Source organism: Scyliorhinus torazame, chromosome 5 (genome assembly GCF_047496885.1).
Source record: "Scyliorhinus torazame isolate Kashiwa2021f chromosome 5, sScyTor2.1, whole genome shotgun sequence".
In the NCBI taxonomy this organism is placed as follows: Eukaryota; Metazoa; Chordata; class Chondrichthyes; order Carcharhiniformes; family Scyliorhinidae; genus Scyliorhinus; species Scyliorhinus torazame.
In genome coordinates, this window is record NC_092711.1 from 302,856,333 (window position 1) to 303,000,511 (window position 144,179).

General features: G+C 50.1%; 1 protein-coding gene across 2 annotated transcripts; it reads right to left on the reverse strand.

The window, feature by feature from the left end:
• Positions 1-7,684: 7,684 nt before the first annotated feature.
• Positions 7,685-113,702, reverse strand: LOC140421265 (uncharacterized). Of its 2 annotated transcripts, XM_072505851.1 has the most exons (17): positions 113,462-113,702; positions 76,912-77,008; positions 74,445-74,661; positions 60,022-60,164; positions 56,319-56,472; positions 55,758-55,807; positions 48,780-48,988; positions 40,774-40,860; positions 37,189-37,317; positions 35,497-35,610; positions 34,152-34,271; positions 18,483-18,810; positions 17,615-17,675; positions 14,160-14,344; positions 11,849-11,940; positions 10,003-10,052; positions 9,632-9,758 (listed from the first exon to the last, which is right to left on the reverse strand). In XM_072505851.1, the coding sequence occupies exons 1-16, from the start codon at positions 113,651-113,653 to the stop codon at positions 10,023-10,025; spliced, it is 2,208 nt and encodes a 735-aa protein (XP_072361952.1). In that variant the 5' UTR covers positions 113,654-113,702; the 3' UTR covers positions 9,632-9,758; positions 10,003-10,022. The 2 variants fall into 2 exon arrangements, with proteins under 2 accessions (XP_072361951.1, XP_072361952.1); XM_072505850.1 differs by lacking the exon at positions 10,003-10,052 and having other exon boundaries at positions 7,685-9,758; positions 113,462-113,701.
• Positions 113,703-144,179: the final 30,477 nt, after the last annotated feature.

Sequence of the window (144,179 nt, forward strand, 5' to 3'; positions counted from 1 at the left end):
ATTCGGCAAGCAGCAATCACAGCTGGCTGGTTCAGGATGCCGTGCGACGCCAACGGCACGGGTTGAATTTCCGTACCATCTGAGGAAGACCCACCTTCTCAACCTTACCCCTCACCTGAGGTGTGGTGACCCTCAGGCTAAATCACCACCAGTCAGCTCTCGCTCAAAAGGGGTTCGATCCCGGCTCTGGGTCACTGTCCGTGTGGAGTTTGCACATTCTCCCCTGATCTGCGTTGGTTTCGCTCCCACAACCCAAAGATGTGCCGGGTAGGTGGATTGGCCACAGCAAAATGCTCCTTAATTGGAAAAAATAAATGGGGAGTCTAAATTTATTTTAAAAACTCCAATCAACAGGTGAAACGTTTTTAAGGGTCCTAACAGTGGGGTCAACAGTGCAAACTGGCAACTTCTCATCAGGTCACTGATTTCTAATTGATTGCAGGCCAAAGTGCAAAGTGTAGAATCACTGACTGCAACTTCTGGACATGGGCAGACCCTGGAAATCGCTGGCAGTTTTGCTGTCACCACTCCGACATAATCTGGTGAGGTCATAATCATTTTTGCCTGGGCCACTAGGTGGAGCAGTGGGTGACGGCGGAGAGCTTCAGTGGGAAGGGGAAGGAATGTGACTGAATTTTAAACAGCAGTATCGGGAGAAATTCAGATAGGATACTTCTGTTAGATAATAGTCCATACGTCAGGTCATTGAAGGAGATATTGTATTCACTCAGAGGGCAGAATTTGAAAAGGAAGAATTTGGTGTGAATTATTAAATTTGTGCAGTGCATTCAAAGATCTCATATTGTTTAGCTTGTCATTCATTTTAAATTGACATGGGGCAGCTCCAGCACAGAGCGGTCATCGTAAGGTCTATAACAGCGTTGACCTTAATTCTTCAGTGTTATCCCATCATTATCGAACAGTAGTCGAGTTAGATGCTCGCACCAGAGGCCTTGCCACCAATGGAGATGGGTCCAGGCAATGTCCCTGTGGGGCACAAACATGCCATTGCTAAAAAGAAACAAAATAAATCTGTGGCAGCTGGAAAAGGTATTTTTTTTTAATTGCTGGGTTTTTAGGATAGTTATTTACCCTTTCCCTCATTACAAGCTTTGGGAACAAGGAGGTATTGAGACATCTGGGGCGGGATTCTGCCCTACTCGGCGGGGCGGGTGGTCCCAGCGGTGAGGAGTGCGTTAACCACTCCAGCGTCGGGCCCCCTGGAAGGTGCGGAATCCTCCGCACCTTCAGGGGCTAGGCCGGCGGCGGGGGGTTTGGCGCTGCACCAGCTGGCGCGGAAGGTGCTCGGCGCCGCACCAAGCGGCGGCAAAGGGCCTCCGTCGGCCGGCGCGAGTTGGCGCATGCGCGGGAGCGCCAGCGTGTGCTGGCGTCATCCCAGCGCATGCGCAGGTGGGTTCTTCTCCGCGCCGGCCATGGCGGAGGTTGACAGCAGCCGGCGGGGAGGGAAAGAGTGCCTCCGTGGCACAGGCCCGCCCGCGGATCGGGGGGCCCCGATCGCGGGCCAGGCCACCCCCGGGGCCAGATCCCCCCCCCCCCCCCCCCCGCCCGAGGCCGCCCGCAGAGCCAGGTCCCGCCGGTAAGTACCAGGTCTAATTTACGCCGGCGGGACCAGCCTAAAACGGGCGGCCGCTTGTTCTTTTTAAAAAAATAAATTTTTTTATTAAAGGTTTTCATAAAATATCAATAACAAAATGAGAAAGAAAAAGAACCCAACAGGGTTAAGTACAAAACACAATCTAAAAACGCAACCCCCCAAACCCCTCCCTCCCTGTACATTAATAATAAATTAACATTATCATCCCGACTTAAGACAACAGGTATATACACCCCCTCAGACCCTCCAGTGTAAATAACATAAACAAAAATAAAGTAAACCCCCCCCCCCCTCCGAGCTGCTGCTGCCATTGACCATTGTCTATCGTTCTGCCAGAAAGTCTAAGAACGGTTGCCACCACCTAAAGAACCCTTGTACCGACCCTCTCGAGGCGAATTTCACCCTCTCCAACTTAATAAATCCTGCCATATCGCCGATCCAGGATTCCACGCTTGGGGGCCTCGCATCTTTCCACTGAAGGAGAATCCTTCGCCGGGCTACCAGGGACGCAAAGGCCAGAATTCCGGCCTCTTTCGCCTCCTGCACTCCCGGCTCCTCTGCCAACCCAAATATTGCGAGCTCCCAGCCCGGTCTGACCCTGGATCCTACCACCCTCGATACCGTCCTCGCTACGCCCTTCCAAAATTCCTCCAGCGCTGGGCATGCCCAGAACATATGGGTGTGATTTGCTGGGCTCCCTGAGCACCTAACACACCTGTCCTCACCCCTAAAGAACCGGCTCATCCTTGTCCCGGTCATATGTGCCCTGTGCAGCACCATATACTGTATGAGGCTGAGCCTCGCACACAAAGAGGAAGAATTCACTCTCCCTAGGGCATCTGCCCACGTCCCCTCTTCAATCTCCTCTCCCAACACCACCACCGAGGCCTCCTCCTCCTCCTGCATCACCTGGTAAGTTTCTGAGATCTTCCCCACTCCACCCCCCTCCCCCGAGAGCACCCTCTCCTGTACTGTGTGTGGCAGTAGCCGCGGGAATTCCACCACCTGCCGTCTGGCAAACGCCCTTACCTGTAAGTACCTGAAGGTGTTCCCCAGGGGGAGCCTGTACGTCTCCTCCAGCTCACCCAAGCTCGCGAACCTCCCGTCCACAAACAGGTCCCTCAACTTTCCTATCCCTGCCCTGTGCCACCCCGAAAACCCTCCACCTGTTCTTCCTGGGGCAAACCGGTGGTTCCCCCGTAATGGGGTCCATGCTGAGGCCCCAACTTCCCCCTATGCCGCCTCCACTGACCCCAAATTTTGATGGCCACCACCACCAGCGGGCTCGTGGTACACCTCCTTGGAGGGAGTGGCAGCGGCGCCGTTGCCAGCGCCCCCAGACTTGTACCCACACAAGACGCCTTCTCCAGCCTCTTCCATGCAGCCCCCTCCATCACCCACTTGCGCACCATCGTCGCATTGGCGGCCCAGTAGTACCCACAGATGTTGGGCAGCGCCAGCCCCACCCTATCTCTACTCTGCTCCAGGAACACCCTTCTCACCCCCGGAGTCCCTCGTGCCCACACAAACCCCATTATACTCCTGTTAACCCGCCTGAAAAAGCCTTCGGGATAAACACGGGGAGGCACTGGAACAGGAACAAAAACATTGGGAGCACCGTCATTTTGATTGACTGCACCCTACCCGCCAAGGACAGCGGCAACGCGTCCCACCTCTTGAACTCCTCCTCCATTTGCTCCACCAGCCTTGTAAAGTTAAACCTATCAGTCCATCACACAAACCTGCCTCCCATCCATTGACTCCATCTACACCTCCCGCTGCCTGGGGAAAGCGGGCAGTATAATCAAAGATCCCTCCCACCCGGCTTACTCACTCTTCCAACTTCTTCCATCGGGCAGGAGATACAGAAGTCTGAGAACACGCACGAACAGACTCAAAAACAGCTTCTTCCCCACTGACACCAGACTCCTAAATGACCCTCTTATGGACTGATTTCATTAACACTACACCCTGTATGCTTCATCCGATGCCAGTGCTCATGTAGTTACATTGTATATGTTGTTTTGCCCTATTATGCATTTTCTTTTATTCCCTTTTCTTCTCATGTACTTAATGATCTGTTGAGCTGCTCGCAGAAAAATACTTTTCACTGTACCTCGGTACACGTGACAATAAACAAATCCAATCCAATCCCTATGCAGGGCCCCCCAGCTCCTGGCCACCTGGACCCCCAAATATCTGAAGCTCCTCTCCGCCCTTTTTAGTGGGAGCTCGCCAATCCCCCTCTCCTGGTCCCCTAGCTGAACTACGAACAGCTTGTTCTTCCCCATATTGAGCTTGTACCCCGAAAAGTCCCCGAATTCCCCAAGGATCCTCATTACCTCTGGCATTCCTCCCACCGGGTCCGCCACATACAGCAGCAGGTCGTCCGCATAAAGCAACACCCTATGCTCCTCCCCACCCCGCACCAACCCCCTCCAGTTCCTCGACTCTCTCAGTGCCATAGCCAGGGGTTAAATCGCCAGTGCGAAGAGCAGGGGGGACAGGGGACACCCCTGATTCGTCCCTCGGTGCAACCGAAAGTACTCGGACCTCCTCCTATTTGTGGCCACACTCGCCATCGGGACCTCATACAACAGCCTAACCCACCTGACAAACCCCTCCCCAAACCCAAACCTCTTCAGCACCTCCCACAGGTACCCCCACTCTACTCTATCGAAGGCTTTCCCAGCGTCCATCGCCACCACTATCTCCGCCTCCCCCTCCCTCGCCGGCATCATGATAACGTTCAAAAGCCTCCGCACATTCGCGTTCAACTGTCTCCCCTTCACAAACCCCGTCTGGTCTTCATGGATGATCTGCGGCACACAATCCTCAATCCTCGTGGCTAAGACCTTCGCCAGCACCTTGGCATCTACATTTAGCAAGGAAATCAGTCTGTAAGACCCACATTGCAGGGGATCCTTGTCCCGCTTCAGTATCAAGATGATCAGTGCCCGGGACATCGTCAGGGGTAAAGCCCCCCCCTCCCTTGCCTCATTAAAGGACCGAACTAACAGCGAGCCCAACAGGTCCATATATTTTTTATAGAACTCGACCAGGAAACCATCCGGCCCCGGTGCCTTCCCCACCTGCATGCTTCCTATCCCTTTGATCAGCTCCTCCAGCCCAATCGGGGTTTTTGATCTTTTAAGAATAGACTTTCTAAAACAACAAGTTAGCAAGGATGATGGGAAATCCCAGCCACACACTCGCTGTCCAAACTTGCATCACTACGATTCCGCATCATTGGGATAAAGACATCAATCCGTGGCCGGAGTCTCCGTTCCAGAGACTATGGGCTGGATTCTCCCGACCCGCCCGTCGCAGGAACGGGGCAGGCGAGACGCCGACAACGGAAAAATCCATTGACGCTGGGCAGGATCCTCCGGTCACCGGGCGAACGTGGGCGGAGAATCCCGCCCGAAGTGTTGACGCAGGGGGAGGATTCGCAGAGTTCGAGGACAGCAACACTGGCGCAGCGCCTGGACCAATTAACCGACCAGGCACCACGTGGAGTACGATCGATTACAATGGAAAACGGTGTCAGATTCGACGGGGTTGGATTTGCCACTTGGGAGGCTGACAAACTGCAACCGCGTATTAGCACTCCACTCCCCACACACACTCATCCCAGCCAACAGGATGATACTGGTTGGGCTGGAGCGCGCCCATCCTGTTAATGGGTCGGCTGGGGCCACAGGGTACCTATACGGGATGACCTGGGGGGGGGGGCAAGTGCATACACGCGAGGGAGAGAGGGGCGAGTGCGTGCACGTGAGGGAGGGGCAAGTGCGTGCACGTGAGAGGGGTGAGTGCGTGCACGTGAGGGAGAGAGGGGCGAGTGCACACACGCGAGGGAGGGCCAAGTGCGTGCACGCGAGAGGGTCGAGTGCATGCACGTGAGAGGGGTGAGTGCGTGAAAGAGTGGCGAGTCAGTGGGCACAATCCAATGGCCACGCTGCGGCCATAAAGCTCCGGGCGCCTTGGAGGTCTTTCGCTATCCTGAGGAGTTCCGTCGAGCAGAGCTCCTCAGCGTAGGAAACAGGGATTTGTGCGACCTCGGCCACACATTTCCCGCTGAGGCCCCTTATTTAGCGCAAGTGGTGTTTTGTAGCCATGTAATTATCGGCGCTGCATGCATTGGGAAACACGCGGCTAAACGTGCTCACTATGGGACTTCGTGCCGATTTAGTGAAATGTGAATCCAGCTCTCCAGCAGCACTCCGTATTAATTAGGGCAGCACGGTAGCACAGTGGTTAGCACTGCTTCCTCACAGCGTCAGGGACCCGGGTTCAATTCCCGGTTTGGGTCACCGTCTGTGCAGAGTTTGCACGTTCTCCCCGTGTCTGCGTGGGTTTCCTCCAGGTGCTGCGGATTCCTGCCACAAGTCCCGAAAGACATGGGGCGGGATTGTCCGATCTCCGACGCCAAAATCTCATTCGGCGATCGGCCGGAGAATCCAGGTTGCCGGCAAAATCGGGGGTGGCGCTGCTTTTACGATGCTCCACCCCCTCCAAAAGGGCGTACTCTAGGAGTACACCGCACATCGTCAGGACAGCCTCAGGATGTTACCCGAGGCCCTCCCCCCCGATGCTCCGCCCCCAACGGGCCGAGTTCGCGGCGGCGCGGGTCACTCGTGCTGTTTTATTTCGGGACCTCGACGTGGCGGCTGCGGACCGAGTCCATCGCCGCCAGTCAGGGGAGAGTCGATCCGCGGGCGGGGGGGGGGGGGTGCTTTGGCAGGGGCTGGGGGTATTGGTGGGGGGTGGTCTGGGCGTGGCGAGCCTGGCCAAAGGGGGGCACTTTTTGGCAGGTCGGGTCCGTGCGGGGCCGGCGCCATGTTGGACGGCGCGGCCACTGCAGCTCGCCGCCCTGTGCATGCGCGGCCACGGACCCGGCAATTCTCCAGCCGTAACGGCAGCTAGAGCCGGGTCCTCTACGCTGCCTGCCAGTCCTCCACCAGACAGAGGGTCGGTGGCCATTTTGACCCGTTTTATCGGTAGTAAAATGGCACTGTTCCCACGCCGACGTCAGGACAGAGTCTCCAAATCAGAGAATCCAGCCCATGCTGGTTAGGTCATTTGGACATTCTGAATTCTCCCTCGGTGTACCCGAACAGGTGCCGGAGTGTGGCGACTAGGGGCTTTTCACAGTAACTTCATTGCAGTGTTAATGAGAGCCTATTTGTGACACTAATAAGGGTTTAAAAAAAGATTAAATACATTTGTGAGCAGAAGATCAGCAACACTCCACCCATTAAAAATGACAAAATGGTAACACTTGGAAGTATTTGCTGAACAGAACTTTAATCATCACAAATGTATACATATAAAACAGAAATATCTTTCAGTTTATTTTTGATGGCCTCTGGCTATTGCACAATAATAATCATTGTTTTGTGGTTTAATTCTTCAATAGGAGGCGGCCGCCCGCCGCTGTAACTGGGCCTGGGCTCAGGCGGCAGAGGTGGTGAATGGTGTGGGCACCACCCACAGGACCGGTCAGCAGTGCCGTAAAAAGCTACAGAACCTCCTCAGGGTGGCCAGGGTGGGTAGGCAGCACCGTGCCCCTGGCACCAACCCCCATCCCACACACCAGTAATGTGGGGGGTGACACTGTCCATGGGTGGGGGGTGTGGGGGACCCACAAGCTCACTTAGAGATCGGGGCACCCGTTGAAATGGTGGCTAGATCTCAGAGTTCAACTCCCCAGTCCTAAAAGAAATGCAGACCAAACCGATGGGAAACTCCCCAGGGCCCAAAAAAGGGCGCAATCTTCCCAAAAGGGGACAAAGTTCCCGTGTTTAGCTGCGTCTTTCCCCGGCACTCGCAGTGCTGAGAAACACATGGCTATTCAACACGACTCCTGTTGAATAAGGGGCCTAAATGGGGAACCCACGGCCGAGGCCGCACAAAGCCCCGTTTCTCTTACAATGGGGAGCTCGGCTTGCCCCCACTGCAGTCCCGTTCTCAAGAGGCCCACAAAAAAAACCCTTGACCTCCCCACATGAGAGGGTCCCCTGACCCGCCAAGCACCACCCCCCCCCCCCCAAGTGGGCAACCCCGGCCCAATCACACGCAACAAATGCCAGCTGTACCCAGATGGCAGCTGGCAGGGGCATCACCCTGCCCAAAGGGTTATTTCCCTGGAGTTCCCCCCCCCCCCCACGAGTGCCGTTCCATCTTGCCCCCGTTTGTGCGGACTAGCACCAAACGGCACTCGGCCAAGGTCCCCAAGGCGAAGGGATCGAATCCCAAAGCCTCAGGTACCTCGGGAATCTGCACATTAGAAGAAGGTTTACTGCCTCGCTCTAACATGCAGATTTGGCGGGATTCTCCATCTCAGCAGCCGGCCGATGGGGTTTCCCATCGTGGGCACCCCCATGCTGTCGGGAAACCCGCGGACGTGAGTGCGCAGCTGGCGAAACGGAGGATCTGGCCGACGAAGAAAGAAGCCGGATATGTTCCAGACTCTGGAGCGAGGTTGGGTTTGAGACAAGAGATCTACCACCGAACCAAAATCAAATCTAAATTGGCTAGAGGAGCTTTTTTGACAAATACAATTACAAGTTTAAATGTACTCACAAAGACCAATAAAACATTACAAACAAAATTGCAGACATTAACTTCACAATATCTAGAGTTTGACAAAGATTCTGTCTGACCTGCAGAGAGTGTACCATTTCTAGGACTGACAATATGTGACATATAATCAAATCTCTCAAATGTCAATTCACTTGAAATACACCATTGCCACGAATGTGAACATGGAGCTCCTCTCACATCTAGGCAGAATAATCTTAAAAATAGATGATAATTCAAAAAATATACAGATTCCATGGGTGCGATTCTCCGAGCCCCGCGGCGGGCCAGAGAATCGCCGCGACCGTGCCACGTCGCCGGCGTGCGATTCTCCGAGGTGCGGAGAATCGCCGCCATTTGCCGCCGGTGCATTTGGCGCGGCGCCGGCCGCGGGCCGCTGTACGAGGCCGGGCCGCCGATTCTCCGGTCCGGATGGGCCGAGCGGCCGCGTGGAAACGGCAGAGTCCCGCCGGCGCCGTTCACCCCCGGTCGCTGCCGGCGGGAACTCTGCGCGAAGGGTCGGGGGGCAGCCTGTGGGGCGGGGAAAAGCGCTCCTTCACCTGGGGGGGGGCCTCCAATGGGGTCTGGCCTTGCGATCGGGGCTCACCGATCGGCGGGTTGCGTCGGGGCCAGATCGCTGAAGAAGTCCCCCGCGCATGCGCGGGTTGGCACGGCGCCCAATTGGCACCGGGAAGGGAGGCTGGAGCGGCGTGAACCCGCTTCAGCGCCGTGCTGGCCCCCTGTGGGGGACAGATCAGTAGTCCCCGCGCCCATTTCGCGCCATCGTGAAACACGACAGCGTTCACAACGCCACAAACACTTAGTCTCCATTTTGGAGAATCGCGCCCCTAGTCTCCAGCAACTCTTAAAAACTTGAATTCGTAACGTGCCTTTGGGGTAGTAAAATGTCCCAAGTGCTTTCAGGAATACAAAAATATCATATTTGTTTTAAAATCAGGAAGTAAATAAATGGGAATTACATTCTGACCCAAGTTCAGGTCAGAGACACTGACATCCAATCGCACAGACATTTCAATCCATCAAGGAACTCTACACTGGTATACAATATTCTCTGTACACATGGACCAGGACACTTCACTGAATTGGAAACATTCAGTGATCTGTGGTGTAAACACCAACTTTAAAGCATTAGTGGAAATGTCAGGGAAGCAGTAGTAAGTTGTGAATAATCGGCAATCCTGAAATATAACATACCTTTAAAACAAGTTTCAACAATCAATATCTGCCGCAGATTGTCACAAAAGTAGATTATTGATGAGCAAGGTGACTGCACAAGCTCAAGGGCATTTCTTTAGGTTCATCAAGTGGGGAGCTGAGCAAGGGGGACACTTGCAGCTTGCACGTTAGCTTTTTTGCCCAGAACATCCCTAATTTTTGTGATTGTTTATGTTGTTCCAGGCACTTTCCCAACTCGTCCTCACAGTGGTTTATCACTGAACTCATCGACATTTAATCTTTCCAAACAAGGCAGTGAATCACCAATCCAAGATTCCTTTATTCCAGGGGTGATTTCAAACAACAGAAACACCAATACTCTCTGCAGAAAAAAAACACAACACAAAAAAAAGATCCAATTAACCAACATCCTTACAACAGAATGGAAAGTCCCGAAAGACTTGCTGTGAGGTAATTTGGATATTCTGAATTCTCCCTCAGTGTACTTGAACAGGCACCGGAATGTGGCGACTGGGAGCTTTTCACAGTAACTTCATTGCAGTGTCAATGCAAGCCTACTTGTAACACTAATAAAGATTATGATTAAGACAATTGAATAAATGTACCTTTATTTTACTGGGATGTCTTAATTAAAGGATGTTAACCAAGACTGTTCCTGGAAGCGGACAAAAAACACTTTTAAGCAAGGCCCTTCGCACAAGGCAACTTTTAAAAGATTAAAAAGAGAACAAATGTTTACTCTATGCTGTAATAAATGCATCTTGCATGGGCAGCACGGCGGCACAGTGTTTAGCACTGCTGCCTCACGGCGCCGAGGTCCCCGGTTCGATCCCAGGCCCCGGGTCACTGTCCGTGTGGAGTTTGCACATTCTCCCCGTGTCTGCGTGGGTCTCACCCCCACAACCCAAAGATGTGCGGGGCAGGTGGATTGGCCACGCTAAATTGCCACTGAATTTGAAAACAAAGAATTGGATACTTTAAATTTTAAAAAAATAAAGGCATCTTGAGGATAGTCAATGGAACCCAGCAGATGAACAATAAAACCAGCGATCCTTGCATCTCTACATTCCAGTCTTGGGCCACTGTGCTGAACAGAATTCCCCAAATCGTGCCTCACCCGAGTGGCACTCGTTACCCCTTTCAATCTATTTTTACTTCACTCTGTATTTGAGCTACGTTACAAAGAAAGCCAAGATTGCAGAAATGAATCATAATTTATACTTCACACTACTCTCACTGTAATTGGGTCATTGAATTTCAATTCAAGAATACAGCAAATTTTTGAACTGAAAGAAAAATGACCACAAAAGGAAAATGGGTTGGATGGTATCATTTGAAGCAAGGGCGTACATCTCTCTCGCACATTTCATGACTAAAATATGTCTGAAAGTGCTTCACAGTCCATTAATTAATTACTTTAGAAGTCACTGTTAAGGAGATTCAGCAGCCAATTTGCACACAGCAAGGGCTTTCCGTCAGCAATTCGCCCGGCTCGTTGGTATAGGGGAAAGGTTCTCGCTTTGGGAGCTGTACTCCATGGACCCGGGTTCAATTCCGGCCTCGGGTGACTGTGCGGAGTCTGCACGTTCTCCCCGTGGCTGCGTGGGTTTCCTCAGGGTGCTCCGGTTTCCTCCCACAGTCCAAAGATGTGCAGGTTAGGTGGATTGGCCACGCAAAAGTGCCATTAGTGCCCCCCCCAAAAAAAGGTTAGGTGGGTTATTGGGTTACGGGCATAGAGTGGAGGTGTGGGCTTATGTAGGGTACTCTTTCCAAGGGCTGGTGCAGGCTCGATGGGCCGAATGGCCCCCTTCCGCACTGTAAATTCTATGATTCTAATAAACAGGTAATGTGTATTAGTGCTGTTGACTCAGTGATAAACATGGGCCAGGTCACCCAGGAGAACTCCACTACATTTCTTTGCAATAGCACCGTCGGATTGTTTACATCCAGCCGAGGAGGCAGATGGGGCCCAGGTTTAATGTTTGATCTGAAGGACAGTACCTCTGGCAGTGCAGCACACCCTCAGAACACAAGTAGAGTGGCAGCCTGGAATTATTTTGTCAATGCAGAGGGGCTTAAACCCACAACTGACAATGCAGTTTAGCATGAGGTGGGTTCAAGAGGCCAGTGAGGAAGGTGAAGGGACCAGGAATGACCTGGTGTGGTTCCCCAGCCACCACCACTTGCATAACGGTAGCTCGCACATCTAAAGCTGCCAGGCTCCTCACTGACCCTGGACTCCCCCCTGCTGTGGTGGGGGAACAGGCCACTTAAAGGCCTCAATTGACCCAAGAGCAGGCAGGTAACCCAACCCTTCCCCAATAAAGTTTCAGACAGCTCGGGGGTGGGTGGGTAGGCAGCAAGCAGGCCACCTGCTGGATTTTACAAGCCCTGACTTTCCTTCAAAACCCACCAGGGGGCGAGTGTAAGATCACATTTTGCGGTACTTACATACACAAGTCTCTTATTCGTTTCTGCATCTTGAAACATGGGAAACAAAACTTTCATAAGTTCCTTATCACATAAAGGAAGATATTTAAAAGCTGAAATTAAACAAAACATAGTCAGTTTTCAGCTGTTATTCCAGACTCAATAAGGAAAAAGTCTCAATGATATCAAATCTTAATTTTGATTAATACAAAATAACTTCCAGTATTTTGGTTAATAAAAACAGGTATACACTTTAATGGACCAGTTTAAGGTCACACAATAAAACCATAGGTGAGAAAGAGGGAAATAATAAGGATTGGTAAACAGATTGAGACCACAGTAAAGGCCAATCATTAAACTGACAGCAGAATGGGCTGAATCTTAATCCCCAATAAATGTTAGATGTTAAAACTTTAAAAATCAGTCACTTGGTAATATAGAACTTGAATACTGTTGGATAATAATAATAATCTTTATTAGTGTCACAAGTAGGCTTACATTAACACTGGAATGAAGTGAAAATTGGATGTCACTGTGAAAATCCCCTAGTCGCCACACTCCGGCGCCTGTTCGGGTACACAGGGAAAATTCAGAATGCCCAATTCACCTAAAAAGCACGTCTTTCGGGACTTGTGGCAGGAAACCGGAGCACCCGGAGGAAACCCACGCAGACACGGGGAGAACGTGCAGACTCCGCACAGTGACCCAAGCCAGGAATCCAACCCAGGTCCCCGTGAAGCCACAGTGCTAACCACTGTGTTACCCTGCCACTGAGACATTATACTGAAGTTTTTCATCTGACACTCATCAGCACAAACATAAGAATGCTAAATTTCAACTATCACAACAATTTATACTATTGGAGAAAAGGGTGATGATTATTTGTCAAGTTGACACCGATTGGCCAGGCATTGCAATGGGGAACACAAAGAGTTTATAGTTTCCTATTGCTTTCTCCATAGCAATACCTGGCCAATAAGAGTTTACTTGCCAACCTATCAACACCCTTTTCTCCTGCAGTATAAATGGTTGCGATTGTTGAAATTTAGCATTTTTGTGTTTGTCCTGTTGAACACAAGACTTCCCAAACCCGACCTCAAGCCATCCACTTCTGGCTTTAACAAAGGTGGGATAAGGAGTAGGTGACTGACTCACTTCGAGGAGGCTGGTTGGTCAATTAATTATTTTAATGAATGGGTTGGATTTGTTTATTGTCACGTGTACCGAGGTACAATGAAAAGTATTTTTCTGCGTGCAGCTCAAACAGATCATTTAGTACATGAAAAGAAAATCATAATAGGGCAAACAAGTTACACAATGTAAATACCGAGACACCGACATCGGGTGAAGCATACAGGAGTGTAGTATTAATCAGATCAGTTCATAAGAGGGTCGTTTAGGAGTCTGGTAACAGTGGGGAAGAAGTTGTTTTTGAACCTGTTCATGCGTGTTCTCAGACGTTTGTATCTCCTGCCCAATAGAAGAAGTTGGAAGAGTGAGTAAGCTGGGTGGGAGGGGTCTTTGATTATGCTGCCCGCTTTCCCCAGGCAGCGGGAGGTGTAGATGGAGTCAATGGATGGGATTCGGGTTTGTGTGATGGACTGGGCGGTGTTCATGACTCTCTGAAGTTTCTTGCGGTCTTGGACCGAGCAGTTGCCATACCAGGCTGTGATGCAGCCTGATAGATGCACCATAGAAAGCATTCTATGGTAAAACAGAGGCAGTTACTGAAGTGTATCTTGTAGATAGTGCACATGGCCACCACTGTTCGTCGGTGATGGAGGGTTTGAATGTTTGTGGAAGGGGGAGCAATCAAGCGGGCTGCTTTGTCCTGAATGCTGTCGAGCTTCTTTAGTGTTGCTGGAGCTGCGCTCATCCAGGCAAGTGGAGAGTATTCCATTACACTTCTGACTTGTGCCTTGTAGACAGTGGACAGGCTTTGGGGGGTTCAGGCGGTGAATTAATCACTGTAGGATTCCTAGTCTTTGACCTGCCCTGGTAGCCACAATATTAATATGACTAGTCCAGTTCAGTTTCTGATCAATGGTAACCCCCAGAATGTTGATTCAGCGATGGTAATGCCATTGAATGTCAAGGGGCAATGGTTAGATCCTCTCTGGTGTCCAGTTTCCCCATCCCAGTTGTTCAAAATCTGTCCAAGAGATCACATTTTCCTCTACTCATTAGCTAGTAATCGATGTTATGATTTGACTTAACAAGAAGAGTAGCAGTCTTTGGATAATAGTCATGGATGGACCTGCTCTCTTGGCAGAGTATAGGAGGATTTTAAAAAAGGTTAGAGGGAGCAAAGAGACAAAAATAAAATTCTGACCTTCTGAAATTTTTTTCTGGAGTAATTCTTCAGCTCTTTCTTTAGCAAATGTTTTTTTTTCATTTGATCTTTCTGGAGGTAGCCCTGCAGGCTTTCCATTGGGCCATAAGGTCGCCCTTAGAAAATCTACGTACACAATAATCTGTTCTCCACTGAAGAACTGATCTAGCTTTTTCTGAAGACGGCTATAAAATAAATACAATTCGATGGCGTCAATTTAACTCGCCTAAAAACAGTCATCGATCAAAGGATTCATCACAACTATAGTTCAAACCAACAAAATAGCGGATACATGCAAATATATCAGGCGGCACGGTGGCACAGTGGTTAGCACTGTTGCCTCACAGCACCAGGGAACTGGCTTCAATTACGGCCTCGGGTGATTGCCAGTGTGGAGTTTGCACGCTCTCCCCATGTCTGCGTGGGTTCCGTCCGGGAGCTCTGGTTTCCTCCCACAGTCCAAAGATGTGCAGGTTAGGTGGATTGGCCTTGCTAAATTGTCCTTCGTGTCCAACGGTTAGGTGGGGCTAGGGTGGGAGTGTGGGCTTAGGATATAGCACTTTTGGAGGGTAGGTGCAGACTCAGTGGGTTGAATGGCCTCCTTCTGTACTTAACAACCATACTACTACGTATAGTACGATTTGCACATTTTGCACAGCACAAACATATGGGCCTTATTTGCTGTCAAATTAATAGTAGGCTAATGGTGCTTGCTGTTATTTATATGCCAATGCTGCACTAACATCAGGCATGGGTAGATGTGCGATGAAATGCAGAAATCTAAAATTGCTATCCAGGTTGCACTCGTCCACTATTACCTTTGCAAGATCACCGTCTCATTGTCTGTCTCACCACCGAGATCCATTGATGAATATGAAGTTGTATATTTATGCAAACGAAACCCACAATAGGACGTTACAGTTGGTCTGAAGTAATGAAGGAGCCAGTCTTTGAGCTATTTAAAGTTCATGTGTGTTTTATTATGGTCGGATTAGCTGTCAAGATTCCGTTAACAATGTGAAATGTTGATTGCTGCCAATGAACCCCTTGTGTTCAAAATTAACTGTGTCATTGTCAAATCACATTCCATCAAGTTTTACGTGGGGACTATATTAAAATATATATTTTTCTTTCTGTATCTCTGTTCATTCGGAGTCCAAACTTTCTTTTCCTCTCTATTTCTCTCTTGTACCCAATTTGACATTCCTACAGATTGGAGTGTAGCTAATGAAACCCCACTATTTAAAAGGGAGGTAGAGAGAAAACAGGGAATTATAGACCAGTAAGACTGACGTCGGTATTGGGGAATATTCTAGAATCCATTATGAAAAGATTTTATAGCAGAGGACTTGGAAAACAGTGGCAGGATCGGACAGAGTCAGCATGGATTTATGAAGGGAAAATCATGCTTGACAAATCCACTGAAATTCTTTGAGGATGAAACTAGTAGAGCTGACGTGAGGGAGCCAGTGGATGTGGTGTATATGGACTTTCAGAAGGCTTTCGACAAAGTCCCACATAAGAGATTAGCGTGTAAAATGAAAGCATATGGGATTAGGAGTAGTTGCAATGGATAGAAAACTGGTTGGCAGACAGGAAACAAAGGGTGGGTCTTTTTCCAAATGGCAGGAGGTGACTAGTGGGGTACCACAGGAATCAGTGTTAGGACCCCAGCTATTCACAATATATGTTCATGATTTAGATGAGGGAACAAAATGTAATTTCTCCGAATTTGCAGGTGACACAAAGCTGGGTAGGAGGGTGAGCTGTGGGAAGGATGCAGAGATCCTTCAGTGTGATTTGGACAAGTTGAGTGAGTGGGCAAATGAATGGCAGATACAGTATAATTTGGATAAATATGAGGTTATCCACTTTTGTAGCAAAAACGGGAATGCAGATTATCTGAGTGGCCATAAATTAGGAGAGGGGAATGTGCAACGAGACCTGGGTGCCTCTTACACCAGTCACTTAGAGTAAGCAAGCATGCATGCAGCAGGAATCAGTCTGGTAAATCTCGCTATGAGAAAGAAGGTGGTAAAGAAGGCAAATGGTATGTTGGCCTTCGTAGCGAGATTTGAGTACAGGAGCAGGAATGTCATGCTGCAATGATTAAGGGCCCTGGTGATGCCAAACCTGGAGTAGTGTGTGCAGTTTTGGTCTCCTTACACGAGGAAAGAAAGTTCTTGCTATAGAGGGAGTGCAGGAAAAGTTTACCAGACTGATTCCTGGGATGGCAGGACTGACATATTAGGAAAGATTGAGTCGGGTAGGATTGTATTCGTTGGACCTCTGAAGAACGACGGGGGAATCTCAGAAACCTATAAAATTCTAACAGGATTGGACAGGATAGACGCAAGGAGGATGTTCCCGCTGGTGGGGGAATCCAGTATCAGGGGTCACAGTCTGAGGGTAAGGGGTAGACCATTTAAGCCAGAGATGAGGAAACATTTCTACACCCAGAGAGTGATCAGCCTGTGCAATTCACTACGACAGGAAGCATTTGATGTCCAAAACATTGCATGTTTTCAAGCAGCAGTGAGATATAACATTTGGGGTGAAGTGGATCAAATGGTATGGGGGGGGGGGGGGGGGGGGGGGGAGGCGGGATTAGGCTATTGAGTTGGATGATCAGCCATGATCATAATGAATGGCAGAGCAGGCTCGAAGGGCCGAATGGCCCCCTCCTGCTATATTTTCTATGTTTCTATGAAATCACCCACTCTAATTTACACTTCCTTCTCAGTCACTGCCCGGTCAGACTATCCAAGATACACAGTTAGTTCCACAGTTCACTCAGGTCCTCAGATGCTTTGTTTCCATCACAGCCAGGTTACCAGCTTGAAGCATGAAATATCACGGTGATTAAACAGGCAAGGAGCAATGGTAGATGGTTGCCTTCCTACATGGCCCTACATCAGTCACTGCACATTGGAACCCTGACACGGTGGATCACAAGAGTCACACAACAGAGACCCACTCAGACTAGATTTTACATAGAATGTGTAGAACAAGTAGGCCATTTTACCATGCAGGTGTTTGTATAGCAAGTGGGTCTCCGCCTGTCCCTCTTCATCTAACCCCATCAGTTATACTGGGGTTTACCGGTCGTAATGTGGCTCACCATTGGTGCCAGTTATAATGTGGCTTACTTTTAACACCAGCTCAATGGGTGGAAAGTCTAGCCCTAATTAATCTTAGGCTTTCTGCATCCACACCACCCCACCTACACAACCCCAGTTAAAACAAAAAAGGAACCCCAATCAGTGATGCTGCTGAGGAGTGATACATTTGGAGAATAATTCATGGAAAGTTGGGATGATCAAGTCAAGACTGTTCTGTGCTCCAGAATTCAATGAACTATAGGAATCTGCATTTGAGATATTTTGTTTGCATCAATATTGCATCAGAACCTACTATTGGCCAACTTTTAAATGCATTCATTATAAGCCACATACCTGCTGAAAAGTGGCACGGCATGCTTTAGTACGCGGAGAAATAATTTAGCTGGAAGATAGTCTGCAACAGAAAGATACATTTATCACTGAAACAATTGCGAATTCCCATCCTACAATATCACAAATCGGCTGATACATCAAGTGTAGTTAATTAGAGAAGGATACATAACTAAAAGAGGCTATTTGGCCCATTGTGGTGGCAGCTCTTTGGGAGAGCCAACACATTAGTTTTCCACTCCTTCCGCCACCCCTTCAGGCAGTGCATTCCAGATCAAATATTGCTGACAGCTTATTCTTTGATCATAAGTAAAGTAACAATGTCAATTGTAACCTGTTTTCACCTGCCAAAAAAAAAGTATGGAGGCACTGGAGATGTGAAAAAGATGATACCAGAATTGAGAAGTTAGAACGATCAGGAAAGTACCGAATGGCTAGGACTCTTTTCTCTAAAGAGAGAAGGCAGAAGGGTGTGGGACCTGAACCTTAATAACAGTGACTCGCCACAGAGCCATGAGCGATCAATGGCATCTGAAAGCCAGTTGTCTCCCACCTTGTGAGCATCTGGAGTGATAACGTTGATTGAAGAAGTTGTCTTCTTCAAAGAAATTGGTTTACTCAGCCAAACAGTTTCCTTAAACTGATACAGTCACCACCGTGTCCTCTGTTAATGCAGTTCACCATATTTTGGGGCAACTGCAGAGAGAAGGGACTGAAACCTCAGAGACATATCCTTATTTCTGAAGCTCATCGGAAAAGCGTCAGCATTTTTTTAAAAAAGTGTAGAGTGTGAACGGAAAACCCAGAATACAAACATCATTCGTCTTAGTTAGAAATTTAATGCAATTTTGCTTCGAAAGAAAGTGTTCACCTGTATGAAATAATTCTTCCAAGAGCTCATGAAGCTGGCTTGTGATATCTTTAACTCTTTCAACCTTTTTCTGAGACGGTCTCCTTTTCCTGTTCCTTTTTCTGAAGCCAATGCTGGGAACACGGGCATCTTTAGCTTCACAAGAGTCTGGCATACATCTGAAGTCACAATCAGACTCTGCGCTTTCATCAAATACTTCAGAAGATTTCAATTCTGCAGATTCCCTATTCGGAGTCTCTGTGTTTTCTGGATTTGTTTCCAAAGGTTCAGTTTCCCCTACGTCCGTGTCACATGGGGCTTCCGAAGTATCGCTGTCTGCATCAGTTTCCTATGATGTACAGGTAGGTGAAAAACCTGAAATTATCATACACAGACTAAGGAAGGTTCTGCACTTCGCTTTATATTGGCTGCATTTTCTGGCTTGGTCCCCGCCAAAGGCAAACCCCCCCCCGCAACCAATTGCGGATTTCCTGGTTAACGGGACGGGTTGGACACGCAAATTGCCAGACATCGGTGGGACCTGAAGATCCTGCCAGTGTTCAATAGCGAGTCGCCTCTGCCGCTGGAAAACACGTGGCAGGGAGATTCATTGAATAGCAAATTAAGCAGCTATATCAAGCTCTAAAGTATAAACAGCCTTACTTTGAATTTCCCTGTCTATCTTGCTTCCGTGCTATCAACCTTGATGTCTACATTCCTATGCCTTGTCCATCCCTAACCTTTTTTTAAAACTAAATTTAGAGTGCCCAATTCATTTTTTCAATTAAGGGGCAATTTAACGTGTCCAATCCACCGACCCTGCACATCTTTGGGTTGTGGGGGCGAAACCCACGCAAAATCGGGGAGGATGTGCAAACTCCACACGGACAGTGACCCAGAGCCGGGATTGAATCTGGGACCTCGGCGCCGTGAAGCAGCAGTGCTAACCACTGCGCCACCGTGCTGCCCCTTCCATCCCTAACCTTCATCGCTCCAACAAAGGTGACACCTGCCCAGGCCCTGGGCCTTTTGGCTCAGCATTCCCTTTTGTCTGATTTTATAAAATTCCTTCAAGGGATATGGGTGTCATTGGCAAAGACGGTAATTATTACTCTCAGCCAGGCGGTGGTGAGCTGACTACCATGGCTTGCTTGTCTATTGCACAGAGCAGTTAAGGTTTAACCACGTTGCTGTGGGTCTAATGTCTCGTATAGTCAGATTAGGTAATGATGGCAGTTTTTCCCCAGAACCTGATGGCTTTCTACAACAATCTAGTAGTTTTAAGTCACCATTATTGCCACTTTTTATTGATTTAATTCATTAAAATTAAATTCCCCAGCTGCCGCCGTGGGATTTGAACTTGTTGCTCCCTTCCTCTGGATTATTTGCCCATTATCATAACCACTATGCTACAATTCCCCCAATTTGGGGAATTTTTATATGGTGCAGCTGCCACATTGCACAAGTTATTGTTGCTGTTGTTCTGCATTTAGGTAATGATTAACCTGCAGAGTAAGCTCTGGTCGCCGTGAGACATAGGAAGGATTCTAGTGCGAGAGACAATGCAGAAACCGTAAGGCTGAACGACAGTGCCAAAAGGATTCAATGACTGGAAAAACAAGCTTTTCACCCTTATAACAAGGCACCCAAGATATAACCAAATAACTATGACTATAAGATGGCCAATGGTTTGGAAGAAGTTGATCTAGAAACTTGATGTAATTTGGGAATAGGATAGTTAAAACTAGTTAATTTGTCTTTTATTTTTGCCACTTTAATGTATCAAAACACTTCTTTTTTTAAAAATATATTTTATTCAAGATTTTTGGCCAAACATAACAATACGTAGTGTTTCTTTTACACAACAATAAAGCAATATAAACAAAAACAAAATTAAATGGAAACTGCCTTGTCCAAAATAAATTCTCTCCAACAATCCAATATACAATTACATATACCAAATACCTATACATATACAATAACATTCCTGAGAGTCCGTCCGATTCCTCCCCCCCGCCCTCCCCCCACCCACTCCCCCCTGGGTTGCTGCTGTTGTCTACATCTTTTCCATTCCCTCTATCTTTCTGTGAGGTAATCGACGAACGGTTGCCACCGCCTGGTGAACCCCTGAGCCGAACCCCTTAACACGAACTTAATCCGTTCTAACTTTATAAACCCTGCCATGTCGTTTATCCAGGTCTCCACCCCCGGGGGTTTGGCTTCCTTCCACATTAACAATATCCTGTGCCGGGTTACAAGGGACACAAAGGCCAAGACGTCAGCCTCTCTCGCCTCCTGCACTCCCGGCTCTTCTGCAACCCCAAATATAGCCAACCCCCAGCTTGGTTAGACCCGGACCCCCACCACCTTCGAAAGCACCTTTGCCACCCCCACCCAGAACCCCTGTAGTGCCGGGCATGACCAGAACATGTGGGTGTGATTCGCTGGGCCTCTCGAGCATCTCGCACACCTATCCTCTATCCCCAAAAATTTACTAAGCCGTGCTCCAGTCATATGCGCCCTGTGTAGCACCTTAAATTGTATCAGGCTTAGCCTGGCACACGAGGACGATGAGTTTACCCTACGTAGGGCATCAGCCCACAGCCCCTCCTCAATCTCCTCCCCCAGTTCTTCTTCCCATTTCCCTTTCGGCTCATCTACCATGATCTCCCCCTCGTCCCTCATCTCCCTGTATATGTCCGCCACCTTACCGTCCCCCACCCATGTCTCTGAGATCACTCTATCCTGCACCTCCTGCGTCGGGAGCTGCGGGAATTCCCTCACCTGTTGCCTCGCAAAAGCCCTCAATTGCATATACCGAAATGCATTCCCTTGGGGCAACCCATATTTCTCCGTCAGCGCTCCCAGACTCGCAAACGTCCCATCTACAAATAGATCTCTTAGTTGTACTACCCCAGCTCTTTGCCATGCTCCAAATCCCCCATCCATTCTCCCCGGAACGAACCTATGATTGTTTCTTATCGGGGACCGCACCGAAGCTCCCGTCCTTCCCCTATGCCGTCTCCACTGCCCCCAAATTTTCAAAGTAGCCACCACCACCGGGCTTGTGGTGTATTTCTTTGGTGAGAATGGCAACGGCGCCGTCACCATTGCTTGTAGCCTAGTCCCCCTGCAGGACGCCCTCTCCAATCTCTTCCACGCCGCTCCCTCCCCTTCTCCCATCCACTTACACACCATTGAAACATTGGCGGCCCAGTAGTACTCACTTAGGCTCGGTAGTGCCAGCCCCCCCCTGTCCCTACTACGCTGCAAGAATCCCCGCCTCACTCTCGGGGTCTTCCCAGCCCACACAAAACTCAGAATGCTCTTCTCAATTCTTTTGAAAAAAGCCTTCGTGATCACCACCGGGAGGCACTGGAACACAAAAAGGAATCTCGGGAGGACCACCATTTTAACCGCCTGCACCCTACCTGCCAATGACAGGGACACCATGTCCCATCTCTTGAAATCCTCCTCCATCTGTTCCACCAACCGTGTTAAATTAAGCCTATGTAATGTACCCCAATTCTTGGCTATCTGGATCCCCAGGTACCGGAACACCCTTGTTACCTTCCTCAACGGTAAATCCTCTATCTCTCTGCTCTGCTCCCCCGGATGCACCACAAATAACTCACTTTTCCCCATGTTCAGTTTATACCCTGAAAAATCCCCAAACTCCCCAAGTATCCACATTATCTCTGGCATCCCCTCCGCTGGGTCCGCCACATATAGCAACAAATCATCCGCATACAGAGATACCCGGTGTTCTTCTCCCCCCCTAAGTACTCCCCTCCACTTCCCGGAACCCCTCAGTGCTATGGCCAGGGGTTCAATCGCCAGTGCAAACAATAACGGGGACAGAGGACATCCCTGCCTCGTCCCTCTATGGAGCCGAAAATAGTCAGACCCCCGTCCATTCGTGACCACGCTCACCATCGGGGCCCTATACAGCAACTGTACCTACCTGATATACACGTCCCCAAAGCCAAATCTCCTCAATACCTCCCACAAATAATCCCACTCCACTCTATCAAATGCTTTCTCGGCATCCATCGCCACCACTATCTCCGCTTCCCCCTCTGGTGGGGGCATCATCATTACCCCTAGCAGCCTCCGTATATTTGTATTTAGCTGTCTCCCCTCCACAAACCCAGTTTGGTCCTCATGGACCACCCCCGGGACACAATCCTCTATCCTCATTGCCATTACCTTGGCCAGAATCTTAGCATCCACATTCAGGAGGGAAATGGGCCTGTATGACCCGCATTGCAGCGGGTCTTTTCTCTTCTTTAGGAGGAGCGATATCGTTGCCTCTGACATAGTCGGGGGCAGCTGCCCCCTTTCCCTCACCTCATTAAAGGTTCTCATCAGTAGCGGGGCCAGCAAGTCCAAATATTTCTTATAGAATTCAACTGGGAATCCGTCTGGTCCCGGGGCCTTCCCCGCCTGCCTGCTCCCAATCCCTTTCACTACTTTCTCTGTCTCAATCTGTGCTCCCAGCCCTACTCTCTCCTGCTCCTCCACCTTAGGAAATGATCCAGAAAGCACATCATTCTCTCCTTCCCGTCCGGGGGCTGCGCTTCATATAGTCTTTCGTAAAATGCCTTGAACACTCCATTTACTCTCTCCGCTCCCCGCTCCATCTCTCCCTCCTCATCTCTCACCCCCCCTATCTCCCTCGCTGCTCCCCTTTTCCTCAGTTGGTGGGCCAGCAACCTACTCGCCTTCTCCCCATATTCGTACTGTACACCCTGTGCCTTCCTCCATTGTGCCTCTGCATTACCCGTAGTCAACAAGTCAAATTCTACATGTAGCCTTTGCCTTTCCCTGTACAGTCCCTCCTCCGGTGCCTCCGCATATTGTCAGTCCACCCTCAGAAGTTCTTTCAACAACCGCTCCCTTTCCCTACCCTCCTGCTTTCCTTTATGTGCCCTAATAGATATCAGCTCCCCTCTAACCACTGCCTTCAGCGCCTCCCAGACCACTCCCACCTGTACCTCCCCATTATCATTAAGTTCCAAGTACCTTTCAATACACCCCCTCACCCTTAAACACCCCCCCCTCATCTGCCAATAATCCCAAGTCCATTCTCCAGGGTGGACGCTGTTGTTTTTCTTCCCCTATTTCCAGGTCCACCCAGTGTGGAGCATGATCCGAAATGGCTATAGCCGTGTACTCCGTCCCCGTCACCTTTGGGATCAGTGCCCTTCCCAAAACAAAAAAAATCTATTCGTGAAAATACTTTGTGTACATAGGAGAAAAACGAAAACTCCTTACTCCTAGGTCTACTAAATCTCCAGGGATCTACTCCTCCCATCTGCTCCATAAAATCCTTAAGCACCCTAGCTGCAGCCGGCCTCCTTCCGGTCCTGGACCTCTATCTGTCCAGCCCTGGGTCCAGCACTGTATTAAAGTCTCCACCCATTACCAACTTCCCCACTTCTAGGTCCGGTATTCGTCCTAACATACGCCTCATAAAATTGGCATCATCCCAGTTCGGGGCATACACGTTCACTAATACCACCGCCTCCCCTTGCAGTTTGCCACTCACCATCACGTATCTGCCCCCACTATCCGCCACTATAGTCTTTGCCTCAAACATTACCCGCTTCCCCACTAGTATGGTCACCCCCCTGTTTTTTGCGTCTAGCCCCGAATGAAACACCTGCCCCACCCATCCTTTGCGAAGTCTGACCTGGTCTGTCAGCTTCAGATGAGTCTCCTGAAGCATAACCACATCTGCCTTAAGTTTCTTTAGGTGTGCTACCCGTGCCCTCTTAATCGGCCCGTTCAGCCCTCTCACATTCCATGTGATGAACCGGGTTGGGGGGCTCCTTACCTCCCTACCCCCCCCCCCCTTGACGACTAACCATTTCCTTTTTCAATCCAGCTCCTCACCCGGTTCCCACGTAGCTGTATCTCCCCCCAGGCGGCGCCCCCCCGACCCCCCCCCCCCTCCCATACCAGCTCCCCCTTCTCCCCAGCAGCAGCAACCCAGTTAACCACCCCCACCACCCCCCCCCCCCCCCGCTAGATCCCAAACTAGCGTAATTGCACCCCCCATGTTGCTCCCAGAAGTCAGCAAACTCTGGCCGACCTCGGCTTCCCCCCGTGACCTCGGCTCACACTGTGCGAGGCCCCTCCTTCCTGCTTCCCTGTTCCCGCCGTGATTACCATAGCGCAGGAACAAAGCCCGCGCTTCCCTTTTGACCCCGCCCCCAATGGCCGGCGCCCTCAGCTCCTCATCCTCCCTCACCCCCTCCCCCACGACATGGGGAAGAGAGAAAAGTTACAGGGTCGCAGGTTTAACAACTTGGGAAGTCATCTCTTCCCCCTTTTCCCCCCTTCATCCCACATATTCACCCCCCCCACTTTGTCCCAAACGTTCTTTTTCTGGCCCGCTCACTCCAGTTTCTGCTCGACAATAAATGTCCACGCCTCTTCTGCCGCTTCGAAGTAGTGGTGTTTCCCTAGATGTGTGACCCACAGTCTTGCCGGTTGCAGCATTCCGAATTTGACCTTCCTTTTATGCAACACCGCCTTGGCCCGATTAAAGCTTGCCCTCCTTCTCGCCACCTCCGCACTCCAATCTTGATATACGCGGATCACCGCGTTCTCCCACCTACTGCTCCGAGTTTTCTTTGCCCATCTGAGGACCATCTCTCTGTCCTTGTATTGGAGAAATCTCACCACTATTGCTCGAGGAATTTCTCCAGCCCTCGGTCTTCGCGCCATAACCCGATAGGCTCCCTCCACCTCCAGCGGACCCGTCGGGGACTCCGATCCCATTAACGAATGCAGCATCGTGCTCACATATGCCCCGACGTCCGCCCCTTCTGCTCCTTCGGGAAGACCAAGAATCCTTAGGTTCTTCCTCCTCGCATTATTCTCCAGCACCTCCAGCCTTTCCACACATCTTTTGTGTTGTGCCTCGTGGATCTCCGTTTTCACCACCAGGCCTTGTATGTCGTTCTCATTCTCAGCAGCCTTTGCCTTCACGACCCGAAGCTCCTGTTCCTGGGTCTTTTGCTCCTCCTTTAGCCCGTCAATCGCTTGTAATATCGGGGCCAACAGCTCCTTCTTCATCTCCTTTTTGAGTTAATCTACGCAACGCCGCAGGAACTCTTGTTGGTCAGGGCCCCATATTAAACTGCCTCCTTCCGACGCCATCTTGCTTTGTGCCTGCCTTCCTGGCCGCTGCTCTAGAGGATCCACCGCAATCCGGCTACTTTCCTCTCTTTTTTCCATCCGTGTCCAGGGGGGATTCCCTTCTGGATTCCCGCACAGTGTTATTTGCCGTTAAAATTGCCATTGGGGCTCCTATTAAGGGCCCAAAAGTCCGTTCCACCGGGAGCTGCCGAAACGTGCGACTTAGCTGGTCATCGCCGCACCCGGAAGTCGTATCAAAACACTTCTGCGAGGCGTTTTGGGATGTTATCACCCAAACAAAATTTGTTACCGAGTCACATAGGGAAATATTAATAGTGTTACGATTCCAGTTGATGTTATAACTGGGTGGGAATATCATATAATGGAACATATAATGAGTCGATTTCGGCGGCGTGAGAGCAGCTGGTTAGTCAGTTTCAGCGGGAGCATTGCGGAAGGAGGGTGCTGGGAGGTAAGTCAACCTTTAAAAGCACTTCTCTTTGCAGGGGCAGGCCAGTCGATTTCGGCGGCGTGAGAGCAGCTGGTTAGTCAGTTTCAGCGAGAGCATTGCGGAAGGAGGGTGCTGGGAGGTAAGTCAACCTTTAAAAGCACTTCTCTTTGCAGGGGCAGGCCAGTCGATTTCGGCGGCGTGAGAGCAGCTGGTTAGTCAGTTTCAGCGGGAGCATTGCGGAAGGAGGGTGCTGGGAGGTAAGTCAACCTTTAAAAGCACTTCTCTTTGCAGGGGCAGGCCAGTCGATTTCGGCGGCGTGAGAGCAGCTGGTGAGTCAGTTTCAGCGGGAGCATTGCGGAAGGAGGGTGCTGGGAGGTAAGTCAACCTTTAAAAGCACTTCTCTTTGCAGGGGCAGGCCAGTCGATTTCGGCGGCGTGAGAGCAGCTGGTGAGTCAGTTTCAGCGGGAGCATTGCGGAAGGAGGGTGCTGGGAGGTAAGTCAACCTTTAAAAGCACTTCTCTTTGCAGGGGCAGGCCAGTCGATTTCGGCGGCGTGAGAGCAGCTGGTTAGTCAGTTTCAGCGGGAGCATTGCGGAAGGAGGGTGCTGGGAGGTAAGTCAACCTTTAAAAGCACTTCTCTTTGCAGGGGCAGGCCAGTCGATTTCGGCGGCGTGAGAGCAGCTGGTTAGTCAGTTTCAGCGGGAGCATTGCGGAAGGAGGGTGCTGGGAGGTAAGTCAACCTTTAAAAGCACTTCTCTTTGCAGGGGCAGGCCAGTCGATTTCGGCGGCGTGAGAGCAGCTGGTTAGTCAGTTTCAGCGGGAGCATTGCGGAAGGAGGGTGCTGGGAGGTAAGTCAACCTTTAAAAGCACTTCTCTTTGCAGGGGCAGGCCAGTCGATTTCGGCGGCGTGAGAGCAGCTGGTTAGTCAGTTTCAGCGAGAGCATTGCGGAAGGAGGGTGCTGGGAGGTAAGTCAACCTTTAAAAGCACTTCTCTTTGCAGGGGCAGGCCAGTCGATTTCGGCGGCGTGAGAGCAGCTGGTTAGTCAGTTTCAGCGGGAGCATTGCGGAAGGAGGGTGCTGGGAGGTAAGTCAACCTTTAAAAGCACTTCTCTTTGCAGGGGCAGGCCAGTCGATTTCGGCGGCGTGAGAGCAGCTGGTGAGTCAGTTTCAGCGGGAGCATTGCGGAAGGAGGGTGCTGGGAGGTAAGTCAACCTTTAAAAGCACTTCTCTTTGCAGGGGCAGGCCAGTCGATTTCGGCGGCGTGAGAGCAGCTGGTTAGTCAGTTTCAGCGGGAGCATTGCGGAAGGAGGGTGCTGGGAGGTAAGTCAACCTTTAAAAGCACTTCTCTTTGCAGGGGCAGGCCAGTCGATTTCGGCGGCGTGAGAGCAGCTGGTTAGTCAGTTTCAGCGGGAGCATTGCGGAAGGAGGGTGCTGGGAGGTAAGTCAACCTTTAAAAGCACTTCTCTTTGCAGGGGCAGGCCAGTCGATTTCGGCGGCGTGAGAGCAGCTGGTTAGTCAGTTTCAGCGGGAGCATTGCGGAAGGAGGGTGCTGGGAGGTAAGTCAACCTTTAAAAGCACTTCTCTTTGCAGGGGCAGGCCAGTCGATTTCGGCGGCGTGAGAGCAGCTGGTTAGTCAGTTTCAGCGGGAGCATTGCGGAAGGAGGGTGCTGGGAGGTAAGTCAACCTTTAAAAGCACTTCTCTTTGCAGGGGCAGGCCAGTCGATTTCGGCGGCGTGAGAGCAGCTGGTTAGTCAGTTTCAGCGGGAGCATTGCGGAAGGAGGGTGCTGGGAGGTAAGTCAACCTTTAAAAGCACTTCTCTTTGCAGGGGCAGGCCAGTCGACTTCGGCGGCGTGAGAGCAGCTGGTTAGTCAGTTTCAGCGGGAGCATTGCGGAAGGAGGGTGCTGGGAGGTAAGTCAACCTTTAAAAGCACTTCTCTTTGCAGGGGCAGGCCAGTCGATTTCGGCGGCGTGAGAGCAGCTGGTGAGTCAGTTTCAGCGGGAGCATTGCGGAAGGAGGGTGCTGGGAGGTAAGTCAACCTTTAAAAGCACTTCTCTTTGCAGGGGCAGGCCAGTCGATTTCGGCGGCGTGAGAGCAGCTGGTTAGTCAGTTTCAGCGGGAGCATTGCGGAAGGAGGGTGCTGGGAGGTAAGTCAACCTTTAAAAGCACTTCTCTTTGCAGGGGCAGGCCAGTCGATTTCGGCGGCGTGAGAGCAGCTGGTTAGTCAGTTTCAGCGGGAGCATTGCGGAAGGAGGGTGCTGGGAGGTAAGTCAACCTTTAAAAGCACTTCTCTTTGCAGGGGCAGGCCAGTCGATTTCGGCGGCGTGAGAGCAGCTGGTGAGTGGTGAGTCAGTTTCAGCAGGAGCTGAGACTTTTTCTCTTTTCTTTAAATTAGTTTTTTAGGCGGGATCAGGAAGTCGACCCGCGGACGTCTGGGAAGACCCTCACCAATAAATTCTGGTGGAGAGGAAACCCGAGACACTACACGTGTAGTGTCTCCCACCCGCCCTCCTCCTCTAACCTAATAATAAAACCCATTGGTCTGAGGTAAGTACCATATTTTTATTATATTATTATTATTTTTTATAAAAATTTAATTTAGTTGTTAGCCAGATCTTGGTAGAAAGTTAGAGGAATGGCAGGGAAGGGAGTACAATGTTCCTCCTGCAGGATGTTTGAGGTGAGGGATGCAGTTAGTGTCCCTGCTGATTTTACCTGCAGGAAGTGCTGCCATCTCCAGCTCCTCCAAGACCGAGTTAGGGAACTGGAGCTGGAGTTGGAAGAACTTCGGATCCTTCGGGAGGCAGAAGGGGTCATAGATAGCAGCTTCAGGGAATTAGTTACACCAAAGATTGGAGATAGGTGGGTAACTGTAAGAGGGACTGGGAAAAAACATTCAGTGCAGGGATCCCCTGCGGTCGTTCCCCTGAGAAACAAGTATACCGCTTTGGATACTTGTGGGGGGGACGACTTACCAGGGGTAAGCCATGGGGTACGGGCCTCTGGCACGGAGTCTGTCCCTGTTGCTCAGAAGGGAAGGGGGGAGAGGAGCAGAGCATTAGTAATTGGGGACTCTATAGTCAGGGGCACAGATAGGAGATTTTGTGGGAGCGTGAGAGACTCACGTTTGGTATGTTGCCTCCCAGGTGCAAGGGTACGTGATGTCTCGGATCGTGTTTTCCGGGTCCTTAGGGGGGAGGGGGAGCAGCCCCAAGTCGTGGTCCACATTGGCACCAACGACATAGGTAGGAAAGGGGACAAGGATGTCAGGCAGGCTTTCAGGGAGCTAGGATGGAAGCTCAGAACTAGAACAAACAGAGTTGTTATCTCTGGGTTGTTGCCCGTGCCACGTGATAGTGAGATGAGGAATAGGGAGAGAGAGCATTTAAACACGTGGCTACAGGGATGGTGCAGGCGTGAGGGTTTCAGATTTTTGGATAACTGGGGCTCTTTCTGGGGAAGGTGGGACCTCTACAGACAGGATGGTCTACATCTGAACCTGAGGGGCACAAATATCCTGGGGGGGAGATTTGTTAGTGCTCTTTGGGGGGGTTTAAACTAATGCAGCAGGGGCATGGGAACCTGGATTGTAGTTTTAGGGTAAGGGAGAATGAGAGTATAGAGGTCAGGAGCACAGATTTGACGTCGCAGGAGGGGGCCAGCGTTCAGGTAGGTGGTTTGAAGTGTGTCTACTTCAATGCCAGGAGTATACGAAACAAGGTAGGGGAACTGGCAGCGTGGGTTGGTACCTGGGACTTCGATGTTGTGGCCATTTCGGAGACATGGATAGAGCAGGGACAGGAATGGATGTTGCAGGTTCCGGGGTTTAGGTGTTTTAGTAAGCTCAGAGAAGGAGGCAAAAGAGGGGGAGGTGTGGCGCTGCTAGTCAAGAGCAGTATTACGGTGGCGGAGAGGATGCTAGATGGGGACTCTTCTTCCGAGGTAGTATTGGCTGAAGTTAGAAACAGGAAAGGAGAGGTCACCCTGTTGGGAGTTTTTTTATAGGCCTCCTAATAGTTCTAGGGATGTAGAGGAAAGGATGGCGAAGATGATTCTGGATATGAGCGAAAGTAACAGGGTAGCTATTATGGGAGACTTTAACTTTCCAAATATTGACTGGAAAAGATATAGTTCGAGTACAATAGATGGGTCGTTTTTTGTACAGTGTGTGCAGGAGGGTTTCCTGAAACAATATGTTGACAGGCCAACAAGAGGCGAGGCCACGTTGGATTTGGTTTTGGGTAATGAACCAGGCCAGGTGTTGGATTTGGAGGTAGGAGAGCACTTTGGGGACAGTGACCACAATTCGGTGACGTTTACGTTAATGATGGAAAGGGATAAGTATACACCGCAGGGCAAGAGTTATAGCTGGGGGAGGGGCAATTATGATGCCATTAGACGTGACTTGGGGGGGATAAGGTGGAGAAGTAGGCTGCAAGTGTTGGGCACACTGGATAAGTGGGGCTTGTTCAAGGATCAGCTACTGCGTGTTCTTGATAAGTATGTACCGGTCAGACAGGGAGGAAGGCGTCGAGCGAGGGAACCGTGGTTTACCAGGGAAGTGGAATCTCTTGTTAAGAGGAAGAAGGAGGCCTATGTGAAGATGAAGTGTGAAGTTTCGGTTGGGGCGATGGATAGTTACAAGGTAGCGAGGAAGGATCTAAAGAGAGAGCTAAGACGAGCAAGGAGGGGACATGAGAAGTATTTGGCAGGAAGGATCAAGGAAAACCCAAAAGCTTTCTATAGGTATGTCAGGAATAAGCGAATGACTAGGGAAAGAGTAGGACCAGTCAAGGACAGGGATGGGAAATTGTGTGTGGAGTCTGAAGAGATAGGCGAGATACTAAATGAATATTTTTCGTCAGTATTCACTCAGGAAAAAGATAATGTTGTGGAGGAGAATGCTGAGCCCCAGGCTAATAGAATAGATGGCATTGAGGTACGTAGGGAAGAGGTGTTGGCAATTCTGGACAGGCTGAAAATAGATAAGTCCCCGGGACCTGATGGGATTTATCCTAGGATTCTATGGGAGGCCAGGGAAGAGATTGCTGGACCTTTGGCTTTGATTTTTATGTCATCATTGGCTACAGGAATAGTGCCAGAGGACTGGAGGACAGCAAATGTGGTCCCTTTGTTCAAAAAGGGGAGCAGAGACAACCCCGGCAACTATAGACCGGTGAGCCTCACGTCTGTAGTGGGTAAAGTCTTGGAGGGGATTATAAGGGACAAGATTTATAATCATCTAGATAGGAATGATATGATCAGGGATAGTCAGCATGGCTTTGTGAAGGGTAGGTCATGCCTCACAAACCTTATTGAGTTCTTTGAGAAGGTGACTGAACAGGTAGACGAGGGTAGAGCAGTTGATGTGGTGTATATGGATTTCAGCAAAGCGTTTGATAAGGTTCCCCACGGTAGGCTATTGCAAAAAATACGGAGGCTGGGGATTGAGGGTGATTTAGAGATGTGGATCAGAAATTGGCTAGCTGAAAGAAGACAGAGGGTGGTGGTTGATGGGAAATGTTCAGAATGGAGTACAGTCACAAGTGGAGTACCACAAGGATCTGTTCTGGGGCCGTTGCTGTTTGTCATTTTTATCAATGACCTAGAGGAAGGCACAGAAGGGTGGGTGAGTAAATTTGCAGATGATACTAAAGTCGGTGGTGTTGTCGATAGTGTGGAAGGATGTAGCAGGTTACAGAGGGATATAGATAAGCTGCAGAGCTGGGCTGAGAGGTGGCAAATGGAGTTTAATGTAGAGAAGTGTGAGGTGATTCACTTTGGAAGGAATAACAGGAATGCGGAATATTTGGCTAATGGTAAAGTTCTTGAAAGTGTGGCTGAGCAGAGGGATCTAGGTGTCCATGTACATAGATCCCTGAAAGTTGCCACCCAGGTTGATAGGGTTGTGAAGAAGGCCTATGGAGTGTTGGCCTTTATTGGTAGAGGGATTGAGTTCCGGAGTCGGGAGGTCATGTTGCAGCTGTACAGAACTCTGGTCCGGCCGCATTTGGAGTATTGCGTACAGTTCTGGTCACCGCATTATAGGAAGGACGTGGAGGCTTTGGAGCGGGTGCAGAGGAGATTTACCAGGATGTTGCCTGGTATGGAGGGAAAATCTTATGAGGAAAGGCTGACGGACTTGAGGTTGTTTTCGTTGGAGAGAAGAAGGTTAAGAGGAGACTTAATAGAGGCATACAAAATGATCAGGGGGTTGGATAGGGTGGACAGTGAGAGCCTTCTCCCGCGGATGGATATGGCTGGCACGAGGGGACATAACTTTAAACTGAGGGGTAATAGATATAGGACAGAGGTCAGAGGTAGGTTCTTTACGCAAAGAGTAGTGAGGCCGTGGAATGCCCTACCTGCTACAGTAGTGAACTCGCCAACATTGAGGGCATTTAAAAGTTTATTGGATAAACATATGGATGATAATGGCACAGTGTAGGTTAGATGGCTTTTGTTTCGGTGCAACATCGTGGGCCGAAGGGCCTGTACTGCGCTGTATTGTTCTATGTTCTATGTTCTAACACTGGCTCAATAACCTTTACTTTATTTGCATAAAAATGGAGGAACAGAGTCACAGGACCCCTAATTAGTTTAAACAAGAATAAATACAAATCCACAACAAATTTAAAGATTAGCATGGATTACAACATACATTTCAAGCTACAATGGTCTCATTAACACAAAAAGTCAATTTTAAGCACACAAGAGGACTGTGGTAAGACACACTCCTCTTTGAACCCAAGTGAATGTCTGTGATTTCTCCTCAAAATCTTCCCAGGTCGTTTTTATACTGTGAGCCGGTATAAAAACTGAGACCTTGTCTCACTGAACACCGGCTTCCACACTAGTGATTCCAAATTCTGCTTTCAAAAGTCAGACTTTCAAATATTCTTTTAGTTTCACTTTTAGATTTTACATCTCTCCCTTCAGGTATCCTTTGTCTTAAAGGCTTTTAAACAAACTCCAAGGTCCAGCCATCGATGTCCACAATTTCAAATAATGTCTCCCAAACTGTTGTAATTTCTCACAAACCTTACCACTACTACAGGTATCTTTCTGGCCTCTCGCGATCCGATGCGTTTTCAACTCTGTAACTTTATTGAACAATAATCAGTTCTTGTTCCCAGTTTCCTCTGTTCCATTAACTCCAGACTTCTTAGAAACTTCTCTGAGTTTCTTTAACAAGCTGAACATTAGATTTCCGGCATCTGCTTTCTTAATACTCCATAATATGGCTTTTCTTCTAGCAAGACTAAGAGTGTCCTTCTCTCTCACTACCTATCCCCAGCTGCAATCAAATTAACTAAACTAAAACTTTAAAGCTTATCTACCTTACAAGGCCCCAGTTGCTAAGCAACCACTGCTAATTTATTTTCCCTTCATGCTGTAGTCCTCTCCAAGCACAATCGAATCAGAGTTGGAATTGAAACCAACCCACACAAATACCTTTATCCAGCATGAATCTAACTATAGGTTATACCCTTCCAGGCACAGAAACATAAAATTAAACCGACTTAAAACTATTCCTTATTTCAAATGTTCACCTATACAAATATAAATCCCTTAAAACTTCCTTTGTTTTACTAAATATAGGAAAAGGATTATCATAGAGATAGGTTTTAAGGAGTGCCTTAAAGAGGAAAGTGAGGGAATTCCAAATCTCAATTCTGTAGCAATGTTAGAGTGATTAAAATTCTGGGATGTTGAAGGGGCCAGAATTGGAGGAGCAGAGGTCTTGGAGATGCATGTGGTGCTGGAAGAGGTTACAGTACGAGGGGCAGGGCAGCGAGGCAATGGAGGGATTTAGAAAGAAGGATGAGATTTTTTAAAATTGAGCAATGGAATGTATTTTTGAAAACAGTGGTGGAGCAAAAAAGTATATGATTTTTAATTTTGGCTTGGGCTGCTATCAATGCGGCACAAGCACTGATTGGATCAGTGACAATGATAAACAACATCAGGACTGTCGATTTTCACTTGTGCACAAACTGCTGTCGTTTCTCTTTCTCAAGTAAAAATGTAACTTGTTTGCACTCGTTCAAACCACAAACCCGAAACAAACACCCATGTCATGTGCACTTACCTCATCTTCGTCAGTGAACAGAGATGTTAACAGCCCCCAGTAATCTCGAATCTGATCATTAGCCGAGAAGAAGTTAAGTGTATTTTCATTACTCAAAATAGACTCTTCGGACACCAGCTTCTGCAAGGGAAAAAGCACTAGGCTTTAATCGAGTATTTCAAGTATTATTTTTTTATCTGTAGGAGGGCTTCCCAAGATGAATCGCCTTCCATAATGTAGAACTTGCGTGGGCGTGTGGAGACAGATCACAACACAATGGTTAAATACCACGGAGAAAACCTCATGTAAAATGGAGGAAAAGTTCAGGTACCTGGTTGGCTTAGACCTAGAGGTCTAAAGTAATGGTTTTGTGTTGAAATAAACTGGCAGCAAACTACTCTTCTGCACCCCAAGATAGTCTGCCCTACTGTCCAAAACTCCATGAAAACTGGTTATTGGAAGTCTCCACTCCAACTCCATTTAAAGTGGTTACTCTATTGGAGGAGTGATCTCTTGCACTCTTCATTATGCAACGGACATAAATTCTAATTATGACGAGATCAGGAATGACTGCACCCAGCACCAAACACACACTACTTATTCCTCAACCAACTAGCATTTAATTTATGCCATTGGTGCTTTGAATTGACTCCAATGCACTTCACAAGACAGACAAACCTCAACACCAAACTATTTAAGTGTTATTGGGACAGGTGATCAAGAGCTTGGTCAATGTAAGAGGCATAACGAATCATCCTAAAGCAATGCCCATCAGGCAGAAGCTAGGACCATCAAAGGAAAGCCAAGAGGAATAATCAACTTTTTCCATAGGTCTACGATCCTGCCTTGAGAAAAGGAATCTTGATTTGTAATCCAAGCTCTAGAGATAGACAGTCAGAAGCCACTTTCCATGATCAGAACATTGACAGAGTGACTGATGGGAGAGTCCATCCCCATGTAAGGTTATTCAGAGTCCTGGAGATGTACAAACAAACGGGAATCGTCCCACGTTAGGGAGCTGTCTCAAACAGTTGGGGTTACCATTTACGCTACAATAAACTTGTCTTTTTTCATATAAATTCTTCCTTTCTAATAAACTTATCTTCCTTTCATCACTAATAATTGTTAAATAAAAATTGTTGTTTCCACACATTATTTGGCAAGGAGTCACTGATTCTAGTTGGCCCAGAGTACAGCTCCGAGCCCAAGTGAAATTCCACAAGTAACCCTCTAACACAATCCAGAAAACGGAGAAATACAATAACATTTGTGCATCAAGACTATTCTTAGTCAAGCTGTTCACAACTGTTAGTCACACAAACAACCTGCATGATGCACACAATTACCACAACTTTGGTTCACTAACCTCTAAAAATCCATTCAGTTGACATTTGAGGTGTTCCTTGAATTCATTGTTGACCTTGTCAGATGATGTGCCGCTGACGGACGGCAGCTTTGCTTCAACTAAAGAGCTGAACGTCTGGAAAATAAGAACAATGGATTTGGTGGCGTAACGGATCAGAACATCATCTTTTGATTCTACAAACTGGGTTCAATTCCAGCCAAAACTGATTAATAATAATCTTTATTATTGTCACAAGTGGGCTTACATTAATGCCGCAATGAAGTTACTGTGATAATCCCCTAGTCGCCACATTCCGGCACCTGTTCGGGTACACAGAGGGAGAATTCAGAATCACCAATTCACCTAACAAGCATGTCTTTCAGGACTTGTGGGAGGACGAAACCCACGCAGACACAGGGAGAACGTGCAAACTCCACACAGACAGTGACCCAAGCGGGAATCGAACTTGGGATCCTTGCACTGTGAAGCAACAGTGCTAACCACTGTGCTACCGTGCCGCCTCTGAAGTGAAAGTCTCTGACAATGCATACAGTATTCTGGTCCTTATTAGTAGGGGAATAGAGTACAAGTGCAAGGAGGTTATGTTGAACTTGCATAAGTCCCTAATTCAGCCTCAGCTGGAGTATTATGTCCAGTTCTGTTGGCAGAGTACAGGGAACAAGGCATGGTCAAAGGATGGAGGGCAGAGGTCAATGTCTAGATTTGGCTTGGCACAGCTTCCAAAGCCATGTTTTTGTTTATTTAAATTTAGAGTACCCAATTCATTTTTTCCAATTAAGGGGCAATTTAGCATGGCCAATTCACCAATTCTGCACATCTTTGGGTTGTGGGGGCGAAACCCACGCAAACATGGGGAGAATGTGCAAACTCCACACGGACAGTGACCCAGAGTTGGGATCGAACCTGGGACCTCAGCGTCGTGAGACTGCAGTGCTACCACTGCGCCACCGTGCTGCCCTTCCAAAGCCATGTTGACCATTGTTGCCCAATATGCTAGCTACTAGCCATGTAATATCACAGTATATGATAATCGCACAGAAGGTGACCAATCAACAGCAAAATGCTGCAGATTCTGGAGATCTCGTTTCCACACCTTATGTTGTAGGCCAAGTGTTCACCCAATTCTATTCATTACAGAATTGTTATGGCGCAGAAGGAGGCCATTTGGCTCAGTGTCTTCGCTGGCCCACCATCCCCCTGTAAACATGCACATTTCTCCTCCTCGGATAACAGTCTGAATGCTTCAATTAACCTGCTTCCACAAACTCTCAGGCAGAGAATTCCAGACCCCAACCACTCGCTGCGGAAATAATGGGAGCGGTTCTCTGCCTCCCAGTGCCAGAAACGGGATTGGGTTCCTATGATCCGGTTCCCCTCCGGTGGCAGCAGCAAGCTGCACACCCTCCGGAGAATGCCACCAGCATTCATGGACTTGTAGCCCTGCATGATACAAGTGCCCTCAGGTGAAAACGGGAGAAAGGGAGGAACAAAGATCAAATTTAAAAAGAGCAATGATCAGAGGAGGATTGAACACATCAATAGAGTGGAGCTTGGACTTTCCACTGCCACAGAATTGTGAAGTTTTACATACCAATATTACAACGTTTCGAAGTTTCAACATGATTTTCATTTACAGAACATTTTCTGAGAATTAAATTATCTCGCGACTTTTGTACATAAGAAGCTGGTTACCTTACTAAGCTCTTTCTGAAGGTCCTCAAATTCATGATATTTTCTCTGAACGGACCAGCAATCCTCTGCAGCTTCGAGGCTTTCTATGTCGATTCTACAAAATGGATCTTTGGTTTCGCCCCACGATACCTGCAAAGAGGTGCAATATTATGGTCTCAAATATTCCTCCACCAAAGGCAAAAGAATAAATCAGCCAGGGCTGATTTCAGTGGGAATTATTTTTCTTCATTCTTTCATGGGATAGCTGGGCCGGCATTTGTTGTCCATCCCTAATTGTTCTTGAACCGAGAGGCTTGCTGGGTCAAGTCAGAGCACAGTTAAGGCCAACCACATTGCTGTGGGTCTGGACCAGCATGTAGGCCAGACCTGGTAAGGGTGGCAGAATTCCTCCTCTAAAGGGCATGAGTGGACCAGATGGGTTTTTAAAGACAATCGAAGATAGCCCCACTGAGACTAGTTTATATTGCAGATTTATTAATCCCCCAAACTGCCCTTTAGTATTTGAACCTATGACTATTAGTCAGATTACTAGTGCAATGGCATTACCACTATGCTACTATTTCCCCTGTTGGTATGGGCTAGTTTGGCTCAGCTGTGATTGCTCTGGACAATAAACAGACACTCACTGTCTAGGCCCACAGTAAAGAAGAACCACTTACGTGTAGGGTGAAGTGCGACAGAGGCCAATTAACTCGTTACACGTTTCAACCAGCACTTCACCCAACTCTTCAAAGAGTGTGGAGGCACACAGTGAAATTAAACAGTGTGACCAAGGCAGATTTTCAATAGAACAACTTGCATTTAAACAGCACCTTTAACACAGTAAAACGTCACAAGGCATTTTACTGGAGTTTGATCCAACACAGTTTGGCACTGAGCCACACATGACATATCCAAGGCAAATTATCAAACACTTGGTCAAAAAGATAGGTCTGAAGCAGTGTCTTTAAGAAGTAAAGAGAGTTCAAGAGATGGAGAGGTTTAGAGAGGGAAATCCACAGTTTAGGTCAATAGCAGGTAAAAGCACATCCACCAATGGTGGAGCGGTTAAAGATTGGGGCTATACAAGAGGCCAGGACTGGAAGAGTTGAGAAATGTCAGGGGGTCTTGGGGCTGGACGAGATTACAGAGAGGGAGGGGCAAGGCCATTGGAGGGGGAAAGATTTGTAAACAGGGTTGAGAATTCTAAAATTAAGCTCGTCTGAACCAGGAGCCAATAGTGAAACAGGGGTGATAGTGAACGGGGCTTGTTGCAAGTTATGACACAGGCGGCAGTGTTTTGGATGACCTCAAGGTTGTGGATGAGGGTTGCAGTAGCAGATTAACGAGGTGGGGCAGGAACATGGTCAAGCAATGTTTATAGAGGTGAAAATAGGTGGTCTTAGCTATGGTAGGGATATGTGGCCAGAGGCTCATAGTGGGATATATATAACACCAAGGTGGCAACCAGTCTGGTTCAGCTTCAAACAGTTACCACCATGGTCTTCCTGGTCTCAAATCCACCTCCTGTCTGTTCCCCATATCGCTTTAACCTTTTTTTAAAAAAAAAGTCAGAAGCATATCTATCTCCTTCTTGAAACCATTTAATGATTCAGATTCCAGCCCATTATGGGGCAACGGGTTCCACAAATTCACCACCCTCTGCAAGAAGTAGTTCCTCCTCATCTCAATCCACCTTCTCTCAACCTATATCTGTGACCTCTGGTTCTAGATTGCCACAAAAGGGGCAACATTTGGTCTACTTTTACTTTTCTCTTAGCATTTTATATAAACAAACAAAGAACAAAGAAATGTACAGCACAGGAACAGGCCCTTCGGCCCTCCAAGCCCGTGCCGACCATACTGCCCGACTAAACTACAATCTTCTACACTTCCTGGGTCCGTATCCTTCTATTCCCATCCTATTCATATATTTGTCAAGATGCCCCTTAAATGTCCCTATCGTCCCTGCTTCCACTACCTCCTCCGGTAGTGAGTTCCAGGCACCCACTACCCTCTGCGTAAAAAACTTGCCTCTTCAATCAGATCCCCTCTCATCCTTCTAACCTCCAGTGAATATAAGCCCAAACTGTTCAAGCTCTCCACATACATCAACCGTTCATCTCTGGAATCAATCTGGTGAGCCACCTCCAAACTGCCTCCAATACCACCACATCCTTTCTCAAATAAGGAGCCCATACCGGGACACAATATAGGGTGTGGTCTCACCAACACCCTATACTTCTCGGGCTGGTGGACTGTAACTAGTGGGATTGCAATTGCAACAACGCTTCTCTAATTCTGTACTCCAGTTCTTTTGCAATAAACGCTAACATTCTATTTGCCTTTTTAATTACATGTTGTACCTTCATACCAACAGTCTGTGATGCATGAACAACGACCCCCAGATCCCTGTGTCCAGGCGCATTTTGAATCTGCTTTCCATTTAGATAATAATTTGCCTTTCTATTTTTTCGTCCAAAATGGATAACCTCATACTTACCCACATTAACCTCCATCTGCCAAATTTTGGCCCAATCTCCTAGCCTATCTACATCACTCTGTAAACTATTTACCTCCTCTTCACTGTCTGTTTTTCCACCTATTTTAGTATCATCCGCAAATTTTGCTATGTTACACTCTGTCCCTGCTTGCAGAACATTTATATGTCCCTGCTTGCAGAACATTTATATAGAATGTAAACTGTTGAGGTCCAAGGGCTGACCCCTGCGGCACCCCACTAGTTACAGTTCACCAGCCCGAGAAGGACTCATTTATCCCAACCCTCTGCTTTCTGTCAGTCAGTCAATCCTCAATCCAATCTACTACTCTACCCCCAATCCCCTGCGATCTCACCTTCTGAATCAGTCTTTTATGCGGCACCTTGTCAAACGTCTAGATATACCACATCCACAGGTTCCCCATTATCCATCTTGCTGGTTCCATCCTCAAAGAACTCAAGCAAGTTTGTCAAGCATGACTTACCCTTCGTAAAGCCATGCTGACACTGGTGGATTGAGTAACCAATCAACACTCTTACAATTTAAAATCACTGTTTTCGCCTTGCTCTGGTATTCTTGCAGTGTCCTGAGTTCAAGATGAAAAGCTTTGACATGTCACTTTTTTCAGGAATAGTCATGTTCTGTAATACCAAATGACTATTTGTATACCCGAGTCAAAGGCTATTCTTTTTTTTAAAAAAAAGTGAATTTTGACAATTGACTTCTCAGAGGTTGAATTTGGGGATGAAAGCAACACAAATTCACAATCTCACGGAGATGTGCTTTAAAGGTGCCAGAGGTGAGAAATGTTAAAACCTTCTCTGATGGAGTAGGGGGCAGGTTGTTGCATTGAATTCAGGATCATCAAGAGCAGGGCATCTGTATCAGACTGTACAATACTGTTCCTCATATTGATGTGCCTAAGGTAGGAGACTGCTCTGTTCCATAACACTGACACACCTCCCTTTGAGAATAAAGAATTGTAGAAAATGAAGTGATTTTAAGATATTACAATATAAAACAGGAACATTGAAGCGTGAAACTGCCAGCCATCCACAGACAGACTTCATGAAAGATTTTAAAAAGGACACAATTAATAACATACCTCTGAAACAGAGATCCGACAATTCCGGAGTGATGATTTTTCATTTTCAGTGGAAATAAGAATTTCTTGTTTTACCCATTCAGGTATCTAAAATGAAAACATACAGCAACAGACTGAGCATAGCACCACCATGAGATTCATCATCATGAGGCGGACTGAACAAGGGTGATGCACCCACCCAGACGAAGTGTCGAACACATAACTGGAACCGAGTTTATGGATTACTCAATACTCCTAGGACGTTAAATAAAAGAGGTCAGAAAGACAAAGACCATCCTTCTCAGCCAAAAGTGGTAGCTGGTGGATAGACCAAGAAAATAAACCAATTTTAATTAGGAGCTGGGGCAGATGGGGCAGAGGAGGGGGGATGCTAAAATCAGGAATGGAATTATAATCTTTATTATTGTCGCAAATAGGCTCCCATTAACACTGTAATAAAGTTACTGTGAAAATCCCCTCATCGACACACTCCGGCGCCTCTTCGGTACACAGAGGGAGAATTCAGAATGTCCAAATGTCCGACAAGCACGTCATTCGGGACTTGTGGGAGGAAAACGGAGCACCCAGAGGGAACCCATGCCGACACGGGGAGAACTTGCACAGACAGTGACCCAAGCCGGGAATCAAACCTGGGACCCTGGCGCTGTGAAGCAACAGTGCTAACCACTGTGTTACCTTCTCGCCCAAACAAATGTGCCATGATATGAATCTAACAACTGCTGGTCATTAGTAAACTTTCATCTAGCAAGCAGACAGAATCATTAAAAAAAATATATATATATTTATTAAAGTTTTTTAACAAAACAAAACAATTTTTTCCCCTTACAAACAATAACCCCCCCCCTCCCTCCCCGTAACAAAATAACACAAAATCGCCCTGAGCAAGATATATACATGGTAAGATGATATATTTACATAGCTGTATACACTGGCTCTCGCCCATTCGTGCCAGTTTCCCCCACCCTCCATGTTATCCCCCGCTCATTCGTCCCCCTCAAGCAATCTCTCGTCCGTGTCCGTCCCCTCCCCCCCCCCCAGGGTTGCTGCTGCTGCTGACCGACCTTCCTCCAACGTTCCGCGAGGTAGTCTAGGAACGGTTGCCACCGCCTGTAGAACCCCTGCGCAGACCCCCTTAAGGCAAACTTAATCCTCTCCAACTTTATGAACCCAGCCATGTCGTTTGTCCAGGCCTCCACGCTAGGGGGCTTCGCCTCCTTCCACATTAGCAAGATCCTTCGCCGGGCTACCAGGGATGCAAAGGCCAGAATATTACTACTCCAAATATTGCTAGCCCCCAGCTTGGCTTGACCCGGACTTTCACCACCTGAGATATTGCTCCCGCCACTCCTCTCCATAACCCCTCCAGTGTCGGACTAGTCCAGAACATGTGGACATGGTTCGCCGGGCTCCCTGAACATCTTCCGCATCTGTCCTCTACCCCAAAGAACCTACTCAACCTCGCCCCCGTCAGGTGAGCTCTGTGAACCACCTTAAATTGTATCAGGCTGAGCCTGGCACACGAGGAGGAGGAATTAACCCTACCCAGGGCATCAGCCCACAAACCTTCCTCGATCTCCTCCCCCAGCTCCTCCTCCCATTTACCCTTCAACTCTTCTGCTAGGGCTTCCCCCTCGTCTTTCATCTCTTGGTGTATTGCCAAAACCTTGCCCTCCCTGACCCATACACCCGAGATCACCCTGTCTTGAATTTCCTGTGTCGGGAGCAGCGGGAATTCCCTCACCTGTCGCCTCACAAAAGCCCTCACCTGCATATATCTGAATGCATTTCCCGGGGGTAGCTCAAACTTCTCCTCCAGTGCCCCTAGGCTTGCAAATGTCCCGTCGATGAACAGGTCCCCCATTCTTCTAATCCCCGCCCGGTGCCAGCCCTGGAACCCCCCGTCCATCTTCCCCGGGACAAACCGGTGGTTACCCCTGATCGGGGACCACACCGAGGCTCCCACTGCACCCCGGTGCCGTCTCCACTGGCCCCAGATCCTTAACGTTGCCGCCACCACCGTGGTGTACTTTGATGGCGAGAGCGGTGCCATCACCAGCGCCCCCAAGCTCGTTCCTTTGCAGGACGCCATCTCCATCCTCTTCCATGCCGCCCCCTCTCCCTCCATAACCCACTTACGGATCATCGCCACATTTGCTGTCCAGTAGTAGCTCCCTAGGTTTGGCAGCGCCCGCCCTCCTCGGTCCCTACTGCGCTCCAGGAACCCTCGCCTTACCCTTGGGGTTTTGTTCGGCCACACAAACCCCATAATACTCCTACCTACTTTCTTGAAAAATGGGGAGGCACTGAAACACAAACAGAAACCTCGGAAGGACCACCATTTTTACCGACTGCACTCTACCCGCCAACGAGAGCGGCAACATGTCCCATCTTTTGAAGTCCACCTCCATTTGGTCCACCAACCTCGTCAGATTCAGTTTGTGTAGGGCCCCCCAGCTCCTGGCTATCTGGGTCCCTAGATACCGAAAACTCCCCTCAGCCCTCCTCAGCGGTAGGTCCCCTATCCCTCTTTCTTGGTCCCCTGCCTGTAGTACAAAAAGCTCGCTCTTCTCTACATTGAGCTTATAGCCCGAGAACTCCCCAAACTCCCACAAAGTCTGCATGACCTCCACCATCCCCTCCATTGGGTCCGCCACGTACAGCAGCAGGTCATCCGCGTATAGCGACCCCCGATGCTCTTCTCCCCCGCGGACCACCCCCCTCCATTTATTAGACTCCCTCAGTGATATGGCCAAGGGTTCGATCGCCAATGCAAACAACAGGGGGGACAGAGGGCACCCCTGCCTCGTTCCTCGGTACAGCCGAAAGTACTCCGACCTCTGCCGGTTCGTCACCACACTTGCCACCGGGGCACTGTAAAGGAGCTTAACCCAGCTAATAAACCCTCCCCCGAACCCAAACCTACGCAACACCTCCCAGAGGTACTCCCACTCTACTCCGTCAAAGGCCTTTTCCGCGTCCACGGCTGCCACTATCTCCGCCTCTCCCTCCTCCGATGGCATCATTATCACGTTTAAGAGCCACCGCACATTCGTATTTAATTGCCTGCCCTTTACAAATCCCGTCTGGTCCTCATGTATCACCCCCGGGACACAGTCCTCAATCCTCGTGGCCAGCACTTTTGCCAATAGCTTAGCGTCCACATTAAGGAGCGAAATCGGCCTGTACGATCCACATTGCAGTGGGTCCTTGTCTCGCTTCAGAATCAAGGAAATTGTCGCCTCGGACATTGTCGGGGGAAGGGTCCCCTCCTCTCTTGCCTCGTTAAAGGTCCTCACTAGTAGCGGGGCCAACAGGTCCGCATACTTTCTATAGAACTCCACTGGGAACTCGTCCGGCCCAGGGGCCTTCCCCGCCTGCATGCTCCCCAAACCCTTACTCAGCTCCTCCAACCCGATTAGTGCCCCCAAACCAGCCACCTCTTGCTCCTCCACCCTCGGGAACCGCAGTTGGTCCAGGAATCTTCCCATCCCCTCTTACCCCCCTGGGGGCTGGGATCTGTACAGCTCTTCATAGAAGGCCTTGAATACCTTGTCTATTTCCGTTGCACTCTGGGCCATGGCTCCCCAACCATCTTTGACTCGCCCTATTTCCCTCGCTGCCGCCCTCTTACGGAGCTGGTGTGCCAGCATCCGACTGGCCTTTTCCCCGTACTCGTAGGTCGCCCCCTGCGCCTTCCTCCACTGTACCTCCGCCTTCCCCGTGGTCAACAGGTCATCTGGAGCCGTCGCCTTTCCCCAAGTAATCTTTCCTCCGGGGCCTCTACGTATCTCCTGTCCACTCGCAAAATCTCCCCCACTAACCTCTCCCTTTCCATGCCCTCTGTCTTCTCCCTATGAGCCCTGATGGAGATCAGCTCTCCCAGGATCACCGCCTTCAACGCCTCCCATACCACCCCCACTCGCACCTCCCCGTTGTCGTTGGCCTCCAGGTACCTTTCAATACACCCCCTCACCTTACCACACACCACCTCATCTGCCAACAATCCCACATCCAACCGCCACAGCGGGCGTTGGACCCTCTCCTCTCCCAGCCCCACTTCCACCCAGTGCGGGGCATGGTCCGAAACGACTATGGCCGAATACTCCATCCCCTCCACCCTCGGGATGAGCGCCCTGCCCAGCACAAAGAAGTCTATCCGCGAGTATGCCTTGTGCATGTGGGAGAAGAAAGAAAATTCCCTGGCCTGCGGTCTTGCAAACCTCCATGGGTCCACTCCCCCCATCTCGTCCATAAACCCCCTGAGCACCCTGGCTACCGCAGCCTCTTTCCCGTCCTTGATCTGGAGCGGTCTAGTGCTGGATCCAGCACTGTATTAAAGTCCCCTCCCATTATCAGTCCTCCTACCTCCAGGTCCGGGATGCGCCCCAACATGCGCTTCATGAATCCAGCATCATCCCAGTTCGGGGCGTATACATTTACCAACACCACCCACGTCCCTTGCAACCTACCACTCACCATCACGTATCTCCCTCCACTGTCCGCTACGATAGTCTTGGCCTCAAATGACACATGTTTTCCCACCAGAATTGCCACCCCTCTGTTTTTCGCGTCCAGTCCAGAGTGAAATACCTGTCCTACCCATCCCCTTTTTTACCTAACCTGGTCCGCCACCTTCAGGTGTGTCTCTTGGAACATAGCCACGTCTACCTTCATTCCCTTCAAGTGCGCGAACACTCAAACCCTCTTCACCGGTCCTTTCAGGCCCCCCACGTTATCAGCCGGATTGGAGGGGCTCTCCCTCTTTCCCTCTCCCTCTTTCCTTTCCCCCCCCCCCGCCGACTAGCCATCTCCTTCTCTGGGCCAGTCCCGTGTCCGCGTCTCCCTCACCCTCCAGGCCCCCAATCGGGGGACCTCAGTCCCGGCCACCTCTTCTGTGTCCCATTCCCTTTCGGCCAGTGCAGCAGCAACCCTGTTCCTCCTCTCTCTCTCTTCTCTTCCCCCCCCCGCCCCGCTAGATCCCTGTCTAGCTTTTTTGCTCCCCCCATATCACTCCAGTAAGTCAACTGACACCTGCTTCCCCCGCCATCCCTTTGACACCCCCAGTGTGGGAATCTCCCCATCAGTAGACGTTCCTACATTCCCCCTCCCACCTTTCTTCCCGCGCGCGGGAGAAAAACCCCGCGCTTTCCAGAGCCTGCCCCGCCCCCCCCCCAACGCAGCTTCTGTTGCGGCCTAGTCTCTCGTCCCCAGCCCATATAACATTCCCTGCGCGTGATTGCCCCCCTATATACAACCGCCATCATACTTCAACCCTCAAATACCCCCCACCCTCACAAACCCTCAATTAGAGTCCAACTTTTCAGTTAGTATAAAGGTCCACGCCTCTTCGGGCGTTTCGAAGTAGTGGTGTTGGCCATTATGTGTAACCCACAGTCGCGCTGGCTGCAACATTCCAAATTTCACTCCTTTCCGATGCAGCACCGCTTTGGCCCGGTTGAAACCCGCTCTCCGCTTAGCGACCTCCGTGCTCCAGTCCGGGTATATTCGGATCTCTGCATTGTCCCACTTGCTGCTCCGCTCCTTCTTGGCCCATTTCAGGACCCTCTCTCTGTCTGTGAACCGGTGAAATCTCACCACCATCGCCCTTGGCGGCTCATTTGCCTTGGGCTTCCTCGCCAGCACCCGGTGCACCCCTTCCAGCTCCAGCAATCCCGGGGGGGCCTCCGCGCCCATCAGCGCCCCGATCGTTGTGCCCACTTATGCCGCGGTATCGGCCCCCTCCACTCTTTCTGGGAGACCCAGGATCCTCAGATTGTTTCTCCTCGACCTGTTCTCCAGGTCTTCGAGTCTTCCCGCCCACGTCTTGTGTAGCGCCTCGTGCCGCTCCACTTTCTCCGCCAGGCCCAAGAGCTCGTCCTCATTCTCACTCACTTTGTCCTGGATCTCCTGAATCTTCACCTCGTGGGCTTTCTGGGTTGCCCCAAGTCCTTCAATTATTGCCAGCATAGGCGCCACCATCTCCTTGCGCAGCTCCTCGAAGCAGTGCTTGATGAATTCTTGCATCTCTTATTTGTCCCCGGCCGCCGCCATTTTGTTTGTTTTACCCTTCTTCTCCCGCTACTCCAGTGGCGTTTTTTTGCCCGTTTCGCTGCGGGTCCGGTCCATACAGGTCAGTGGGGGACCTCTCTCCTCTCTTCCCCAAGGGTTGGCCGTGTGAAAAGTTCAGTTGGGGCTCTTCTATCGAGCCCGAAAGTCCGTCTTCGCGGGAGCTGCCGATTCGTGCGGCTTAGCTCCGCATAGCCGCAACCGGAAGTCCACAGAATCAGTTTTGACAACAAGATGAGGTGTGTATTACAGTTTACCCGGGAGTCCAGTGCGCTGTTGGAACATGCAGTATTCACATGCATGTCGCAGTCGCTTTAGAATCACTACCCATAGCTCCACATTCTTTCCAACACGTGGCTGACCTGGAATCTCTCCCACTCTTACTGCCAGCCACGGGTCTGCAGATTGACACAAAACTGGTTTAGGCTCATTATTAACACACACACTCCTTGGCCATCAAGTCCTGGGTGGAACTTGAACCCAGGATGGTTCCAGGGATGAGAAACTTCAGTTAAACAGAGTAGATAAGGAGAAACTGTTCCCGCCTGTAAAAGAATCAAGAACGGGAGGGCAGAGATTTGAGATGATTTGCAAAAGAAGCAAGTGTGATGCGAGAAACGTTATTTTCACACAAGTGGGTGGGTCTGGTATGCACAGCCTGGAAATGTGGTGGAGGCAGGTTCAATTGAAGCAGTCAACAGGACTTCAGATGATTACTGGAATAGCAACAACATGCAGGGGTACAGGGAAGAGGCTCGAAGCCATAATGCTTGTCTGGAGAGCCAATGCAGACAAAACGGGCTGACCGGTCTCCTTCGCCATAACAATTCTGTGATTCTGTCGCTCTTTAAAAAAAAAAAAATTTAGAGTAACCAATTCATTTTTTCCACTCACTCCCTTGCAGTTGCTTGGGAACATAATGGTTTAAAATTCTCTTGAAGTATCAAGAGGAAATGAATTCACATTTCTATAATCTTGATGAAGCTGATGATTAATTCTGCAGTTAAACCTACTGCTCACAACACTCTCTGGAAAAGGATGCGGAGGTGGCCTGAAGCTGATCAGCCACGCATTCCTAATATAGATCCATGCATTTAAAAAAAAAAAAAAAAAAAATTTAGTGTACACAATCAATTTTGTTCCAATTCAGGGGCAATTCAGTGTGTTCAATCCACCGACCTTGCACATCTTTGGGTTGTGGGGGCGAAACCCACGCAAACACGGGGAGAATGTGCAAACTCCACACGGACGTGACCCAGAGCCGGGATCGAACCTGGGACCTCGGCGCCGTGAGGCAGCAGGGCTAACCCACTGCGCCACCGTGCTGCCCTGATCCACACATTTCTAATATAGATCTAAGATATCTGATTTAGGCAGCATCAGCCACTCTTGTGGCGTAGCTCTGTGCATCTTTTATCGGGCGGACAGCAACCTTAAAGCTTTTTTCATGATGTTTACTGTTGGGCATGACTTTGGGGATCATATCGAGTCCAATCGGTGGGTTTTCTGCATCTTGGGTGCAACGGAGGCTAGAATATTCCATCACTGGAAGCTTTATTAAAACGTCAAAGTTGTCGGCAGTACCAAATAGGCTTTCTGGAATGATTCCCAGAACTGGTCCACAATTGTTCGGCACTCTGAAAATGGTCACTTAAAATAAACCATCCTACGGACTGAAGAAGTGTGAAAACCATTCCTTTCCAAAGGACACGGGGTCCAGCTGTCCTGTCCTCTTCTAACATATTTAGATTCTGTCATTAATACACCTCTCAACAAGAACATCTTGCAGGACAAAAAAATGTAAATTTAATTGAAACATATGTTAAAAATGTAGTCAAAAGGGAAAAAAAGATACTCTGGTAGTTCATTATTGTGTACTAATGTTGAAATAGGCATTGAACTACAACTACCAGCTGGTTTTAGAAGGGTTTTCAACAAACCTCATTTGAGAAATTTAAATCCTCTTCTTCAGCAGAATCTTCAGCTCGGTTGTTCAAATCAGATTCACTGCAAGGAAGTGATCTAAAGGGTTGGCAACATTCAGACCCAGCCCTTCCATCAATTTCATCGATGTGATCCGACGATGGCTTGGTTTCAGGATTCTTCTTCTTTTTGTTCCTCTTGAATATTTTTAAAAATTTTGGAAGTTCTCCAACCATAGTAAAAACAAACAACAAAAATGAAATGAAATGAAAATCGCTTGTTGTCACAAGTAGGCTTCAAATGAAGTGACTGTGAAAAGCCCCTAGTCGCCACATTCCGGCGCCTGTTCGGGGAGGCTGTTACGGGAATTGAACCGCGCTGCTGGCCTGCCTTAGTCTGCTTTCAAAGCCAGCGATTTAGCCCTGTGCTAAACAGCCCCAACAATAAAATGGCTGAACAATTCCTAATTATAACAAGAGCGTCGGCAGCTCCATCCGAGGAGAATTGTGAAGTGCAACTGGAGTTGAATTGACTGGAGAGACACAAAGAAACCCAAGGGCTGAATTTTTTTGCCTGCTGGGCATGCACACTCGGTGGATCGGAAGCGGGCACGTTCCAGCTGCGAGCACCGCGCGGCGCAATCTCACATTGGCTGATCGACTAATGGGCAGCCTGCGTGAAACACGCAGTAGGACAGGTCCAGCGCTGCCGGGGACGTAGTGGGGCAGTGCGAGCTGGTGGTTCCAACCAGCTTCCTCAGGAGGATAGCCACTGGCGGAGCTGTCTCAGGAAGCCGCAGACTTGTAAAAAAAAAAACAAATAAACGATGATGGAAAAGCACTGCAAAGGGTCTAGGCGTCACAATAATACACAATCCTCCGACCCCGGGCGTCTTGGAATGGAGAGTAGGTCTTACGAGGAAAGGTTGAGGGTGCTAGGCCTTTTCTCATTAGAACGGAGAAGGATGAGGGGCGACTTGATAGAGGTTTATAAGATGATCAGGGGAATAGATAGAGTAGACAGTCCGAGACTTTTTCCCCGGGTGGAACAAACCATTACAAGGGGACATAAATTTAAGGTGAATGGTGGAAGATATAGGGGGGGGGATGTCAGAGGTAGGTTCTTGGAATGCACTGCCTGTGGAAGTAGTTGAGTCGGAAACATTAGGGACCTTCAAGCAGCTATTGGATAGGTACATGGATTACGGTAAAATGATATAGTGTAGATTAATTTGTTCTTAAGGGCAGCACGGTAGCACAGTGGATAGCACAATTGCTTCAACAGCTCCAGGGTCCCAGGTTCGATTCCGGCTTGGGTCACGGACTGTGCGGAGTCTGCACATCCTCCCAGTGTGTGTGGGTTTCCTCCGGGTGCTCCGGTTTCCTACCACAGTCCAAAGATGTGCAGGTTAGGTGGATTGGCCATGATAAATTGCCCTTAGTGTCCAAAATTGCCCTTAGTGTTGGGTGAAGGTGTTGACCTTGGGTAGGGTGCTCTTTTCAAGAGCTGGTGCAGACTCAATGGGCCGAATGGCCTCCTTCGGCACTGTAAATTCTATGATAATCTATGATTAATCTAGGACAAAGGTTCGGCACAACATCGTGGGCCGAAGGGCCTGTTCTGTGCTGTATTTTTCTATGTCCTGTGTTCTATGCCCTTAGAAATGGCCTAGCAAGCCACTCAGCTCAAGGGAAATTAGGGATGAACAACAAATGCTGGTCTTGCCAGTGACACTCACGACCCATGATGGAATAAATAAATTTTTAAAATCCTGATGAGATAGTGAATCAACATTGAGGGACCGGTAGAGGAGGCCATTAGTTATGGATGTGGTGATTCTATTTAAACTTATGTTCAACAGTGAACTCCAAGGTGTTGATGGTATTATTAATATTGTTACGACGCACGCTAATGTGAGAAACATCCTTTGGCAAAATAATTCCAAAATAAAAAATGGACCAGTTACTCGGTTTCCTGTTAGCTAACCAATCCTTTAACCATGCTAACATGTTACCCCTACACCATGTACTCTTCTTATCTTGTGTAATGGCCTCAGGAGCAGCGGTTCTAACCCCTACAGGGGGCCAGCACGGCACTGGAGGGACCCACGCCGCTCCAGCTGCCGACCCCCGGCGTCAGCTGGGTGCCGCCGGCCTGCGCAGTGGCTCCCTTCTCCGCACCGGCCCCGGCACAACATGGCGTAGGGTTACAGGGGCTGGCGTGGAACAAAAGAGGCCCCCAGTCCGAGAGGGCGGCCCGCCGATCGGTTGGCCCCGATCACGGGCCAGCACCGCCCCCCCCCCCCCCCCCCCGCCCCCCGGGGTCGGACACCCCCCCCCCCAAACAGGCCGCCCCCAGATGTATCCACGTCGAGGTCCCGCCGGTGGGACTCGTTTTTTTTTTTGCGTGTCCGCTCGTCCCATCCCGGGCGGAGAATTGCTGGCGGGGCCGTGTAGAGCATCCCCCGACCAGCACTGCGCCGACCACGCCGGCGCCAATGGTGCCGATTCTCCGCTCTCTGGAGAATCGGCAGACCAGCGTCGGGGCGGCGTTGCGAGATTCCCGCCCGTCCCGGCGATTCTTCGGCCCGGCCTGGGCGGAGAGAATCCCGCCCAACATTCTTGATGGATTTGTTATGTTCACATAAGCGGCTTCCTTGTGGTGCACTTGACAAAGGAAGGTTCAGACGTGGAGATAACTTCAACACGTTTAAACTATTTACACTTCTATTACTCGGGTTCGACACTACTGCTAATCCTACTGTAGCTACCCAGACTGACTAACCAGCTGCTGCAATCCATGTGGTGGGTGTAATATTGAATCAACCCTGTGTCTGTCCTCACTGACTGTCTCCACTGGAAAGAGGCAGATAATGTGTGGGGTGTCATTTATATATGGGTTGGTGTAATGCCCCCCTGTGGTTGTGTCACCTCTGTGTATCGTGAATGTCCATTGGTCCTGTCCTATCTAACTGATCTATTGGTTGAGTGTGTGTGTGTGTGTGTGTGTGTGATGTCTTTGGTGCTCCCTCTAGTGTCTAGCTAGCCTACATGCATTTACATTGATGCACATCACCACATCCCCCCTTTTTTACATGTTCATATTTTCTGTCCACTTTAAGAAAATTGAACAAAGAACAGATAGATAAGGTAAACCATCAATCATCATGGTCAAATGTCTCTCTTGGTTATGAATGCCATCAACGTCCCTGTGCCACAGGAACCAAGAAGTGGTCAAATCACTTTGCTGTCTGATTTGGAGTCCCTTTCTTTTTCCGATGTTTGTGATGGTGCTGTCGGATGGCATCTTGTAGCTGATAAGGTGTTGACGTTGAAGAGGTACCATCAACAGTATCATTCGAGGTCATGGATGTGCCATATGTTGAAGTTGGATAAGACTGTACATACTGGTTCTGGCCACGTGCTGTGCTGGAAGGATGATCCTGCTGAGAACCATCGAAGCTTGTCAACTTGGAAACAGAATTGCTGCTTGCATAAATACCTGGTGATGCTGTGAAACTAGAACCTTGCATCTGATAGGAATATGCCGTCTGGCCAGGCTGGGGTGCAGCAAATCCTGGGCTGTAACTAAGGAATCCAGTCTGTAGTGCAGATTGTGCTTTCGGTAGTCCTCCTTCGGTCTTGATTCCATTAGTGGGCAATCCGTAGTGCTGGCCTGTTTGAGAATATGCTGCGTAGACTGCTGGCTGCTGCATGCCTGAATACTGGGTTTGTCCAGCATGAGCTGTCATTGGCTGCACTGCTGGTGTGGAAACAAATGTGTGGATATAGCTGTGGTGAATATTGGTGTATTCCTCTTGGACTGTAGCCGCTGCTTGTTATTACTGACCCAATGGAATTGTTAAGTGATCCATCTCCTGTCGTTGTGGCATCTGCTGTCACCCTGAGCGTGCCATCACTGAGGTTGCGGCACTCCCTGTCTGGAGTAAAGTCCGGCTTACGTGAATCAGAGTCGGCGTTTGGTTGCTCCCCATCTGGAGTCTGGTCTGTCTTAACCGAGTCAGTGTTGGTTTGTTGATGCTCCCCGTCCGGAGTCTTAGCAGGTTCACTGGAGTCAGCTGAGATTTCTTGAAGCTGCACGTCTGGAGTCGGAACATGCAAGAATGCATTGACTTGTGGAGAGTTTCGAGCGAATGAGGGTGGAAGTATCATGGTGTCACCGGAGTCACCAGTGGTCTCACAGTGATCGTCGAGTGCCTCTGTACACACTAGCTGAGGTCTGTCACTTTGCACATATTGCATGGAAAGTGGGATGCTGTCGTCACTCCTCTCACATACCATGGGTAGAGCCTCAGTAGCTGCTTGTTGTTCACTGGGGTTTGGTAAATTGTCAGTGTCTTCATCTGATGGTGCAAACAATGTGGGTGGACTGTCATTGTCTTGCTGTTGTCCTTCATTTGGGCTTGGACTGTCATCGTCGCTTTGTTCTTCACTGTAGCATGATAGACCGTCATGGTCGTCCTGCTGTGCACTGGAGCATGGTAGATTTTCATAGTCTTCTTGCTGTTTACTTGAGCATGGCAGATTTGCATCGTCTGCCGCTAGTTGGTCAGAGGTGGTTGCTGGACCCTCATGGTCTTGTTCCTGCAAGGACTGTGCGTCGGAGTCTTGCGTTGCTTCTACCGTGGAGGCTGTCCACGAGCTCGCTGTGGAGGCTTGTGACACAGGAGTCACTTCTTGTTCGTGCAAGGACTGGGCTCTGGAGTCTTGCGTTTCTGCAATTGTGGAGTCTTCTTTCGTAGAGTCGGGAACCCTGAGCGGTGCGTGGACCATGCTGTGTGTGGCCGCAGCTGCTTTCTGTGGGCTTGTACCGCTCTCTGTCTCTTGGTTTCAGGCTGCAGCATCATCCTGCACTCACGAGTTGGGATGTCATATCTGCTGGGCTGAAGATCCCCAAATCTGAAGAACGAATCCGCGTCTGCGTCGGATTCAGTACGGGGTCGCCAATGTGCAACAAGTCTAGTTGCGGTTCGGATTTGGGACTGGGGTAGCCTCCCAAGGTGAAAGGTTCATCCGAGTCGTACTCTTCTAGGACCATATCATCACTGTTTGCGTTGGAGCTGGCATTGGGCTTGCGAGGTCCAGAGAAAATGTAAAGGTCGGTATCGAAGTATTCAAGGTCGGAATCATCAGTTTTGGCGTAGGTACCTGCTTGTTGCAGGATTCTTTGGAGGTTAATTTCATTTCCTGGTTCAATTTGAGGCATGGTGCTGTCACTCCAGGTGAAAGAAGGTTGTTTTACGGCTTTAAGAGATTTTTTCTTTGATTTGTGATGTTTCCCCTTTAAATGGGCGTGGTCCGGGGCCTCGGACATCATGACGCATGTGACGTAGCGCATGCGCAGATCGCTGTTCCTTTACCGATGGCCGTTTTCGTGATTGCGCATGCGCGGCGTCGTGCGCATGTGCCAACGGACCTTCCCTTTCTGTGCGCTTCTCGTGCAACTGCGCAAGTGCAATCCCTGTAGAAAGATGGCCGCCGACCCAAATTTTCTCTGCTCCGGGATTTCGGCCTCGAGGTGAGTACTGGCGCTTCTCTCACCTTTTCTTGCTGGTTGGAGTGTTTTCCTCACAGTATTTGCCAAATTTGTCCAGGACTGCCTGGAAGTCGCTCCTGTTTTGCCCCTTGGAGAACTTGAATTTTTAAAAGATTTCTTCTGCTCTGGCACCGGCGATGGTGAGGAGAAGCTCGGTTTTTTCAGGATCGGCCACTTCTTCTAGTTCGGCTGCCACCAGGAAGATTTCAAACTTTTGCTGGAATGCCTGCCAGTTTTCGCAGAGATCGCCGTGGCACTGGATCTCAAACATCTTGCCTGGGTATCGTTGCTGGTTGTCGCTATACGCTGAGGTATGGCTATCTGGATTGAAACAGTTCAGTCCTGGTACCATGATTTGTTATGTTGTAGGTGTAACATAAGCGGCTTCCTTGTGGTGCACTTGACAAAGGAAGGTTCAGACGTAGAGATAACTTCAACACATTTATTAAACTATTTACACTTCTATTACTCAGGTTCGACACTACTGCCACTCCTACTATAGCTACCCAGACTGACTAACCAGTTGCTGCAATCCACGTGGTGGGTGTAATATTGAATCAACCCTATATCTGTCCTCACTGACTCTCCACTGGAAAGAGGTAGATCATGTGTGTGGTGTCCTTTATATATGGGTTGGTGTAATGCCCCTCTGTGGTCGTGTCACCTCCTTGTGTATCGTGAATATCCATTGGTCCTGTCGTGTCTAACTGATCTATTGGTTGAGTGTGTGTGTGTGATGTCTTTGGTGCTCCCTCTAGTGTCTAGCTAGCCTACATGCATTTACATTGATGCACATCACCCAAACAGTGTGACACTTGTTAGGCTATCTGGCCTATAGTTTCCTACTTTCTAGGTGTTGGATTTGCTATTTTCCAATCCACCAGGACAATTCGCCCAACTTGGGTACTATGAATAATAATAATAATCTTTATTAGTGTCACAAATACGTTTACATTAACACTGCAGTGAAGTTACTGTGAAGATCCCCTAGTCGCCACACTCCGGCGCCTGTTCGGGTACACTGAGGGAGAATTCAAAATGTCCAATTCACCTAAAAAGCACGTCTTTCAGGACTTGTGGGAGGAAATCGGAGCACCCAGAGGAAACCAATGCAGACACAGGGAGAACGTGCAAACTCTGCACAGAATTGAATCCAGGACCCTGGCGCTGTGAAGCAGTAGTGTTAACCACTGTGCTACCATGCCGCCCACGCCTTCCCTTCCTTATGTAAGAGGTCGTTGGAAGTTAATACAGGATAGAATTTTAGAATACAGAGGGAGGTTGTGATGTGTCCATCGGGCCTTTATCAGTGACTCGCAGGATGTTAGGCGGGAGAAGAGAATTGAAATACCGAGTCAAAGTAGGTCACGCAAGAGGCACAACAGGACAAAGCTGTAAAAAGAAAATTCACAAAGAAGTTTCTGCGGGGAATGACTCACTTTTTTTGTTTGACTTCTTTTTCTCCTTCTCCTTGGGAATATTAAATTCCCTGCAAGAACAGAATTATAAAATCTCAACTTTGCAGGTGAGAAATGCACAAACACAGTTACGATTAAATCTGTCTTTAATGCAACAAAACAAATCTGCCAAGGATGCCCCCTCCTGATCCAGTAACGCCACATGTGGGGGTGCATCAGGTTTGGCCCTGCTCTGAAGCTTCCTCATTTGAGTTTTTTTGACTGTAAAGGGTTATCAAGGGCACACAGTACAGATTTAACTATGATTCAAAGTCACAGTTGCTTTAGGTTAAGTAACAGAGATCTGATGGAAAACAGAAGTAGAATTATATATTTTTCTGTAAATAGTCAGGAACTTTATAAAATAAATAACAGTCTACGTTGGTATACTTGTGGTAACTAGCAAACCCTAAAGAAGCCCCTGGGCAGGAACATTGCCTCATGAGTGGGGTCAGAGTTCAAAGAGGCAGTACGGTCACAGTTCAATCACATTTCACTAAAACAAACAAACGAGGAAGAAGACATTATAAAATGGCGACTCACGGTTTTCCTCTTCCGTCATCATCCCCAGTTTTTGGGGGAGCCTCTGGAATGACTTTAGCTTCATTAGTTTCAGGTGAATCTTCATCCAAAAATGTGATCAGTGCCTGATTGATAAAGTCGGCATCACAGACTGTATTGATCATTTCCTCCAGAACTGTTGGGAATGGGAAAAATGTTGCAATGAAAGGAATTATTTTGACAAAGGATGTTTCTCACATTAGAGTGCATCATAACAATATTAATAATGCCTCAAATACAATATTACCATCTCTAGTTACTTTGCCCTGCTGTCTTGAAGGGGCTGACTTGTGCTAGAGTGCAGCTCCATGGAAACGGCCCGTCCTCGGTTAGCTTGTCTATTGTGCACATGGGAGCTTGTAGAATGAAATGTGCTTGGCTGGCCAACCATAGAGAATCCCCACAGCAAAGCTTGGCCCTCGCTCATCTTCCTGCCCAGCTTTTTCTGCATTCATTGCAGAGAACCTCGCTCTCCCCTGATGAACTAGAACCATTCTCTACTGTTTTGTACACATTTAAACTTTATAAATCCACCATTTCCATCCCCATGTCTCTCAATTCAACATCTATACAACACAGATTGAGTTAGTCGGTCGGGAAAGGGGGATTTCATAGAATTTACAGTGCAGAAGGAGGCCATTCGGCCCATCGAGTCTGCACCGGCTCTTGGAAAGAGCACCCTACCCAAGGTCAACACCGCCACCCTATCCCCATAACCCAGTAACCCCACCCAACACTAAGGGCAATTTTGGACACTAAGGGCAATTTATCATGGCCAATCCACCTAACCTGCACATCTTTGGACTGTGGGAGGAAACCGGAGCACCCGGAGGAAACCCACGCACACACGGGGAGGATGTGCAGACTCCGCACAGACAGTGACCCAATCCGGAATCGAACCTGGGACCCTGGAGCTGTGAAGCAATTGTGCTATCCACAAGGCTACCGTGCTGCCCGGATGGCTAGTCGGCAGGGGGTGGGGGTGGTTAACCCCTTGTCCAGGGGACCACGTGGAATGTGAGGGGTCTGAATGGGCCGGTCAAGAGGGCTTGTGTGTTCTCGCACCTAAAGGGGTTAAAGGCAGACGTAGCCATGCTACAGAAGACTCATTTAAAACTTGCAGATCAAACAAGATTGAGAAAGGGGTGGGTGGGTCAGGTGTTCCATTCGGGGCTGGATTCAAAGACCAGAGGGGTAGCAATTCTGGTCACTAAATGGGTGGCATTCAAGGCTGGGAGTATTGTGGCTGATAAAGGGGTCAGATACATAATGGTGACTGGGAAGCTGCAGGGGACCCGGATGGTGTTAGTGAACGTTTACGCCCCGAACTGGGATGACATGGAATTCATGAGACGCATGCTGGGTAAAATCCCGGACTTAAGAGTCACATAATTTGATCATGGGGGGTGGCTTTAACACAGTCATTGACCCTATATTGGACCGGTCAAAGTCCAGGTCAGGATAGCGACCGGCAGCGGCTAAGGAACTGAGGGGTTTCATGGAGCAGGTGGGGGGTGTAGACCCATGGAGATTCGCTCGGCCAAGGGCGAAGGAGTTCTCTTTTGTCTCCCACGTTCACAAAACTTATTCTCGTATAGATTTGTTTGTTATGAGCAGGGCGTTAATCCCAAGGGTGGAGGGGACGGAGTACTCGGCCATTGCAGTCTCTGACCATGCTCCGCACTGGGTGGACTTGCGACTCGGTGAAGAGAGAGGGCAGCGTCCACTCTGGAGGCTAGATGTGGGACTGCTAGCGGATGACTAGGTTTGCGGGCGGATAAATAGGAACATCCAAAACTACTTGGAAACAAATGATATGGGAGAGGTAACAGCGACTATGGTTTGGGAGGCTCTGAAGGCAGTTATTAGAGGGGAGTTAATTTCTATCAGATCCCATAGGGAGAAGAAAGAAAGAGCGGAGAGAGAGAGGCTAGTAGAGGAGATACTCAGAGTGGACAGGAGTTACGCGGAGACCCCTGAGACGAGGCTATTGAAGGAGCGCCGGAGACTGCAGATGGAGTTTGATCTGCTGACCACAGGTAAAGCGGTAGCACAGCTGAGGAAGGTAAAAGGGCCAGTCTATGAATATGGGGAGAAAGCGAGTAGAATGCTGGCGCACCAACTTCGTAGGAGAGAGGCGGCCAGGGAAATTGGGGAGTTAGGGATAAGGAAGGTAACATGGTCTTGGACCTAGAGGAGGTGAACAAAGTCTTTATTAGAAGGAGTTTTATTGTAAATTGTACGAGTCAGAACCCCCAGCGGGAGGGGAAGGGATGAAGCAATTCATGGACCAATTGAGGTTTCCAAAGGTGGAAGAGGATCTGGTGGACGAACTGGGGGCCCCGATTGAGTTGGAGGAGATTGTTAAGGGCCTAGAGAGTATGCAGCTGGGCAAGGCCCCAGGGCTGGACGGCTATCCTGTCGAATTCGACAATAAATTTTCGGAACTGTTGAGTCCACTCCTGCTAAGGACCTTTAACGAGGCTAAAGAGAGAGGAACCCTCCCCCCAACAATGTCACAGGCCCCGGTCTCACTCATTCTCAAACGGGAGAAAGATCCGCTACAATGTGGGTCCTACAGGCCAATATCGTTTTTGAACGTAGATGCCAAATTGCTGGCCAAGGTTTTGGCCACTAGAATAGAGGACTGTGTCCCAGGGGTGATAGGGGAGGATCAGACAGGCTTCTTTAAGGGCAGGCAACGGAACTCCAATGTACAGAGGTTCCTAAACATTATTATGATGCCCTCAGAAGGAGGGGAAGCAGAAGTAGCGGCTGCGATGGAAGCAGAGAAAGCCTTTGACCGGGTGGAATGGGAGTACCTGTGGGAAACGCTAAGAAGGTTTGGATTCGGTGAGGGGTTCATAGGGTGGGTCAAACTACTTTATCAGGCCCCCGTAGCAAGTGTATGCACGAACCGGGTGAGGTCGGAGTATTTTAGGCTTCACCGAGGGACGAGGCAGCGGTTCCCCCTCTCCCTGTTACTATTTGCCCTTGCAATAGAGCCGTTGGCCATAGCGCTAAGGGCTTCAAAGAACTGGCAGTGGTTGGTTCGGGGGGGGGGGGGAAGCATAAGGTCTCGCACTACGCAGATGATCTGCAAACATTTAAACTTAAGTCACAAGTTATCCTATTCCAAAAAGCTGCCAAGAAAATCTGAACTTACAACTTCCCCCTACAACTCAATCTTCCCCCTACAACTCAATCTATTAGAAATAGATGCTGACAAAATCTTGGGTTAAATAACCAACATTTCCAACTGTGAGCTCATATGGTTATTAGTATTTGGTCTGTCCCATCCTACATAGTATACAAGAGGCAGGACATTGGAGTTAATGGGGGGGGGCTGAAGTCTCCAGCTTCGGACATGTAGATGATCTGCTGCAGATCTGCAGAAACCAACCTCGCCGTAAACTTGCCACATTACCGAGAGTAATTGCAGAGAAGTTCTAGCTGGAAATAACTGTCCTTCAAGCAGCCAATCCAACACTCTTAGTTACTCTTAGGTTGGGCAATGGCAGCGTGTCAAGAGTTAAGGGGAGTTAGGATAAAGATGTCAGAGCTTTGAACGAGTTGAAGTTTACAGAGAACTGAAGATAGGACAGCAATGCATCCTTCCACAAAGAACGTTAAACGAGAACCTCATCTTAAGTTTCTTTCAGGCTTAAGCTCAGTTGGTACCTGCCTTTCAATGTAACAACTTCCTTCAGAATGTGCCGGTAACAGTTTAGCTTCCATAATGAATCTGGAAGTAAGTGGTATATCAGGGCTTCCGAAGTCCTCCTCAGGAAACACACTTCCTCATGACGGGTTAGGAAGATCTTCTCTCTACAACAACAGGTATCGGTCAGTTTTCTTATATAAAATAATGGGTCTTTATTTTGCAACACTTCAAAATAGGTCTTCAAATCATGTAACTTTAGGGAGTAATTTAACGCCTTATGGAAAATGTAGCGTTCAGTATAGGTCAGGTTTTAGAATAACATACTCCAACATTGAGGTTTGAGGTCAGATACATCAAATCCTGTGGTATTGCTCTGTACAGACCCAACCAATTCCCACTTCCGTCTCGGACCCATGTTAGTAGAGCTGCTCTGGGATAGTTCAAGAAAGAAAATCAGCAAAGGTTTAAGTTCAATGTCACTATCCAGCAAACACATATTATTATTCTTTCATGGGCCATGGCATTGCTAACAACATTTGTTGCTTATCCCCAATTGTCCTTGAACTCAGTGGCTTGATAGGCCATTTTAGAGGGCAGTTAGTCAAGCACATTGCTGGGTCTGGAGTCAGGCTGGGTAAGAACGGCAACTTTCTTCCTTAAAGGACTCTTAAGTTAATCCGATGGGTTTTTACAACAATCGATGGTCGTCATGGCCAAAATTACTGAGATTATGGGTGCGATATAAACACAGCTGGTTAAAAAGCAGGAAAAAAGAAAAACTGAGATTCGCGCCAGACACAAATCAGGGGCCGGAGTCTACGCCGGCGTGATTCTCCGTTTTGCCAGCAGCCCGGGGGGGTTCCCGACGGCATGGGGCTGCCCCGCAATGGGAAACCCCATTGACCAGCCGGCGAAACAGTGAATCCCACCGGCGTGCCACACCAGACGGAGAAACCCGTCCCTGTTTTCCATCGAACCGGCCCGCTCCCGACGGCGAGTTACGGATCTTACCCAAATATGGCATATCATTAACCCCAATTTGATTGCTTCTTGGCCTTTTGGCTAAGATGAGCGTGAGGTCAGGTGTAATGCCTGGATCTGCTTTGTCTTTCCTGTGGGGACCAATGGGGTTCAATTTGAATTGTTTTTTGGAGCAGGCAAGGAGTTTGCCCCTGTCCACACTTGGAGCTCAGGCTTTGTAACTCTGATGAAGGAATTTTTAAAAAAATTAACGTCAATTTACATTAATTTCCATCTCATTCGCGATATTGCGGTCGAATTTAACGGCCGCACAGGAATTAACCGGCTGCCCAGTGAGAAATCACATGGATGCAGTTTAGAACTCCTTTCCAAAAACTTGAAGCTGCCGCAATAGCTGCTGAGGGGAACGGAGGAGGCGAGTAGCCATTTCCATTTTAGGGCATGCAGCTCAAGGGCACCGAAGGAGCTGCCACAGTGCTCGGGGGAGGTGGAGGGGGGGGGGGGGGGGGGGGGGGCCTGAAGCGTTCCAGGTCGGGGGTCACCCGGGAGTTCTTCAAACCATCTTTTTTAAAAAATATATATTTTATTAAAATTTTTCAAACAAACATTTTTCCGTTTTTACAACTCAACAAGGGATTATACGTTAACTGGTAAATAACATTATTTAAATAATATAGTGAACTTACAACAAAAACTAAAAAGAAAAACACATAGCAAAAACACAGAATAGTGCTCCCCCCCCCTCCCCTCCTCCCTGGGTTGGTGCTGCTGTCATTTCTATCTTTTCTTTTCATTATCGTTCCGCCAGATAGTCAAGGAACGGTTGCCACCGCCTGGAGAACCCCTGAGCCGATCCTCTCAACGCAAATTTTATTCGTTCCAATCTTATGAACCCTGCCATGTCGTTTATCCAGGCCTCCACGCCTGGGGGTTTCGCTTCCTTCCACACGAGTAGAATCCTACGCCGGGCTACTAGGGATGCAAAGGCCAAAATATCAGCCTCTTTCGCCTCCTGCACTCCTGGCTCTTCTGCAACCCCAAATATAGCCAACCCCCAGCTTGGCTTGACCCGGACCTTCACCACCTTTGAGATTACCCTTGCCACGCCCCCCCCCAGAACTCATGCAGTGCCGTCACGACCAGAACATGTGTGTGTGGTTCGCCGAGCTTCCCAAGCACCTCCCACACCTGTCCTCCACCCCGAAAAACCTGCTCAGTCTTGCTCCCGTCATATGTGCTCTATGTAGGACCTTAAATTGAATCAGGCTAAGCCTGGCACACGAGGGCGAGGAATTTACCCTACCCAGGGCATCCGCCCATAGCCCCTCCTCGATCTCTTCCCCCAGCTCTTCTTCCCATTTTCCCTTCAGCACCTCTATCATCGCCTCCCCCCTCGTCCCTCATCTCCCGGTATATTTCGGACACTTTGCCCTCTCCAACCCACGCCCCCGAAATCACTCTATCGTGGATCCCCTGCGTCGGGAGCTGCGGAAATTCCCTCACCTGTTGCCTCGCAAATGCCCTCACTTGCATATACCGCAAGGCGTTCCCCGGGGGTAACTTATATTTTTCTTCTAGCGCTCCCAGACTTGCAAACGTCCAGTCTATAAACAGGTCTCTCAGCTTCCTAATTCCTGCTCGTTGCCAACACTGGAACCCCCCATCCATCCTCCCTGGGACAAACCTGTGGTTATTCCTTATTGGGGACCACACCGAGGCACCCGTCACTCCCCTGTGTCGCCTCCACTGCCCCCAGATCCACAAGGTTGCCACCACCACTGGGTTTGTGGTGTACCTTTTCGGGGAGAACGGTAGTGGCGCCGTCACCAGCGCTTTTAGGCTCGTTCCCTTACAGGACGCCATCTCCAGCTTCTTCCACGCTGCTCAAACTCGGCAGCGCCAGTCCCCCTCTGTTCCTACTGCGCTGCAGGAACCCTCTTTACTCTCGGGGTCTTTCCTGCCCACACAAAGCTCGTAATGCTCCTGTCTGTTTTTTAAAAAAAGGCCTTTGTGATCAGAATGGGGAGGCACTGAAACACGAAAAGAAACCTCGGGAGGACCACCATTTTAACTACCTGCACTCTGCCCGCCAGCGATAGCAGCACCATATCCCACCTCTTAAAGTCCTCCTCCATCTGCTCCACCAGTCGCGTCAGGTTAAGTCTATGCAGGGTTCCCCAGTTCCTGGCCACCTGGATCCCCAGGTATCGGAAGTTCCTTTCCACTCTCCTCAGCGGCAGAGCATCTATTCCCCTTTCCTGTTCCCCGAGGTGCATTACAAAAAGCTCGCTCTTCCCCATATTTAGTTTGTATCCCAAGAACTCTCCAAACTCCCTAAGTATCTGCATTACTTCTGGCATCCCCTCTACCGGGTCCGCAACGTATAGCAGTAGATCATCTGCGTAGAGCGACACTCGGTGCTCCTCTCCCCCTCTAAGCACCCCCCTCCACTTCTTAGAATCCCTCAGCGCTATGGCCAGTGGTTCAATTGCCAACGCGAACAGTAACGGGGACAGTGGACACCCTTGTCTTGTACCCCTATGTAGCCCGAAAATACCCCGATCTTTGCCGGTTTGTGACTACGCTTGCCACCGGGGCCCCATAAAAGAGTCTGACCCATCTAATAAACCCTTCACCAAACCTAAACCTCTTCAGCACCTCCCACAGGTAGTCCCACTCCACCCTATCGAATGCCTTCGCTGCATCCATCGCCGTCACTATCTCTGCCTCCCCCTCCGGTGGGGGCGTCATCATCACCCCCAGCAACCTTCGTACATTAACATTCAGTTGTCTCCCCTTTACAAACCCTGTCTGATCGTCATGCACCACCCCTGGGACGCAATCCTCTATCCTTGTCGCCATCACTTTTGCTAGCATTTTGGCAACTACATTTAGGAGTGAGATAGGCCTGTATGACCCGCATTGCAGCGGGTCTTTATCTCGTTTCAGGATGAGCGATATCGTCGCATCCGACATTGTCGGGGGTAGCATCCCCCTTTCCTTACCCTCATTAAAGGTTCTCGCCAAGAGCGGGGCCAACAGATCCATATACTTCCTGTAGAATTCCACCGGAAACCCGTCTGGTCCCGGGGCCTTCCCTGTCCACCTCGATTGGCGCCCCCAGACCTGCCACCTCCTGCCCCTTCACCTTCGGGAACCTTAGCTGGTCCAGAAAGTGTAACATTCCTTCTTTTCCCCCCAGGGGTTGGGACTTATATAGCCTCTCATAAAAGGTCTTGAACACCTCGTTCACTTTCCCTGCTCTCTGCTCCATATTTCCCGTTTCGTCCCTAACTCCCCCGATCTCTCTCGCCGCCATCCTCTTCCGAAGTTGGTGGGCCAACTGCCGGCTAGCCTTTTCCCCATACTCTTATTGCATCCCCTGTGCCTTCCTCCACTGTGCCTCTGCCTTTCCCGTGGTCAGCAGGTCAAACTCCGTCTGTAGTCGTCGTCTTTCTCTGTATAGCCCTTCGTCTGGGGCCTCCGCATATTTTTTATCCACCCTTAAAATTTCCCCCACTAATCTCTCTCTTTCTTTGCCCTCTTGTTTCCCCTTATGGGCTCTGATGGAGATCAGCTCTCCTCTAACCACCGCCTTCAGCGCTTCCCACACTACCCCCACCTGAACCTCCCCATCGTCATTGACCTCCAGGTATCGCTCAATACACCCCCTCACCCTTCCGCAGACCCCCTCGTCTGCCAGTAGTCCCATATCTAGTCGCCAGAGTGGGCGCTGCTCCCTTTCCTCTCCTAATTCCACATCCACCCAATGCGGGACGTGGTCTGAAACGGCTATGGCCAAGTACTCCGTTCCTGCCACTTTCGGGGTCAGTGCCCTTCCCAAAACGAAAAAGTCTATCCGGGAGTATACCTTATGGACGTGGGAGAAGAAAGAGAACTCTTTAGCCATCAGCCTGGCGAATCTCCACGGATCCACTCCCCCCCATTTGTTTCATAAATCCCTTAAGCACTTTGGCCGCTGCCGGCCTTCTCCCGGTCCTGGATCTGGACCGGTCTCAAACCATCTTTAAATATTGTGGAGACCCATAACAGAGGCAACGACAACTGCAGCCCGTCTGTCCTACCAAACACTCCCAGGACAGAGTGCTATTCTTGGTTGTATCCTGCAGGACATTTTAACGTGTTCCACTCAGCGTGTTCCACTCCCTGAATGTTCAACTTGTGTGCGACCACCACCTCCACATCTCCATGTCTGTGCACGTTTCCCAGTGAGTGTGCACGATAGCTATATCCTGGGACACTCAAATCCGCTGCGTCTTCGAGGACCTGGACAATGGGTTGGCTTTTGAGGGATAAAGGGTAGCTGCTGGGGCCCTCAATGATTAATCCTGTGTGTGGAGGCCAGAGACACGATAGGACGAGGCCCATGTTGCCACCCGGGCTGTCATTGAGCGGTGCATCTCACTGCTCAACATGCGGTTCTGATGCCTGGACGCTCTGGCGGTGCCCGGCTGTATACCCCCCAGAGGGTGTCCCACTTTGTGGTGACCTGCTGTGCTCTCCACAACCTGGCACAACAGTGGGGTGACATGTTGGAGGAGGATAATGGAGGACAGGTGGCGACGAGGGTCCGGCGTGCCCAGAGGCCTGGGGAGGCCCTCATCCGATTCTCATAGGAGACTTTATCAATCAGCTCACCCCTTCCCCGCCATTCCCATCTTTCCTCCCCACCCCCATTCCCCTCCTTCCTGTCCACCCTCCCACCCCCAATTCCCTTCCTTCCTCCCCCCACAGTCTCCGCCCCTCCCACCAGTCCTGGCACCTCCCCGTTGTCTGCACCATGGTGTCAATGCCGTCAGCGATGCTCCTCAGTGACTGGCCTATGCTCTTGAGGCGCTTCGGCAATGCCCACCCGAGTATGGGGCAAGCCCCTCAGCAATTGGGACATGATGTCAAGGCCCTCAGCCATGGGCGTCACAGAGTGAGCCATGTATTGGACACCACCACTCATGACACTGACCTCGTGCTGCAGGATTTCCACTGTGGTCGCCACCCTGGCAGGGTTGGCCTCAGTCCCATGCATTGCTGGCATCATCTCCTGCACGATCTTCTCCCGTGGGGACAAAATGTGGGCCGTGTGCTTGATGGACCAGGGGGGTTATAGCAGATGGCATATGTGGTCATCGCAATGGACATGAAGGGGTTGTGCTGGTGGGTGCCAGAGGATGCGGAGGAACAAACACGAATGATTCACTGAATGCCAGATTCTTGCAAATGATAATTAATCAATTTGTGGGACACAAACCATTCATAGTTGTCCATTTAACAGCAAAGTGGGATTTCTGATCAGCCTGAATGAATCGTTGTTCGTGAAGAAAAATATGGCATATAAAGGAAAGTGAGCATATTTAGTATAAAAAAAGAGATTCTCTGCCTGTGGTGAATGATATCTGTATACATATGTACCCTTAATGCGTAGGCCCCTTTAAGACTGGGTTTGGAACCCTGGGGGACTCTGCCTCCGGCTCCGCCCCCAGGAAGCTGTGTATAAGGTTACGTTCAGTAGGCAGCGTGCAGCGAGCACACTTCTCGGCAGCTGTCTGGTTTTCTGGTTATTAAAGCCTTTGTATTATCAAACTCCTCTCCTGATTCGTAATTGAGGGTATCTCACTGCCCCTCTCCGTATAACTGGAAGTTAGAGAAACTACATTGCCCAATACAAAGTCGACAGGCCATTTTGACAGGTGACAGCCATTTTGTGGTTAAAAGGTCGGGGGGGGGGGGGGGGAAAGAGGGAAAGAGAGAGAGAGAGAGAGAGAGAGAGAGAGAGAGAGAGAGAGAGAGAGAGAGAGAGAGAGAGAGAGAGAGAGAGAGAATAATTAGGAGGTTTTTTTTGTTTTACGCAGCAAATTGTTATGATTCAGACAGGAAAAAGTTAGCAGAAACAGATTTAATAACTTTAGAAAAAGAAAATTGGATAGATCACTCAACACAGAAAGAGCCCATTCATGCCCATGCTGGCTCTGTGAAAGCTATCCAATAATCTCATTCCCTGTTCCCCGCCCCCCTCACCACTGGCCCTACAAACCTTCCCTTTTTAAATATAATTCCATTACTATTTGGAAAATTACTTCATCTTCCACGACTCATTCAGGGCAACACATTCCAGACCATAACCTTAAATTTAAAATATTCTAAGACTAGTAAAAGAGCATTTGAGTGGGACTAAATGGTCACACAAACAGCTGGGAATCCAGAAACAATAGGTGAACCCTCGACTCTCTTCAATAGTGTCAAGGAATCTAATATCCACCCACACAGCTCAAACAGGCAAATGGTCCCTCAAGTCTAATATCTCACTCAAATGCTGACACCTCAGTTCAGAGAATCCTTTGCTCCTTCAGTACTGCACAAGTGTCAGCGCACAATCCAAGATTCAGTCCAGAGTGTGACTTGCACTCTCAGTGCTCCCAATGAGCTAATCAGGTAGACCCCGAACCAATAAGTGGAATCAGTAGTCAGGTAAGCTAGAGGGACAAGTTGCCTGAGCGTGTCGAAAAATCATGCAACGTTCTGTTTTCTGCTAGTGAGAATAAGAGATCCATGCACCTGATGCTCAACTTCAATCGAGAAGCTGTAATTCCTTTTAAGCTTTGCTAGGTGCCTCATGTAACTTTTTTTCTGGCACATGAACAGGAAAAAATACCATTCTGAGCGTGTGGAACAGCAGAGGTGCCTAATTCAGTCACTTGTCAGAACATGCATCGAACCCTCGTAAAAGGCAATGCTTCTTCGAGTGAAACTGGGCTGGAATCAAAACCAGAACCTCAGTTCTTGAAACTATTGGCAATGTGGGGCAACTTCCATTAGTTGCCACGAAGGCACCACTTTATATCATAGCCAGGGCAATACTCCGGAAAGGGAGACTTCTTTGTGTTTTTCAGGTGTTTTTTTTAAGCCACTTCACTTCTCAGGATTAGGAAAAAAAACACCGCGGGATAAATTTCACAACATGATTCGCGGCAGCATTTCAGGTATGCAGTCCAAAGGTATGAAAAGAACTTGCAAAATAGAAACGGGTGGAGAGAGAAGGAAGGGTTCGGAGATGCAGAAACACACAGAAAAAGTTTTAATGATGATGGAGTGGGTAAGGAATGCAACAGGGCAATGCAATAAGATCATAAGACAAAGGAGCATATGGAGGCCATTCGGCCCATCAAATCTGCTAAAGAAAATGTGCCAGTTTCAGCTCAGTGGCAGGAAATTTTGCTAAATTGCAGGAAGTGTGGTGGATTTTGATTCACTGATGCAGGTGATGATATAAGGGCTCATTTGCAAAGTCATGTAATGGGCTTCATGGTTTTTTAAAAAAAAAAAAAAAGAATATTTCACCAGATTAATAACTTGCCGAGGCTTAGAATATTTTGACCAAGAAAAGCAGTCATTGCAGTATTTTTTTAAAATATAAATTTAGAGTACTCAAATTTTCTTTTCCAATTAAGGGGCAATTTAGCGTGGCCAATTCACCTAGCCGGCACATCTTTGGGTTGTGGGGGTGAAACACACGCAGATACGAGGAGAATGTGCAAACTCCACACGGACAGTGACCCAGCGCAGGGATCGAACCTGGGACCTCGGCACCGTGAGCCAGCAGGGCTAATCCACTGCGCCACCGCGCTGCCCATCATTACAGTACTAAGCAATTAAACAGGCCTCAGTTTTCCTTGGGCAAGTGAAGGGTGTAACAATATGTAAATTGTACGGGAGATAGAGTTAACAATTTAATGTAAATACTTCTTAACACCAAATGATGATCAAGAATGGTCACATATATATCACGTGACGACACTTGATTCTCGAAGGTGGTGTTTGGGCGTGAGATAGAGTAGTTGTGTATTTGTGAGTCCGCACATCCCTGCTGACTGTTTATATTTATTGTCAATAGCATAAGGAAATCAGAAGCACCCTGGAAAATCATCACCAAAGGGAATCATAGGATTTACAGTGCAGAAGGAGCCCATTCGTCCCATCGAGTCTGTACCGGCCCTTGGAAAAAGCACCCTACTTAAGCCCACACCTCCACCCTATCCCCGTAACCCAGTAACCCCAGCCAACCTTTTTTTGGACACTATGGGCAATTTATCATGGCCAATCCACCTAACCTGCACATCTTTGGACTGTGGGAGGAAACCGGAGCACCCGGAGGAAACCCGGGGAGAACGTGCAGACTCCGCACAGACAGTGGCCCAGCCGGGAACAGAACATGGGACCCTGGAGCTGTGAAGAAACTGTGCTAACCACTGTGCTGCCCTTCATTGTCATCGGCAGGTTTACTTTATAATGGTAATCCTACCATTGGAAGCACGCCTGTGAATAGTGAAAAGTAGTAATCAGAGAATTTCTGGTTTTCTACAGAGGGTGACTTGTATTTATGGTGTTTTTCACAACCTTAGGGCTTTACAGTCAGTGAAGTACTTTTGAAGTGTGGTCACTGTTGTAATACAGGAACTACATTTGCGCACAGCAAGCTCCCACAAACAGCAATGTGATGGTGACCAGCTAACTGGTCTTTGTGACGTTGATTGAGGGATAAATATCAGCCAGGACACTGGGGAAAACTCTTCTCTAATCTAGCGTCACGCGATCTTTTACATTCATCCGAGAGAAACGACGGGACTTCGATTCAACACTTTGCCTGAAATCCGACACCTGGGTGTACACCTACAGTGTAGCTCCCCCTCAGTATTGCAATGGAGCATCAGCCTAGATTTTTATGTTCAGGTCTTGAAGTGGAGTCGTCTAAGGAATTGGTGTCAACCTGTCACACCTCTCCATATGGCATTGCAGTATTGTCCCATAAATTGTACGTTGGATCTAAAAGACCTATAAGGAGATGGCTTGAGAACCTTCCCAGAGGCAGAAAAAGGTTATTCTCAGATTGAAAGAGAAGGATTGACTAGAGGGAGCTGGAGAACCGACTGCCTGCTGAGTGTTGTTCTGTTTTCCCGAACAAGAATCCATCTCCGTCCACTAATTAAATCACCCCAAAATACTTACCGAGTATAGATATAGACACATAATGAGCTAACGTTTGAGATGCAAGAGAGATTAATCAAAATTACTTAAGGATGACGGAAATGCAGAAGTCAGAAGCCCATCTCTACATGGCAGCAACAGGCCCACCTGAGCACTGCCTTCAGCTATGGAAACGTCTGAGCGGAGCATTATCCTGACTGAGCTGAGAAAACACAGAAAAGTAAACCACACCCTTGGGAAAAATGAATAATTCAGTTCTCAGATCTGGAGCAAACTGTCAGCGATTTGGGAAAGAGGTTCTGAGATCAGAATCAGTATGGTTGAGGGTAGCAACCTACACAGCGACAGACTTCTCTCGTATTCACCTCGGGAGAGACAGGCAGTTGAGGACAAGTGACAACACCATAAAAATGGCACGAGACAGAACAACCTGCAAATTCACGGGGTGCCAGAACACTCAGGAAACCGGGGACATTATCCAGGTGGTCGAAAGCTTTCTCAAGGATCTACTTTAATTCCTGGTTGATTTTCCATTACAGCAAGAGCGGGTTCACAGATGGCTGCAACAAAAGCCATCGGACCCTAATAGAAACATAGAAAATAGGAACAGGAAGAGGACATTTGGCCCTTCGAGCTTGCTCAGCCATTCATCATAATCATGGCTGGTCATCCAATTCAATAGAATTTACAGTGCAGAAGGAGGCCATTCAGCCCATCGAGTCTGCACCGGCTCTTTGAAAGAGCAGCTTGCTTACCCAAGCCCACACCTCCACCCTATCCCCATAATCCAGTAGCCCCAACCAACACTAAGGGCAATTTTGGACACTAAGGGCAATTTTTAGCATGGCCAATTCACCAAACCTGCACATCTTTGGACTGTGGGAGGAAACCGGAGTACCCGGAGGAAACCCACGCACACACGGGGATGATGTGCAGACTCTGCACAGACAGTGACCCAAGCCGGGAATCGAAACTGGGACCCTGGAGCTGTGAAGCAATTGTGCTAACCACCATGCTACCGTGCCTTCCCCCCATTGATGCCCTTCACCCCAACTGCTATAACCAACCTGCTTCTTGAAAACAGTGTTTTGGCCTCAATCTGTGGTAGTGAATTTCACAGGTCGACCACCCCTCGCTGGGTGAAGAAATTTCTCCTAATCTCTGTCCTAAGTGGTCTATCCCATATCCTCAGACTGTGACCCCTGGTGCTGGACACGCCCACCATGGGGAACATCCTTCCTACATCTACCCCGTTTAGTCCTGTTCAAATTTTATAGGTTTCTAGGAGATCCCCCCTCATTCTTCTTAACTCCAGTGAATACAATCCTAACCGATTCAATCACTCCTCATAAGTCAGTCCTGCCATCCCAGGAATCAGTCTGGTAAACCTTTGCTGCACTCCCTCTAGAGCAAGAACATCCTTCCTCAGATAGGAAGATCAAAACTGCACACAATATTCCAGGTGTGGCCTCACCAAGGTCCTGTATAATTTCAGCAAGACATCCCTGCTCCTGTTCTCATTGGGGAGAATGGGATCAAAGGCTATGGGGAGAAAGCAGGATTAGGCTATTGAGTTGCATGATCAGCCATAAGCGTGATGAATGGCAGAGCAGGCTCAAAAGGTCTCCTCCTGCTCCTATCTTCTATGTATCTATGCATGTACTCAAATCCTCTCGCTGTGAACTCCAACATACCATTTGTCTTCTTTTCCGCCTGCTGCATCTGCATGCTTATCTCCAGCAAATGGTGTACGAGGACATCCAGGTCTCGTTGCACATTCCCCTCTCCTAACTTATGGCCATTCAGATAATAATTTGGCTTTCCCGTTTTTGCTACCAAAAGTGGATAACCTCATATTTATCCAAATTATACTGCATCTGCCATACATTTGCCCACTCACTCAACTTGTCCAAATTGCACTGAAGGATCTCTGCATCTTCCTCACAGCTCACGTTCCCACCCTCACAGCTCATCCTCCCACAAATGGGTATGAGTCCCGAAGCCTTGCTTTTGCTGGTTTAAACAATTGTGATTTTTGGCCTAGTCCCACTTGGTAATAGGTCAAAATTGCAGTTCAACCTATTGCATACGGAGTTTCTACCCCACAGTATTCTCAAGGGAATAATGTTAAAGCCACTTGTTTTCTTTCTTTTTCCCTTCCCCTTTCTTTCCCAATTCTCTCTTCTTTGATATTATGCTATTTGTCAAGCTGGACACACCTTTCACGTCAATTGAATACAGATTATTATGGATGCGTTAAAGGTAATTAGTTATAACGTGAAACCCAATTAATAGAAAAAATATACTCTGTCTGTTGAAATATCTAAGCTGCATAATTGCACTTTTACAGAAACATATTTGTCAGACACAGAACATAGTAAGCTCGGAAGGTCTTGGGCAAACCAGGTGTTCTTTTCGTCTCCTGCATCCCGGAGAAAAATGAGATGTAGCACTCTTATTCCACAGATCAGTAAATTTCTGTACCCACTCACAACATAAGGACCATGAAGGCTTTAATGGAACTGGAGATGGGACAGAGGTATCATTGATAAATGTATATGCCTCAAACGAGAATGATCCACAATTTATTAAAAAGATTTTCCAACTTATCTTAGATGAAAGGATTGCTTTTATTAGGTGGGGATTTTAATTGTGTTACGTCCCAAATAGCAGACAAGCTCTCAGCATCATCAAACCCCTGTTCCAAGATGAGCTCTATGTAGTTCCCACCCCAGGGCCTCATCTCACCCCATTGGTATTAACCGAGGTTCGCCATGTGGGCATCCAACATGCAAACGCATGTGGGGTTGCTTTGGAACTCTGGGAGGGTATGGGCGTGCATTGTTTTCATCAGGCTTGGAGTGCCCAATTAATTGTCCCAGCATCAAAAAGGGGGGGGAAAAAGAGAACCCACTGAGAGCCATCCCCATGCCCTTGCTGCTAACCCCTGTCCTGCAACCCCCTTCCTGCCATCACTCACTCACTTCTGGCCTAGGGTCCAGTGATTATCCTAGGCCCCGGGCGGGAATTATACCAGCGACAGCCACTATTTTCCCTGTGATACTGCAGTCCAACCGAGCTGCTGGCCTCGGATTGGTCAGCTGCTCTCAGTGGGTAGGGCAGTGTGGGGGGGGGGGGGGGGGGGGGGGGGGGGGGGGAACAGCTGGCCTATCAAGTGCCAAAGATTCTGTTCCTACATCGAATAGGAAAAAAGTGATTCCAATTTGAGTTGGATTCTGGTTTTACAAGAGTTGGCTTTCATCACTGAGAAACAAGCTGAAGAACAAAGTCGAGAGCGCAATGGTGAAAAAAACAGATTGATGAATCTGTAATTAAAATAAAAAGGTGGATGGAAGAGGTTAACAGAAGTTTATAGATGCTCCGGGTCAAGCCAAGCTGGGAGTGAGCAATATTCGGAGTAGTGGACGAGCCGGGAGTGCAGGAGGCGAAAGAGGCCGGCATTCTGGCCTTTGCGTCCCTAGTAGGCCGGCGAAGGATCTTGCTAATGTGGAAGGAGGCGAAGCCCCCCAGCTTGGAGGCCTGGATAAACGATATGGCTGGGTTCATAAAGTTGGAGAGGATCAAGTTCGCCTTGAGAGGGTCTGCGCAGGGGTTCTACAGGCGGTGGCAACCGTTCCTAGACTATCCCGCGGAGCGTTAGAGGAAGGTCGGTCAGCAGCAGCAGCAACCTGGGGGGGGAGACGGGGGGGGGGGGGGGGGGGGGAGAGCTGCCTGGGGGGGTGGATGAGCAAGAGATAACATGAAGAGTCGGGGAAACTGGCACGTACGGGAGAGAGCCAGTGTACAAAGCTATGTAAATATACTATTTTGCCATGTATATATCTTGCTCCGCGCGATTTCTCGTTTCTTTTTTTTTGTTATGGGGGGAGGGAGGGGGATTATTGTTTGTAAGGGAGAAAAATTGTGTTAAAAACTTTAATAAATATATATTTTTTTTTCTTAAGAAGTTTATAGATGCATTGATTAAGTAAGGCCTTAGAAGGTGCCAGATCCAGATGGTGGTTGCACATTGGTTATACTGTATGAGCCTTAGATGTTGGGTCATGGAAGCTTCTAGAAAGTGCTAGAAAATTGCTTACATTTGTATATCCCCCCATCCCAAAATCATATTATCTCTATTAATGTCTGTTTGAATAAAAGGTAAACTTGTGGATAGGACAAAAATGCTGTGTCACCCAAGTAAAAACATTGCTCAGGGAAGATCATGAAAGTCCGTCTCCTGTGAGCGTCACACCAGGCAGCAGAGTAAGAAATACATTTCTATAGGAGATACTTTACCTGGATGAAGTACACAAAAGAGTTCAGGATTTCAAACAAGTGGTTAGAAGGGATGAATTTCTAGGTGAAGTTGATAGTTCTGTTTGATAGCCCTATTTTAATTTAAAGTTCCATTCTTCACCATTGGATTTTTTTATTTTTTTTTAAACTCAAAAAACATATCATACCTCTTCTTTTCCTTCTTGACGGCTCGCAAATGGACAGTAAGGATTCGAATCAACCCAAGCTCTATTCTGGTGATATCCAGTTGCCTGAATTTCCCAACTGCATGATCCACCATCATGTTAAACTCATTAAGCAGGGTCTTGTAGAGTGGCTGATCTTCCCTAGGTTCAGGTGGAATGTACCACAACAGGATGAACTGGGAGTAAGTACATTCAAACACTAAAAGGCAGAAACAATGTATTTAAAACCACACAAAAAGTTGACCCTGCTAACATAATGGAATCCAAAAAAGTTTATTTGGGCATATAAATAGTAAAACAGTGGTAAAGGGCCAATTTAGAGACCAAAAAGGAGATTTACATATGGAGCCAGAGGACATGGCTGAGGTGCGAAATGAATTCTTTGCATCTAGCTTTGCCAAGGAAGAAGGTGCTGCCAAAGACAGTGAAAGAGGGGGTAGTTAGATACCAGATGAGCAAAACATTAATAAAGCGGAGGTATTAGATAGGCTGGCTGTACCAAAGTTGATAAGGCATCTGGACCAGATTAGGTGCATCCACGGATGTGGAGGGAAATAAGGGTGAAAATAATGGAATCACTGGCCGTGATCCAACAATTCTCCAGAGTATGCCAGAGAACCGGGCATTGCAAATGTTACAACCATGTCCAAAACTGGCTGCAAGGATGTGCTCAGCAACTACAGGCCAGTCGGTTTAACCGCAGCAGTGGGAAAGGTTTTAGAAATGATCTGGTAACTTGTACAAATGTGGATGAATTAAGGAAAGCCTGCTGAGGCCTGGAAGAGGCAAATTTTGTTTAACTAACTCGATTGGGTATTTTGATGAGGCAACAAGAATTCTGAGTTGATGGGGGTAATGTAGTTGATGTGGTTTACATGAACTTCCAAAAGGCATTTGATAAAGTGCCACATAATAGGCTTGGTCTGCAATGTCCACGAAATAAAGCCAAGGTGGCAAGACGGATTCAAAGCTGGCCAAGTGACAGGTAACAGAAAGCAAGTATGAATAGCAGCTTTTGAGACTGGAGGAAGTTATACAATGGGGTTCCCCAGGGATTGGCACTAGGATGACTGCTTTTCTTGATCCATATTAAATCGCATGGACTTGGACGTACAGGACACAAGTCCAGATGATGCAAAACTTGATACTATTTGAATAGTGACAAATATAGTAATGGGCTTAAAGGGGAATGTGCAGGCACATGAAGATGGAAGTTAATGCAGAAAAGTGTGACGTGAAACCTTTTGGTAGGAAGACAATATAAAATAAAGGGTACAATTCTTAAAGGGGAGGTCAAATAAAAGGCATACAGAATCCTGTGTTTTATCATTGGGGCGTACAGTACAAAAGCAAGGAGGTTACGGTGAACCTTTATGAAACATTATTTCAGCCTCAGGTGTATGTGTCCCCAACTCTGGGTGTCACACTTCGAAAAAGGCTTGAGGAAAGACAAGGATGGTTCCAAGGACTCACCGGTTGTGGGCATCACTGGCAATGCCAGCATCTGTTGCCCATCCCTAACTGCCCTTGAACTAAGTGGTTTTCTAGGCCATTTCAGAGGGAATTTAAAAGTCAACCACATTGCTGTGGATCTAGTCACATGTAGGCCAGACCAGGTAAGGACAGCAGATTTCCTTCTCTAAAGGACATTAGTGAACCCCATGGGTTTTTACAACAATGGTTTCATGGTCAGTCATTAATAAACTTTTAATTCCAGATTCTGCCTAAGGGGAAAAGGTAGGGAAGTGGGACTAGGTGATCTGCTCTTGTAGAGAGACAGCCATGGACATGAGGATTGAATGGTCTCCTGTAATGCAATCATTTTATGATCTGCACGTTCTTAATTAATTAGAACATCTAACTTATCCCTTTAAAGTAGTATATAGCAGGGATTTAATTTTACAGAAGCACGTTCACTCTTTTGTTTTTAAATGCCAATGGTGTTTAATGATGAGGGAATATTCTCATTCTCCATCTACAAATCTATTTTGGCTGCATATGTATTTATAATCAGGCCTGTAGAGTCTGGTGTGTGCAAGACCACTGGGCAGAGAATGCAAACCAAACATGGGCAGCAGATAAATTGGCAAAGCACAGAATTGATTAGGGTCGGGATTCTTCGTTCCCCCGCTGCAGTGTTTCTCGGCGGCGCGCCGTTCGCTGGCGGCGAGATCCCCTAATCCCTCCGCTTGTCAACGGGATTGCCCATTGAAGCCACCCCAAGCTGCTGGCAGAACACAGAATCCCGGCGGTTGGAGAATGCCAGCCACCTTCGATGCCTCTGGTCAGCACTGGCTAAATCCTACTGACTGATTAAAAGGACTAATCAACAGATTTAAAAAACTACCTCACCTTGAATGTACGGTTCAAATGTCTGTACAGTTTTCATAAAGTGTCATCTTTTAAAGTTTCAACACGTCGGCCAGAATTCGGTACTTTGAATATTTACCTTTCGTTAGGGACTGGCGAAGGGAAGGGTCAAGCTCGATTGAACTCTGCACTTTTCCATCAGCTGCATCCACAGCACTGTTAGTGTGGTTTATTTCCTGTGTAAAAATGTGTGACAATATTATGTGAAACATAAAGAAGGATCCTGAAGGTACATGACAGGGTGGATGCTGAAAGGATGTTGCTCCACGTGGGCGAGACTAGGGACGCGATCGACAGGCCGCGTCGGACTCGGGAAACGACAAAGCCGCATATCTCGCGAGAGCGTCCAGGTGGCACTGCCACACTGGCAGGGGTACTGCCAGGGTGGCAATGCCAAGGTTCTCGGGTGGCATTTTGCCTATGCCAGGGATAGGGCTCAGGGGGTGTGCACTGCCTTTAGGAGGTGGGTGCGGTGGGCTCGAGGACATCCTCATTGGTAAGTGGGAGGGCCTCTGGAGGCCGCAGTGGGGGGTTCAGAGATTAGTGCGCCATGCACTAGCGAGCAGAGGTCGTTACTGCAGGAAATGGGACTAACCGCTACCTCTACGGGACGTTCCTCACCGAGGCCCAGAAATGAAAGAGAGTCCCGTTTAAAGTGGGGTCGTTCTCTTTGCTGCCAGCTCCGGGAAACACCCGACTAAAACACACCCGACACAGGACTCTATTTCCAATAAATCGCACCCTAGAACTAGGGGTCACTGTGTAAAAATAAGGGATAGCCAATTTAAGATGAAGATGAGGAGGATCCTTTCTCTTGAGGGTTGAGTGTGGTTGGAACTCCCTTCCAGATAGTGGTAGAGGTTGGGTCATTGAATAATTTAGCAGTGGTAGATTTAAATTCTTGACTAACAAGGAAGTCAGAGTATCAGAGAATGTTGGGAATAGTTGAGGCCACAATCAGATCAGTCATGATCCTATTAAATGACAGAGTGGGCTCAAGGCGGCTGTTTGAATTGTTCATCCTATCCAAGCAATAACGTTTGAAAACAAGAGCACAAAATTAATTTTCAAAGTGTACACGGATAATGTCCAGGTCTACCTTGCAATCTATTTCTCTCAATCCCTGCACTGTTACTAAATTGCCAGACTGCTTCTCCAACATCCACTACTGGAGGAGCAGAAACTTCATAGAATCCCTACAGTGCAGGAGATGGCCACTATCGAGTCAGCACCAACCCTCCGAAAGATTACTCTACCTAGGCCTGCTCCCCCACCTATCGACGTAACCCTTGTGCATTGATCGTGGCCAATTGACCTAACCTGCAAACTCGACAGTCACCCAAGGCGAGAATAAAACCTGGCTCCCTGGCGCTGTGAGGCAGCAATGCTAGCCACTGTCGCCCTTCCTTCAAACAAATATTGGGAAGACTGAAGCCATCATTTTCAATCCCCGCTCCAAACACTATTCCCTATCTCCGGTCTCCATCCTTCTTCCTGGCATCAGTCTGCCATTAAAGCCAGCCTGTTTGCAATCTTGGTGTCACATCTGATCCAGAGATGAGCTTCCAACCCCATATTCGTGCTATCACTAAGACCGCCTATTTTCACCTCTGTAACCTGACCCAACTTTCCCCCGTCTCAACTCATCGACTGCTGAGACCCTCATCCATGCCTTCATTAGTTCTAGACTCAACAATTCCAATGCATTCCTGGCTCGTCTCCCACATTCTACCCTTGTAAACATGTGGTCATCCAAATCTCTGCTGCCCAAGTCTTAACTTGATCGGAATCCCATTCCCTTATCACTCCCGTGCTCACTGACCCAATTTGGCTCCTAATCCAGCAACATCTCTATTTTAAAATACCCATCCTCGTCTGCTCTTTGCAGACAGAAAGAAGATGTACACATTGCGCCTGTTGCAGCTGAACAAGTGACAGCCATTCGTTGGTTCAATCCTCAGGGCAATGCCTTGATCAGAGTCAAGTTGCTTAGTTAAAATTTTCAACAAACCTTGACAATTATCGGCCAATCACCATTAACTGATGTAATCTCCATGGCAATGCCTTTACCAGAGTCCACTTGCCAACTAATCAACACTCTCTTCTTAGCTATAAAAAACTGTTGTTTTCCTGCACATTGGTATTCTTGCAATTGTGTCCTGATGGGTGCAAGGTGAAAAGCTTTGGCAAAAAGGTTTTCAATTCTCAAGTTCTGTAATATCAAACGACAATTTAAATGCCCGATTAATCAACTCGGAATAAATCAAATCGGGGAGGGGGTTGGTAGTTTTTTCCTAAAACTGCCATTAAGCAGCAGCCAATAAGTATTGAAAATTAGACCTGGAAAATCACAAGTCTTAAAGTAAAATCGCAAATCTTACTCTTTCATTTTAATCAAAATAACAAATAATGCTGCAACAACCAGAACAATGGCCAAGCTGGACTACAACGTAATTATTCAATATTAAAAGTCACAACATCAATCTCTCCTTTGGCTGAATCATTTTCCTGTGTCTTGGTTATTAGGGAATTCCAAAAGCAATGGTCCAACTTGGCCCATCAGGGATGGATTTGGGGAGTTTGAGATAATTTATGTCGCATAAGAGACAGAAAAAACACAGAAAGCAAGGAAAACATTGAAGATTTCATATTTTAAAGGAGCTTGAAACAAAAACAAAATTATGCGGATACTGGAAAACTGATAACGGAAACAGAGACACAGCAAGACTAGCTGGCAGCGGAGAGAGACACAGCAAGTCTAGCTGGCAGCGGAGAGAGGCACAGCAAGACTAGCTGGCAGCGGAGAGAGACACAGCAAGTCTAGCTGGCAGCGGAGAGAGGCACAGCAAGTCTAGCTGGCAGCGGAGAGAGGCACAGCAAGACTAGCTGGCAGCGGAGAGAGACACAGCAAGTCTAGCTGGCAGCGGAGAGAGACACCAACTCTAGCTGGCAGCGGAGAGAGACACCAAGTCTAGCTGGCAGCGGAGAGAGGCACAGCAAGTCTAGCTGGCAGCGGAGAGAGACACAGCAAGTCTAGCTGGCAGCGGAGAGAGGCACAGCAAGTCTAGCTGGCAGCGGAGAGAGACACAGCAAGTCTAGCTGGCAGCGGAGAGAGGCACAGCAAGTCTAGCTGGCAGCGGAGAGAGGCACAGCAAGTCTAGCTGGCAGCGGAGAGAGACACAGCAAGTCTAGCTGGCAGCGGAGAGAGGCACAGCAAGTCTAGCTGGCAGCGGAGAGAGACACAGCAAGTCTAGCTGGCAGCGGACGGTGGCACAGCAAGTCTAGCTGGCAGCGGACGGTGGCACAGCAAGTCTAGCTGGCAGCGGACGGTGGCACAGCAAGTCTAGCTGGCAGCGGACGGTGGCACAGCAAGTCTAGCTGGCAGCGGAGAGAGGCACAGCAAGTCTAGCTGGCAGCGGACGGTGGCACAGCAAGTCTAGCTGGCAGCGGAGAGAGGCACAGCAAGTCTAGCTGGCAGCGGAGAGAGACACAGCAAGTCTAGCTGGCAGCGGAGAGAGACACAGCAAGTCTAGCTGGCAGCGGAGAGAGGCACAGCAAGTCTAGCTGGCAGCGGAGAGAGGCACAGCAAGTCTAGCTGGCAGCGGACGGTGGCACAGCAAGTCTAGCTGGCAGCGGAGAGAGACACAGCAAGTCTAGCTGGCAGTGGAGAGAGACACAGCAAGTCTAGCTGGCAGCGGAGAGAGGCACAGCAAGTCTAGCTGGCAGCGGACGGTGGCACAGCAAGTCTAGCTGGTAGCGGACGGTGGCACAGCAAGTCTAGCTGGCAGCAGACGGAGGCACAGCAAGTCTAGCTGGCAGCGGAGAGAGACACAGCAAGTCTAGCTGGCAGCGGAGAGAGACACAGCAAGTCTAGCTGGCAGCAGGCGGAGGCACAGCAAGTCTAGCTGGCAGCGGAGAGAGACACAGCAAGTCTAGCTGGCAGCGGAGAGAGACACAGCAAGTCTAGCTGGCAGCGGAGAGAGACACAGCAAGTCTAGCTGGTAGCGGACGGTGACACAGCAAGTCTAGCTGGCAGCGGAGAGAGGCACAGCAAATCTAGCTGGCCGCGGAGAGAGACACAGCAAGTCTAGCTGGCAGCGGAGAGAGACACAGCAAGTCCAGCTGGCAGCGGAGAGAGACACAGCAAGTCTAGCTGGCAGCGGAGAGAGACACAGCAAGTCTAGCTGGCAGCGGAGAGAGGCACAGCAAGTCTAGCTGGCAGCAGACGGAGGCACAGCAAGTCTAGCTGGCAGCGGAGAGAGACACAGCAAGTCTAGCTGGCAGCAGACGGAGGCACAGCAAGTCTAGCTGGCAGCGGAGAGAGACACAGCAAGTCTAGCTGGCAGCGGAGAGAGACACAGCAAGTCTAGCTGGCAGCGGACGGTGGCACAGCAAGTCTAGCTGGCAGCGGAGAGAGACACAGCAAGTCTAGCTGGCAGCGGACGGAGGCACAGCAAGTCTAGCTGGCAGCGGAGAGAGACACAGCAAGTCTAACTGGCAGCGGAGAGAGACACAGCAAGTCTAGCTGGCAGCGGAGAGAGACACAGCAAGTCTAGCTGGCAGCGGAGAGAGACACAGCAAGTCTAGCTGGCAGCGGAGAGAGACACAGCAAGTCTAGCTGGCAGCGGAGAGAGGCACAGCAAATCTAGCTGGCAGCAGACGGAGGCACAGCAAGTGTAGCTGGCAGCGGAGAGAGAAACAGCAAGTCTAGCTGGCAGCGGAGAGAGGCACAGCAAGTCTAGCTGGCAGCAGACGGAGGCACAGCAAGTGTAGCTGGCAGCGGAGAGAGAAACAGCAAGTCTAGCTGGCAGCGGAGAGAGGCACAGCAAGTCTAGCTGGCAGCGGAGAGAGACACAGCAAGTCTAGCTGGCAGTGGAGAGAGGCACAGCAAGTCTAGCTGGCAGCGGAGAGAGACACTAAGTCTAGCTGGCAGCGGAGAGAGACACAGCAAGTCTAGCTGGCAGCGGAGAGAGACACAGCAAGTCTAGCTGGCAGCGGAGAGAGACACAGCAAGTCTAGCTGGCAGCGGAGAGAGACACAGCAAGTCTAGCTGGCAACGGAGAGAGGCACAGCAAGTCTAGCTGGCAGCGGAGAGAGGCACAGCAAGTCTAGCTGGCAGCGGAGAGAGACACTAAGTCTAGCTGGCAGCGGAGAGAGAAACAGCAAGTCTAGCTGGCAGCGGAGAGAGACACAGCAAGTCTAGCTGGCAGCAGACGGTGGCACAGCAAGTCTAGCTGGCAGCGGAGAGAGGCACAGCAAGTCTAGCTGGCAGCGGAGAGAGGCACAGCAAGTCTAGCTGGCAGCGGAGAGAGGCACAGCAAGTCTAGCTGGCAGCGGAGAGAGGCACAGCAAGTCTAGCTGGCAGCGGAGAGAGGCACAGCAAGTCTAGCTGGCAGCGGAGAGAGGCACAGCAAGTCTAGCTGGCAGCGGAGAGAGACACAGCAAGTCTAGCTGGCAGCGGAGAGAGACACAGCAAGTCTAGCTGGCAGCGGAGAGAGACACAGCAAGTCTAGCTGGCAGCGGAGAGAGGCACAGCAAGTCTAGCTGGCAGCGGAGAGAGGCACAGCAAGTCTAGCTGGCAGCGGAGAGAGACACAGCAAGTCTAGCTGGCAGCGGAGAGAGGTACAGCAAGTCTAGCTGGCAGCGGAGAGAGAAACAGCAAGTCTAGCTGGCAGCGGAGAGAGACACAGCAAGTCTAGCTGGCAGCAGACGGTGGCACAGCAAGTCTAGCTGGCAGCGGAGAGAGACACCAACTCTAGCTGGCAGCGGAGAGAGACACAGCAAGTCTAGCTGGCAGCGGAGAGAGGCACAGCAAGTCTAGCTGGCAGCGGAGAGAGGCACAGCAAGTCTAGCTGGCAGCGGAGAGAGGCACAGCAAGTCTAGCTGGCAGCGGAGAGAGGCACAGCAAGTCTAGCTGGCAGCGGAGAGAGGCACAGCAAGTCTAGCTGGCAGCGGAGAGAGGCACAGCAAGTCTAGCTGGCAGCGGAGAGAGACACAGCAAGTCTAGCTGGCAGCGGAGAGAGACACAGCAAGTCTAGCTGGCAGCGGAGAGAGACACAGCAAGTCTAGCTGGCAGCGGAGAGAGGCACAGCAAGTCTAGCTGGCAGCGGAGAGAGGCACAGCAAGTCTAGCTGGCAGCGGAGAGAGACACAGCAAGTCTAGCTGGCAGCGGAGAGAGGTACAGCAAGTCTAGCTGGCAGCGGAGAGAGAAACAGCAAGTCTAGCTGGCAGCGGAGAGAGACACAGCAAGTCTAGCTGGCAGCAGACGGTGGCACAGCAAGTCTAGCTGGCAGCGGAGAGAGACACCAACTCTAGCTGGCAGCGGAGAGAGACACAGCAAGTCTAGCTGGCAGCGGAGAGAGGCACAGCAAGTCTAGCTGGCAGCGGAGAGAGACACAGCAAGTCTAGCTGGCAGCGGAGAGAGAAACAGCAAGTCTAGCTGGCAGCGGAGAGAGGCACAGCAAGTCTAGCTGGCAGCGGAGAGAGGCACAGCAAGTCTAGCTGGCAGCGGAGAGAGGCACAGCAAGTCTAGCTGGCAGCGGAGAGAGGCACAGCAAGTCTAGCTGGCAGCGGAGAGAGGCACAGCAAGTCTAGCTGGCAGCGGAGAGAGGCACAGCAAGTCTAGCTGGCAGCGGAGAGAGGCACAGCAAGTCTAGCTGGCAGCGGAGAGAGACACAGCAAGTCTAGCTGGCAGCGGAGAGAGACACAGCAAGTCTAGCTGGCAGCGGAGGGAGACACAGCAAGTCTAGCTGGCAGCGGAGAGAGACACAGCAAGTCTAGCTGGCAGCGGAGAGAGACACAGCAAGTCTAGCTGGCAGCGGAGAGAGGCACAGCAAGTCTAGCTGGCAGCGGAGAGAGACATAGCAAGTCTAGCTGGCAGCGGACGGTGGCACAGCAAGTCTAGCTGGCAGCGGACGGTGGCACAGCAAGTCTAGCTGGCAGCGGAGAGAGACACAGCAAGTCTAGCTGGCAACGGAGAGAGACACAGCAAGTCTAGCTGGCAGCGGACGGAGGCACAGCAAGTCTAGCTGGCAGCGGAGAGAGACACAGCAAGTCTAGCTGGCAGCGGAGAGAGACACAGCAAGTCTAGCTGGCAGCGGAGAGAGGCACAGCAAGTCTAGCTGGCAGCGGAGAGAGACACAGCAAGTCTAGCTGGCAGCGGAGAGAGACACAGCAAGTCTAGCTGGCAGCGGAGAGAGACACAGCAAGTCTAGCTGGCAGCGGAGAGAGACACAGCAAGTCTAGCTGGCAGCGGAGAGAGACACAGCAAGTCTAGCTGGCAGCGGAGAGAGACACAGCAAGTCTAGCTGGCAGCGGAGAGAGACACAGCAAGTCTAGCTGGCAGCAGACAGTGGCACAGCAAGTCTAGCTGGCAGCGGAGAGAGGCACAGCAAGTCTAGCTGGCAGCGGAGAGAGGCACAGCAAGTCTAGCTGGCAGCGGAGAGAGACACAGCAAGTCTAGCTGGCAGCGGAGAGAGACACAGCAAGTCTAGCTGGCAGCGGACGGTGGCACAGCAAGTCTAGCTGGCAGCGGAGAGAGGCACAGCAAGTCTAGCTGGCAGCAGACGGTGGCACAGCAAGTCTAGCTGGCAGCGGAGAGAGACACCAAGTCTAGCTGGCAGCGGAGAGAGGCACAGCAAGTCTAGCTGGCAGCGGAGAGAGACACAGCAAGTCTAGCTGGCAGCGGAGAGAGACACAGCAAGTCTAGCTGGCAGCGGAGAGAGACACAGCAAGTCTAGCTGGCAGCGGAGAGAGACACAGCAAGTCTAGCTGGCAGCGGACGGTGGCACAGCAAGTCTAGCTGGCAGCGGAGAGAGGCACAGCAAGTCTAGCTGGCAGCAGACGGTGGCACAGCAAGTCTAGCTGGCAGCGGAGAGAGACACCAAGTCTAGCTGGCAGCGGAGAGAGGCACAGCAAGTCTAGCTGGCAGCGGAGAGAGACACAGCAAGTCTAGCTGGCAGCAGACGGTGGCACAGCAAGTCTAGCTGGCAGCGGAGAGAGACACAGCAAGTCTAGCTGGCAGCAGACGGTGGCACAGCAAGTCTAGCTGGCAGCGGAGAGAGGCACAGCAAGTCTAGCTGGCAGCGGAGAGAGACACCAAGTCTAGCTGGCAGCGGAGAGAGGCACAGCAAGTCTAGCTGGCAGCGGAGAGAGACACAGCAAGTCTAGCTGGCAGCAGACGGTGGCACAGCAAGTCTAGCTGGCAGCGGAGAGAGACACCAAGTCTAGCTGGCAGCGGAGAGAGGCACAGCAAGTCTAGCTGGCAGCGGAGAGAGACACAGCAAGTCTAGCTGGCAGCAGACGGTGGCACAGCAAGTCTAGCTGGCAGCGGAGAGAGACACAGCAAGTCTAGCTGGCAGCGGAGAGAGGCACAGCACGTCTAGCTGGCAGCGGAGAGAGACACAGCAAGTCTAGCTGGCAGCGGAGAGAGACACAGCAAGTCTAGCTGGCAGCGGAGAGAGGCACAGCAAGTCTAGCTGGCAGCGGAGAGAGGCACAGCAAGTCTAGCTGGCAGCGGAGAGAGACACAGCAAGTCTAGCTGGCAGCGGAGAGAGACACAGCAAGTCTAGCTGGCAGCGGAGAGAGACACAGCAAGTCTAGCTGGCAGCGGAGAGAGACACAGCAAGTCTAGCTGGCAGCGGAGAGAGACACAGCAAGTCTAGCTGGCAGCGGAGAGAGACACAGCAAGTCTAGCTGGCAGCGGAGAGAGACACAGCAAGTCTAGCTGGCAGCGGAGAGTGACACCAAGTCTAGCTGGCAGCGGAGAGAGACACAGCAAGTCTAGCTGGCAGCGGAGAGAGACACAGCAAGTCTAGCTGGCAGCAGACGGAGGCACAGCAAGTCTAGCTGGCAGCGGAGAGAGACACAGCAAGTCTAGCTGGCAGCGGAGAGAGGCACAGCAAGTCTAGCTGGCAGCGGAGAGAGGCACAGCAAGTCTAGCTGGCAGCGGAGAGAGACACAGCAAGTCTAGCTGGCAGCGGAGAGAGACACAGCAAGTCTAGCTGGCAGCGGAGAGTGACACCAAGTCTAGCTGGCAGCGGAGAGAGACACAGCAAGTCTAGCTGGCAGCAGACGGAGGCACAGCAAGTCTAGCTGGCAGCGGAGAGAGGCACAGCAAGTCTAGCTGGCAGCGGAGAGAGACACAGCAAGTCTAGCTGGCAGCGGAGAGAGACACAGCAAGTCTAGCTGGCAGCGGAGAGAGACACAGCAAGTCTAGCTGGCAGCGGAGAGAGACACAGCAAGTCTAGCTGGCAGCGGAGAGAGACACAGCAAGTCTAGCTGGCAGCGGAGAGAGGCACAGCAAGTCTAGCTGGCAGCGGAGAGTGACACCAAGTCTAGCTGGCAGCGGAGAGAGACACAGCAAGTCTAGCTGGCAGCGGAGAGAGACACAGCAAGTCTAGCTGGCAGCGGAGAGTGACACCAAGTCTAGCTGGCAGCGGAGAGAGACACAGCAAGTCTAGCTGGCAGCAGACGGAGGCACAGCAAGTCTAGCAAGGTTTGATGGACTAAGTGGAGGCCACTTGTGCCTTGTGGCACCTAGGGCGAAGATTTGAGAGGTGGAGACGGTGATGTCTGACCAGAGTGACCGGATCGTGGCCCTGGAGGTGGATGGGGCCCTGAGGGACTCATGCAGGTTCTTGAGGGTGAAGGTGGAAGAGCAAGAAAACAAATCCAGGCGGCAGAAACCTACGGATTGTGGGGCTGCCAGGAGGGGTGGAATCAACCAGAGCCACCAAATAGGTGTCAAGGATGTTGGCCATGCTGGTGGAGCAGGGAGTGCTGGATAAGGCCCCAGGCCTTTAAAGCAGAGGCTGAAAGCCAGGGAGCCGCTGCACAATTTCGTGGAGAATGAAAAGATCCTGCGATGGCCCAGGGAGAAGCAAGACTGTGAATGGGAGGGAAACGGTGTCCGAATATACCAGGATATTGGTGATGAGCTGGCGAAGAGGCGTGCAAGGTTCAATAGGGCCAAGGCGGTGTTGTACTGAAGGCAGATTGGGTTTGGGATACTGTACCAGCGAAACTCCGGGGTCACTTTTGAAGGCCGGGAGTATTATTTTGAAACACCAGAAGAGGCTAATGACCTTATAGAATTTACAGTGCAGAAGGAGGCCATTCGGCCCATCGAGTCTGCACCGGCTCTTGGAAAGAGCACCCTACAAAAGGTCAACACCTCCACCCTATCCCCATAACCCAGTAACCCCACTCAACACCAAGGGCAATTTTGGACACTAAGGGCAATTTATCACGGCCAATCCACCTAACTATAAGGGACCATAAACTGGGGGAGAGCTGAGAGTTGATGCGAGATGGAGGAGCTGCACCTGAGGTGAAGTGGGGGAGGAGGCCGAGTGGTGGCCAGGTGGGGGGAGGGGGGATTGCGACGTGGCAGAGTTGGAGATTGAGCGTAGTTATGGACAAAGAGAGAGGCCATCTTGGATGGCCTGATTTAGAGTGGTATTAGAGGAGACAGAGACGGAGGAGGGGGGTGGAGGGTGATGGTGGGCAATAGAGGCATAAGCCTCCGGTAAGAATTGTAACGAGGAACGTCCGGGGGTTAAATGGGCTGATTAAGAGGTCCTGGATTTTTGCGCACCTGAGGAGTTTGAGGGCGGACGTGATCTTCTTACAGGAGACGCACCTTTGCGTGAAAGGCCAGCTTAGGTTGAGGAAGGGAACGATCAGACAGGTATTCCACTCATAGTGTGACTCAAAGTTGTGGTGGGTGATCATTTTGTTGATCAAAGAATGGGGTTTGTGGGGGCCAAGGAAGTGCGGGACCCCGGGGGTGGGGGACTAGTAAGTGGGGTGCTGGAGGGGATGCTGGAGGTACTAGTTAAATGTGTATATGTATGCGCGGATTTGGGATGATGTGGCGTTTGTGAGCGGTTAACTGGGAGTGATCCAGGACCTGGATACTCACGAATTGATTATGGGTGGATATTTTAATTGCATAGTGGAACCTAGGGTGGACAAGTCGGACCCGAATGGTTGAGGGTGGCGAAGGAGTTATGAGGGTTTATGGAACGAATGGGAAAGGGCATCACGGTGGCGCAGTGGTTAGCACAGCTGCCTCACGGCACTGAGGACCAGAGTTTGATCCCAGCCCTGGGTCACTGTCCGTGTGGAGTTTGCACATTCTCCTCGTGTCTGCGTGGGTTTCGCCCCCACAACCCAAAGATGGGCAGGTCAGGTGGATTGGCCGCGCTAAATTGCCCCTTAATTGGAAAAAATAATTGGGTACTTTTAAAAAAAGGAAAAAAATGGAACTGATGGGAATGGTTGACCCGTGGAGGTCTAAGAACCCGGAGAGGGGAGGGGGGGGTACGCCCTCTTTCTCACACGTGTATACGGTGTAATCGAGAATTGATTTATTTGTGGTGAGCTGGGCGGTGCTGTTGGGGATGGTGGGGGCGGAGTATGCGGGAATTGTGATATCCAATCATATGCCGCATTGGTTGGAGGTGAGGCTCAGCGAGGGGCAGGCCCGGAGGCCGGGATGGAGGCTGGAGTCGGGTTTGTTGGTGAATAAAAGGGTTCTGTGAAAAGATGAGGTCGACGATCAGGAGTACTGGAAATCAAATCAGAACGGGAGGGGTCAGCGGCCACATTCTGCGAGGCGTTGAAGTCGGTGGTCCGAGGGGAGATTATCTCGCTCAAGGCACACAATGACAGGAGGAGGAGGGAGGAGCATTGACGGCTGTTGGATGAGGTAGTCGAGATAGACAGGAGATTCAGTGGGGCCCCCACTAAAGAGTTGCTGGCGGAGAGGAAGAGGTTACGAGGGCAGTTCGATAGGTTGACGACGGGGCAGCTAAGGAGGGAGAGGGGGATGCAATAGGAATATGGAGGGAAGGCAAGCCGCATGCTGGCGCACCAGCCGAGGAGGCAGGCTGCGTCCAGGGAAATTTTAAAGGTGAGAAATGGAGAAGGGGGAGATAAATGAGGTATTCAGGGGGGTACTATGAGAAACTGTACAGGGCCGAGGCAGGTGGAGAGGAAGAGGTTATGGGACATTTCCTGGATGGATTTTCCAAGGTTGGTGGAAGAGAGGAAGCAGGCATTGGAGCAGCCGCGTGGGCTGAGGGAGGTGATTGATAGAATTAGGGAGATGGAAGGCTGCAGGGCCGGATAGCTTTCCAGCGGAGTTCTACAAGGCATTTGCAACAGATTTGGCACCGCATTTGTTTAGTGAGGCATTGGAGACGAGGGAGCTGCCAGAGACACTGACATCGGCGTCAATCACGCTCATCCGGAAGAAGGGGGAGGATCCGTTAGAGTGTGGGTCATAGAGGCCCATTTCGTTGCAGAGCACAGACGTGAAGGTGCTGGCTCAGTTGGTGGTGGGAAAGAAGGAGGGATGTGTGCCGGGATGGTTGTGGAGGACCAAACAGGTTTTGTAAAGGGCAGGCAGCTCTCCAGCCATATCAGGAGGCTGTTAAATTTGGTTATGCCACCATCGATGGGGCGGGTGCCAAGGTTCCTGTCTCTATGGATGCAGAGAAGGCTTTTGATCGGGTGGAGTGGGGATATTTATTTGAGGCTTTGGGCAGGTTTGGGTTTGGCCCAAAGTTTGTGGCGTGGGTGTGTTTGTTCTATGTAGCCCCGGTGGCAAGTTTATGTAGGAATGGGACGAGATCATGCACAGAGGTACGGTACAGAGGTGTCCGTTGTCGCTGCTTGCGTTGCCGATGACCCTCAGAGGGTCAGTGGATGACAGCGGGTTGTGAGGAGGAGCAGAGAGCACTGGGTATCGTTGTATGCGGACAATCTGTTGTTATTTGTGTCGGACCACCTGGAGAGTATGGTTAGGATCATGGGAACATTGGAAAAGTCTGGGGCCTTCGGGAATGTCGGGAAGAGCGAGGTGTTTCTGGTGAATGGGGCGGGGCTGATGGGCCAACTTGGGGATGTTGCCATTTAAAAGGTAACTGGGGAAAGATTCAGGTACTTGGGGATTCAGGTGATGAGGGGAATGGGCTACGATGCAGAAGTGGAATTTGACAACGTTGATGGAGGAGATTAGGGGGGGGATTTTAAAAGCTGGGACACACTACACCTGACACTAGCAGGGAGGGTGCAGGTTGTGAAAATGAATGTGCTGCCAAGGTTCCGGTTTGTTTTCCAGACCCTCCCAATCTTTCTCCCGAAAGCCTTCTTTCAGAAATTGGAGGCGGTGATCTCAGAGTTTGTATGGGCAGGGAAGGTGCCGAGGGTAAAGAAGGCCCTGCTACAGAGGCAGAAAGGGGGGCTCCTGCTCCCGAACCTGCTGCACTATAATTGGGCACCGAACGCGGAGAACGTGAGGCGGTGATTGGTGGGAGGAGGGGGAGCACGCAAGTGGGAGGAGGAGCTGCGGGGGGGGGAAAAACAGACTGGGGTCTGTGGTGTGAGGTGGTGTGCAAGGTGAATTCAGCTCCCTTCAGTCTGAGGCTGTGCCCTTGGGTTCTGGTCTCTCCTACGAGTGGAAACATCCTCTCCACGTTCACTCGATCCTGGCCTCTCAGCATTCTGTGTTTCAATTGGATCCCCCTAATCTCCATCGAGTACAGACCCAGAGCAACTGCTCCTCATATGTATGATAGTCCTTCATCCCAGGGATCATTCCTGTGAACCTCCTCTGGACCCTTTCCAAGGCCAGCACGTCCTTCCTTAGATACAGGGCCCAAAACTGCTCACAATACTCCAAATGGAGTCTAACCAGAGCCATATACAGCCTCAGAAGTACATCCCTGCTCTTGTATCCTAGCTCTTGCAACATGAATGCTGTCATTGCATTTGCCTTCCTAATGACCCAATTGATCTCCCAGTGGGGCTCGTGAAATAAGAGTTCCCCAGGTGAGCAGCAGAGGCACCTGATGAAGGAGCTGCGCTCCAAAAGCTAGTGATTCCAAACAAACCTGTTGGACATTAACCTGGTGGTGTAAGACTTCTTACTGTGCCCACCCTGTGGTGATATACATCACTGTAAGTACACAAAGGGTTAATGTACATACACTACACCTAGCTAGACACTAGAGGGAACACCAGAGACATGACACACAGACAGTCAACCAATAGGTCAGTAAGATAGGACACGACCAATGGGCATTCACGATACACACAAGAGGTGACAGTACCACAGGGGGGCATTACACCAACCCATATACAAGGACACTGCACACATGATCTTCCTCTTTCCAGTGGAGACAGTCAGTGAGTAGAGACACAGGGTTGATTCAATAATACACCCACCACGTGGATTGTAGCAGACTGGTTAGTCAGTCTGAGTAGCTATAGAAGGATTAACAGTAGTGGCGAACCCGAGTAATAGAAGTATAAATAGTTTCATAAATTGGTTGAAGTTATCTCCACGTCTGAACCTTCCTTTGTCAAGCATACCACAAGGAAGCCGCTTATGCTACGCCTAGAGCATAACAAGACACACCCCAGTCCAACGCCAGCATCTCCACATCAAGTGTGGAGTTTGCACATTCTCCCCGTGTCACGTGGGTTTCACCCCCACAACCCAAAGATGTGCAGGGTAGGTGGATTAGCCACGCTAAATTGCCCCATAACTGGAAAAAAATAATTGGGCACTCTAAATGTATTTTGTTTTAAAAAAGGACGTGAGAGGCATTCCTGATGGCATTACCTCTATTTGAAATATTAATTGAAAAGAACACCAAGAGGACATAGTACAATATGTAGTAAGTAGCCTTTCACACCAAGACTGGTGAAGTCAGTATAAAGGTTAACCACCAGGATTTGGTGGTGATAACAACAGTCATAACGACAGTTAATATTCACCATCAGTTCTCCTCTGAAGCCGATAGAAACGTAGTGAGTCAGCAGATGTGCAGAAATCCAGAAGTTGCTGTCAGCAATTCTACCTTTCTCTATTTGGTGCCTTGTTAAAGTTCTCCCCAACTACAGTTACTGAGCTGGTAAGAGCCTGCCTTTTCACACAATTAGCCTTACTTGAAAATTATACATGGGTTCTTACATAAATACTCGAGAAAGAAATTCTGGCCTTGAACGTCTTTTAATGGCAAATTTTGATATTTTAAATTCTGCATGTTTCAACTAAAATGGAAACTTGGTCCTATTTCAGCTTCTACCGTAATCCCACGAGTCATCTTCTTCTTCACTTCCCTGCCCAACCGCACCACCTTCACCACCAGGGGTAGGTCAAGGTGGCAGGTCCCGAGACCGCCCCAGTCTGAATGGTGATTAAACCCCATGCTGTTGGCACCAATTTGGTCCACACCAGACAACTGGCTCCCCAAGGAGTCCAAGTTGCTGTGGTGAAATTTTCTTTTACATGCATGTCGTAGTCTAGAGCTATGAATAGTGATGGTAGAGGCACCAATTTCTTTCTAGCACGTGGCTGACCAGGAATCTCTCCCAATCTTACCGCCTGCCATTGATGTGTGTCAAAAGGATTCGTAGGTTGATACACAATTTGGTTGGCCGCACTATCCTTGGCCGGGACTTGAACCCTGAATGCCGGACCAGAGACAGGGGGTCAACCCCATGCCCCACAAGGCATCATGTATACATCCCAATTATTTATGAAATGAAAATGAAATGAAAATCGCTTATTGTCACAAGTAGGCTTCAATGAAGTTACTGTGAAAAGCCCCTTGTCGCCACATTCCGGCGCCTGTTCGGGGAGGCTGTTACAGGAATTGAACCATGCTGCTGGCCTGCCTTGGTTTGCTTTCAAAGCCAGCGATTTAGCCCCGTGCTAAACAGCCCCTATTTTGCAGTCTGTAAAATTTATACATAAAAAATGAGGGATAGTCAGTGCAATGTACGTTCTGGTTCATTGTCTATGAGAATTCTTCAATGTGTGCTTGCTCTGCTTGATGACACCTTGACTGAGCACCAATTACAAAGTAACACCCGGAAAGGCAAAATCCACACACAGAGATGCTTAGATCTTTGTGGATTGCTTCCTTAAAAGGTCGTTGCTTCACTACAAACCTCAATCTTTGCCAACATTTTTTTTGTTTAAATTTAGAATACCCAATTTTATTTTTTCCAATTAAGGGGCAATTTTAGTGTGTCCAGTCCACCTACCCTGCACATCTTTTGGGTTGTGGGGGCGAAACCCACGCAAACACGGGGAGAATGTGCAAACTCCACACGGACAGTGACCCAGAGCCTGGATCGAACCTGGGACCTCAGCGCCGTGACGCAGCAGGGCTAACCCACTGCGCCACCGCGCTGCCCATCTTTGCCAACATTTGAAGATCTTGTGAAAATGGTCAGTCTTCTTTTTGTACACAGCTTTCGCAACTGCCTTGATGTGATAAAAGAAAGTTACAAGAATACTATTCTATTGGCTAGGTTTAGGGCAGCACGGGAGCATAGCGGTTAGCACTATGGCTTCACAACACCAGCCAGGGTCTCAGGTTCGACTTCTGGCTTGGGTCACTGTTCTGTGCGGAGTCTGCACAGTGTCTCCCCCAGTGTCAGCGTGGGTTTCCTCCGGGTGCTCCGGTTTCCTCCCAGAAGTCCTGAAAGACGTGCTGTGAAGTGAATTCTCCCAAACAGACGCCGGAATGTGGCAACTAGGGGCTTTTCACAGTAACTTCATTGCAGTGTTAATGTAAGGCTACTTATGACAATAAAGATTACGAATTTGGCCCCTCTCCAACTCATCGACAATGGGCTTTTTACACTATGCACAAAGTCCAAATCAGTCAAATTATTGCATTTAAAGTCAAGAAAGTAGATTATAGAAACATCTTCTCAGCTAAATACAACTGTGATGAAGGGGCAGAACTGGGGAAAATGGACCCAAGTGTGAATAAAAGTCATACATGTTGCAGTTCCATTGAGAGTATTATGCACCTCGATCCTAACTTACTGTTGCCAGACTGGGAGGCGATAAGATTGCATTTGTGAAATCCATTTTTAAGAGGAGAGAAGAGAAGAGAATTACTACATAACAAATGACTTACCATCATTCTATTTTAAATAGCCAGCCTCAGTAGGAACTACAGGAAATACAAGGAGTGACTAGACACTGCAACTGTTACACATAACCCACTCCACCCATTCTGATACCAAGTTCTGGCAAAGCACATCAGAACCAAAACCTCCTCTTTCAGACTTCAGAAAACAAAAACCTGCAAACGTTTAAACTTATCAAAGGAAACATCATAAAATGAATATAGCTCACTGCTGCGTCACGGTGCCGAAGATCCGGATTTGATCCCGGCTCCGGGTCACTGTCCGTGTGGGGTTTGCACATTGTCCCCGTGTTTGCGTGAGTTTCGCCCCCACAACCCAAAGATGGGTAGGTGGATTGGCTAAAATGTTCCACAATTGAAAAAAATTATTGGGTACTCTAAATTTTAAAAAATAAAGAATTAAATGAATATAGCTATCAGTCAGACAGGAATGTGTTGCAATGGGTAAATTACTTTGCCCAATCTTTCCACAGAATCGTTATGAACCACAAAAGGCTCATATCCAGTTCCAGAAAGTAATTCTGAAAGCTAATGGAAAGGTTTTTTTTTTAAAAAAATATATTTTATTGAACATTTTTTCGATCACAATTTTTTCCCTTTACAAATCAAACATAACAGTAAAGAAAATTTTAACAATAAACAAATGGCTAATCAACATGGTAATCTAATCATTTAACATAAACTAAAACTTTCCACCACACCCCCCCTCCCCTCTGGGTTGCTGCTGCTGGTCATCTGTCTTCCCTCTAACGTTCCCCGAGGTAGTCGAGGAATGGCTGCCACCGCCTGGTGAACCCTTGAGCCGATCCTCTCAGCGCAAACTTTATCTGCTCCAGTTTAATGAACCCCGCCATATCGTTTACCCAGGCCTCCAGTCCGGGGGGTTTCGCCTCCTTCCAAGAGTAGAATCCTACGCCGGGCTACTAGGGACGCAAAGGCCACAACGTCGGCCTCTTTCGCCTCCTGCACTCTCGGCTCATCCGCAACTCCAAATAAAGCTAGCCCCCAGCCTGGTTTGACCCGGGCCTTCACCACCTTGGAAATCACTCCCGTCACTCCCTTCCAATACCCCTCCAGTGCCGGGCACGACCAAAACATATGTGCTTGGTTTGCCGGGCTTCCGCCGCATCTCCCACACTTGTCCTCCACTCCGAAGAACCTGCGCAGTCTTTCTCCCGTTATGTGTGCTCTATGTAGCACCTTGAATTGAATCAGGCTAAGCCTGGCGCACGAGGAAGAGGAATTTACTCTGCTTAGGGCATCAGCCCACATACCCTCCTCGATCTCCTCCCCTAGCTCTTCTTCCCACTTTCCTTTTAATTCGCCCACCAACTCCTCCCCCTCTTCCCTCATCTCTCGGTATATCTCTGACACCTTGCCCTCTCCGACCCACACCCCCGAAAGCACTCTGTCCTGAATCCCCTGTGCCGGGAGCAGCGGAAATTCCCTCACCTGTTGTCTTGTGAACACCCTCACCTGCATATATCTAAGGAAGTTTCCCCGGGGCAACTTATACTTTTCCTCCAATGCTCCCAAGCTCGCAAACGTCCCATCTATAAATAAATCTCCCACCCTCCTAATTCCCAACTGGTGCCAGCTCTGAAATCCTCCATCCATTCTACCTGGGGCAAACCTATGATTGTTCCTGATTGGGGACCCCACCAGGGCTCCCTGCACACCTCTGTCGCCTCCATTGTCCCCAAATATTCAATGTTGCCGCCACCACTGGGTTCGTGGTAAACTTTTTTGGTGAGAGCGGTAGCGGCGCCGTCACCAGCGCCTCTAAGCTCGTCCCTTTACAGGACTTTCTCTCCAGTCTTTTCCACGCCGCTCCCTCTCCCTCCATCATCCATTTACGAATCATCGCCACATTGGCGGCCCAATAGTAGTCGCCCAAATTCGGTAGCGCCAATCCTCCTCTGTCCCTGCTACGTTGTAGGAACCCCCTCCTTACCCTCGGGACTTTCCCTGCCCACACGAAGCTCGTGATGCTCCTGTCTATTTTTTTAAAAAAAGGTCTTAGTGATTAGTATAGGGAGACATTGAAATACAAATAAGAACCTCGGGAGGACCATCATCTTAATTGCCTGCACTCTGCTCGCCAACGACAGGCTGCATGTCCCACCTCTTGAAGTCCTCCTCCATTTGTTCTACCAATCGTGTCAGATTAAGTCTGTGTAAGGTTCCCCAGCTCCTAGCGATCTGAATCCCCAGGTATCGGAAGTTTCTTTCCACTTTCCTTAGAGGCAGGCCCCCTATCTCTCTACTCTGGTACCCTGGGTGTATCACGAATAGTTCACTCTTCCCCATGTTAAGCCTATATCCCAAGAAATCTCCGAACTCCCTCAATATCTGCATGACCTCTATCATCCCCCCCACTGGGTCCGACACATACAACAGTAGGTCATCCGCGTATAGTGTTCTTCTCCCCCTCTAATCACCCCTCTCCATTTCCTGGAGTCTCTCAACGCCATGGCCAGAGGTTCAATTGCCAACGTGAACAACAGTGGAGATAGCGGACATCCCTGTCTTGTTCCCCTATATAGTCGGAAATACTCCGATCTTTGCCGACCCGTGACTACACTTGCCGTTGGGGCCCCATAAAGAAGTTTGACCCAGCTAATAAACCCGTTCCCGAACCCAAACCTCCTTAACACCTCCCACAAGTACTCACACTCCACCCTATCAAATGCCTTCTCTGCATCCATTGCCGCCACTATCTCTGCCTCCCCCTCCACTGGGGGCATCATTATCACCCCTAATAGTCGTCGCACGTTGACATTCAATTGTCTCCCCTTTACGAACCCTGTCTGGTCTTCGTGCACCACCCCCGGGACACAGTCCTCTATCCTCGATGCCAGTACCTTTGCCAGCAATTTGGCGTCCACATTCAATAATGAAATAGGTCTATAGGACCCGCATTGCAACGGATCTTTATCCCTCTTCAGAATTAGCTATATCGTCGCCTCCGACATTGTCGGGGGTAAAGTCCCTCCTTCCCTGGCCTCATTGAACGTCCTCACCAACAACGGGGCCAACAAGTCCACGTATTTTCTATAAAATTCCACCGGGAACCCGTCTGGTCCCGGAGCCTTCCCTGCTTGCATGTTCCCCAGCCCCTTAATAACTGGTGCCCCCAGGCCTTCCACCTCCTGCTCCTCCACCCTCGGGAACCTCAATTGATCCAGGAACTGCCGCATCCCCTCCTCTCCCTCTGGGGGTTGGGACCTATACAGTCCCTCATAAAAGGTCTCGAACACCTCGTTTATCTTCCCTGCTCTTCGCACCGTGGCTCCCTTTTAGTCTCTAATTCCCCCTATCTCCCTCGCCACTGTCCTCTTTCGCAACTGATGAGCCAGCAGGCGACTAGCCTTTTCCCCATATTCATACCTCCTCCCCTGTGCCTTCCTCCACAGCACCTCCGCCTTTCTGGTGGTCAAGAGGTCAAACTCCGTCTGGAGTCGTCTCCTCTCCCTGTACAGTCCCTCCTCCGGGGTCTCTGCAAATTCCCTGTCCACCCTTAAAATCTCCCCCAGTAATCTTTCCCTTTCCTTGGCCTCTGTTTTCCCTTTGTGGGCCCCAATGGAGATCAGCTCTCCTCTGACCACCGCTTTTAGTGCTTCCCATATCACTCCCACACGGACCTCCCCGTCGTCATTGGCCTCCAGGTACCTCTCAATACACCCCCGCACTCTTCCGCACACTCCCTCGTCCGCCATCAATCCCACATCTAATCGCCAGAGTGCTCTCTGCTCCCTTTCCTCTCCTAGTTCCAGGTCCACCCAGTGTGGGGCATGGTCCGAAACCGCTATGGCTGAATACTCAGCTTCTTCCACCCTTGAGATCAACGACCTTCCCAGAACAAACAAATCTATCCGGGAGTACACTTTATGGACATGGGAGAAGGGGAACTCCCTGGCCCCCGGTCTAAGAAATCGCCATGGATCCACTCCCCCCATTTGGTCCATAAACCCCTTGAGCACCTTGGCCGCTGCCGGCCTTCTTCCGGTCTTTGATCTGGATCTATCTAACCCTGGGTCCAGCACGGTATTGAAGTCCCCTCCCAATATCAAGTTTCCTACCTCCAGGTCCGGTATACGACCCAACATCTGTCTCATAAATCCCGCATCGTCCCAATTCGGGGCATATACATTAACCAACACGACCTCCATTCCCTCCAGCCTGCCACTCACCATTACATATCTACCTCCGCTATCTGCTATGATGTCCTTTGCTTCAAATGCTACCCGTTTCCCCACCAATATGGCCACCCCTCTATTAATTGCATCTAGTCCTGAGTGGAACACCTGTCCCACCCATCCTTTCCTTAACCTAACTTGGTCCGCCACCTTCAGGTGAGTCTCTTGGAGCATAGCCACGTCTGCCCTTAGTCCTTTCAAGTGCGCGAGCACTCGGGCCCTTTTAATCGGTCCATTCAGGCCTCTCACGTTCCACGTGATCAGCCTCACTAGGGGGCTACCTGCCCCCCTCCCGTGTCGGCTAGCCATCACCTTCTCTAGGCCAGTCCCTTATCCCGCCTCCGCGCTCCCCCTCGCTCCCCAGGCGTCGCATTCCATCCCTGTCCACCCACTCTTTAGCCATTTCCTTTTTGATTTCCGCAGCAGCAACCCAGTTGTCCCCCCCCCGCTAGATCCCTTTCTAGCGTGATTGCTCCCCCCATATTACTTCCGCAAGTCAGCTGACTTCAACTGACCCCGGCTACTCCTGCTCACTCCTTGACCCCCCCGTGTGGGGAACTCCCATCCGCCTTGCGCCTGTCTTCCCGCCATAATCTTTCTGGCGCGGGAACATCCCTTTATCTGACCCGCCTCTTGTGGCGCAGCTCCCTTTCCTCTCCCCCTCCCATTCCTCATTCTCCGCCTATGTCCCTTCTTTCCCCCCTCACCGGCGCCCACATTTCTTAGTGTCTCCCCCCTTCCCAATTAACTTCTCTATTTACATCAACCATAACATTAACAATAACATTCCCTGCAGTATCAGTCCCTCAGTTCCGATCCAATTTCTCCTCTTTAATAAAGGTCCATGCTTCTTCCGCCGTATCGAAATAATGGTGTCTCTCCTGGTACGTGACCCATAGTCGTGCCGGCTGCAGCATCCCGAACTTCACCTTTTTGTGTAACACCTCCTTGGCTCGGTTAAAACTCGCCCTCCTTCTCGCCACCTCCGCACTCCAATCCTGGTACACCCGTACCACTGCATTCTCCCATCTGCTACTCCGCACCTTTTTAGCCCATCTCAGGACCTCTTCTCTATCTTTAAGGCGGTGAAATCGCACGATTATCGCCCTCGGTGGTTCTCCCGCTTTTGGTCTTCTCGCCGGGATCCGATGTGCCCACTCCACCTCCAAGGGGCCCGTAGGGGCCTCAGCACCCATCAGTGAGCTCAGCATCGTACTTACATAAGCTCCACAGTCCGCTCCTTCCACTCCCTCAGGGAGACCCAGTATCCGAAGGTTCTTCCTTCGCGCTCTGTTTTCTAGGGCCTCGATCCTTTCAATACACTTTTTATGGAGTGCCTCCTGCGTCTGTGTTTTGACCGCCAGGCCCAGGATCTCGTCCTCATTATCCGTCATCTTCTGCTCCACCACGCGGAGCTCTGTCTCCTGGGTCCTTTGTGCCTCCTTGAGCCCCTCAATTGCCTGTAGCATCGGGGTCAGCACCTCCCTCTTTAGTAGCTCCACATACCGTCTCAGGAATTCGTCTTGCTCGGGCCCCCATGTCGCCTGGGCTCTCTCCGCCGCCATCTTGTCTCTTCTCCCTTTCTGTCCCTTTTGTCGAAGATTCCTCGCGCTGCAGCCGCCGCCGCCGATATTTTCCTCTTTCGTGGGGGGGGGGGGGAACTCCTATTCACTCACCCCACACCGGGTTTCGTCGCCCAAAAATTTCCCGTTGGGGCTCTTAAAAGAGCCCGAAGGTCCGTTGGAGCTGGAGCAGCCGAAACGTGCGGCTTAACTGGTCATCGCCGCAACCGGAAGTCTCGGAAAGGTATTGTTTATTGCGAGAGGGAATTGATTATAAAAGTAGGGAGGTTATGCTTCAGCTGTTCTGGACAGTGGTGAGATCACATCTGGAGTATTGTGTACAGTCTTGGGACACGATCGAACCGGAACAGAGTTCCCGAACGAGCATGTTTAGTCGGGTGTTTCTCTCACCTCGCTATTTATCAGAACTCCGGTTCAATTCAGCGACTCAGCGGAGAACTCGCCGACGCGGCCGCACGTGGTCCTGTTTCCTGCAGCGAGGGGCTCCGCTCACCAGAACTTCTCAGTGCAGGAGATCGGGACGCCAAACTTCCTCCTCCTGACGCGACCCCCAAAGACTCAACTCACCTATAAGGGGGCCCTCAGGCCACCCCCCACCCGCCGCATGCGCAGGGAATCCCAGGCCTGGTCCGCGGCATGGAAAATATATTAGCCTGGTGCCTTGACAGTGCCAGGGTGGCATCAGCAGTGCCAGGTTACCACACTGCCCAGGGGTAAAGCACCCTGTAGACCTCCCATCCCCTGGGAGACCCCCCCACGAGTGCTGTTTTGACTGGTCCACATTTGTGAAAACCAGAACCATGCTTGACCAAAGTCTCCGAGGCAAAGGCATTGATCCCACGTCTCAGCTAGATCGGGGGAATGCGTATTAATGTGAATAGCTGTCTAAATTACCTCTTAATTGGAAACAAAATAATTGGGCACTCTAAATTCCTTTTAAAGAAGTTTCCTTTATAATGTTTCCTTTTGTTTGTATCCATTTCAGGGGCTGTCAATTTGTTTAATTAGCCTATTTTTGTTGGTATTGTATAAAGAGGCACTGGCGGTGGGTTGTAAAAAGTTATACATTTATATCATCTCATTTTGTGACTAAATTTTAAAAATTTAAATCAAAGTAAAAGTTGATTTCTGGGGCGAAATTCTCCGGAAACGGCGCGATATCCGCCGACTGGCGCCCAAAACGGTGCAAATCAGTCGGGCATCGTGCCGTGCGCCAACCTTAAGGGGCTAGGGGGGCTAGGCCCGCGCCGGACGAATTTCCGCCCCGCCAGTTGGCGGAAAAGGCCTTTGGAGCCCCGCCAGCTGGCGCGGAAATGACATCTCCGGGCGGCGCATGCGCGGGAGCATCAGCGGCCGCTGACGGCATTTCCACGCATGCGCAGTGGAGGGAGTCTCTTCCGCCTCCGCCATGGTGGAGACCGTGGCGAAGGCGGAAGGGAAAGAGTGCCGCCACGGCATAGGCCCCGGCCGCAGATCGGTGGGCCCCGATCGTGGGCCAGGCCACCGTGGGGGCACCCCTCCGGGGCCAGATTGCCCCGCGCCCCCCCCCAGGACCCCGGAGCCCACCCGCGCCGCCTTGTCCTGCCGGTAAGGTAGGTGGTTTAATCTACGCCGGCGGGACAGGCATTTTAGTGGCGGGACTTTGGCCCATCTGTGCCGAAGAATCGCCGGGGGGGGGGGGGGGGGGGGGGGGGGGGGGGTGCGCCAACCAGCGCGGCGCGATTCCCGCCCCTGCCGAATATCCGGTGGTGGAGAATTCGGCAACCGGCGGGGGCGGGATTCACGCCAGCCCCCGGCGGTTCTCTGACCCGGCGGGGGGGGGTTGGAGAATCTCGCCCCTGGTCTCCTCTTTCACCAACTGGCTATGAAAGTTTAACATATGGGGGGCACGGTAGCACAGTTGCTTCACAGCTCCATGGTCCCAGGTTCGATTCCCGGCTTGGGTCTGTGTGGAGTTTGCACTTTCTCCCAGTGTCTGCATGGGTTCCCTCCGGTGCTCCAGTTTCCTCCCAAAGATATGCAGGTTAGGTGGATTGGTCATGCTAAATTGCCTTTAGTGTCCAAAAACGTTGGGTGGGGTTACTGGGATAGGGTGGGGGCTTAGGTAGGGTGCTCTTTGCAAGGGCCAGTGCAGACTTGATGGGCTGAATGGCCTCCTTCTGCACTGTAAATTCTATGATTTATACACACACACATCCACCCAGTGTGGTCGTAAACCATAATCGCCAAATACATTGAATCGGCCGACCCCGCTCGCAACGCCCTGTCCAGCACAAAGAAAATAAATCCAGGGGTACACCCGGTGCACAGGGGAGAAGTATAAAAATTCCTTCACCCTCAGTCTCCCAAACCTCCATGGGTCCGTCTACCCCCTCCCCCAATGCGTTCCATAAACCCCTTCAGCTCCTTCGCCACTGCCAATACCTTTGGTGACTTGGGACTTGACTAGTCCAAGCTCGGATCTGTGACAGTATTAAAAATCCCCCCCCCCACCCCCGCACCCCATAATCAAACAATGCGAGTCCAAGCCTGGGATCTTCCCTAACACCCACATTTTCCCAATTCGGGGCATAGACTTAATAATAATGGTAAGAAGTCTTACAACACCAGGTTAAAGTCCAACAGGTTTGTTAGGTGTTGTAAGACTCTTACTGTGCTCACCCCAGTCCAACGCCGGCATCTCCACATCATAATAATAATGATAATAATCTTTTCTTAATGTCACAAGTAGGCTTACATTAACACTGCAATGAAGTTACTGTGAAAATCCCCTAGTCGCCACATTCCAGCGCCTGTTCGGGTCCACAGAGGGAGACATATATCAGAACCACCGGTATCCCCTCCAACCTTCCACTAACCGTCACATATCTCCCCCCGGATTGGCCACAATACTGCCCATCTCCAACCGCAACCCACTTATTAACCAACATGGCCACCCCCCCCCTCGTCTCCATATCCAGCCCGGAATGAAACACCTGCCCCACCCATCCCTTTCTCAGTCCCGTCTGGTCCCCAACTTCAAATGCGTCTCCTGCAAAAAAGCCACGTCCGCCTTCAGACTCCTCAGATGTGTGAACACACGCGGCATTTAACCGGCCCATTAAACCCCCTCACATTCCACATGACCAGCCTGGTCGGGGGCTCCCCTCCCCCTTCTCTGGCCGATCAGCCATACCTATTTGTGAGCCAGCTCCCGGCACGTGACCTTCCAGGCCGTCCTCGGATGTCCATTGTCATCCATGACTTCCAACTGCGCCACACCAGCCGTCCCCATGTCAGCAAGCATCTCCCCAACCTCAAACAAAAAAACAACTCAACTCCACACACTCCCCTCCCCTCCCCCCCCCCCACACCTACCTCCTGGCAACCACCCACCTCACTACATTAACTAGCCCACCCAGCTAGCATGGTGGCCCCCACCCAAGGTCTCCAACTGTCCTTCCTCCCTCCAGCTACTCTCCCCCCTCCCCCTACTAACCCAACCATCCACTCTCCCCCTCCTCCACTAACCCAACCATCCACTCTCCCCCTCCCCCACTAACCAACCATCCCTATCCCCCTCCCCCACTAACCCAACCATCCCTCTCCCCCCTCCCCCACTAACCCAACCATCCACTCTCCCCCTCCCCCACTAACCCAACCATCCACTCTCCCCTCCCCCACTAACCCAACCATCCACTCTCCCCCTCCCCCACTAACCCAACCATCCACTCTCCCCCTCCCCCACTAACCCAACCATCCACTCTCCCCCTCCACCACTAACCCCAACCATCCACTCTCCCCCACTAACCCAACCATCCCTCTCCCCCCCACTAACCCAACCATCCATCCATAAAGAGTAACAAAACACAACCCTCACCATTGTTGCTCCCCCGTGAAAACATGCCCCTGAAAACCCAACACAAACACTTTGAACTTTGGAGGAGTTTTGTGTGTTTAATGTCCTCATAGTCCTCCCAGTCGATTGTCCTTCATAAATGCCATTGCCTCCTCCAATGTTCGAAATAAAGCTCTTGCTTCTGGAAGGTCACCCACAGGCAGGCCGGGTACACTACCCTAAATGTCACCCCTTTTTTGAAGAAGGCAGTCTTAATCCAGTTAAACCCGGCCCCCCTCTTCACCAACTCCGCACCCAGGACCTGGTACACCCGCAGTTCGTTCCCTTCCCGGGTACATTTCCTGGTCTGCATCCTTGTCTAGAAAGCAGTGCAACCGCACCACCATCGCGCTCAGCAACTCGCCCGCCTGCAGCCTCCTCATCAGCACCCTGTGCGCTCGGTCCACCTCCAGGGGCCGAGCAAAGGCCCCCCTCCTCCATCAATTTCCCCAGCATCCTTGCCAAATATATCACGGCCTCCACACCTTCCATGTCTTCAGGCATCCCGACGATCCTTCTCCAAATCCTCCACCTTTTCCGGAGCTTTTTCTGGCTCTGCTGCATCACTCGCACATCAGCCACCGACGAAGCCAACAGTTCCTGGTGGTCCCCCACGTTCTGGATCTCCAGGCCCTGGGATTCCAGTCTCTGCTCCACTCGCTCGATCCCAGAGCTCATCGGTTCCACCACTTGTCTTCCAGGGCCTCTTCCCTCTGCTGCCGAAACGTTTCATTCAAGAACTCCACCAACAGCTCTGTCGAACACCGAGCAGGTAGCGCAGCCCCCTTGCCCTCTGCCATTTTTCCCTGTGACGCACTGTGGTGAATGCATTACTACTACCATTCACCATTGTATTGCATTACATTGTACTGAAATTATGTTGATGCCCTTGTGGGCTCCGCCTATGGCTCCACCCCCTCGGGGGAGGTATATAGATCTGCAGTCTGTAGGCAGCACTCAGTACGGAGCAGTCGCAGGCAGGCATAGATCTAGCTGATTAAAACACTCTTCATCTCGTGTGAATTGATGGTCGCATCAATTTAATCAGCTAGGATATCGCTATGGAAGCCGCCCTCAAACCTGATCGACTGGAACTCGACCCACAGGCAGCTGAAGCCAAAGGAATCTTTTTGCACTGGCTCTGCTGTTTTGAGGCCTACCTCGCCGCCTCCTCCTCGCCCGCCGTCACAGAGGCACAGAAACGGAGTCTCCTCCACGCCCGGGTGAGCCACCAAATCTCCGTATTTATCGAGGAAGCGACCACGTACGCAGACGCGGTCGCGATCCTGAAAAGACACGACGTGAGGCCAGTGAACGAAGTGTTCGCGTGGCATCTCCCCACCACTCGTCGTCAACGCCCCGGGGAATCGCTGGAGGAATACCTACGCGACCTGAGGGTACTCGCTCGAAACTGCAATTACAAGGACGTCACGGCCTCGCAGCATATGGAACTCGCCATCCGGGACACCTATGTGGCTGGAGTCCGGTCCAACTGTGTCAGACAGCGCCTGCTCGAAAAGTGTGCCCTCGACCTAGAAGAGACGGTAAAACTATCCACCTCTTTAGAAGTAGCTTTCCAGAGCTCAATGCTTTCCCCTCCGACCACGCGATCCCCTCGTGGACACCCGACCAGAGGGTGTCCCAGGCCTGTGCCGAGCGGCTGCCCGCCCAACCCGGGGCACTGCCCTGCTATCTCTGCTGCCAGAACCAGCACCTCAGGCAGCGCTGCCCGGCTCGGAACGCGACCTGTAGCGACTGCGGCAAGAAAGGACACCTTGTCAAAGTCTGGCTGGCCAGATCCAAGGCTCCTAAATCGCAGGCCCAGCTCACAGACTCACAGGCCCGCAGACCCCGCAGCGTGGCTGCGTGCCGGACGGTAGCCCCGTGCTATCCGTGGGGGCCGCCATCTTTAACCCTACCCGACACGTGCGACTCATGGGGGCCGCCATCTTGGGACCACTCCGCTACCTCTGACCACGCTGGCTACCTGCAGCACGGCGCTGTCACCCTCGACCAGTCACGGCCCAAGCACCTCAGGAACTCATTGATGACCGTCCGGGTCAATGGGCACGAAACGCCCTGTCTGTTTGACTCTGGGAGCACGGAGAGCTTCATACATCCAGACACGGTAAGGCGCTGTTCTCTCCAGATTTCCCCCGCATCCCAAACAATCTCCCTCGCTTCCGGATCACATTCAGTACAGATCCGGGGGGTACGATGTCGCGAACCTTGTGATACAGGGCGCCCCTGGAGAGCCCAAGTGGTGGTCGTCAGGACCGGGGAAAAGAACCGGATGGTTGTAGACTACAGCCAAACCATAAACCGGTACACGCAACTCGATGCATACCCCCTTCCCCGGATAGCGGACATGGTGAATCAGATTGCACACTACCGGGTTTTCTCCACGGTAGATCTGAAGTCTGCCTACCACCAGCTTCCGATCCGCCCGGAAGACCGCCACTACACTGCCTTTGAGGCGGACAGCCGCCTCTTCCACTTCCTCAGGGTTCCCTTCGGAGTCACCAACGGGGTCTCGGTGTTCCAAAGAACGATGGACCGAATGGTGGACCAGTACGGGCTGCGGGCCACGTTTCCGTACTTGGATAACGTCACCATCTGCGGCCGTGAAAAGCAGGACCACGAAGCCAGCCTTCAAAAGTTCATCCAAACCGCCCAAGCCCTCAATCACACCTACAACAAGGAGAAATGCATTTTCCGCACAACCCGACCAGCCATCCTCGGCTATGTCGTGGAACACGGAGTCCTAGGGCCCGACCCCGACCGCATGAGCCCCCTCCTGCAACTCCCCCCACCCCCACTGCCCTGAAAGGATGCCTCGGGTTCTTTTCATACTATGCCCAGTGGGTCCGCAACTATGCGGACAAAGCCCCCCCCCCCCCACTTATCAAAGCCATCATCTTCCCCCTGACGACTGAGGCCCGCCGGACCTTCTGCCGCATCAAGGCAGACATTACCAAAGCCGCGATGCACGCGGTGGACGAGTCCATCCCCTTCCAGGTGGAGAGTGATGTGTCAGATGTCGCCCTGGCCGCTACCCTTAACCAGGCAGGCAGGCCCATGGCCTTTTTTTCCCCGTACCCTCCACGCCTCCAAGATTGGACACTCCTCGGTCGAAAAAGCTCAAGCCATTGTGGAAGCTATGCGGCATAGGAGGCACTACCGGGCTGGTAGGAGGCTCACCCTCGTCACCGACTAACGGTCGGTAGCCTTTATGTTCAACAACACACAGCGGGGCAAGATCAAGAATGATAAAATCTTGAGGTGGAGAATCAAACACTCCACCTATAATTACGATATCGTGTATCGTCCGGGGAAGCTTAACGAGCCCCCAGATGCCCTGTCCCGCGGCACATGCGCCAGCGCGCAAGATGACCGATTCCGGGCCATCCACAATGACCTCTGTCACCCGGGGGTCAACTGGTTTCGCCACTTCATCAAAGCCCGCAACCTGACCCACTCTACCGGGGAGGTCAGGGCCATGACCAGGGACTGCCAAACCTGCGCGGAGTGCAAGCCGCACTTCTATCGGCCAGACAATGCCCACCCGCCCCTTTGAGCACCTCAGCGTCGATTTCAAAGGGCACTCCCCTCCACTGACCGCAACGTGTCTTTTCTTAACGTCGTTGACGAGTACTCCCGTTTTCCCTTTGCAATCCCATGCCCCGACATGACCGCGGCCACTGTCATTAAGGCCCTGCACAGCATCTTCACCCTGTTCGGTTTCCCCGACTTACGCCCTCGTTTATGAGCGACGAACTGCATCAGTACCTGCTCGGTAAGGGCATTGCCTCGAGCAGGACTACCAGTTACAACCCCCGGGGAAACGGACAGGTGGAGAGGGAGAACGCAACGGTATGGAAAGCCATCCTTCTGCCCAACGGTCTAGAAGTCTCCCAGTTTCCCGCTGGCAGGAGGTCCTCCCCGACGCGCTCCACTCAATTAGCTCCTCTGCACAACCACGAATGAGACCCCTCATGACCGCCTATTCGTCTTCCCCAGGAAATCCACCTCCGGGGTCTCGCTTCCGTCCTGGCTGACAAAGCTGGGGCCTGTCCTCCTCCGAAAGCATGTGAGGAGCCATAAGTCCGACCCCCTGGTCGAGAGGGTCCAGCTCCTTCACGACAACCCTCAGTATGCCTACATGGCGCAAACGACAGCCGACAAGATACAGTCTCCCTCCGGGACCTGGCACCGGCCGGTTCCCCTGCGACCATCACCTAACCCCGCCCCCCCACCCTACACCGAACACCACCCCCACATGGCCTACACCCCCCCCCCCTCCCCGACCTACAGTGATGAAGCTCCAGACAACACGCTCCCGGAGTCAACAAGCCCAACACCCGTGCCCGCAGCGCCGAGTTCAACACCCGTGCCCGCAGCAAAGCCAGAGCTCAGGCGGTCATAGCGAACAATCAAGGCACCGGACAGACTCGATCTGTGAGCCCACTTCACCCCCGCTGGACTTCAATTTTTTAACAGGGGGTGAATGTGGTGAATGTATTACTGCTACCATTCACAATTGTATTGTATTACATTGTATTGTATTATGTTGATGCCCTTGTGGGCTCTGCCTGTGGCTCCGCCCCCTCGGGGGAGGTATATAGATCTGCAGCCTGTAGGCGGCACTCAGTACAGAGCAGTCGCAGGCAGGCATAGATCTAGCTGATTAAAACCACTCTTCACTTCAACTCTTCGTCTCATGTGAATTGATGGTTGCATCATGCACCATGAAGACCCTCCTACTCCCGCTGCTCTTTCTTCCTTGCACCACTCCTCGTGCACTGATTCATGCACCAGCCACACCAGAGGAGTATTACCTTCCGCAGGAACTCCCGTGCCTTTTGCCCTAAAATACTTTGCCCTTCGGAAAGGGAAATGAACAAAAAAAATCTGTATTGAGCGGGAGCCACCAAATGTGCGACCACTCACTCCATGTCTGCCACCGGAGGTCGGCCGGGGGTGGGGGGCTTCTGCCAGTGCCGGGGGTCATCCCACCCACGGCAAACACGCATGAGGGTTAGCCAGCCCAGTCCCCTGGAAACCCCCCAAACAGAGAACCCTCTCCCCCAAAACAGAGAACCCCCCCCCCCAACTCTGCATTGGGGGGGGGGGCCCTCTGACAAAATGTGGGGCCACCTAGGTTAAATACTTATCCCCTTGGCCCACCACGATTTTCCCTGCATCAGGGCTATGCTGGCAGAAACTTGCACAAATTCATGTCTGCATGAATCCCGGGCCAGAGGGCTGGAGCATCACGAAGGCATGCTGTGGGCAGCACAGTAGTCGGCACTGTTGCTTCACACCTCCAGGATTGCAGGTATGGGGCTTTCCAGCTGTGAAGCAACAGTGCTAACCACTGTGCTACCGCGTCCCGGCGGTGGGCGGCAGAGAATCCTCCCCTTAATGTTTGCAACACTGCGGAGTCAATCAAATACCATCTTAACACAGGTCACCAACAGCTGTAAAAAATGCTGACTTGAAAATTTTTCTAAGATCATCATTTACTGTCTACTCTGACCATCCAAAAATGAGTCATGCTGAGACACTCCAAAATATGTAAATGAAAGAGGTTTAAAGAAAGATAAGAACCATAGTGACATTTTGCCATAAAAATCAGGTAATTAACAGACTCCTGCCGATAAACAGCTGAGTTGTGCCAAGTACTGAACACAGTTTCGACATGGGAATTCCCAGTTAACAAAATATTCCAGTAAACAGCAAGTGAAAGTATCACTAATTGATGAATCCAGTGCTAGCATCACAGTGAACCTCGGAATGGTCCTCGGAAACTTGAACAGTTTGCATTTCTCATATTTGTCAGCCTTATTCACATGGAATTTATCAAGAGTGCTTTAAACACAGTAGAGCATCAACACCAAGTGGCATTTGGGAACAGATTGGGTGGGGACAGATTGTCAAGGGGACAGATTGTTAAGGGGAATTAAGACAGGTGGCAAGAAAAAGGATTCAGGGGTGTTCCAAAGAGCAAGACTGGTTCCGGATGGGAGCGGGAAAGGGGGAGAACGTAGGACAAGAAGCAATTCAGAGTCAGGGGAGGGAAAATTGGCAGGGGAGACATTAAGTTTCACGTGTTCACTCTGATAACAAGGCTGTAGAGAGAGATTTGAGAACAAAGGGGAGCTGTAAGCAGTGACGTTGTGAGCAAGGTTCCATCTCATGAAATAAAAGAAACATCAAGAAAAAATCAGCTGAGTGACAGGAAACAGAAAGTAGTTGTCATTGGTTGGTTTTGGACTTGAGGAAGATTTAGAAGAGCTCCCCCTGGGGGCACCTCCTTGTCCTGATACATGTTAGTGACCTACAACTTGGTGTACAGGGAATGATTTCAAAATTTGAGGACAACAAAACTTGGAAATATAGTGAATTGTGAGAAGAATATTGGAGAACTTCAAAAGGTCAGGTAGGTTGGCCCAATGGGCAGAGAAGTGACAGATGAAATTTAATGCAGAGAAGCACAAAGTGATTAATTTTGGGAGAAAATGATTCTAAAGGATGGTTGTAGCGGCAGAGGGACCTGGGCGTATGTGATGTGTGCACAAATCATTGAATGTGGCAGGACAGGTTGGGAGAGTGATAATAACACACAGGCTTTATGAACAGGGACATTGGGTATAATAATAATAATCTTTATTATTGTCACAAGTAGGCTTACATTAAGAACAACAAAGAAATGTACAGCACAGGAACAGGCCCTTCGGCCCTCCAAGCCCGTGCCGACCATGCTGCCCGACTAAACTACAATCTTCTACACTTCCTGGGTCCGTAGCCCTCTATTCCCATCCTATTCATATATTTGTCAAGATGCCCCTTAATCGTCACTATCGTCCCTGCTTCCACCACCTCCTCCGGTAGCGAGTTCCAGGCACCCACTACCCTCTGCGTAAAAAACTTGCCTCGTACATCTACTCTAAACCTTGCCCCTCTCACCTTAAACCTATGCCCCCTAGTAATTGACCCCTCTACCCTGGGGAAAAGCCTCTGACTATCCACTCGGTCTATGCCCCTCATAATTTTGTATACCTCTATCAGGTCTCCCCTCAACCTCTTTCGTTCCAGTGAGAACAAACCGAGTTTATTCAACCGCTCCTCATAGCTAATGCCCTCCATACCAGGCAACATTCTGGTAAATCTCTTCTGCACCCTCTCTAAAGCCTCCACATCCTTCTGGTAGTGTGGCGACCAGAATTGAACACTATACTCCAAGTGTGGCCTAACTAAGGTTCTATACAGCTGCAACATGACTTGCCAATTCTTATACTCAATGCCCCGGCCAATGAAGGCAAGCATGCCGTATGCCTTCTTGACTACCTTCTCCACCTGTGTTGCCCCTTTCAATGACCTGTGGACCTGTACTCCTAGATCTCTTTGACTTTCAATACTCTTTGAGGGTTCTACCATTCACTGTATATTCCCTACCTGCATTAGACCTTCCAAAATGCATTATCTCACATTTGTCCGGATTAAACTCCATTAACACTGCAATAAAGTTACTGTGAAAAGGCCCTAATCGTCACATTCCACACCTGTTCGGATACACTGAGGGAGAATTCAGAATGTCCCATTTGCCAAACAGCACTTCTTTTGGGACTTGTAGGAGGAAACCGGAGCACCCGGAGGAAACCCGCGCGGACACGGGGAGAACGTGCAGACTCTGCACAGACAGACCCAAGCCGGTCCAGTTTCGGGTGTCAGTCTACCTAACGCCTTTGAAAAAGATGTGAAGGCAATAGAGACGATGCAGAAAGATTCCCCAGAATGGCTCCTGGGATGAGGAACTTCAATTATGGAGAGAGATTGGAGAAGCTGGGCCTGTTCTCCTTGGAGAAGGGAAGATTGAGAGGAGATTTGATAGAGGTTTTCAAAACTATGAGGGGTCTGGGCGGAGTAGTTCCCATTGGTGGGAGAATGAAGAACCAGAGGGTCACGGGTTTAAGGTAAGTGGCAAAAGAAGTGGCACAAGAAGTGGCACAGTGGTTAGCATTGCTGCCTCATGGCGCCGAGGTCCCAGGTTTGATCCCGGCTCTGGGTCACTGTCCGTGTGGAGTTTGCACATTCTCCCCGTGTTTGCATGCGTTTCGCCCCCACAATCCAAAAGATGTGCAGGGTGGGTGGATTGGACACGCTAAATTGCCCCTTAATTGGAAAAAATGAATTGAGCACTCTAAATTTTTTTTTAAAGCAATGCACTGCCTGGGAGTGCGGACAATCTGGACAATCTTCCATCTGCAATGGAAGATTGTGCAAGGTTTTGGGGAGAAGTCAGGGGGGTTGAGACTGGGTGAATTGTTCCTTCAGACACACACAGGCAGACAGCACAGGCAGGACGAGTTTCAAACACTATTCCCATCCCCCTAACTTTTTTTCAAAAAGTTTTTTTCAACCTTTTTTTCCAGGGACTCATTTCCACCAACCGGCCAACCTGCGCGATCCACGCCGGCCGACCTGCGCGATCCACGCCGGCCGACCTTCGCGATCCACGCCGGCCGACCTGCGCGATCCACGCCGGCCGACCTGCGCGATCCACGCCGGCCGACCTTCGGGACCCACGCCGGCCGACCTTCGGGACCCACGCCGGCCGACCTTCGGGACCCACGCCGGCCGACCTCCGGGACCCACGCCGGCCGACCTGCGCGATCCACGCCGGCCGACCTTCGGGACCCACGCCGGCCGACCTTCGGGACCCACGCCGGCCGACCTTCGGGACCCACGCCGGCCGACCTTCGCGATCCACGCCGGCCGACCTTCGCGATCCACGCCGGCCGACCTTCGCGATCCACGCCGGCCGACCTTCGCGATCCACGCCGGCCGACTTTCGCGATCCACGCCGGCCGACCTTCGCGATCCACGCCGGCCGACCTTCGCGATCCACGCCGGCCGACCTTCGCGATCCACGCCGGCCGACCTTCGCGATCCACGCCGGCCGACCTTCGCGATCCACGCCGGCCGACCTTCGCGATCCACGCCGGCCGACCTGCGCGGCCCACGCCGGCCGACCTGCGCAACCCACCATTTTCTCTTACCTAGTTTGTTGCTGACAAAAATGGAGGAAATGATTTTGGGTCCCTTTGGCCCTAATGGTCCGTCTAGCCCCCCGAACCTGGGGGGGAAAAAGGCTGCGGCCATACAAAAAAAAATGCAGCCACACAGCGCATGCGTGCCCGATCAACCCCCCTGCCTTCTCCCAAAAACCCTGCACATTCTTCCATTGCAGATAATAACTGTATTGCCTCTGGAATGCCCCCATTGAGCCCACCTCCACTACACTGGTCATTTTGAAGGCGGCCCACAGCCGGCTGCTGCGGCTGTTGAGCCCGGATTTGCGCGATCGGGAGCGCCACGATGGATGGCTCCGCGACCCTCCCGCGACCCAACCCGGGTTGCGCCCCCAGGTTTGACAATGCCTGCCCCAACTCCCAGTGCCTGCCCCTAACTCCCAGTGCCTGCCCCTAACTCCCAGTGCCTGCCCCTAACTCCCAGTGCCTGCCCCTAACTCCCAGTGCCTGCCCCAACTCCCAGTGCCTGCCCCAAACTCCCAGTGCCTGCCCTAACTCCCAGTGCCTGCCCCAAACTCCCAGTGCCTGCCCCAAACTCCCAGTGCCTGCCCTAACTCCCAGTGCCTGCCCTAACTCCCAGTGCCTGCCCCAAACTCCCAGTGCCTTAACACCAGCCCCATAATCATGAACCCCACCTCTTAACCCTAATCCTTAAATTTAAAATATCCGGACTGGCAAATGGCCAACTCCTCCTGCAAAAAAACTGGCAGGAGACAATAATCAAACACTTGAAATGATATCAATGGACGGGGAAGCTTCGAGCACCCTCTGGGCCATCTCTGCGGGATATCAGCTGGCACCGGGGGGGTTGAAAGGAGGGAGGGAGGGGATAATAAATCTAGTTGTGTGTATTTGTTGTGTGTACAGCTCGCTGCTCCTGACATTAAGCAACAGACGCAGTTTGGACTCACCGCTTTCCTCTCCGGTAACTGCTGGTAGTGGGGATCAGGCCCCAGGTCCTGCTGGTCCCGGCTCCGCTCGCCCAGCCCAGCGCCCAGGCACCACCAGAGGGGCGGCAGCAGCATCACCCGCAGCAAGCCGCCGTCCCAGTACAGGAGAGAGGCGGCAAAGAGGATCCCAAAGAGCCACTGTGCCGGGGACATGACTGTGGGAGGACAATTAACTGGGGCCAGGAGGAGGAGGAGAAAGAAAAGAAAAACCACAGTCCCCATTGGCTGTCTGGCAAGCTGCTACAATTAGAACCATGGTTGTCATCAAAATAAATTAACCCAAACTCCCTGCTTTTAGAGCCTGGAAACAGCAGATATTCAATTAAACAACAGGAAACTTATCAAATGTGTTCCTATAATGTTCCTTCTTTTTCACAGTAACTTCATTGCAGTGTTAATGTAAGCCTACTTGTGACAATAAAGATTTTTATTAGTGTTGACTACACATTGCAATCCCTCTGCTGCCCAGTTGTGGAATTGTCTGTGACAACCCATGTCCTCCTGCCCAGGTACAGACACCCAGACATCATTGTAAAAGAGGTAGGAGCATCAAAATCCAAAATCTGCTTAACCTGGGCACCTAGGAAGCTGCTGAAACCTCCAGAAATACACTCGGGGCCGAGGACATCACGGCTTCCAACTCTGTTTACATATAAAACAGGAAAAGTTGCTGACAACTCCCGGGGGAGTTAAACATTTCCCTCTTCACATTTTATCTCAGACCCTCTCATCGCAGAGTCAGAATGTTCTGGGCTCTCTCCCACTTCCCTCATCAATATTCATCCCTCCACCAGTGTCACAAAAAGGACAGATGACCTTGGTTCATTATCACCTTGCTGTTTGGATGGGAGCTTGCTGTGCGCAAATTGGGGTTACAACAGCAGCGACGCTTCATAAAAGTAATTTGTTGTTTGCGAATAGTGTTTGGACTGCCTGAGGTCTTGAAAAGCGCTATATGAATGCCGTGAGAGTGAGTGAGTGAGTGTGTGAGTGAGTGAGCAACTGTGTGTAAGAGTGTGAGTGAGTGTGTGCAGTGGTGTGGGAGTGAGTGTGATGGTACGGGGAGTGTGTGAGTGAGTGTACAGTGGTGTGGGAGAGAGTGTGATGGTACGGGGAGTGAGTGAGTGTGTGAGTGAGTGTACAGTGGTGTGGGAGAGAGTGAGTGAGTGTGTGGTGGTGTGGGTTAGGGTTTTGGCAACTTTTATTGCTTCATCTTTTTTAACTCCACAATTTATTGCTACAATTTCGCTTTTATGTTTGTGCAGTAATTGTTTCTTTCCTTAAAACCTCAACCTTTTTCTGGAATTCAGTTAATTTTTTTGCCAAAACTTATCTTTCCAAAAGTTTCTCACTGGCTCTGTAGTAAGAAAAAATATACAAATCTGACCCCTGGAGAAAAAAAATTGGACATGCCTGTTATAAGTTATAATGTTAACTTACTTGTATTTGCTTTGTTCAATGTTTTCTTACAATCTAGTTTGTGTTTTGTTTAAAAAAAGTGAAATCTTGTGGCATATGTCTATTGGTTAAAATGAGGTATTGGGATTTCTGTTTAAATGTTAACAATCCCAAACTGGAATGCAATACAAGGGGCGGGATTCTCTAATCCCGCGGCAGAGTGTCCACGCGTCGTAAACGCCGTCGCGTTTTACGACGGCGTGAACGGGCCGACCCGATGACTAATTCTGGGCCGCAAAAGGGGCCAGCACGGCACTGGAGCGGTTCACGCCGCTCCAGCTGCTGACCCCAGCGCGAACTGGGCGCCGCGGGATCCGCGCATGCGCAGTGGCGCCATCGTGCGCATGCGCAGTGCCTTCCTTCAACCCGCCGGCCCCAATGCAACATGGCGCAGGGCTACAGGGGCCTCCGATCGCGGCCCAGGCCACATCGGAGGGCCCCCCCCCCCCCCCCGGGGTCGGACCACGCCGGCGCCAATGGCGCCGATTCTCCACTCAGCGGAGAATCGTGTGCCGCCGTTGGGTCGGCAATGGCGCGATTCACGCTCGTCGCAGGGATTGCACAGCCCCGGGCTGAGAGAATCCCGCACATGATTTCCTTGCTTTTCCACTCCAATCCCCCTGCAATAAATGTTCACATGCCATTTGCTTTCCTAATTGCTGTGCCTGCGTGTTAACCTTTGGTGCTCATGACTTCCGGTTGCGGCGATGCGGAGCTAAGCCGCACGATTCGGCAGTTCCCGCGATCACGGACTTTCGGGCTCTCTAGAAAAGCCCCAACGGGAATTATTTGAAGACGCTCCGTGTGGGAAGGGGAGAGTGAGGTCCCCCTTCACCGTTTATGGATCGGACAAGAAGCGAAATGGCCAAAAAAGCGGCGTTGGAGCAGCGGGAGAAGCGAGGGAGTAAAAACAAAATGGCGGCGGCCGGAGATAAAGTGGAAGGTGGGCCGGAGGTGCAAGAGTTCATTAAGCGCTGCTTCGAGGAGCTGCGGAAGGAGATGCTGGCGCCTATGCTGTCGGCGATTGAAGGACTAGGGATGACCCAGAAGGCCCACGAGGTAAAGATCCAGGAGGTGCAGAAAAAAGTTAATGAGAATGAGGACGAGATCTTGGGCCTGGCGGTGAGGGTGGAGGTGCACGAGGCGCTGCACAAGAGGTGGGCGGGAAGATTCGAAGACCTAGAGAACAGGTCGAGGAGAAAGAATCTTCGGATCCTGGGTCTCCCTGAAGGAGTGGAGGGGGCCGATGCCGGGGCATATGCGAGCACGATGCTCGAGTCGATGATGGGCGCGGAGGCCCCTTCGAGGCCTTTGGAGCTGGATGGGGCACACCGGGTGCTGACGAGGAGGCCCAAGGCTAACGAGCCGCCAAGGGCGATTGTGGTGAGGTTTCACCGTTTCACGGACAGAGAGAGGGTCTTGAAACGGGCCAAGAAAGAGCGGAGCAGCAGCTGGGAGAATGCGGAGATCCGAATATACCCGGACTGGAGCACGGAGGTAGCCAGGAGGAGAGTGGATTTCAACCGTGCCAAGGCGGTGCTGCACCGGAAAGGAGTGAGATTCGGAATGCTGCAGCCAGCGCGATTGTGGACCACATTCAAGGATCAACATCACTATTTTGAAACGCCTGAGGAGGCTTCAACCTTTATTCAAACTGAAAAGTTGGACTCAAATTGAGGGTTTGTGAGGGTGGGGGGGGATGTTTGATGTTTGTTGTACATAGGGTGTTAATCACGCGCAGGAAATGTTCCACGGGCTGGGGGATGGATGGGGATGGGGAAAGGGACCGGGTGAGAAGACCGTACGAGACGGTGGGCGCCGGTGCTGGAGGGTGAGGAGGCTCGGGGAGAGGGGAAATGAGACAAGGCCGCGACAGGAGCTGCGCCAGAGAGGGGGGGGGGCAGGCTTAGGAAAGCGCGGGCTTTTTCCCGCGCTAGGGAAGAACGGAGTGGGGGGGAATGGAGTGGCGCACACTGATTGGGAGATTCCCACACGGGGGGGTCAATGGGACGGCGGGGGAAGCCGGGGTCAGCAGGAGTCAGCTGACTTGCAGGAGTGCTATGGGGGGAGCAAAAGAGCTAGACACAGGTCTAGCGGGCGGGGGTGAAGGGGGGGGGGGGGGAAATAGGGTTGCTGCTGCACTGGCCGAAGGGGAATGGGACACAGAAGAGGTGGTCGGGGTGGGGGTCTCCCATCTGGGGGACTGGGGGGTGAGGGTGGCGCGGGCACGGGACTGGCCTAGAAAAGGAGATGGCTAGTCGGCAGGGGGGAAGGTGGGGATGGGGGGGGGTGGTGGGAGGCCCCCCAATCCGGCTGATAACGTGGAATGCGAGGGGCCTGAATGGGCCGATTAAGAGGGCTCGAGTGTTCATGCACTTAAAGGGACTGAAGGCAGACGTGGTCATGCTCCAGGAGACACATTTGAAGGTGGCGGATCAGGTCAGGTTAAGAAAGGGATGGGTAGGACAGGTATTCCATTCGGGGCTGGATGAAAAGAACAGAGGGGTGGCAATATTGGTGGTGAAGCGGGTGTCGTTTGAGGCCAAGAATATCGTACTGGACAATGGAGGTCGATGCGTGATGGTGAGCGGTAAGTTGTAGGGGACGTGGGTGGTATTGGTAAATGTATACGCCCCGAACTGGGATGATGCCGGATTCATGGGCGCATTCCGGACCTGGAGGTAGGAAGCTTGATAATGGGTGGGGATTTTAAATCGGTGTTGGACCCAGCACTGGATCGCTCCAGATCTAGGACTGGAAAGGGGCCGGCTGCGGCCAAGGAGCTTAGGGGGTTTATGGACCAGATGGGGGGAGTGGACCCATGGAGGTTTGCCAGGCCGCAGGCCAGGGAATTTTCTTTTTTCTCCCACGTGCACAAAGCCTACTCCCGGATAGATTATTTTGTTCTGGGCAGGGCGCTGATCCCGAAAGTGGAGGGAACGGAGTATTCGGCCATAGCCATTTCAGATCACGCCCCGCACTGGGTGGAACTGGAGTTGGGAGAGGAGAGGGACCAACGCCCATTGTGGCGGTTGGATGTGGGACTGCTGGCAGATGAGGTGGTGTGCGGGAGGGTGCGGGGGTATATCGAAAGGTACTTGGAGGCCAACTACAACGGGGAGGTGCAGGTGGGGGTGGTATGGGAGGCGCTGAAGGCGGTGATCATGGGAGAGCGAATCTCCATCAGGGCTCATAGGGAGAAGATAGAGGGCATGGAAAGGGAGAGGTTAGTGGGGGAGATTTTAAGAGTGGACAGGAGATACGCAGAGGCCCCTGAAGAGGGATTACTTAGGGAAAGGCGACGTCTCCAGACGGAGTTTGACCTGTTGACCACAGGGAAGGCAGAGGCACAGTGGAGGAAAGCGCAGGGGGCGACGTATGAGTATGGGGAGAAGGAGAGTCGGATGCTGGCACACCAGCTCCGTAAGAGGATGGCAGTTAGGGAAAAAGGTGGAGTCAAGGATGGAAGGGGAGCTACGGTGCGGAGTTCGATGAAAGTAAATGTGGCATTCAAGGCCTTCGATGAGGAGCTGTACAGATCCCAGCCCCCAGCGGGGGAAGAGGGGATGAGACGATTCTTGGACCAACTGAGGTTCCCGAGGGTGGAGGAGCAGGAGGTGGCTGGTTTGGGGGCACCAATTGGGTTGGAGGAGCTGAGCAAAGGTCTGGGGAGTATGCAGGCAGGGAAGGCCCTGGGACCGGACGGGTTCCCGGTTGAGTTCTATAGGAAGTACGTAGACCTGTTGGCCCCGTTGCCAGTGAGGACTTTTAATGAGGCAAGGGAGGGAGGGACCCTGCCCCCGACAATGTCAGAGGCGACGATCTCTTTGATCCTGAAGCGGGACAAGGACCCACTGCAATGTGGGTCGTACAGGCCGATCACGCTCCTCAACGTGGATGCTAAGTTGCTGGCAAAAGTGCTGGCTACGAGGATCGAGGACTGTGCCCCAGGGGTGATTCACAAGGACCAGACGGGATTTGTAAAGGGTAGGCATCTAAACACCAATGTGCGGCGGCTCCTAAACGTGATAATGATGCCTTCGGTGGAGGGAGAGGCGGAGATAGTGGCAGCTATGGACGCGGGGAAGGCCTTTGACCGAGTAGAGTGGGAGTACCTCTGGGAAGTGCTGCGTAGGTTTGGGTTCGGGGGATGGTTTATTAGTTGGGTTAAGCTCCTATACAGAGCCCCGGTGGCGAGTGTGGTGACGAATCGGCGGAGGTCGGAGTATTTTCGGCTATAACGTGGGACGAGGCAGGGGTGCCCCCTGTCCCCCCTGTTGTTTGCATTAGCAATTGAACCCTTGGCCATGTCATTAAGGGAGTCTAGGAAATGGAAGGGGGTGGTCTGAGGGGGAGAGGAGCATCGAGTGTCGCTTTATGCAGACGACCTGTTGCTTTATGTGGCGGACCCAGTGGAGGGGATGGTGGAGGTCATGCAGACTCTAAGGGAGTTTGGGGATTTTTCGGGCTATAAGCTTAATGTAGGGAAGAGTGAGCTTTTTGTAGTACAGTCAGGAGACCAGGAAAGGGGGATAGACGATCTACCGTTGAGGACGGCGGAAAGGAGCTTTCGGTACCTGGGGATCCAAATAGCTAGGAGTTGGGGGGCCCTACATAAACTGAATCTGACGAGGCTGGTGGAGCAGATAGAATCATAGAATCATAGAATTTACAGTGCAGAAGGAGGCCATTCGGCCCATCGAGTCTGCACCGGCTCTTGGAAAGAGCACCCTACCCAAGGTCAACACCGCCACCCTATCCCCATAACCCAGTAACCCCATAACCCAGTAACCCCACCCAACACTAAGGGCAATTTTGGACACTAAGGGCAATTTATCATGGCCAATCCACCTAACCTGCACATCTTTGGACTGTGGGAGGAAACCGGAGCACCCGGAGGAAACCCACGCACACACGGGGAGGATGTGCAGACTCCGCACAGACAGTGACCCAAGCTGGAATCGAACCTGGGACCCTGGAGCTGTGAAGCAATTGTGCTATCCACAAGGCTACCGTCAAATGTCCTCAATAAATTCCACTAAATTAGTTAGGCACAACCAGCCCTTTATGAACCCATGCTGCATCTGTCCAATGGGACATCCATCCAGATGCCTTGCTATTTCTTCCTTGATGATAGATTCCAGCATCTTCCCGACTATTGAAGTTAATTACCCACTTTCCGTCTACCTCCTTTTTTATACAGAGGTGTCACGTTTGCTAATTTCCAATCTGCCGGGACCACCACAGAGTCTAGTGAATTTTGGTAAATTATCACGAGTGCATTTACAATTTCCCTAGCCATCTCTTTTAGCACTCTGGGATGCATTCCAATGGGCCAGGAGACTTGTCTACCTTTAGCCCCATTAGCTTGCCCCTCACTACCTCTTCAACAAGGACTTCAAACGATGGGACATGTTGCCGCTCTCGCTAGCGGGTAGAGTGCAGTCGGTCAAAATGGTGGTCCTCCCGAGGTTTCTTTTTGTGTTCCAGTGCCTTCCAATTGTAATCACCAAGGCCTTTTTTAAGAGGGTAGGCAGGAGTATGATGGGTTTTGTGTGGGCGAATAAGACCCTGAGGGTAAGGAGAGGGTTTCTGAAGCGCAGTAGGGACCGAGGAGGGTTGGCGCTGCCGAATCTGGGTGGCTACTACTGGGCAGCAAATGTGGCGATGATCCATAAGTGGGTGATGGAGGGAGAGGGGGCGGCATGGAAGAGGTTGGAGATGGCGTCCTGCAAGGAAACGAGCCTGGGGGCGCTGGTGACGGCACCGCTGCCGCTCTCACCGACAAGGTACACCACGTGTCCGGGGGTGGCGGCAACGCTAAAGATCTGGGGCCAGTGGAGACGGCACCGGGGTGCAATGGGAGCCTCGGTGTGGTCCCCGATCAGGGATAACCATCGGTTTGTCCCAGGGAGGATGGACGGGGGGTTTCAGAGCTGGCATCGAGCAGGGATTAGAAGAATGGGGGACCTGTTCATTGATGGGACGTTTGCGAGCATAGGGGCACTGGAGGAGAAGTTTGGGCTACCCCCGGGAAATGCTTTCAGATACATGCAGGTGAGGGCGTTTGTGAGGCGACAGGTGAGGGAATTCCCGTTGCTCCCGGCACAGGAAATTCAAGACAGGGTGATTTTGGGTGTATGGGTCGGAGAGGGCAAGGTGTCGGCGATATACCAGGAGATGAAAGAAGAGGAGGAGGCGTTGGTAGAGGAGCTGAAGAGTAAATGGGAGGAGGAGCTGGGGGAGGAGATTGAAGAGGGGCTATGGGCTGATGCCCTAAGTAGGGTTAATTCCTCTTCTTCGTGTGCCAGGCTTAGCCTGATACAGTTTAAGGTGGTTCATAGAGCGCACATGACGGGGGCGAGACTGAGTAAGTTCTTTGGGGTGGTGGACAGATGTGGGAGGTGCTCAGAAAGCCCTGCAAACCATGTCCATATGTTTCATCATGCCCGGCACTGGAGGGGTTCTGGAGGGGAGTGGCGGGAACAGTATCTAAGGTGGTGAAAGTCCAGGTCAAGCCAAGCTGGGGGCTAGCAATATTTGGAGTAGTGGACGAGCCGGGAGTGCAGGAGGCGAAAGAGGCCGGCATTCTGGCCTTTGCGTCCCTAGTAGCCCGGCGAAGGATCTTGCTATTGTGGAAGGAGGCGAAGTCCCCCAGCGTGGAGGCCTGGATAAATGATATGGCAGGGTTTATCAAATTAGAGAGAATAAAGTTTGCCTTGAGAGGGTCTGCGCAGGGGTTCTACAGGCGGTGGCAACCGTTCCTAGACTATCTCGCGGAGGGTTAGATGAAGGTCGGTCAGCAGCAGCAGCAACCCAGGGGAGGGGGGGGGGGATGTCTTGTGTGGGGGGGGGGGAGGGAGGGGGAAGGGGGGGTCTGTCTGGGGGGTATTTGAGCAAGAAATACATGAAGGATCTGGAAAACTGACATGTACGGGAGGACTCCAATGTACAAAGTTCTGTAACATATCGTGTTACCATGTTTATATCTTGGTATGTGCGTTTTCTTTCTATTTGTTACGGGGGGGGGGGGGGGGGGGTTGTCTGTAAGGGTGAAAAATTGTGTTAAAAATCTTAATAAATATATATTTTTTAAAATAAAAACATTTGGGTGCTCCTTGTAGAAGTACACTGAGGTCTTTCTGACCATTAACATTTAGAAGGTTCACACCTTTTAAAAATATTCTGTTTTTCTATCCTCATTACCATAGTGTATAACCTCACACCTCCACCTCCACATTAAACTCCATCGACCACCTTATTCTTCACTCCCTTTAACCCAGATCTCGTTGCAGTGACTTTGTGTATTCCTCACAGCTTACATTTCCACATAGCAGCGCAGAGTCAACAAACCTGATTACATTACTCTCAGTCCCTTTGTCTAGGATACATATATAGATTGTAAATAGCTGGTCCTTGCAGCAAACTGCTAGTTACAGCCTGACAACTTGAAAATTCAGTTTATCCTGCTTCCTATCTGTTAACCAATTTTCAACATAATACCCCCAATGCCATGTTCTTATCCTGATGGATACTCTACACAAGATATTTTACTGTAATAGTAATTGAATTTAAAATCACGGTTCTCTATAAGATTGGGGTGGATTATCTGCCTTGCGGTGTTGGAAACGCGGAGCTCGGTCAGGCAGAGAATCGAGCGTTGGCCGAAAATTGGGTTTGGTGCTGGGCACTGAACAGACCGCCATGTCCCTGGGCCTCACTGGTGATGACAAGCACCCCCCCCCCCCCCCCCCCCCCCCCGCACCATCGCCAGCAGGCAAAACCGGCATTTACATGCGCTAATATATCATTACCAGGTTTCACCCAGTATTCTCCAGGCCTCTACCTGTGGATATCTAAGGAAATAAGGGAGAGTATCAAATTGAAGGAAAAAGCATCAAAGTGGCAAAGATTAGTGGGAGACCAGAGGATTGGGAAATCTTTAGGGGGGGCAAAAGAAAGCTACTAAAAAAAACTATAAAGAAGAATAAGATAGATTATGAGAGAAACTTGCTCTGAATATAAAAACAGACAGTAAAAATTTCTACAAATATATAAAACAAAAAAGAGTGGCTAAGGTAAACATTGGTCCTTCAGAGGATGAGAAAGGAGATTTAATAATGGGAGATGAGGAAACGGCTGAGGAACTGAACAGGTTTTTTGGGTTGGTCTTCACAGTGGAAGACACAAATAACATGATAGTGACTGATGGAAATGAGGCTATGGCAGGTGAGGACCTTGAGACGATTGTTATCACTAAGGAGGTAGTGAGGGGCAAGCTAATGGGGCTAAAGGTAGACAAGTCTCCTGGCCCATTGGAATGCATCCCAGAGTGCTAAAAGAGATGGCTAGGGAAATTGTAAATGCACTCGTGATAATTTACCAAAATTCACTAGACTCTGTGGTGGTCCCGGCAGATTGGAAATTAGCAAACGTGACACCTCTGTATAAAAAAGGAGGTAGACGGAAAGTGGGTAATTAACTTCAATAGTCGGGAAGATGCTGGAATCTATCATCAAGGAAGAAATAGCAAGGCATCTGGATGGATGTCCCATTGGACAGATGCAGCATGGGTTCATAAAGGGCTGGTTGTGCCTAACTAATTTAGTGGAATTTATTGAGGACATTTGACGGTAGACAACAGGGAGCCAATGGATGTGGTATATCTGGATTTCCAGAAACATTTTGACAAGGTGCCACACAAAAGGTTGCTGCATAAGATAAAGATGCATGGCATTAAGGGTAAAGTAGTAGCATGGATAGAGGATTGGTTAATTAATAGAAAGCCAAGAGTGGGTATTAATGGGTGTTTCTCTGGTTGGCAATCAGTAGCTAGTGGTGTCCCTCAGGGATCAGTGTTGGGCCCACAATTGTTCACAATTTACATAGATGATTTGGAGTTGGGGACCAAGTGCAATGTGTCCAAGTTTGCAGACGACACTAAGATAAGTGGTAAAGCAAAAAGTGCAGAGGCTACTGGAAGTCTGCAGAGGGATTTGGATAGTTTAAGTGAATGGGCTACGGTCTGGCAGATGGAATACAATGTTGACAATTGTGAGGCTATCCATGTTGGTAAGAATAACAGCAAAAGGGATTATTATTTAAATGATAAAATATTCAGACAAGCTGCTGTTTTAACTGTTAGGGACCTGGGTGTGCTAGTGCATGAGTCGCAAAAAGTTGGTTTAAAGGTGCAACAGGTGATTAAGAAGGCAAATGGAATGTTGTCCTTCATTGCTAGAGGGATGGAGTTTAAGACTAGGGAGGCTATTCTGCAATTGTATAAGGTGTTAGTGAGGCCACACCTGGAGTATTGTGTTCAGTTTTGGTCTTCTTACCTGAGAAAGGACATACTGGCGCTGGAGGGTGTGCAGAGGAGATTCACTAGGTTAATCCCAGAGCTGAAGGGTTGGATTATGAGGACAGGTTGAGTAGACTGGGACTGTACTTGTTGGAATTTAGAAGGATGCGGGGGGATCTTATAGAAACATATAAAGTTATGAAGGGAATAGATAGGATAGATGCGGGGAGGTTGTTTCCACTGGCGGGTGAAAGCAGAATTGGGGGCATAGCCTCAAAATAAGGGGAAGTAGATTTAGGACTGAGCTTAGGAGGAACTTCTTCACCCAAAGGGTTGTGAATCTATGGAATTCCTTGCCCAGTGAAGCAGTTGAGGCTCCTTCATTAAATGTTTTCAAGATAAAGATAGATAGTTTTTTGAAGAATAAAGGGTTATGGTGTTCGGGCCGGAAAGTGGAGCTGAGTCCACAAAAGATCAGCCATGATCTCATTGAATGGCGGAGCAGGCTCGAGGGGCCAGGTGGCCTACTCCTGCTCCTAGTTCTTATGTTATGTTTGCATGTTCCACGATGCTCCGCTCCCACCAGGTAGAAATGGCGCGGCTGTGGTTTACTACAGGTATTTAAAAACTGGGACTGCTGAGGGAGAGGGAGGAGGTAAGAAAATTTATCATAATCGGAATAGTGGGCTGACAGTTGTGCCACTGGCTGGGGGGGCATCTGCCAGGGCTGGGGGGAGTAGCGGGGTCGCTGTGGTCGGGCCAATGCCACGTGTCTGGAGGCCCCATACCGAAGCGGAGACCCGCTACAACGATGCTCATGCAGCGGCCAGGCGTGTGATTGCGCGGTGCATCTTCTTGACTGGAATGAGAGTGTGTGGGGAGCAGAGTGTTTATATGCAGCTCCAGCTTGTCAAGCTCTCCAGTGTCAATTCCAACCTCAGCGAATCCAACGCCGCCTTTGGTTGGAACCGCACTAATTTCTAGTGGGCAGAATGCCGGCACATTGGCATGTCCTGAATCGCCCCGGAACCAACGAGAACGGGAAACGTTCCAGTCCCAGGGTCAACACTTACGAAGAATCCCATCTAGCATATTGTCTCTCTTTTTCTCAAAACATTTTAACACTGTGATTGACTGTTCTCACCACATTGTGAATTGGAACGTTCAGTTCTTTATTAAACATCTGCACGGTTAGAAGTCATGTTACCTCACATTTGCCTTCTTTATTGCTAACTTGGGAACCCAAATGGGTGTCGTCTTTGGTGGGGTTGTACATTACTGAGGAGTTAATCCTGGAGTTTAGTAATATCTGGGATATTCTAATCTGGCTGAAACCTGTAGAAAGGCCGTTCCAAGGATAATAATTCCCCCCTTTCCTTTGGGAAGAGATGGGTCAGTCCTTCAGACCCACCTAACCTTGAAAACAGTGTTTTGCAATCTATCTTTCACTTTTACAAAATGGCCGACTCTTGCGGCCCATGGCACATTCATAATCGATTTCCATAGTTACTTTTAAAAATGTCACATGCATTGTTGGCACTTCCGTACTATTAAATGTAAAAATTGTAAATAAAAATATATTTCTATTCCCTGTTATTTGGAGATCTAAATCACTTGTAATAAAAATCTCTGGAACAGATGCATTTCCCCCAATTGGTATGGATGGAGTTGGTAAACCCATAACTGTCCCCTCAGAGCTGAGTCCAGAATGGGACAAACATGAATCAGCTTCATAACAACAGACCAATTGAAAGGCAGGGAGATCCCCGTAGAATTATCTGCTAAATCTTGTATATGGGAGTCCTTGAGACACTAGTTAATGACTGAAGTACTTGTGGAAATACATTCCAGTCAGCAGTCATTTGGTTGGTTGGGGGATACAGGCCTGGCAAAAAAGAATGCTAAGGGCTGCACGGTAGCACAGTGGTTAGCACAGTCGCTTCACAGCTCCAGGGTTCCAGGTTTGATTCCCAGCTTGGGTCACTGTCTGTGCGAAGTCTGCACGTTCTCCCCATGTCTGCGTGGATTTCCTCCGGGTGCTCCGGTTTCCTCCCACAGTCCAAAGATGTGTAGGTTAGGTGAATTGGCCACACTAAATTGCCCTTCGTGTCCAAAAAGGTTAGGTGGGGTCACTGGATTATGGGGATAGGGTGGAGGTGTGGGCTTAAGTGGGGTAATCTTTTAAACGGCCAGTGCACACTCGATGGGCCGAATGGTCTCCTTCCGCACTGTAGATTCTATGATTCACCACTGGAAACTAACTCTGTGCAGAAGGAGGATCTTCAGGAAATAAATTTAAAGAGAATTGATTTTTCTTTTAAATTCCTCTGTTTTAGTTGCAGGTGCTGACTAACCTGGCCGATCAGCTGCTGCAGAGACAGGAGTCGCTGCTGGAGGCTGTGTCGGTGTCGGTGACTAACAGTGACTCAGGGAGGCAAGAAAATACACAGCAGCGGCCTCAAGATCAGCCTCATGTGGCCATACACTGTACTGCAGCGATAATTTACCTAGGGAGAATTGGGGGAAAAACGAGATCATTTTCAGATTCTCAGAGCCGCCACCACCACCGGACATGTGGAGTATCGGGCCGGCGAGAACGGAAGAGGTGCAGATATGAGTGCTCCCAAACTTGTGCCTTTACATGACACTGCCTCCATCCGCTCCCACATCGACCCCTCCCCCACTACCCACTTCCTGATCATGGCTATATTAGCCACCCAGTAGTAATTGCAAAAGTCCAGCAGCGCCACCCCACCCTCCCCCTGACTGCGCTCCAGCAACACTTTCTTCACTCGCGGGGTTTTACTCGCCCACATAAAGCCCAAAATAATCTTATTCACCCGCTTGAAAAAGGCCTTCGGGATGAAGATGGGGAGGCACTGAAAGACAAACCGAAATCTGGGGGGACCGTCATTTTCACGGTCTGTACCCTCCCCGCCAGTGATAGCGGGAGCATGTCCCATCTCTTAAAGTCCCCTTCCATTTGTTCTACCAGCCGGGATAGGTTTAACTTGTGCAGTGCCTCCCATTCCCGGGCCACCTGGATTCCCAGATACGGAAAGCTCTTCCCTACCATTCTAAGCGGCAGCTCTCCCAGTCTCTCCTCCTGTCCTCTTGCTTGGATCGCGAACATCTCGCTTTTCCCCATGATCAATTTATACCCCGAAAAATTACCAAATTCCCCCAGGATTCGCATTACTTCCCCCATCCCCTCCAACGGGGCTGTAATATACAAGAGCAGGTCATCTGTGTAAAGCGAGACCCGGTGCTCCACCCCCCTCCCGAACCAGCCCTTTCCAGTTCCCAGAGGCTCTTAACGCCATGGCCAATGGCTCTATGGCCAGAGCAAACCATAACGGGGAGAGGGGGCACCCTTGCCTTGTCCCTCGCTGCAGTTCAAAGTACCCCAACCTCAGCCGGTTCGTACGCACACTCGCTACTGGTGCCTGATCGAGCAACCGCACCCAGTCAATGAAGCCCTCACCAAACCCAAACCTTCCCAGCCCCTTCCACAGGTAAACCCACTCCACCCGATCAAAAGACTTCTCCGCATCCATCGCTACCACCACCTCCATCTCCCCTCCTTCTGAGGCCATCATAATAACATTTAAAAGCCTTCAAACATTGGCCTTGAGTTGCCTGCCCTTTACAAATCCCGTCTGGTCTTCCCCTATCACCCCTGGGACACAATCCTCTATCCTTGTGGCCAGTATCTTAGCCAGCAGTTTGGTGTCCCACATTCAGTAGAGAAATTGGCCTGTATGACCCGCATTGCTCCGGATCCTTCTCCCGTTTCAGGATCAATGAAATCGAGGCCTGCGACATTGTTGGGGGGAGGACTCCCTTCTCTCTTGCTTCATTAAATGTCCTCACCAGCAGTGGGCTCAATATCTCTGAAAACGTCTGATAGAATTCCACCCGGTAGCCGTCAGGCCCCAGGGCCTTGCCCGACTGCATGCCCTCCAGCCCCTCAATTATTTCCTCAATTTCAACTGGGGCTTCCAGCCCCTCCACCAGATCCTCCTCTACCCTCGGGAACCTCAACTGATCCAGAAACTGCCTCATCTCCTCCACCCCCACCGGGGGTTCCAACTCATATAATTTGCTGTAAAAGTGCTTAAACACCTCATTCACCCCCATTGGGTCCAGGACCATATTCCCACCTCTACTCTTTACTCTCCCTATCTCCCTGGCCACCTCCCTTTTTCTGAGCTGGTGCTCTAACATTCTGTTTGCCTTTTTCCCCATACTCATAAACCTTGCCTTCCTCAGCTGTTCCACCGATTTCCCTGTAGTCAACAGCCCAAACTCCGCCTGTAGCTCCGCAACTCCCTCAGTCGCCCCGCGTCCAGGGCCTCCGAGTATCTCCTGTCCACCTGGAGCGTCTCCTCAATTAACCTATCCCTTTCAGCCCGTTCCAGAAACCTCCCCCGTATCATTTGTTTCCAGGTAGTTCTGGGTGGACTTGCTCACCCGCCCACAGACCGCTTCGTCCGCTAACAACCCTGCATCCAGTCTCCACAGCGGGCATTGTCCTCTCTCCACACTAACCCGTAGATCAACCCAATGTGGAGCATGATCTGACACTGCGATTGCCGTGTACTCAGTATCCACCACCCCCGGTATTAGAGCCCTGGTCAGAACACAAAAGTCGATGCGGGAATATACCTTGTGGATATGGGAGAAAAAAGAAAACTCCTTCGCCCCTGGCCATGCAAACCTTCAATTCCTTTGCCGAAGCTGGCATCCTCCATGTCCTGGATTTTGACCGGTCCAATTCCGGATAAATGTCTGTATTAAAATCTCCCCCCATAATCAAGTTATGTGACTCTTAAGTCTGGGATCTTACCTAACACCCGCCTCATAAATTCCACATCGTCCACATCATCCCAATTCGGAGCATATACGTTCACAAGTACCACCCGCATCCCCTCCAGCTTCCCACTCACCATTATGTACCTACCCCCTGTAGCCATCTCAGATGGCCACCTAAAAAGGACCATGGGAATTATGGTCAACCCAGGACTCAGACACACTCCGAGCTTGTGCGTGTATTTGCAAACCAGATAGCTAGACACGATCGAAACCCCCGCTCGTTTGCATTCTAATGGCCCATTTCCCCAGAACAAAAGGACTGTACTCAGGTAACCGATACAGATGCAGTCTAATCGGCGCCACTCCCTTTGATAAGAAAGCCCAAACAGCCAAGGTTAATGACGGCTCAGGACATGCCCAGCCATCAAGGCACCCGCCCCTTTATTGGCCAAAATCGAAGGCAGTGATCGAAGCCTGTCGGGTTATTGGGTCCAAAGCTAAGGACCGCCCCAAAGAGCGCGAAATCCCAGAGGGATAAAAAGAGACACAGCCATGTACTCGGTCTCTCTTGGTCCCGGCCTACGCCTAAAACCAAGTGTAGCATTATGACCAGAAGACAAGTTCAAGACCAACAATCGCTACCAGACGGATGAGCCCAGCAGAAACGAAGCCACTTTTTCCACCCAGCCACACCAGATCCGGACAAAGGCCTTGTCCATCTGCACAGAGTCGGTTGCCCTGAAGTTAAGCATAGGTTATTGTAGTTGTTAGGTGTAGTTTAACTTGTAGTGTTTTGTGTTGCATGTCGAAGTAATCCTTGTGTGTAAATAAACCATCTTTGAACTTGAACTGACTAACTGGTTGTTTGGTCTTTGATCGATATCCGGTAAAGCCTTGTGGTGGTATCATTTCATACCTTGCGACTCTAAAGAGCATCATTATTAATTGGCAAATTACTCCGGTGCCGATTGGCAACATTATTTGCGACGCTAGTGGGATAGTATTCCACTCATTAAAAAGAGCAACACCCCCATGTCTGACATGATTCTCCCTGCCTCGAATGCCACTCATTTATTGATCAAGATCGTTACCCCCCTGGTCTTTGAGTCCAGCCCTGAGTGGAATACTTGGCCAACCCACCCCTTTCTCAATCTAGTCTGGTCTATAACCTTTAGGTGTGTCTCTTGTAGCATTGCCACGTCCACCTTCAGCCCCCTCAAATGCGCAAACACGCGAGCCCTCTTGACATGCCCATTCAACCCTCTAACGCTCCATGTAATCAGCCTGGTCGGGGGGCTAGAACATAGAACATAGAACATAGAAAATACAGCACAGAACAGGCCCTTCGGCCCACGATGTTGTGCCGAACCTTTGTCCTAGATTAATCATAGATTATCATTGAATTTACAGTGCAGAAGGAGGCCATTCGGCCCTTTGAGTCTGCACCGGCTCTTGGAAAGAGCACCCCAACCAAACTCAACACCTCCACCCAACACCAAGGGCAATTTTGGACACTAAGGGCAATTTATCATGGCCAATCCACCTACCCTGCGCATCTTTGGACTGTGGGAGGAAACCGGAGCACCCGGAGGAAACCCACGCAGACACGGGGAGGACGTGCAGACTCCGCACAGACAGTGACCCAAGCCGGAATCGAACCTGGGACCCTGGAGCTGTGAAGCAATTGACCTAATGTTTCCGACTCAACTACTTCCACAGGCAGTGCATTCCATGCCCCCGCTACTCCTTTCTTCTTCGACTTCTTTGTGGTGGGGAAGGCGTTGCTGGCTGTGACCAAGCTGACCTGATAGCTCCCACCCATGGCGCCAAACAGTCTGTCTCCCCATTGTTCTCACCCCTCTCCCCCCACTTGGACAAACACATTCAAAGCATCACATTCCCCAGTAAACAAACATCATAAAAAACAGCCACAGAAAAAATAACCCCAGAAACCACTCCCCCTCCAACCAGCTCCCAGTAAGACAAAGTTAACTTTAGCCATCGAAACAGCCCGTTATTGCACATAACACTACTTATTCAAACCAACACAAAAGTGATTTTCAACAAATCGCCACCACAGTACTCTCCAAGGATTCAGTGTCTTTAGTTCACCTCCAGTCTTTTTTCCTTGATGAAAGTCCACACATCGTCTGGTTGTTTCGAAGTAAATATCCTGTTCCTCATATGTGACCCACAGACGGGCTGGCTACAGCATCCCGAACTTCACCCCCTTCTTAAAGAGGGCCGTTTCTGCCTGATTAAACCCAGCTCGCCTCTTGGCCAAATCCACGCCCAGGTCTTGATAAATGCGCAGCTCACAATTCTCCCACTTGCTGCTCCATTCTTTCTTGGTCCACCGCAGAACGTGTTCCTTGTCCAGGAATCGGTGTAAACGTACCACCATCGCCCTCAGCGGCTCGTTCTCTCGGGGCTGATTCGCGAGGGCTCTGTGCGCTCTATCCACTTCCAGGGGCCGAGGGAACGCCTCAGCCCCCATCAACTTCTCCAGCATGTCCGTCACATAGGCCCTCGAATCCGATCCCTCACTGCCTTCAGGGAGGCTGATGATTCTCAGATTCTGCCTCCTGGACTTGTTCTCCAGCTTCTCCTGCATTCTTTTCTGACAGTCATTTATCATCTCCACTTTGGTCTCCAGCACGGTTATGTATTCCTCGTGCTCGGACACCTTTTTCTCCACCTCCTGGATCACACGCCCATGGGTTTCTTGATTCTGCACCACCTGATCAATCGAAGCCTTGATCTGGTCCAGTGTGTCCTTCTTAAGCTTGACGAAGCAATCTTCAAAAAACTTCACCAGCTGCTCCGTCGACCACTGTGCCGTCTCCCCAGGGCCCTGCCTCTCCGCCATGCTTTCCCGCGTTGCCAGCTCTGCTCGCGTCTTCCTTGTAGGACTTTGTCTTCTCACTTGGCCACGTTCTGGTCCAAATCTCCATACACAGGAGGGGGATTTCTCCTCACTGTCTCACTCTTCACCGATTTATCCAATAAAATCTGGGTAATAACAGGGGGAAAAGGTCCAAAAGTCCGTTACAGGTGGGAAATGAAATGAAAATCGCTTATTGTCACCAGTAGGCTTCAAATGAAGTTACTGTGAAAAGCCCCTAGTCGCCACATTCCGGCGCCTGTTTGGGGAGGCTGGTACGGGAATTGAACCGTGCTGCTGGCCTGCCTTGGTCTGCTTAAAAGCCAGCTATTTAGCCCAGTGTGCTAAACCAGCCCGTTCAAATGGGAGCCATCAAATGTGCGACCTACTCCTCCATGGCTACCACCGGAAGTCTCCTAAAGTGTCTTTCTCTCTCAACTTAGTGAGGGATCACTTGAGAAGTGCGCCCAATCTGGGAGGCTCGGATTATAATCCACCACAAACTGGCCAGCAACTGGGTCAGTATAACTTGCCTCATTGGCGCAGGGCCAGGGAAAGGCAAAAAAAAGGTTAGCCGTAGCTGCTGCTGGCGATTGCTATCTGGAGACATCTGCTGGAAAATGGGTAGGTGATTCCTGGCTGAGAACTGAATCCGTGCTCAACTGTGATGCATTCTATGGTGCATTCAAAGTGCCAGCTGATGCCTGCACCCTGAACAATGTACCCCAACAGCAATCAGCACTTTCGGTCACACAGCGGAAACTGGAGAACGGAAATCACACCGGGCAGGAAGCTGAAAGTGAAATTCAATTTCGCAACTCGATGACTGCAATGTTTCCAATAGTTTGACCTTTGAGTGTGCAATGAGTATATAAGATTGCAACTAGAGAGCCAGTGGCCTAGTGGTGTTATCACTGGACTAGTAATCCTGAGACTCGGCAATGCTCTGGGGACCCAGGTTCGAATCCCAACCCGGTAGAGGGGTGAAAATTGAAATCAATAAAAACTGACAGTGAAAAACCCACTGTTGTCCTTTAGGGAAGACTCCGCCAATGTGGTTAAGGATGGGTAAGAAAGCCCAGCGATGCCAACATATCCTGAGTGAATAGAAACAGCATTCCACCGCATATATTAATGAGTTGGATGAAGAAATAGAGAGTTGTCATCTGCAAACCTTTTTTAAAATAAATTTAGAGTACCCAATTATTATTTTTTCCAATTAAGGGGCAATTTAGCGTGGCCAATCCACCTACCCTGCACACCTTTGGGTTGTGGGGGCGACACCCACGCAAACACGGGGAGAATGTGCAAACTCCACACGGACAGTGACCCAGAGCCGGAATGGAACCTGGGACCTCGGCGCCATGAGACAGCAATGCTAACCACTGTGCCACCGTGCTGCCGTCATCTGCAAACCTGAATATACCGTTCATTAGGAGATCAAGTAAATTGTCCACACAGGAGCAGGAAGTTACAGAAAAAGATTAAATCCGTGTGATAGATTATTGATTTATTGATTTATTCACGGTTTTACGTGCTAATTGAATGCATAGCTAATGAGTGAAATTATTAAAGGTGGCTTGACTGTGAGAATACAGCCATTGTTTCGGCTTGGGTCACTGTCTGTGCGGAGTCTGCACATCCTCCCCGTGTGTGGCGTGGGTTTCCTCCGGGTGCTCCGGTTTCCTCCCACAGTCCAAAGATGTACAGGTTAGGTGGATTGGCCATGCTAAATTGCCCTTAGTGTCCAAAATTGCCCTTAGTGTTGGGTGGGGTTACTGGGTTATGGGGATAGGGTGGAGGTGTTGACCTTGGGTCGGATGCTCTTTCCAAGAGCTGGTGCAGACTCGATGGGCCGAATGGCCTCCTTCTGCACTGTAAATTCTATGATTCTGTAAATAATGAATTAATTATTGAACTCGAGTGTCTTGACTGTGGAAATTTAGACATTGTTTCACACAATGAATTGACTATTGTATTTCAGTGTATTCAGCATTAAGAATGTATCAACTAAATAGGTACAGCAAGGTCTACGGTCAGTGGCGGCATGAGAAACATATTTTCATGAGACTGTGCACGTACACGCTGAGCTAACTTTGATGGACACCAGTCAATCTTAAGTAATGGCCAATGTTTGATTAATAAATCATCCTCAGCACTGGCGATGGCACCGCTGCCGCTCCCGCCGACGAGGTACACCACGGGTCCGGTGGTGACAGCATGGCTGCCACTCCCGCCGACTAGGTACGGTGCCAACTATTTTAATTGAACCAAATACACTAAATTAAACAAACTGAGGGACAAATTAAAAGAGATGGTGGCGGCAACTTTGAAAATTTGGGGGCAGTGGAGACGCCACAGGGGTGAGGTAGAGGCTTCGGTTTGGTCTCCAATCCGGGAGAACCATCGGTTCGTCCCAGGGAGAATGGATGGAGGCAGCCCCTTAAAAGGATACCGTCTTAAACAAAAACAAAGAGCAAATGACACAGAATACATCAAACAAAAATGTAATTTCAAGGGTTGATAATCCCCGTGTCTTCGTGGGTCTCACCCCACAACCCAAAGATGTGCAGGGTAGGTGCATTAGCCACGTTAATTATTGCCCCTTAATTGAAAAAGAAATTGGGCATTTTAGATTTTTTTAAGAAACATAGAAAACATAGGAGCAGGAGGAGGCCATTTGGCCCTTCTGGCCCGTCCCGCCATTCATTATGTTCATGCCTAATCATCCAACTCAATAGCCTAATCCCGCTTTCCCCCATATCCTTTGATCCCCTTCACCCCAAGGGCTAACTGCTTCTTGAAACCATACAATGTTTTGGACTCAATTACTTCCTGTGGTAACGAATTTCATAGTCCACCACTCTCTAGGTGAAGAAATTTCTCCTCATCTCAGTCCTAAATTGTCCACCCCATATCCTCAGATTGTGCCCCCTGATCTGGACACGCCCACCATCGGAACATCCTTCCTCCATCTACCCTGTCCAATCCTGTTAGAATTTTATAGGTTCTATGAGATCCCATCATTCTTCTGAAATCCAACAAATACAATCCTAACCGATTAAATCTTTCCTCAAACATCAGTCCTGCCATCCCAGGAATCAGCCTGGTAAACCTTTGTTGCACCTCCTCTACAGCTAGAACATCCTTCCTCAGATAAGGAGACCAAAACACACAATGTGCCAGGTGTGGCCTGACCAAGGCCCTGTATAATTTCAGCAAGGCATCCCTGCCCTTATACCCGAATCTTCTCCCAATGAAGGCCAGCATACCATTTACCTTCTTTACCGCCTACTGTACCTGCATGCTTACCATCAGCGACTGGTGTACGAGGACACCCAGGTCTCGTTGCATGTTCCCCTCTCCTAATTTATAGCCATTCAGACAATGGTCTGCCCTCTTGTTTTTGCTACCAAAGTGGATAACCTCGCATTTATCCAAATTATACTGCGCCTGCCATTCATTTGCCCACTCACTCAACTTGTCCAAATCACACTGAAGGATCTCTGCATCTTCCTCACAGCTCACCCTCCCACACAACTTGGCATCATCTGCAAATTTGGAGATATGACATTTTGTTCCCTCATCTAAATCAGTAATATATATTATGAATAGCTGGGGTCCTAGCACTGATCCCTGCAGTACCCCACTAGTCACTGACTGCCAATTTGATAAAGACCCATTAATTCCTACTCTTTGTTTCTTTTAATAATTTTTAATAATCTTGATTGTCATAAGTAGGTTTACATTCACACTGCAATGAAGTTACTGTGAAAAGCCCCGAGCCACCATATTCCGGCGCCTGTTCGGGTACACAGAGGGAGAATTCAGAATGTCCAATTCACCTAACAGAACATCTTTCGGGACTTGTGGGAGGAAACCGGAGCACCCGGAGGAAACCCACGCAGACACGGGGAGAACGAGCTGACTCCACACAGACAGTGACCCAAGCTGGGAATCGAACCTGGGACCCTGGCGCTCTGAGGCAACAGTGCTAACAACTGTGCTACCGTGCCGCCTGGAAATATATCGCCATTTCTTCACTGTCACTGGGTCAAAATCCTGGAACTCGCCCCTCACAGCACTGTGGATGCACCTACACCACAGGCACAGCAGTGGTTCAAGAAAGCAGCAGCTCACCACCACCTTTTCAAGGACAACTAGGGCTGGGCAATAAATGCTGGCCTACCCAGCGACGCCCACATCCCGTGAATGAATTTTAAAAAGCTCGTGTTGCACTTACTTCAGCCAATCAGCAGGAGAGTTTGGGAAAACAAATGTGTATTTTTCTGGGCTATACTTCTGACCAGCCTCTGGTGTGAATCAGTAAGTGTAATAATTCCAGGAGGTGCAGGCTAACAGGCAAAGCAGGTTAATTCTCCAATGCAAGTAAAGTCAGAGCCGTGGCCTACAAAACAAATGTCCCAGCCCAGGACTATATGGAACGGACAGTCCGGTCCCACGGTCGATATTTAAGGCCCCAATGGTGTGCCCCTGTTGGGTAGGCCTCTGACCGCTCAACATGAAGCCATTGGGGAGATCAATCAGCAATCCCCCATAGTCTTCATGAGGGATTTAACATCCCTACCCCCTTAAGTCCATTTCAGGCCCTTCACTCGTGCAGTGATGAGGCCTCGGGTCTGTGGCAGGTGGAGCCGGATCGGGCGGTATGAAGCGGACTGGACACCTCCGTTTCCTCGGCGCACGCCTGTGGGTTACGGAAAGGGGCTCATCCTCCGTGCTGGCCACCGGAGGCAAGCCAATCCCCTCAACCCCCACTCAGATCCAGAATCTTCACTATCGGGGAAATTACCCGAGGTTCCCCCATGGGTTGAGACCCTGTGCAGGAAGTGGCCATGACTGCCATTGTGGACATAGGGTGCGATTTTCCCACTCTGCTGCGCCCGGCACTAATCCCCACAGCATGGTGTGCCCATTTGGTGGGGGGAGGGGTGTTGGTGCAATGTCCCGATGCCCTTGAGGATGGATGGGTAGGGGGCCAGGTCACCCTCACACCTGAGTGGTTGGGGGGGGGGGGTTATATGGAATTAGTGATGGGGGTAAGTTGCCCCTCTAGGGTTGAGGGTTGGCGGTGTTGGTCATGTCCGCGGTGGGGACCCTAAACCTCACTTTGAAATCTGGGCACCATTTAAAGAACAAAGAAAAGTACAGCACAGGAACAGGCCCTTCGGCCCTCCAAGCCCGTGCCGACCATGCTGCCCGACTAAACTACAATCTTCTACACTTCCGATGTCCATATTCCCATCCTATTCATGTATTTGTCAAGTTGCCTCTTAAACGTCGCTATCGTCCCTGCTTCCACCACCTCCTCCGGCAGCGCGTTCCAGGCACCCACTACCCTCTGTGTAAAAAACTTGCCTCGTACATCTACTCCAAACCTTGCCCCTCGCACCTTAAACCTATAACCCCTAGTAATTGACCCCTCTACCCTGGGGAAAAGTCTCTGACTATCCACTCTGTCTATGCCCCATATAATTTTGTAGACCTCTATCAGGTCGCCCCTCAACCGCCTTCGTTCCAGTGAGAACAAACGAGTTTATTCAACCGCTCCTCATAGCTAATGCCCTCCATACCAGGCAACGTCCTGGTAAATCTCTTCTGCACCCTCTCTAAAGCCTCCACATCCTTCTGGTAGTGTGGCGACCAGAATTGAACACGAGACTCCAAATGTGGCCTAACTATGGTTCTATACTGCTGCAACATGACTTGCCAATTTTTATACTTAATGGCCCAGCCAATGAAGGCAAGCATGCCGTATGCCTTCTTGACTACCTTCTCTACCTGTGTTGCCCCTTTCAGTGACCTGTGGACCTGTACTCCTAGATCTCTTTGACTTTCAATCCTCTTGAGGGTTCTTCCATTCACTGTATATTCCCTACCTGTATTAGACCTTCCAAAATGCATTACCTCACATTTGTCCGGATTAAACTCCATCTGCCATCTCTCCGCCCAAGTCTCCAAACAATCTAAATCCTGCTGTATCCTCTGACAGTCCTCATCGCTATCCGCAATTCCACCAACCTTTGTGTCGTCCGCAAACTTACTAATCAGACCAGTTACATTTTCCTCCAAATCATTTATATATACTACGAACAGCAAAGGTCCCAGCACTGATCCCTGCGGAACACCACTAGTCACAGCCCTCCAATCAGAAAAGCATCCTTCCATTGCTACTCTCTGCCTTCTATTAACTTGCCAGTTCTGTATCCATCTTGCCAGCTCACCTCTGATCCCGTGTGACTTCACCTTCTGTACCAGTCTGCCATGAGGGACCTTGTCAAAGGCGTTACTGAAGTCCATGTAGACAACATCCACTGCCCTACCTGCATCAATCATCTTAGTGACCTCCTCGAAAAACTCTATCAAGTTAGTAAGACACGACCTCCCCTTCACAAAACCGTGCTGCCTCTCGCTAATATGACCCCTTGCTTCCAATTGGGAGTAGATCCTGTCTCGAAGAATTCTCTCCAGTAATTTCCCTACCACTGACGTAAGGCTCACCGGCCTGTAGTTCCCTGGATTATCCTTGCTACCCTACTTAAACAAAGGAATAACATTGACAGAAATCTTTGGATCCTCACTGTCTTCAGGTGATGTCCTGGAGGACTGGAGAATAGCCAGTGAGGATCCAAAGATTTCTGTCAAGGCCTCAGCAATTTCCTCTCTTGCCTCCTTCAGTATTCGGGGGTAGATCCCATCAGACCCTGGGGACTTATCCACCTTAATATTAAAATAGCGCCCCAATCTCGGAGGAGCCAGGCCTGCACCCGCTGACTTCAGTTCCTCAGTGCAGAAACAAATTCTAAATGTGGGATTTGCCGGTGAGAAACTCCCCAGGCTCCCCAATGATGGAGACGACAGCTCCCATATCCACCTCCATCTCTAAGTAATGACCGTTGACGAGCAGCCTGAATAAATCAGCGATTCTGTGGTCTTTGTGAGGATTCATTTTTTAAAATCAAGGACAACTTTATTGCTGCCAGAAGCACCTCAGCTGTAGAACTGCACCTTTTCGAATAATGCAGTACCATTTTCAGACTACAGGGAGAGCACTGCACCCAAAGTCAGATGAAATAACGATTACTTTTCTTTCCACATTTAGGATCAGTTAAAGTATAGTGGAGCTAAAACAGGTTTAATTTTAAATAACTGCCCATTGAGAATCATTTTTGATCTTATGTGAATTCCCGGTAATAAAACCCACTGTGATGTGAACTGAAGTTTGTTTTGTATGAAAGCTTAAAACTCAGGTTTGTGTAAACTAAACTGATGCAGATTTATGACAAGTTCATGTTTCCCAAAAATGGCGCAATTCAATTAAAGGAGAAATAAATAGGCATCTTCTAAACAGTGGTACACCACTTTAGTTAACAGGCTATAGCATTAATTTACAAAATGCTCATAATTCACATAAAATAAACCATATCCTTAAAAAAATAACATCGTCTGAGATCCAAAAGATCTTCCAAATTAAAGAAAATAAGACTCAAAGCGCTGTTTCCATTATAAAACAAATTTACAGAATCTTTCAGCCATGTTTTAAAAACTCTTTTTTTCTCATCCATAATCATAATCTTCCAGCAATTTGAGCTGTTGGGCAGTTGAGAGAACCTGGGACCCTGGTGCTGTGAAGCAACAGTGCTAACCACTGTGCTACCGTGTAGATGCAATTATATTGACAACACGAGAGAAAACTTTAAAATTGCTACAACCTGAGGGCAGCACGGTGGCAGACTGTGTTAGCCCTGCTGCCTCACGGCGTCCGAGGTCCCAGGTTCGATTCTGGGTCACTGTCCGCGTGGAGTTTGCACATTCTCCCCGTGTCTGCGTGGGTCTCACCCCCACAACCCAAAGATGTGCAGGCTAGGTGGATTGGCTACGCTAAATTGCCTCTTAATTGGACAACCTTTTTGTTTAGATTTTTGGTACTTTTAATTTATTTTAAACTGTATTCTTTTTTATACTTTTAAGTGCTTGAATAAATGGTTAGACTAAAATTAGCAGATGAAAATGTTTGCCTCACTTCATTTCAGCCTGGTAGGGTATGCCCTTCAACACTATCTTCTTCCTTGTAAAGTAGTGCAAGATTTAAACTTTAGCCACTTTGGCCAGTTAGATGATTGTAACTGGCTGAAGTGGAGGACACTGAGAGGTACTACCCTCTTTAATCTGTAGATTTATGCCACTGCTAGAGGTTACAGTATCCATCCCCACAACCTCTTGACTGCCATCCTCATTGTACAAACGCTTTATGCCATCATAGAAGTCATCCACCTCCATCTCGTCCACTTTACGTTTTGCCGAGACCAGCCTGCAGCTGTAGGAAAGGCAGGCGTCGGCAGGGTGCTGTTGTACTGCTAATCCTCTTGGTGGCATCCTTGACAAACAACTCTGGCTATGTGGTAAGGGAGGTGATGCACTATCAATTACGACGAGATGAGAGTAGAATGTAGTTGAGGCTTTATTACACAAAGATGTGTGGCCTCCTACAGCAGCTTACGAAATGGCTGCTGTTTGGAGAGCACACACATTTATACTCCGCCTCCAGGGCGGAGCCAGCAGGCAGGGATCTACCCCCGTACCTGTAGTACAGGGGCCTTACCGTAATACCCATATATACAATATAATACAACAGTGGTGACTACCACAGGAGGAATATAACCTCAGTGTTCCCCTAGCACATGGCACCATGGTTTGATGCAGGGGTTACAGATGTACAGCGCATTGGGTGAGAGGGAAGCTGCAAATGTGGATAGGTGTCCAGCCACAAGCCCTCAACAATGAACTTTGTGAGGATTATAACAGGACGCATATACAACTGGTTGCATTCCACCTCGTCCCTTCCTGGAAGTTGGGTTAATTATATGTGTCCGAGAATACATTCTTGTTGGTCCTGCTTCACGTGATGTGCAGTGACATCAACAGAGTGTTTTTGCGGGCTTTGAGGAGATCACCATCTTGCTCGTTTGAAAAACACCCTGAATAAACCTCTCATCGTGTTTTACAGGAATCCAGAGTGTGGGCACCTCCATAACCTTTCTCTTTTCAGCAACAAAGAAACATTTTTTTTTTCTTATAAATTTAGAGTGTCCAATTATTTTTTTCCAATTAAGGGGCAATTTAGCGTGGCCAATCCACTCACCCTGCACATCTTTGGGGGTGTGGGGGCGAAACCCACGCAAACACGGGGAGAATGTGCAAACTCCACACGGACAATGACCCAGAGCCGGGACCGAACCTGGGACCTCGGCGCCGTGAGGCAGCAGTGCTAACCACTGCGCCACCGTGCTGCCCTCAGCAACAAAGAAGCAGAACAATATGGTGCCTTTCTCAAACTCAGGATGTTCAAGTACTTCACAGCCAATGAAGTACTTTTGAAGTTCAGTCACTGAAGTACAGCAGCCAAATTTAACACAGCAAACCTCCACAAACAGAAATGTGATAATCTTTCAATGATATTAATTGATGAATAAATATTGGTCAGGACACCAGAGAAAACTTAAAATAGGGAGGCCTACGGGGCCTAATTTTAATGCCTCGTTCAAAAGGTGACACCTTGATGCACAATCAATACTCTCGAGACAAAGAGGAGTCATATCTAATCGGCTTTAATCAGCTAGAACAGTACCCAGCAGCGGTGATACAGAAAGTGAAAGCTGCTGGGACGGCATTGGTTCTTATACCCCGCCTCTCAGGGCGGGGCTATGTACATTAGCCAATGGTAGACCTCTAGGTCTAGCCAATGGTCATTCACCTCTCAGGTACTGCAATACCTGGTATTACCACATTCACCCCCTGTTAAAAAAAGAGACCAGCGGGGTGATGGCCAGCTATTACCCCGGCCAATGAAGGCAAGCATGCCGTATGCCTTCTTGACTACCTTCTCCACCTGTGTTGCCCCTTTCAATGACCTGTGGACCTGTACTCCTAGATCTCTTTGACTTTCAATACTCTTGAGGGTTCTACCATTCACTGTATAATCCCTACCTGCATTAGACCTTCCAAAATGCATTACCTCACATTTGTCCGGATTAAACTCCATCTGCCACCTCTCCTCCCAAGTCTCCAGACAATCTAAATCCTGCTGTATCCTCCGACAGTCCTCATCGCTATCCGCAATTCCACCAACCTTTGTGTCGTCTGCAAACTTACTAATCAGACCAGTTACATTTTCCTCCAAATCATTTATATATACTACAAACAGCAAAGGTCCCAGCACTGATCCCTGTGGAACACCACTGGTCACAGACCTCCAATTAGAAAAGCATCCCTCCATTGCTACTCTCTGCCTTCTATGGCCTAGCCAGTTCTGTATCCACCTTGCCAGCTCACCCCTGATCCCGTGTGACTTCACCTTTTGTACTAGTCTACCATGAGGGACCTTGTCAAAGGCCATCCTGAAGTCCATATAGACAACATCTACTGCCCTACCTGCACCAATCATCTTAGTGACCTCCTCAAAAAACTCTATCAAGTTAGTGAGACACGACCTCCCCTTCACAAAACCGTGCTGCCTCTCACTAATACGTCCATTTGCTTCCAAATGGGAGTAGATCCTGTGTCGAAGAATTCTCTCCAGTAATTTCCGTACCACTGAAGTAAGGCTCACCGGCCTGTAGCTCCCGGGATTATCCTTGCTACCCTTCTTAAACAGAGGAACAACATTGGCTATTCTCCAGTCCTCCGGGACATCCCCTGAAGACAGCGAGGATCCAAAGATTTCTGTCAAGGCCTCAGCAATTTCCTCTCCAGCCTCCCTCAGTATTCTGGGGTAGATCCCATCAGGCCCTGGGGACTTATCTACCTTAATATTTTTTAAGACACCCAACACCTCGTCTTTTTGGATCACAATGTGACCCAGGCTATCTACACCCCCTTCTCCAGACTCAACATCTACCAATTCCTTCTCTTTGGTGAATACTGATGTAAAGTATTCATTTAGTACCTCGCCCATTTCCTCTGGCTCCACACATAGATTCCCTTGCCTATCCTTCAGTGGGCCCACCCTTTCCCTGGCTACCCTCTTGCTTTTTATGTACATGAAAAAAGCCTTGGGATTTTCCTTAACCCTATTTGCCAATGACTTTTCGTGACCCCTTCTAGCCCTCCTGACTCCTTGCTTAAGTTCCTTCCTACTTTCCTTATATTCCACGCAGGCTTCGTCTGTTCCCAGCCTTTTAGCCCTGACAAATGCCTCCTTTTTCTTTTTGACGAGGCCTACAATATCACTCGTCATCCAAGGTGCCCGAAAATTGCCGTATTTATCTTTCTTCCTCACAGGAACATGCCGGTCCTGTATTCCTTTCAACTGCCACTTGAAAGCCTCCCACATGTCAGATGTTGATTTGCCCTCAAACATCCGCCCCCAATCTATGTTCTTCAGTTCCCGCCTAATATTGTTATAATTAGCCTTCCCCCAATTTAGCACATTCATCCTCGGACCACTCTTATCCTTGTCCACCAGTACTTTAAAACTTACTGAATTGTGGTCACTGTTACCGAAATGCTCCCCTACTGAAACATCTACCACCTGGCCGGGCTCATTCCCCAATACCAGGTCCAGTACCGCCCCTTCTCTAGTTGGACTGTCTACATATTGTTTTAAGAAGCCCTCCTGGATGCTCCTTACAAACTCCGCCCGTCTAAGCCCCTGGCACTAAGTGAGTCCCAGTCAATATTGGGGAAGTTGAAGTCTCCCATCACCACAACCCTGTTGTTTTTACTCTTTTCCAAAGAGTTTGGTTGAAGGTGGCCGCTAGAGCTACGTCAGACGCGTCGCTCTCGACCTGGAAGGGGAGTAACTCCTCGATGGCGCGCATCGTGGCTTTTGCGATGTCCGCTTTGATGCGGCAGAAGGCCTGGCGGGCCTCCGTCGACAGGGGAAAGGTCGTGGATTGGATTAGGGGTCGAGCCTTGTCGGCGTAATTAGGGACCCATTGTGCATAATAGCTAAAAAAGCCGAGGCAGCGCTTTAGGGCCTTGGGGCAGTGAGGGAGGGGGAACTCCATGAGGGGGCGCATGCGTTCAGGGTCGGGGCCTATTACTCCATTTCGCGCTAAGTGGCCTAGGATGGCTAGACGGTCAGTGCTAAACACATATTTCTCCTTATTGTAAGTCAGATTAAGGAGGTGCGCGGTCTGGAGAAATTTTCGGAGGTTGGTGTCGTGGTCCTGCTGGTCATGGCCGCAGATGGTGACGTT

Coding starts and splice junctions, on each gene's coding strand:
- LOC140421265 (XM_072505850.1), bottom strand. CDS start 113,653: ATGTCCCCGGCACAGTGGCTCTTTGGGATCCTCTTTGCCGCCTCTCTC. Junction 55,808..56,318: donor GATGACGGAAGAGGAAAACC/GTGAGTCGCCAT, acceptor CTGTTCTTGCAG/GGAATTTAATATTCCCAAGG. Junction 18,811..34,151: donor TGTTCACTGACGAAGATGAG/GTAAGTGCACAT, acceptor TGTACATCATAG/GAAACTGATGCAGACAGCGA.